Source organism: Pholcus phalangioides, unplaced genomic scaffold (genome assembly GCF_987345545.1).
Source record: "Pholcus phalangioides strain wild (caught in Gottingen) unplaced genomic scaffold, Ppha-v1.0 ptg000015l_1, whole genome shotgun sequence".
NCBI lineage: Eukaryota > Metazoa > Arthropoda > Arachnida > Araneae > Pholcidae > Pholcus > Pholcus phalangioides.
In genome coordinates, this window is record NW_028301608.1 from 31,741,744 (window position 1) to 31,863,639 (window position 121,896).

Here is a 121,896-nt window from a genome sequence, read left to right on the forward strand (position 1 = left end):
TTTTTGAAGTTTCTGTGTGGCATTTTTAAAAACATATTCGTGCGAGATATCTTCAAATTTTGTATTCCCACATTAAAACACATTGAAATAACTTTTTTCAGTAAATTAAACCTGTGTATCCCACATCCCGTGCCTGCCTAGAAATATCTGCCTACTGTTTACTCGAAAATTGTAACTAAGATCTCATTATCATGAGCCCCCAACCTCTGCGCTTGACGTCCCTGGGTGGACCCATACATTACGAAGACACTGCACTAGTGCCACTGGTTCTTGTATCAATTTTGTTCTTTTTCTTCATTTTTGATAGTAAGAAGCTTTGAAAACACTAGAAATAATTAGTACAGACTAAAGGGGTTTGGCATATGGCAATTTATTTAAAATAGGAAAAACCTTAACATAAAGCTATGCTATATATTTTACAGTTTAAGCATTAGATAAATGTTCATTGCATAATTAACACAAATACTTAACTAATAGAATCAAACATCATAGTTGGTCACCCAGCTTACTGGGTCACTTTTCTGAAATCCTGATTGTCCTTTATGTAATTAAACTCCGGAAAATGTGTTTCCACACTCCGGTTTAAAGGGTCACTTTTATGAAAGTTCACCAACAATTTTCATACAAAATGGAAATTCTTCATACAAGTTTATATAACACAATTATTGGTGGTTTTCCTGCCGTTCGATAAAGAATAGGCCTCCATATAAGGGAGGCTGATGGACCTTTAGCCCAGGGAGGCATATCTCAGGGCTCTAAAATAAGAAGCCCTGAGACACACACTCCCAATTTTTACATTAATTCATCCATTCTAATAAAATGTAATTGCCAGTCACTGATCATTTAGTCTTGTACACTGTTATAAAATGAAACCATCCATTTTTTTTCAATTTTAGTCTCGATACCTGGCCTCAGGGTGGGTACATGTATTAAGACGGCCAAGCAAGTGTTTACTGGTCAAATAAATGCAAGTTTTATTTTTTTCAATACATGTTTTGATTATCCTAAAAATATATTTATTATTATTATTATAACTGGAGTATTTTTTAACATAAAACCGTAAAATGTCTGCTGCAGTGTATCAAAATGACCCCATCTTGGCCTTTTGCAAAATTCCATGATCTTGGCATGGAAAGAAAAATTGTGAATAATGTAAAACCAATGTAACTGATAAATTTCCAAAATTTTATGTGTGTGAGTGTCAGGGCCCCAACCAGGCGCTTGGTAGGCGGGGGCAAGCAAGCATTTCAGTCTCTATTGTAATGTTGAAGGAGGGGGTAAAAAAGTGAAATTCTTTTGCTCCCTCTGGTCTGGCACCCGTGGTAGCAAACCTGCCTGCTCTCCCTTAGTTGCTGAGTGCATTAATGGGGGAAAAGGAAATAACGGGGTCAAGACTTGCTCTGTTTATATGTATCTTATTGGGTCACTTTGCTTATAGGGTCATATTTTTTCTTTCTCTCCTTAATGAAGTTTGCCTGTATTCATAAAATTAATGAGACCTGGACTTGTATACATTCTCTCTAGTTCAAGTATACATTAATTTCTGTTTGAGTGTTTTTTAATTACTGGAATACAGCTTGTAACGTTTTACTCGTACTATAAGGTATAAAGTCATGTCTTTGTTCTATGCCCTTGATTTCTGAATGGCGTGCTGTAGCCTCTAAAGCAGAACATGTGGAAAACTGACATATGTTGTAAAACAATCTAGAAGTTTAAGAAAAGAGTTGAAAACACTGTATATTATGGAGATATTGCCCCCCAGCACAAAAGATGTGATGCGGGTGCAGATACATATATCGACATCATCGTTTACCCCCCAGACTTTCAAGTCTATTTCCGCCTATGCCCTCTCCCTCTATAGGATTTAAGATGTTTGGTTAATCAGTCTTAAATTTTTGCTGTCTTAATTTAAAGGTACTAAATTTTGGGGGCCCTGCACCCCTAGTTTCTTTTTTCCCACACAATTCTTGAATATGAATTTAATGTCTAAACATTGAGATGGTGCGGATAGATGGCAGAGGGGAAAACGTTATCAGGAAAGCGGAACCGCTTATGCAACTGCCATCTGATATTAATAAAAGAGAAAATAAATCGTACATCTAGTATCATCCTTGAAAACTAGATGACAGTAGTGTCTTTAAAGAGGAAATATTTTCAACACAATGAAATCATAAAGCCGTACAGCTTTCAGGTGAAACTACAGGGAGCATCAGGTTTATATAAGCTCGATGACAGAGAGTCTCTAAACCATAGTTTCCCAACCTTTTTTATCCCACCGCTCCCAAAGCTGCATTTAGAGTAAGCGTAAACAATCCTATCGTTAAACTGGTATCCAAACGGCATCAGCGCCTTCTCTGTTTAGATGGGCGCCTGTGATTGGCTGCTAGCATCGGGTGGGAAAGTCATTTCCCCATCACGGCGCCATATTGTTTACTCACGTGAAGACTCTCGGTTAGGTTGGTTAGTTAGTTATTTCTCGTGGTTATTTTGGCAAATTGTTCCATCTTTAAAATTATAAAAACGGGACATATAAAATTATATTTATTGAAAAAGTCCGCGTATTTGATGGGTGTAAAATGGCACGAAGACGGGTGTTCACCATCGAAGAGAAATAAAGTATTCTCCTCTAAGGTAGGGTGACCATACGTCCCGTATTTCCCTGGACAGTCTTTTGGCCGTCCCGACTTTTTGGCAAAAGTGTCCCGGTTTTCCCGTATTTTACACGAAGTCTACTTGAATTTTTATTCTTTATTGAAGTCAAACATTGACATTATTTTTCAACTCATAAATTATTTTACGATAATTACAACTATATATGAGAGTATTGATCTCCCACATTTGCCTTGAACGTTTGTTTTCCGTGGAATACGTTTTAGTCCACTGCAATTTGCAGCGATGCATCATTTCCCTCCATTGTGATTTTTCCGTAATTTCAATAATATTTGGCAACTTTGTTTGGTTTCGGCGTCGTCGTTTTTGGCGATAATTGGCGATGTCCCGTATTTCTCTCGAAGAAATATGGTCAGCCTACTCTAAGGTGTTCACAAGTATAGATTTAGCTGTTGAAGTGTCGATAACACTGTCATTGTTACTGAGTGATTTATATTTTTATGCACAAGTACGTCTCCTACAAAGAAGTAAAAAATGTACGCTTTAGTGGGAATTAAGATTTTTAGGTTCCGTAGCAATAGACTGAAAAATAAATCAAGTTTGAAATCGGAATAACGCGATCAAGGGAAGAGAAGCGTGGGAGCCACGTGATCAATCGGCAAGTTAGACACATCAAACTTCAGATGACGCTGCTATCAGTTCCGCGGCCTTTCTTTAACATTGAGTGGGTACGCTTAACTTACAAGCGGCTTTCACCGCTCCCTTTTCCATACATTTTTTTCTCTCATCGATCCCCAACGTAAACTAACCCATAGGATCCTATGTTATACCCGTAGCTTCTATCGGCTCCCTCCCCCCTCTGGAACATTCCATCGCCCCCCCCCAGGGGGCGTTAACGCCCACGTTGGGAATCACTGCTCTAAACCATGGAACTTAACCTAGAGAGGTCTCCAAGGTCAAAACCGACCATATTTACATAAGTATTGCACGTTTGTAGATTATTTTGTACTTGTTCGTTATCTGGACAACCACCGGCTCATTTTCTCTTCTACTGACTCTTTTCAGGGAAGAGTCTGCTACATCGATTGTAGCCTGTGCAGCAATATCGTCAAACACATTCAATTTTAGCTTGACATATCCAACAAATGGGTCGCCATGTTTGTTGACAAAAAAATCCGGACGGCTTTGACTCTTTAAGATGAAGAATCAAATAATCTTATTTAGAATTTGCTGCCATCTGTAGCTTGAAAATAGTACTAGTGGATGATTTTTCGTTCGCTTTTTGAATATTAGATAGCAGCACAAATCCCATTTTCGACTGTTTACGATTTAATAATAAAGTTCTCAAGTTTTTGCATAGATGGCAGCAAAAGCTGCAGTATTTCAAGGCTGACCATATCCAGTCAAAATATTTACGGCTACTTTTGAGAAAGCTTTTAGCTAGAAATTTTTTAAGGATCTAAAACAAAGCGTATTAAAGACGCTTATTACACACGCTAGGATTATTAATACGCTTTAATCTGGAAACTCTGCTACTGTCACTTACTCCGAGAAGGATCGCCAGAGCAATTCCTCATGAGAAAATTTTTCGATTTGTTTACACACCAATCTCAGTGAATTTCACTTGTCTCTTTCTCTCACCCCCCCCCCCATCATAAACATTACATGTAATTCATATAAAATAACAATCATGTCCGAAGTAATAGATCGGCTGATTAAAATAAGTCTTGTCATGACAAAAACGATCACTTCCAGAGGCAACCGGCGTCGATCCAGAGTCGAGAGCCGCAAACGCGCAATCCGCCAACAAATCGCCAAACTCCACGCCATTCGGAGATCCCATTCGAGGCTACTGGAAGGAAGAATGCTATACATGAAAATGCTTAATCTTTGGCTCCATAACAACACTTTCCGTCGAAACCCCAAACAACATAGAAGTGACTGGTGGGAAAACACTGTCATGTCCAAATATGATGATTATCAGTGGCTCAAGTATTTCAGAATCAGAAAAAACACATTTCTAAACATTGTCGGGGAGCTGAAGCGACATCTATCGACACAAACAGATACTTTGATTAGAGTAGAAAAAAAAATTGCTATCGCCATCTACTCCATGGCAACGGGCAAACATCCCTCCAGTGTCGCTTGTTTGTTCCACGTGCCAAGGTCTGTTGTATCAGAATCTGTACAAAGTGTCAGCGATGCAATAATCAGAGCATACTTGCCTAAATGCGTAAAAGTACCCTCAGGTGACATTCTTGACAACTACCTAGAAAAATTCAGAAATACGTGGAAGTTCCCACAATGCGCCGGAATCTTGGGAAACATTCACATACCAATTAATAAGTGCAACCTCCCAGAAAATGCGACAGATTATATAAACAACAAAAACACACATTCAATGATATTACAAGCGGTTGTGGGTCCATCTTACATGTTTTGGGACATTAACATAGGTTGGCCTGGTAGCGTTCCCGAATCTAAAGTTTTCACGAGTTCTGCATTGTGGATGAAAGGGCAGGATCGCAAACTATTCCCGAATAGACCGAAAAACCTCTGTGGAACAGATGTGCCGATACTGATACTGGTGGGACCTTCATATCCGTTAGCCGACTGGGTAATGAAGCCATACAATTGTGGGGAGAACTTTCACAGGGACATATTAAAATACAACGGTAGGTTTTCATTCGCGCATAGCTGCGCAGAGATAGCTTTCAGGCGTCTGAAAGCGAGGTGGGGTTGTCTGGCTGATAGTAGCATGTGTAGCATAGACATACTCCCAAACGTCAGTGCGGCGTGCTGTGTGCTACATAACATATGCGAGAGCACGAAAGAACCTATTTCGGACGAATGGATGACTAGAGCTGAATTCGAACAGCCGATTTCATCCTATTGTAATTCCATCATAGGCGTTAAGGCTGGAACCATTCAAGACGCTCTCAAAAAATACTTTCAGGAGTAATTAGTATTCACAAGGCAGTTTTAACACTAGGAAACAAAATTTCTAATCATCATTGGGCCATAGGTCTTTTAACGAATACCAATAGCCATTATATAGAGATGGACAGTTTTTTTCTCAGCCCAAGATATCCCCGAAAAAAGGAAGATGACTTTTCTTTCAGAGTTCACCTCAGCATAATATCCAGAAAATACCTGGTTCCTTCATATCTTGGGCTGAGCAAAAAGTCGTCGTATCTCTCTTTACAGCATCCCACCAGAGGGGACTATTTTCTGAAGTTAAAAGAAGCTACTAATGCCTCTACTACAGCGTCTCATGCCACAGCACGTGAAATAAGGAAAGTAGTGTTGTCTCCAGTGGTGTAGATGTTAGCATGCTTGCCCGGTATGCAAGAGGGCCTGGGTTCGTGTCTCAGTGGAGACAAGATGATTTTCCGAGTTCACCTCAGCACAATATCCAGAAAATGTTTCCTTAATAGCCTATGCACAGTCAACCCTCAGTTTACGAACTTAATTCGTTCCAGAAGTCTGTTTATAAACCGAATTGTTTGCAAACTGAAATAGCCCCCCCCCCCATAGAAATCAGTGTAAAATGAATTAATTTGTTCCTGGGACTCCAAAGATTTTACAACAGCTCTCATTTATAACTAATGATTATCATTAACCACTTATATAAACCAACACAGAAAAAATTTACCATAATTCGAAAGAAGTAAAATGCAAATTTGTGAAGTCTGGTTTTGTGAATATTATTCGGTGTCAAAGCCCCCAAAATCTCCACTAGCAACACTATCTGGCCACAAGTCAATAGATCGTTCTGTAAGACACTTATGGCCAAGCTTTGTAAATACAGGGTGTATCACAAAGGACTCCTCAATTTTAAAAAATCAAATAACTTTGAAACTGTGGTCGATAGAAGAATAGAAAAAGGTGGCGCAAATGAAGAATGAAATTTTCTGTCACCTTGTGTAAGTGTCCCAATGGAAATGAGCGCACACCTCACAGATCAAATCTTGATGCTCGCCCACTTTTACAGGATTGTTTCAGAGAACAGTAGCCTTCAATTTGTCTCGCAGAAATTAGTTACGGTAAGATTGGGTGAGTATGGAGGCCATGCCTGTTCCAATAAATGTGGAATATTTCAATGCAATGACTCTGTTCCTGAAGTGTTCAAGAAAGGCAATTACCATTGTGGCACGGTGTGGTTGGGTCCCATCTTGCATGAACTATGAAGCACCTCATCTATCCTCCAACCCAGGCAACAAATTGTTCCAAAACTGCAACGTACTGTTCAGTAGTGATCGTTTGCGCCATTGCTGTGAAAGATGCAAATTTTTTTATCTATTGCAATGACTGCTTGCAAAGGACAGCTCATAGCCTCTTTCTCAGACTCTGTACTTTAGTGTACAGTACTACCTGTCGGCAACATCTGTAACTAATTTTGAAACTTCTGTATCAGATTTTTATGGCTTTTAAAATAAACATAACTTACCACTTGTTTTTTTTTTTTCTTCTATCAATCACGTTAATGATTTCATTTCAAAATTAGGGAGTCCTTTGTGGGACGCCCTGCACGAACTATGCAATGTAGGAGAGATGATCTGCTGATTCATGGGCTGGATAAGAGGAGCTACATTTGGTGGCGAGAATTTTACTCCGATGGTTACTCTCTCTCAAAAGAATTGTAATCTCAGACTTCTGCAATATGTTTTATTCATGATTCCGACAGTTTTGGATGCTTGTAAACCAAATCATTTTTTGTTATTATCAAACAAAATGTTCGCAAACTGAAACGTTCAAATGTTCGCATACTGAAACGTTCATAAACTGGAGGTGTTAACTGTACTTACTTTTTACAATAAGTTCATAGAAGATACTCGTTCATCACTTAATATCGTAGGCTTTTTAACATGGGTGGGGGGGGAGGGGCTGAGGCACCCCATTTCAGCCCCTCTCCACCAAATAATTAATAAATATATACAATGAAACATACCCACCCCTCCTACATATGGGCTTGAATCTTGTACATACAGGATAATTAAAAACTTTGTAGCCAAATTACTATTCTGTGAAAACTTATTAAAAAAGTCACAATACATTCTCAATGAATACAGGCCTATATTTTTTTCGACTACACTAGTGTGCAAAAATCAAGGACGAAGTTGAAAAATGGAGGTAGAGCAAACACTCTTTATGGATAAAAGCAGATTTAGTTTGACTAGCGATTCTGAATGCATGTACATCTGGAAAGAGATGGGAACACGCAATAACCCCTCCAACATCAAAAGGGACCGATTTAGAGGTAGAGAAGTTCTCGTTTGGGGAGGTATGCTTGGTACCAGTACATGTCCCAGGATGGTTCAATCACTGGTGTCCGCTATTGTACTGAGGTTCTCCTTCTTAAACCTGCATCTTTAGAGATGCTATGGGTCCTCAGTTCCTCTTCATGGATGACAATCCATGCATATACCTCATCGTATTGTGGCTGTCGCAGAGCTGATGGAGAGAGAATATATTAATTGCATAGATTGGGCGGCAATATCTTCGGATCTAAATCCAATCGAACACGTGTGGGACACTCTATTGAGACACTTGGCAGCACATCACCAGTCGACAGCAACAATTGGTGCTACAATAGGAATGGGCAGCAGTGCCTCAACAGCTCATTGACAACCTCATACACACCTATATTACAAATTCTGAGTGAAGTGTTATGTTTAAATATTTGTACTGTTGTAGGCCTGTTTCTCTCTGTGGCGAGACTTTTCAACAAGGAGATTGACTCACATTTGCACCTCGAAGTTGGGAACCACACAAAACTTAACTTCAGCAGATGACCACTGTGTTGAGGTGGGGTTTGATCCTGGGTCTTCGCAATGAGTCCATTACTCAACCACCACAGTGGCTGGGTACATGGACTGAGAATTTGCTTCGAAATTCAACATGCTTTTGCAAAAAGTGAAACATCTTCTGGACAGACCCCTGTTCTCTGAAGGGTTATCTCCTAATGGATAAATTAAAAGGGGAGAAATTTTTTTTATCTCTGTCCATATTTTTTTCGTTATGTTACTCCATTTCAATTAGGATCAGTTCCTTGCGAAACATCACACACACACAAAGGGCTATATACAGTCGAATCCCATTATAACGAATTCCAAGAGACTGGAGAAATCACTTTGTTACAATGAAATTTTGTTATAAAGGAATTCTAGGTTTTTGCAATGTTTCTACGAAAACATATTTGAAGGATTAGAAAAGTGTTTGTGAAAACGAGGTTTTCGCTATAATAGTAATTGTTAAAATGGGATTTAGCTGTAGTAAATGCTGTCTCATTTCATTGAAGTTGCTTTTGCCGCAGTGGGCATGATCTCAAATCACGTGTGATGGCACTACTCTAATGCCTTTTACCTAGCGCTGGACCTTAGGGTACAAGCCAGGGTAGCCAATGGCAATTAGCTGGTTCTGCCGGGGCCATGATGTCAGCTGGTACAGACCCTGAAGCGTCATGAGACAGCCCTTAGGGGTCATTCAAGTACTACGTCAGCATCAATGGGGGTTTCCAATTTGCTGACTGTTGATGACAAGGGAAGGGGGGTTGGCTGATGCTTACGTCATCGCTTACCTTTTATGAAAATGTGAAATATTCTTAATGGCATTGTACTCTGTGCATTAAAAACGAGAAAAAACTTAGGATAGTTTGTGGGCACCTTTGAACTAAAGTTCTCCCAATTCTCCCTATTGATAAGTCCTCTACACAGCCACTTAAGTGGTATCTAAATTTTCTGTGGATGATTCAAGTGATCTGGAAATGTGTCCAGGCAGCTCACGTACTCTAGAAATGTGTCGTAGTTCGCTTAAGTGGTTGCTCTGGAACCACTTAAGAGAGGACTGCTGCGTGTCACTCGAGTGATCCGTAATTATGCCGCAGATCACTTAAGTAATCTGGTAATGGTCCATGGGTAAATTCAGTGATGCAGAACTGCATCGGGTGCCGCTTCAGTGCTCTAAAACTGTGCCATGTCATTCAAGGGACCTCTAAATGTGCCAAATATCTGGAACTGCATAAACGGTCACTTAAGTGATCCGTGAATGTGCCATGGGCCTACTTCAGTGATCTGAAAATCTGCCACGGGCTGCTTAAATGCTCTGGAATTGTGTCACGTCACTTAAGCAATCTGTTAATGTGCCTCTTAGTTCATTTTTACAAAATTAGGTTTGAAGGGGCAAGCCACATCACCCAAGGCCACATTTGATCTGCGGGCCAAGGGCTTATCAAATAATGGCTTATAGGGTGTTGCAATGAATTTTGTAAAAATAAATTTTTAGTTCTCCAAATAGCATTGAAATTAAACAGAAATTGGTGATAATAACACACACACACAAAGGTATTTTCTTCCAAAACTTCAATTCAAAAAATATTTTTTGCATTAAGAAAACAAATTTTCCATCTTTGGAGGGGGGTGAAGCACGAGCCCCCCCCCCCCATACGTCTCTGATCCCACCAATATGTGTTAGGAGGCAGAGCTGATGACGAAATTTGGCTGACGGGGGGGGGGGGTCAAAAATGGCTAAAAATTTGGTGACGTAATACTTGAACAGCCCCTTAGCATAAGACCCTGGAGAAAAACAGGGTGGCCTCACAAAAAATTCTAATTATGCATACTCAAAATGTTCAATATTGTTTCTTATGACAATTTTTTTTATTGCACAAAAATAAATATACCATACAGGAATATAATTTCCCAAGATTCAAATAGATAGACAATACAAAAAGCCGCACTTCCACAGTGGTTTTTTTTGACAAGATATCTATAAAAAAACAATATAATGGTCTCTAACCCCTTATGGAATGAAAATTCATTCTATTAAAAAAGCTCGTAAAATAAACAGGATTCGACAAATTAAAAAATTATGCAGCAACCAAGAATCCCCCCCCCCCACTTCTTTTTGGAGACTTGATCCCAACCTTCATAAACAAGATTAAATTCAGTAAGCATCATGGCGATCTGGGATTTGCTATACCTTGATGTTAAATATACAAAAAAAGACTTGAATTAAAGTGAAAATCTCATTTAACAACACCCTCTATTATGATAATTGTCGGTATTGGTCATTCTCACGTAATCAGCATAAATTTGTGTCCCCCAGCAGTTTTTTCATTTCATAAGGAAATTGATAAAAGTATGTTTTTGTTTTTAAGATGGAAGTTCCTCCCGCATTAGCTGGCATGATGTAAAAATCGGGAAACAAGCTATTTAAATGTTATGAGTCTGTTCCGAGCGGAATAAGCATATCGATTCCATTCGAGCAAATGTAACCAATAGGCTCATTGGTTGTTTTCTTCTCCAAGTTTTATAAAAGATCTTTTATTAAACTTTTATAGTGTAATCCCAGCCTTACAGTAAAAACAGTTATTTTATTCTGATTGCATATTTATTTAGTATTTAATATAGATTTATATCATTTGAATGTATCACATATAACTTTTCTAAAACTTTTATAGCGTAATCCCGGTGACAAACATGTTTCATCCAGGAATTTCATAACAGCAATGAAAATTAAGCATTAACTTATTACTCTAACCTACATTATTTCCAGCCTAATACACAGATACCGTGTTGTGCACATTTTTTTCTGCATGTTTGATGAGATTGAGGCAGCATTTTTTTTGCAGATTGAGGCAATATGCTTTCTTTAAACCGGAGTACAACTCAGGTCTATTGCCATGGGTAATTTACTACCTAGTAATTTGTGCCAGAAGTGTAAGTATGTGCTTACCTAACAGTCTGAGGGTGTATCTAGTGTTGTGTTGATTTTTCAGTGCTGCCATCTATATTTCAGAAGTGAAGTGAGTGGATTGTAATAATTGAATATCTGTACTGTTTGTAGGCCTGTTGCACTCTGTGGCAAGACTTTTAACGGGGAGATCAGCTAGCATTTGCGCCTCGAAGTTGGGAACCACAGAAAACCAAAGGGTTATAACTAATAATATCATGTTTTTGCCGCAAGATTCTTTAATTTTTTTGCTCTGCTTATTCAAATTTTAAAAACATGACAACACACAGAATACAAAAATATTTCACGGTCTATTAATTTTTCCATTCAGCTCATCTAATCTATGAGAACCAACATATTTGGTATTCCGCATTTGCAATAAATCAAGATGTATGGTAAGCAAACGTGAAATTCGAACTTTTTCCAAAATAGTTTCTTAAAACAAAGGGTCCTAAAATGCAGAGAATAAACAAGGTCTACAAATCAGCAAATTCTTCAAAAGTCCAGAGAATTTCCCAGAATCTGATTTCCTGGCTGGTATCCTTCAATGTTTCCCGACATGCCGACTAATTCGAGAGGGGTTACAGTGTATTTTTAGGATTACTTAATGATTTAATTACTTTCATATTCAAATTTTTTGTGGTTTTTAATACCTTCTTCCAATAAAACATTTGCCAAATGAAAAAATCACTGCTTTTTTTTTATTCCATTTACAACATTTCAAGCATATCACCTATCAAAAGGGGGGGCACTAAATTATAAAAAGCAAATTGCAGGAAAGGTAGAGAAAAATAAAGCCCTTGATTGTGTTACTTTAAACAGCAACAAGAATGAATAATTATTTTACAAATTGAACTCATTAACAAAAGAAGAGGCGAGTGTTTTTTTTATTAAATAACATGCTCCTGGCTATGGTTTTATTTTTTGAAATAAAACTTTCTTTTATAAAACTTGAAAATGCAACCAATAAGCACATCAGTTACATTTGGGCAAATGCGATCAATAGAACTACTCAAATTTGAAGTTTTCCACTTTTTGGTTGACATGATGTATGGGTTTTTGTCTTTCAACGTTTCGTTTGCACAGGTGGCAAACATTTTCAAGAATTATGTAATGGTGGGCAAAAGGCTACCATGCAATTCTTGGAAAATGTTCGCCACCCGTGCAAATGAAACGTCAAAAGACAAAAACCATACATAAAGTTGGCTAAAACACCCGAAAACCTTTAATTTTAATTTATGTGATGGCCACAAAAACTTTTTTTGTTTCAATAGACTTACTGATTGTTTCTTTTTTAAAGTTTTGTAAAAATCTTTTATCAAACTCTCATAGTGTAATCCTTTCCTAAGCTAGACAGTGAAAAAACTAAACTTCTTTAGCGGCCGACAATGCTATCCGAAATTGTGAAAGAACACTCCCCCCTTTTTATGTCATAATTTCTTCATTTTGATTGGTATCTTTAAACATTTTCATGAAATCAATAGGTTTGTCAATGTCAAACAAAGCAACCTTGTGTTCCTGACATAATTCAGCAATGGCATCTTCTTTACACATCATGTCAGGAATGCTGGAAGCCACCAAACCAATTCTATGAATAAGATCACTAGAAGAATTAATTTTTGCAGAAACCTGCAGGAAAAAAAATGTCTGTAAAAGAGATGTGACTGTTAATCAGGGGTTTGAAATGCATACTTTTACAATACAAGGGAAATTATTGTATGGCTATAAAAAAAGTGACCATTAAGAGGGGTTTTACTGTATAAGTTCATAAATGACCTAGTCAGACAGGAGTGAAAAGACTAAACTTCTATAGCGGTCAACAATACCAGCTGAAAGAACCCCTCACCCCTTTTATGTCATCATTTCTTCATTTTGATTGGGATATTTAAACATTTTCACAAAATCGATAGGCTCGTCAACGCCAAACATAGCAATCTCATGTTTTTGACATAATTCAGCAGCGACTTCTTCTTTATACATAATGTCACGAATGCTGGGAGCCAGCACACCGATTCTACGAGTGAGATCGCTGGAAGAACTGCCACTGCCATCAAGACTGTCATTGCAATCGACAAATTCTTCATCCATGGAATCTTCACCAGAGCTGTCACTCAGTCTAATGAAATCTGATGACCTTGGCATTGCCTTCGCTTCGTATTTTCGTACAGAGTTATTCACTTCAGTGGGTCTAAGATTCTTTTGAATCATTTTTTTCCTGTGTTTCTCACCTTTCAAGTGCATCTCGTAGGGAATGATGCCAGAACAGGTCACCTCGCATATATCACAGACCATATTGTCCATGTTACTGTTTTCCCTGTTAGGATGCGATAAATTGAATTCCCCAGACAATTCTCCCACTGCAAACCTCTCATTTGATGGGAAAAGGCCATTTTTCTGCACTTCTTTCTTCTTGTGTTTTTCGCTTCTCAAATGCATTTCGTACGGAATACTGCCGCAACAGGACACGCTACATATCTCACAGATTATAACCTGATTACTTTTTCCATTGGTAGAATTAGATGAATTAGATCCACCAAGAGGTCCAGCAGCGGGTATTACATCAGCTGTAGTAATACCAGTTTTCTGTGATTCTTTCTTCCTGTGTTTTGCACTGGCCAAATGCTGATCGAATGGTGCTTGCCCGGTGCACGAGATATCGCAGACATTGCAATAGTACTGATTTGGAGCACCTGACGTTAGCAAAGAGGAAGAGTGCTGAGCACTAGCGACTGGTAACTGAGGCGGAAGAACACCAGTGTTTTCCAACTTTATCCGCAGGGTCTCCATATGTTCTTTGCTCTTTGTGTGTAGCATATAAGCTTCAATACCCGTACATGATTTCAAACAAATTTGACATTTTAGACTTAGAGGTTTTGAGCATTGTGAAATACTGCTTTCTGGTGAAATGGATCTGCTGTCATCACTTACTTCTTTGGCTGATGCTTCTACAGATTCATTTCCGTCCATTGTTTCGCTCGAACTCACTTCCATAATTAGAGCATCAGTTGGTTCTGGAAGAGCTTCCTGCAGTGTCCCTTGCATGCAAAACACTTTTCTGAGGTGTTTTCCGCTTGCCATATGCTGATCCATGCATTCCTTCCCAGTGAATTTCTTCCCGCAGGGTTTACACTCCAAAAATTGAGACTGCATTTCCTGTAGGATTCAAATAAATTGCATCAGATTTTTTCCCCCCGTTCATTTACGACTAATTTCACACATAAACTGATCACAGATTAATGAAAAATTAAGTTTTACAGCTTTATATTTGTGCTGCTATGAGAATTCGTATGGACATTGTGTGATGACCTTGAATCAGGAATGCCTGGGCTGGCTCCCTGCAGGAGGTCTATTGTTTCTAAAAGACAATTCTCTACCATTTAACTATAGAGAGGCAGCTGTGCTGGAACTTTCCTTTTGAGAACAGCTCACATTTGCACCATAAAGTTGGGAAAACCCCAGAAAAAAAAAACCAACCTCAGCCAACCACTGTAGTTTTTCATGTGAAGACTAAACCCAGCTTTTGCGATGCAAGGCTACAACAATAATGTCCACACATGATTGTCAACTGATGTGTTTTTTTTCAAGCCGAGCACAACTCAGGTCTATCGCCATGGGCAATTTACCACCTAGTGAGTTGTGCCGGAATTGCAAGTATGTGTACCTGACAGTCTGAGTGCGTATCTAGTGTTGTGTATGATTTTTAGTGCTGCCATCTATATCTCAGAAGTGAAGTGAGTGAAGTGTAATGACTGAATATTTGTACTGTTTGTAGGACTGTTGCTCTCTGCGGCGAGACTTTTTAACAGGGAGATTGGCTTGCATTTGTGCTTTGAAGTTGGGAACCACAGAAAACCAACTTCAGCCGACCACCACTGCGGCGACGGTGGGGCTCAAACCCGGGTCTCCGCGATGCGAGTCCGTCACTATGACCACTCGACCACCACAGCGGCTGTCAACTGATGTTGGCAAATGTGACTTGGTTTTCCCAGGGGCGGCTTGAGCTTACCTACCGCTTGGGTGTGAAGCCTGATTTGCCACCCTTAAAGGTGGCTCTGGCAAGAGGCAGGCAGGCCTCCAATCTAGAAGGACCTCGAGATAAACCTGATTTTTTTCACTATTGCGTGTTTAGGGTGCAAAATGTTGATGACCATATGTCCTGTTTTCTGACCCAGAATTATTTCATCGTTCTTAATAATTCCGGATAACTTAATCCTCAAAGCAACACCAAGAAATCATCGCTTATACTTATCCTTTGAAGTTCATGGATAACTATAGTCCGTTTCAGGTTAACTTTGCAGTGAAGAGGAAGCTACGACGGAACCGCATCACTCGTTGCTATGACAACAAAAGCCTCTTAACCTATGTATCGATGCGCAGCCTCGGTAAGGTATGGCTGATTCTTGCAGAAAAAAATATTTTTTACCTATAACGTAATGCTTGTAGAAAAAATTGCAGTCAGTTAGTAACAATTAGCTAATGAAAAAAAAAAAAACCATCGTTGATACTTTCAGAAATTAAGGTGTGGTTTTTGAAAAAAAAAAAAAAATTTTTATTAATTGAAAAGTATCTTAGTAACTCCTATTAACCCGGTTTTCACGTTTGAATTTGGGAATAGCCCCAAATAATAATAATAAAAATGATAAGGAAAAATTTAGAATTCTTTCACTCACTTTTCCTGCTGAAATTTCCGTCGCTCACCCACCCGAACGCATATAAGTCGATGCCACTTGCTATCACTACAGTTTTAGTCATTTTTTACGGATTCCTATTCTATGGAATCCTCACTTGAAGTTGTAGAACTATCGGATTCTCTATTAGTTATTAATTGTTGTTGCTCCAACATGTGTTCCATCAGGCCATCTGCAATCCAAAATTCCTCTTCTTTTCAATAACGTGCTTTATGCATTATTGCCAAAAAGAACAGAGAACGTTTTAGCATGTCTATCTCTGGTGAAAAGAAAGATACAACTGTCACAGAAGGAAAAAATACACTGCAAACCTAAACCATTGTGGGTCTCTCTCTCTCTTTCTTGTTTATTTATATTTATCTGGAGAGACACTGAAGGGGCATCTGGAGGAACAGCCTCTGCTGTGGGGAAGAAGATGGCGTTGGTGTGGGTGCAAAAGAGACATTACTTATGTCAACACCCTCCGCTATCGGCTATTGGAATTCAGAAACCACCCCCTATCCTACGAACACGGCAAGAAAGAGATAATTTAAAAAAAAAGGGGGGCGCCTGGAACCGTAACCTACACACATAAAGAGAGCCTCTCACAACGGTATCAGCGCTGTCATGAAAGAGGGACACTTCCTGTAATCTATGAGTGAATATCTGAATTCGTTGGAGGCTATTTTCGGGAGAAAAAAAAACTGATTTAATATTCGTCTGGGTGTGTAGGCCTATAACTACATGCAAAACTGAATGAAGAATTGTATCTATTGGAAAATTCAACAAAATGACGATATAATATATATATATAATTGTGCAACCAAAAAAAAATCACGACAGTGATATTGGCGGGGAAAATTTCTTGGATATTGCGCCAAAATGTTCTTGAGCTCGCCATGGATTTTTGATAATGGTAACCAATATTTTTTCTAATTTAAAAATTTCAAACAAATATACATTGGTTCAAAACGATATTTTTTCAGTATCTTTTTCGAAATCATAAAAAAATTTGAAATATTCTATATAAATGATCATCATAAACTTCCGATGTATGGGAACTATATTTTGCGGCGAAGGAATACACTCTCTACCTTTCTCTTCACTGCAAAGTTAACCTGAAACAAACTATAGATAATTTTTATTAATGAATTTATTTTAAAGGTGTTTCTAGTGCTCCAGGAACCCGACAAGTGAAAAGCCAAATTTTTCCTTTGCCTTCATTTGACTGTATTGGAAAAAAAATAGAAAATATCACACGACAGAAGCAAAATGCACACTTGCCCCTTGTAATAAAGTACAGAGGCAGCTTTTGGCCCATTGCGGTCACAGAGGCACTACTCAAGAGATGGTGCTAAATCTGAGGGGGGGGGGGTTAGCATTTCATTCCACTGAAAGAAATCGAATAAAATTATTTCTTTCTGCTCTCGAGGGGCACCAAATCAGAGATAAAAGGGCAAAAAAAAAATTGAAACGAAAAGTGTTTTTTTTAAGGAATTGGATAAATTGTGAGGGAGTGGCATCCTCCCTACAAGGGAATGACTTATACGGCTCCATCTTGGTGTTTTCCACTTGTCCAAATTAGCCATTTTTGGGAACTTAAAACTATAGAATAACTTGAATTATCATTAAATACAAATATCAATAAGATTATTGTATATTAATATTCACAACAGTACCCAATTGTCCGGGGAAAATATGTTGTAAAAATTTTGTGGTTTTTTTTTCTTCTTTTTATTTTTTGACACAAAATAAAGTGTTCCAGACTCTGCCACGAAGCTGGGCTGGAAGAGATCTCGGTAATGGGATAAGTCCTGTGGCAAAGTTCTGGCGTTCATTCATTCATGTATATTAATGTCACTTTATACAAGACAACCTGTCATGCATAGCAACAGACCTACAGAATGCCTTCATCTGGCTGACGATTTTAACACACTCCCTGTACTCTCTATCCTTATCTTTTTTGCACTATAAATTAACTGCAGAAGGGAACCCCATGAAAAATCTGGCTTTGGGGCTTGCGAACGATTCCAGCTAGAGACCCGGAGCAGGATGTGGGGGGGATAGATAGGAAGATGTCCAGCATGGGTAGAGGTTCTGTTTCAAGCCGCCCCTGATAGATTGCATTCTTGTTTATGGGACTACAGTCCCAGGCCCTGTCCATTTCCTCAAGTTTTCTTCTCTGTTGTCGAATTATAGTTCAACAAAAGCGTGGCATCATGTGAATTTTTACTGTGTGAAGTTTAGTAGAATTACTTACACATTTAGTAGAATTAATTATTAGTTATCACTATGGGTGTTGGTGGAGAAAATCAGAGAATTGTTTGTCTTATATTATATAATATATATATTGTTATTATATATTATATAGAATATAATAATAGCATAGTACAAAAGCCACAATAAAAATATAATTGTTCCAAGGCTCGTTGTAGAAATATATAATTTCTAATACAAGCATTGCATTGATGAAATAACCTGCTGTTTAATTAATAAGAGATTCTCTGGCTAATTTCAGAATCTATTGTGACCCTTTTTCAAGCACCAGTTGTTGGCATCATGATCAGAAGAGGTGTTGATGATTAGAGATTCATTGCTGATCAAACCTTTGAGTATTTATCAGTTATCCCAGGTGGCATTTTCATAATATGGCGTAAAACAAACATTTGAGGCCCTAGTTTGATCCGGTCATATTCTCTTGGAGATGAAAAATTCAATGAACACTGAAGCCTCTGCCAAATAAATACCACTGAGGTTGGATTATATGCATCATAGAGCAGGGCTTGACAAACCTCATGCACCAGTTCACCATGGTGACTTTAAAATAAGTATTGGTGCCTAAAATCTTCTGTATGTGATTGCTAAATTGGAGTCTATGAATAACACAGAATTTTTTGATTTCATGACAGTGTGCCTTTTAACATGGCAAAAGAATATATAGATTCCCAGAAAAGTCGAAAAAAAACATCAACACCATTTTTCTTGAGATTAAAATCATTCTCGGCTGTTCAAAAATTCAGCCGGCGCCTACAATTTTTTTTTTGATTTGTCAAACCCTGCTATACAGACTATAATTAGAGTCTAATGCAGTGGTTCCGAACCTTTATTAGGCTATACCCCCATCAAAGCATCTTTGAAATCTTTATGTTACCCCCACTTTTGTCGGGGGGGGGGGGGACCTCCAATGAAACTTCATTGTTGCATAGTTTTTTCTTTAATGTAAGAACCACTCTTTTCTGCTTTGCCTCCTTCCATTTGAAAACAGTCTTTGCCTCCCCCTTCAATTTCTGTCCACTAGTGGTTCTCAATCAGGAGTCCTGGGAGAGACTATTGCGGGTCCATGAGTTTGGAGAAAACCAACTCATTGCTTCGGCATATGATTTGATAGCCAGCACATAAGGATTCATCTTGAGAATTGGGATTTATTGGGCTGTTACATCATGGTCTGTTTTCACCCACAGCTTATACTGGCATCTTTAGAGGGTGAGTCTGGTACTACTGAGCACATATGATAATGATCTATAGCAAGTGAAGCTGGAAAAGTTAATATGGGAATCTTATGGACACTCGGTAGTATCAGTCTCACCTCTGAAAATGTCCACCACAGCTGTGGGCAAAGCATGACCATGGCATAACAGCCTGGTAAATTATTGTTCTCAATGAACTCATTATTTGTGCATTCTATATACAGAACATTATTTTGTAAAGGAATTTGTGGCCCATTTTATTGGCACAGGAGGAGGTTCATGGAAATTATTTTACTGGCGCATTTGCCGTGGAAACAAAGCATTAAGGACCCTTAATCAAACCTCTTTAACTGAAAGAGAAAAATAAAAGAAGTCATAGAGAATTAATTCAAAAATTAGAAATTTGAACTGATGTAAAAAATGAAGGGAGTTTGGGAAAAAGGCTCCAAGACTTCATATAAAAATTCAAACTGCCACTCTCTTAAATCACCAAATTAGACGCACTATAGTGTAGGGCTAGGTGAATCCCGGGCACGAGGTCCATGTGGCAACTAAAAAATCAGAATAAGCACCTAAAATTTTTCGTATGTAATGATCAAATTAGAATCTGATGACAGGGCAAAATTTTCAGGATTTAATACGTTCGTTTTTCAACCAACATAGGAAAAAGGTTACCAAGGCCTGGAAAAGCATAAAGAGAAATTACTTTGGCTTTTCCCCCAGAAAATTCTTCGCAAAAAAAAATATCCGTGGCTCCTAAGAAATTAGGCTGGTGCCTTACTTTTTTTTTTGATTTGTTCAGCCCCACCATAGAGAGTCAGTAGAATCATTCAGCAAGATGGATAGATGGATTCAGCATCACAAATGATTTCACTGATGCTCTTACAGCAGTGGTATGCAAACCGTGAGTCATGACCCCCCTACTTCCAAATAAGAGATTCATTTCTATTTAAAAATATGTTAGAACTAAAGAATACCTCTATTCAGCTGAGATAATTACCATGTATGTGATTTTATCAACTTCTACAATAATCAACAGAGCCCAGAAGTTCAAGCACTAAAAACGGTCAAAATAGGCAGGCAAAAAGGTACTAAAAATGCTAAAAATAGGCCCTGAAAAGGCATTTCTAATTTATGGAAAGAAGTATGTATAATTAAAAACTAACATATTAAGTGTCCAAAAACTATCTGAAAATATGGTTGTAAATAATCCGTTTATTGTTTCAATTACAGTTTATAGTAACTGCATTATTATCGAAGTTAAATTGATTTTAAGCAAAAAATAAGTGCTTCAGGTCCCTCAGAATTAGGTCAATTTCAGGGCCACTATTATTACCAGATATGGAGCTTGAGGGGAAAATGGTCTTTGGGGGCTCCTCAGTCGCCAATAATTCTCATTTATTTGATGTATTATTTACAAGCACCATTATCATTTCTATAGTTGAAACATAGCTACCTTGTTCTATTGTAAAAAAATTAACCTTTTTCTTTATATTACCACATATGCCTGCGCGATTCCTCGGTCAAAGCAAAGTTATTGCATGGCAACACCAAGTTCCTTATCTCTCAGATCGCTCATTCTCGTTTGAATGGGGGCTGTAGTGGGGGACTTCTGATGAAAATTAATACTGAGAGTTGGAAAACAATTTTAAAAACCAATTTTGTTATCAATGCTCAATTTGTAGATTATGGCCTCTGAAATTCAATTATAAACTTTAAACTTTGTTAAAATAGATATTTATGACAGGGAAAGTTCAAAGAAGGCATTTAAAAAAAAAAAATGCTTGAAAATAGTCATTTATGGCATTTCACCTGAACGTCCAGGTTCTGGTAATCCATATACTGGCTTCATCACGCCAGAATCACAAATGTGTAATGTTCTTGCAAAAAAGTACGTGGGAGAATCACCCGATTTCAAAATTGTACATTTCTTAAAAATTAAAAAACAGAATAGAATGATAAGTAATATGCGAATATATGGGGGAAAATGTGCCTACATTTTATGAAAAAAAAATTTTAATGGTCGATTTCAAGTGTAGAATCATTTGAAATTGGATGATTCTTTCTTAATTACCCTGTATATGAAAATCAAGGACCATACACCTCGCTACACTTTCACCTTGCACAAGGGACACCAAGTAATCAAAAAACAAAATAAATATTTATATGATATTTAAAAAAACAAAATCTTTGGAAGTCAATATTGGAAGTTTGGCATATAATGATACTCCTCTTTAACGATAATCAGCTATATGACAATATTACTTTCTGGTCCACTTTTCACACTGTTACATATTCCATCCGTAACAATAACTCATTTATAATGATACGTTTCTCCAGTCTTTTGAGTATTGTTATATATGTGTTTCACCTTACATTGAAAAATTTCATCTGGCGAGAATAATTTCGGTCAAGAAAATCGCTAAATCGAGACAAGTACTAATATTCTGTTATAGAATGTTTTAATAAAGATATTGATGGATTTTTTTTTTTCAAAAACATCTCAGAAAATATAAATGCATTAAACAAATCTTGTGTAAACAAATGTTACTTACTTTTACTTTGAAATTCAAAGAAAGTTCATGAAAATATCATACAGTAATATCGAATCTTCCCATGGACTCCACTAAATGAACTAAAATAGGAGAAAAATGCAATTTAAATTTCAACATTTTTCATAACAATTGCATCTAATATTTTTTCACTTCTTCAGAAGGCCGTTTTAACAATACCCCCTGGCAAATTTGCTTTGGGACAAAGCCTCCTCCCCCTTCTCAGAGGCGGATTTATGGTTTTGACACCCTTTACCCATTTTAGTTTAATTTCATACAGCCAACTCAGCCCCTCCCTAATAAGTATGCCTCTGTCTATGCCACTATTTTTGTCAGACCTATGATAACACACTCTCTAGGGTCACTCCCATGCTTACATGCTGAATAGGTCAGTGGTTTTCAGCCTTTGGAAGCCGCATCGGCCTGGTTGATTTATTTCTGTGAGTGGAAGGTCGGACCATATACAAGACTGATGGGAAATAATTGAGAAAAAAAATAAACAGTGAATCACTGGGGGAGGTGGGTTGGGAAACACCTGGTATGTATACACCCCACAAGGGTGGGCCGACAGGACTCTAGCCCTGGTTCCTGTGACAATTCTCATCTTTTTTTTACTTTTTCACGCTATGAATTAACTATAGGGCCTGCAAAAAGTAGCGGTGGGGCTAGCAACAAATTCCAGCCTACACGCCCTGCTCCAGGTTCTGGGGGCTTGCCCGAATGGCATGGTGATAAGATGCTCGTCTATCACAGTGAAGGTTGCTGTCACGGTCCCGGGTTCGAATTCGAGGGAGGATATAGATATTTCCCCTAATGAACTTGAGGCGACCACCAATAGACAGTGCCTTCATTTCCGACCCATCTCATTAATGGCAGTAAATTGCGGCCAGAGTTGGTGTTTGGTAAAGTAGGTTGTGGGGGGGGGGGATGCCATGGCTGTAGGTCACTCATTTGGTCACTTTCCTGCTTACACTCTCTAGGTCACATCTTATGCTCACACACTATCTAAGGCCACTTTTGATCATTTTTGTTGTTATTTTGGTCACTCATGTTTACACACTCTATAGGTCATTTTTTGGCCACTGTCATGCTTACACGCTTTCTAGGTCACTCCTTTGGTTACCTCCATGCTTAAGCTGGGTTTTCGCTAGTAGGTTTTCTGCGCAGCATGCAGTGTGAGGATTTATAAAAAAAACTTGAAATTAAGGTTTTTCAACCAAACTCCACCCTCATGCTGCACAGCATGCTGAAAATCTATGCCTAGAAAAACCCTGCTTTGCACACTCCCTGGGCCACTCATTCCTGTCACTTTTTTTTCATCATTCTCTTACTCATAGGTGTATGCAGAATTTTCTCGGGGGGGGGGGGGGGAGGTTTCAGATTTCTTTTCTTCTGAGGGGGGTTTACTTTTTTTTCCTGCAAAATAACACTATAATCTTGGCTCGGGGGGCGGGGCGGTTACAACCCCAAAACGCCCTTTGCGTACGCCAATGCACTTACACTCTGTTTTTGATACTCACATTCGTACACACTGTCCAGGTTACTTCCATACTTGGGTACATGACTGATCTAATAATGTATATATGCACTGAAAATATCATCATCCTGCCCCCCTCCCCAGACTTTCAAGTCGATCTCCGCCTATAACTATAGCAGCGTCGTCGTCCCCCCTTCAAATACGACTCGGGGGGGTTGGAGGGGCTTTCTGCAATGAAACACCAGCCCACCCGAATTAAGAATCTTGTTCTTTCATTCCGTCTCATTAGAATAAGACCCATTAGACACTTGGGTACCCAAGTGGGCCTATGAGGATGGCTGCACTTACTCCATGATCAACTTAAACAATGCAAAGTATGATCATATATACATAAGTTAGAAGTTTAAGTGAAAAAATACTCACGTGCGCTTAATTCAAGAGCTTATTTCCTTATGTATGAAATTTTGAGAGCAGTTACCTTCTAGTTTTCAAACTTGAGAGAGAAGTGGACTCTCTCCTCAGAGAACCAAAATCAAACAACGTGAGGGTTTTAGTTTTGGTTCTACTTGGTCTCTTTTCCCTGGACTTGACTTGACTATTCAGGGTTTTCAGCATCTATGGCCATTCCCTGTAGTGAAGATGAGTGTTCACAGCTTAGAGGAGAAATAAAGTTTATATATATATTTCTTCTCGATGGTTCACAGCCACTGAGCTATTACTTATAGCTTAGTGTTCACAGCATGTAGGAGATCACATATGAAGAGAGACGCGAAGTCTCTGGATGAATGCGAGTCCAAAAATAAAAAGCTGATAGCACATAAACAAACAACCAAAATAAACTAACGGTTCAAAAACAATTGGAAGAGGACAAAAATTTTTCTAGGGCAAGAGTAGCTTGACCTTTCGGCACAGCACAAAAAGTTTTCCAGTTTTTTATGAGAGGCTTACATCTAAGGAAAGTTACATTACGAATATGAGCATATTGAACACAGTCAAAAAGAAAATGGTCTGATGTTTCAGGGATGTTATAATACAAGATATACAGAAGACTGGATGTTGTGAAGATATTTATTATATGAGATGTTAATTTTTTAAGGAAGGAAAAAACTCATCTCTGCCTCTACCGGGAGTCGAACCCGGGTCCCTCGATTGCCGGACGAGTGCTCTGACCACTAAGCTTCGGAGGAGATAGGATGTTATAATGTTGACAGAACGGTCTCTTTTCCCTCTTTCCCCACCACATGTTTCTTCTTCTTTGATTATACGGGGCTTTATGCCTTCGGGCCATCCCCTGCTTGAGAAAAAATATTCCACAAAACCACATGTTTCAAAGTATCGTGTCTGCTTCTGTTCTGTACCGTACAACCAATCAGAACTCTCTGCATCAAGTAGGAAATCGGTCAATGAACTCGGTAAGATCTTCATCACTTGTTCAGACCACATCACATGTTTTTATCTTATCTCAGACCATATGTCCCGTTCAAAAGATTTTCTCGGAATCAGTGTTTCCCAACCTGTGGTCCGCGGGATCATTTTCATTTAGTATCATTCAAGGCCGGTTCTGGACAGTTTTCACGTGTAAGCGAACAAGGAGGTTATAATCCCCTCCTTATTCTTTCCTCCATGGTAAGCGAATGATATTTTGGCGATAAAAAATCACCCTCCCTTCAGTTGGCTGCCTAAAAAATCGATTGACATTAGCGGTCTCTGCCTCGGCATTGCTGAGAAATGGTATCCCAAACATCATTCCTCGATAGATCACGTGACGTGTTTAATGTCATTGCTATAAGAACTATTGATATAGAACCCGGAAGTTCAGGCAAAATGCCAAAAAAATGCCTTTTTTTGCCTATTTCAAGCTTTTTTGCAAAAATGTCTTGCCATAAAAATGCTTGTTTTAATAAAGTTTTAAGTTTATAATTGAATTTCATGGGCTTTAATCTACAAAAGTTAGATATTTTGAACATTGAGAGAGAACAAAATAATTGGTTTTTAAAATTGTTTTCCAACTCTCGGTATTAATTTTAATCAGAAGTTCCCCCCTTGTAGCCCCCATTTAAACGAGAATGAGCGATCTGAGAGATAAGGAACTTGGTGTTGCTATGCAATAACTTTGCTTTGACGGGATGGTGTTAGATATGAATGATTCTGTTTCAGATGAACGCAGCTATATATGAGAGAAGCTGAGAAAAATTAGAAAAATATGTTTCTCCACATGTGTGTGCTTCACATTAACTCTCGTCCAGGCATTGGACTGCATTATATATATGCATAGCTGACCGACGACTGCCAGAAGAGGTCGTCATTTAAAGTCATGGCTCATCTAAGGTGGGGTAAGAGAAGACAGAGCTCGGGGGGGGGGGCATGTTGCTTTCATTTACTTCATACATGCACTGCAAACAACCATGACTATTTATTTTACATTCATATTTTGTATTCGATTAATTTAATTGACTAGAGTTGGAGCCGTCTTTAGGGGTGTGCGGTCTCATCAGTCCCGCGCTTTGAGAGGCCTTGCACTCACGGTAATAAAAATCATAAAAAATCAATTGAAATTTTTTCAGTACAGTAGAACCTCTCGATAACGGACAGCCATAGGATCAAAACTTTTGTCTGCTAACGGGGAGTGTCCGCTATTGGGGTATGCAAATGCAGTATAAATTCGTTTATACGAATTTATATGACGTTTTTTTTCCCGGTCGTAATTGGTTCTTACATATTATTGTGTGTAAAAGGGATACACCGGTGGTTATGCATAATTACCAATCGTCTGGATAACGAAAGTTTGATTAAATTTCACTATGTGTGTCACTTTCACCAGTGATTATGCATAATTCCCAAATAAAGTTGCAAAGTCTGATAAATATAGAAAAATTTATAACCTTTCACCCGTTTATTTTTTCACCCGTACACGATACGCACACTACACATATTTAGCAATAAAAATTGAATTACAATAAGTGTGAAGAATAAATAAACGTTTATAACAACAATTATCAGTTGTGTTGGCTTTCTTCACACGTATCAACATGTGCAAACAAAACCAACATTACCATCGGAACCAACATCCTGAATCATAGTTATGTTCAGTTAATCAAGTAACTAATTGACGGGTTACCATATTTGCCAATACGAGTTTAGGATTTTACATAATAACCGTTGAATATGATAAATTATCGATTTATGAAAACAATTTACAAATTAGAATTTGGAAAAAATTAGAGTTTGCATGATTTCACTGTCCGCTAAAGGGGAGTGAAATACATTAGAGCCCTATTCCACGGGACTGGGGATTAGAAAAGTGTTCGTTAACGGGAGGTGTCCACTAACGGGGAGTGTCCGTTAAAGGAGAGGTTCCACTGTAATTATGTAATTACTAAAAACATTGACACCAGGTTTCTGCGATAAGAAACTGAAAAATCTTTGTTGCGGAAACTTATTCGTCTCTCGAAAGGGGGACTCTACCATTCAAAATGAATAAATGCATTCATTTTCTTATTCTTTTGTGGGCAAAAGGGACCCAGAACAAACAGAGGGCTCTAAATTATTGTGAATCTTATATATAAATGTGAAAGTATGTTCTTTATACAAATCTACAGTTTTAGACCGATCATCGCCAGATTTTGCATATGTACCAAACAGGTCCGGGATTGAACCGAAGGCTACTTTAAAAGTTCGTCAGAGCTGAGCAAATACCCGAAATGGGCGAAAAACTGTCGGGCAACAATGGTTTTGGGGCCTCAACAATTACTTTCGGAACGTTTACTTTGGTTACCGTGGTTCCCTAACAATGCGTTTTAGACGTGTATATATGCCTTTACAATGGTTTGCCACAACTTTAATTCTGTCATTATAACAGTTTATTGGTTTATAACGGTTTGTCACTTTCCAATCCTCCCAGTAATTGAAGAAAACCCGGGAAGCGCAGGGTATTTCTGCTAGCCTATATACAGGGTGTCCTGTAAGTACCAATGCTGCCATTAATTATCTCATCAACCGCACATCGTAGAGGTATAGTTTCAATTTAAAAAATGCTTGAAAGGCGTTTGAACAATATTCGCTGCACAAGCTGGACGTATGACCATGACCCCCACGTCCTGGAGCAGGGCCCCTAGGCTGGGATCTTTTGCGGGCCCCCGTCCAGACTTTCACGGGCCCTTTTATGATGAATTTATAGCGTGAAAAAGAAAAAAATTGTGAAAATCGTTCTGGGCCCCAGGGCTGGAGCTTTGTCAGCCCACCCCTTGTGGGGGCCATGCGTATGACGTCACTAACAACAGAGAACAATAACTACGACTGTAGTAGGTTTTTGTGGGAATAAAAATGTGGGAACAAAACTAGGAATAAAAATGTTCAACGCCAGCTGATGAACTCAATGCTTCCCTCAAATCATCAACACTCTGGCACGAAGTTAAAAAATTATCATTATCCACCAACATGCGAGTTCAACTGCAAAATGACTCAGCACTCACTGCTATCATTTTCACATCAGTTGATCAAACTTGGCAGTGGAAGAGTTCCCGTAGACCCAAGCACTGCACTGATTACGTTCCCAAATGGATTTTACCAGTTGTTAAACTCAGTTCAAGAACTTGGAGACAAAGTCTTCCCAAACATTCAACAAAATCACAAAAACCATGAGTGACTGTGAGAGAGTGATTCTGGCACCGGAAAATGACAGTGTGAACAAGATCAACGAAAAAATCCTAAAAATGATTCCAGGAGACTCCACATCTTACAAATCGGTTGACACTGTCACACACTCAGCGCAGACAGTTCTATATCTTGCAGAATTTCTAAGCTCTTTGGATATTACGGGTGTGCCACCACACAACTTAGCCCTCAAAGTCGGAGCACCTATAACGCTTTTAAGAAATTTTGAGACACCGAGACTCTGCAATGGCACCAGACACTGCGTGAAGAAATTGCATAATTACATCCTTGAAGCAATGATTCTAATTGAATGTGCCAAAGGAGAAGACGTCTTCATTCCACGTATCCCAATTATTACTGAAGAAACGCCATTCACTTTCAAGCAATTACAGTTCCTGATTGGTTTAGCTTTTGCCATGACGATCAACAAAGCGCAAGGCCAGTCGTTGACAGTGACAGGTATCAACCTACTTGAGCCCTGTTTTTCACACGGACAGCTTTTCGTCGCCTGTTCGCGTGTTGGTAATCCCAAAAATTTGTACATCTACACACCAGGTGGAAAAACAAAAATTCCACAAGCGATTGCCTGAAGTTTTTAATTAAAATATTTAAAAATAAAAGTAATTTTTTCTTACTTGATGCAGAAATTTTTTTGATTAAGAAATAATTAATAAAGCTATACATTATTTATTTATTTATTTATACAATATTGTTTGGCCGAGGCCTACACAAGAGGATGCGGAATTATATATGGAAAAGTGTCGATTGATGGTACGAGAAAATTCGGAAATCGTAGTGCAATCTACAATATTTGATGGTAGGTTGTTCCAGTCGATAATAGTTCTTGGGAAAAAGCTAAATTTGTGACAATCTGAAGGGGCAAAGATGGGCTGTAATTTTTTGGAATGATTGAGTCTAACAGAGAAATGTGAAGTTGGATTAGAATATTCGATGTGTCAATATTAAAAACCCCATTGAGGAGTTTGTAAAGAAAAGTTAAACGAGAGATAAGTCGAAGAGAGGAGAGCGGTTGGATATTGAGTTGTCGCTTGAGTTCCGTTATAGAGACATGTGAAGACCAACAGTTGAAAATGAAACGAGTGGACTTATTTTGGATAGATTCTAATTTGTCCATGTTGGTTTGGGTCTGGGGGTCCCAGGCTTCACAGGCATAGGAGAGGGCAGGGAGAATATATGTTTGGTAGCACAAGTGACGAACATGACGAGTGGAGTATTTTAGGTTACGGCGAAGGAAAAACAGTTTTTGGAGACATTTATTAAAGATATAATCAACGTGAAGGTTCCAGCGGAGATCGGAAGAGATTATAATGATTATATTATAATAATATATTGGGAAACCTCAGAGATCAAAGAGTCGTTTATATAAGTAGAATAGGAGAATTCGTGAGGGATTCTTTTACGGGTCACTTTCATAAAAACAGTTTAAAAACAGTTTTTAATCCCTATGGGAAAAAAAGTAGTTCTTTTTATTTGCGTGATGCATCCTTATACTAGATGTAACTAAGAGCGAAAGAAAGAACAGGTAGGTGAAGGTGAAAAGAGAAACCTACTTCGTACCTACTCTATTATCTGTAAGTACTACAGATAAGTGGGGACAAAAGGGTATAAAATAGATAAGTATATATCTCTCTCTCTCTCTCTCTTATACTTATGTACTATACTGTTTTCCTTTCATTTGTTTTTTTTTCCCCTTACCTTTCTACTTTTCCTTTCCTTCTTTTCCCTAACATGCGGCTAGGTTAGGACAAGGTTACCATATTTATCGCCGATTCGTCAAACATAGATCATCCGAATTTCTTGCCAATTGCTTGTAAGCGAAGTGGTTAATGCATTATTACAAATTTATTTATTTTATTAATGCAACTAAATTGCAGACTGTATATTATAGTGAACGATACTCTGCGATCCAAAAAAAAAATCGTTGTAGAGAGGTTATCGTTATATTGAGAGGTTGCTACAAAATTTATGCTGCTATTGGCATTGGCGGTGTTTGTACCACCATATAATGCATTTGTAAGCATTTTATTTGCAACAAAAAGTTATTATTGATTAACAAAATTCCGTTAGTTGTTTCACACTGTAAAGTGGTTTGCCGCACAGCATTTTTGTATAGTACACAAAAGTAGCTTCAGCAACCTTTTGGATAGTGCAAAACACCCTCGAAAGAATAAACACGGATGAGGAATTTGAAGATATATTGAAGGTGATTTTGAGTGAAATAATAATAATTTGAGTGATAAATAATGTCGTTGTAGCGGTTTCGAAATTCGTTATAGAGGGGGTTTATCGCAATAAAGGATACCGTTTATTGAGAGGAGTTTAACATTAGACTATAAACGATTCTAAACAAGATTTGAAAAAAAAAATCGTTATATCGAATATCCTTATCGTTGTAATGAGATTTCACTGTTTTGCAAATCTTAGAGATCATTTTGAAAATAAGTGAGATAAAAATAAGACAATCATCAAACAGTCATAAAAGTTATGCTGAAAGCAAGAAAACAGAAATGAAAAGCTATTTTTTATTTAACAAGAAAATCTTTTACCTTTGAATCACTGTATATATATATCACACACACAAGCGTGAACTCTATAGATTCAAGATATTTCAAAAGAAACAAAGAATAATATTGTTTTGACATATAATGTACCATCTCGAAAATTCCGATGGAATGTCTACTCAAGATCGAAATTTACGTTGTAATCACGACGGATAAGATAAAGTTTTCAGAGCACAATTTCAAAGTCATCTGTGTTTTGTGGCAATGTCGGTATAGCATCACCATTGCCGGTCGGGAGTCCATTGTTCCCTTGCTGAACAGAGACACTCGATTCATTTCCATCCTTTTGTACGGCACTGTTTGAAGCCATTTGCATTTGGATTTCTCTGAATACCTTAGCATGTTTCCTGCTCAGTACGTGGTCTTTGGCACTCTCGGGACCAGGAAACGAACAAGAGCATATCTTACAGATGAAGAGACTTGACTGGGTTTCCAAGGGGAAGTACTTCGCTTCCTCGTCATCAGAACTTTGGTGGTCTGAAACCATGATGTTAGCTGGCGGTACTTGTTTCAGATCCGGGTACTTGGACAGAAAATCGAGGATGTCCTGCTTGTGTTTCTGCTTGGCATGGAGACGGCTGGAAAGATGACTTTCCAAGGATCTAACGTTGAGGAACGAAGCGTTGCATGTCTTGCATTTATATTTGAAGCCCAAAGAGGAAGAGAACTCTTCAGGATCTAAGCTGTAGGACTTCATATCTTTTTCTACGGCCTGTTCTCTGACATTTCTCTGATGCGCGGCGCTTTTCACGTGTTGTGTCAAGGAAATCGGGTTGTTGAACACTTTCTCGCAAACTTTACATTCGGCAAAATTCTGAGTGGGGTCTTCCTCGTCGACCTCTTCGTTTATGACGATGTGATTTTCATGATCCGAACTCAGTTTCGTGATTTTTTCTTTGACCTTCATCTGAGCCACTTTTCTCTCGTGTGCTGAACTAAGTAGATGTTGATGCTGGCCTTCAGGTCCGGAGAAGGTCTTCTTACACAAATTGCAACGGCCATAGGGTTTGATGTACGGAACACTTTCGTACAGAGCTTCGTCGTATGCAGTACCACCGTCATCATCACTACCGTGACTATTATTTGAGTCCACCCGTTTTAGTTCTTTTTTCGTCCGAAGTTTCATTACCATTTTCCTGTGTTTTTTACCCAGGAGGTGGTTTTCGTAAGGCTGGACACCAGAAAATTTTATATTGCAGGTGTCACACTCAATTTCTGGAAGATCATATTCATCCAGTGCTTTATAACTCCTTCTAAGCAGTTCCATCATTCAAGAGCATATGCGTACCTAAGAGATAAGGAAAAGAAATGTTAGTGTATTTAAAATATATATATATATATTTATTTATTTATTAAATATAGGGTTAACTGAGGTAAATGGAAACGGTTTTTTTCACTTTCTCAAACATGTCTCAAACATTTTTTTTTTCAATGTGCAAATTTGTATATAAGTAAGTCACGCCCCTTTCAAATTGCATTGAGATTTCAAATAAAACAATACATATAATTAAATATATACAGGGTGTTCTGTTAATGAACCGACAAACTCAGAAGGTTGTTAGTAGGCATCAAGAGGAACAAAAATTGCGATGGAACATGGTGTCGCAAACCTCGTTGAGAGGGTGAAAATCGCTAAAAACGCATACAGGCTCTGAGTCCAGAGGAGACGAAAGTTGGTGTCAGTTGATCGCTGAATGCTTTCGTGGGTTCGCTCAACATATCTGACGTAAGCAGCATCGCGAGGAGGATCTCATATCGCGCACGGATTGTCGTCGCTGCGGCAAACATCAACCTGGTATCTTCGAGTGCATCCGGGGGGGTCTATTACGCTCACGTCGTTATACAACGACATGACTTGTTTTTACGTCGTTGTAGACTGTCCAATGATGTCAGCGACCGCCACTTCCAACAACTCTTGCAATAATTAATCAAATAAATCTTTTTGTAGTTATTATTGTACTTTTTGTCGTTCCAGCGTGACGTCGAAACCTGCATGTGATTTTCGCAATTTACACACTCTCAACGTGGTTTGTGAAACCATGTTCCATTGCAACTCTTTAGTTCTTCTTGATGTCTATTAACAACCTTCTGAGTTTGTCGGTCCATTAACAGAACACCCTGTATATATACAAGGCCGTAACTAGGCAGGTGCACCCACACAGGGCCCACTTGGAATGGGGGGGGGGGCAGAATGAGGCCAGAAGGGACCTAAATTCAAATTCTTGCACAGGGCACAGGAATGGCTAGCTATGGCCCTGTGTGTGTGTATATATATATATATATTATTTATATATTGTGTGTGCATATATATATATATATATATATATATTGTGTGTGCATATATATATATATATATATATATATATATATATATATATATATCTTCTCCTACGTATTGTTTGAATTTACCTCTGACTCACCAGGGTAAATGTGAACTAGTAACTACTTAGTACATTATTGTGTGACCTATACCCGGGGGTGGGGGGTTAGATTTTCATAAATATGGTAAACAAGCGAAAGGGGGTTGTAAAAATCTTTTGCAAAGAAAACCTTGCAAAAGGGGGGGGGGAAGAAAAGAAAAAGTGGCCTACGCGTCCTTAGAAAGGAGGGTGGGACTTGGGGAGAGATAATTTAAGGTCCCCTTGCATCTTTTCTTGTAAGTATTTGTAAGTATTCTGGTAAGTATTTTTAAGTATTCGGCTTTTTCAAAGAACGAAAAGGATTTCTTCTCATAAACGCATAATACCAGTCTTCTTCCGGTGTTGCCGCCAGGTCCCAGGTTCGAAACGGGAAAAGAATATAGAATAAGATATTTTCCTTAACGAGCTTGAGGCGACCACCGATAGATGGCTCCAACCCAACTCATTAATGGCAGTAAATAGCGGTATAGCGATATAGCCGGAGTTGGTGTGTGGTGAAGTAGTCTCCTTCCGGCACCCCATTTTTAAAAGGTGTTTTAAAAAGCCTCTAGTTTCAACATATTCCTTAACTAGCTGACGCAGCTCCAACTTACCACAGGAGGAGGGACTCCATTTTTTTTCATCTTTGCTGGCAAGCATTTCACAATTTGAATTCCCACTTCAGGTGGTAAAAATTGGGAACAACCTGGTCCAGTTAAATTCATTGGAGGTTTCTTTCTGCCGATTACGTTATAAATTACAGCTTTTGGAATTTCATAATTTATTGCTCGATGGGAGCTTTTATTTCTGTTTATCATATCTGCAATAGCATTTGTGACACCCTCTGCCGTGCAGGATGACCCTGCCTTCTTTCGACATTCAGACATAATGTCGGGTTATGGTAACTGCGATAATAACAAAAATATATGGTAAAATTAAGCATTTGCAAACAGATTTAAAGTTTTTATGCCTACAATAACTTAAAAATGGTGTTCATATTCACCCCCAAAACTCGTTCTCATTTCCCCCATATGAGGAAAAATTTGGGGTAAATGTATACGCGCTAACCTAAAATTTTTCATTCTCGGTTTGTGTTTGTAATTCATGTTAAAAAACAACAGCAGATAAACCTCACAAACATTAAATTTCTTCACTTATTTTTCCTCAAAAAATGTCCTTAAAACAGAAAGTTTTGTAGCGTGACACAAAATTCAATAGATGGTTTTAAACTCAGCTTCACAAACAAAGCATGTAAACTTTTGAGGCTTGAATGGCACCCCCATGCCGATTGCGAACGACTTCGGAATGACTCTTGTCACCCGATTCACCTTGTTTCGTAAAAAATATCGATGGTATTTCTGGTACGTAATGTGCTTTCCAAATTACACCTGTTCACATTTGCCTCTATTGACCATACTGTACATTAATTGATCATTAATGATCATATACTTCAGGTTACACAATGAACTTTAAATTATTTTTTAGCGTGAAATTTTGGAATAAATTATTGAAAACTTACTTTCAAAAGCATAGTAGCTCATGCTAATTATGTATTCATGTAAAAATGTATTCGTAGTATGGCTTGGAATGGATTAAAATTTTTAACTGGTTAATAAAAGATTTTTTTAATTGATTAATCGAAAATTTTCAAATACTAGCCATTTATACGTGTGAAATGTGCAACTTATTTATAACTACATAATATTAATTGCTAATATCATATATAGAAACAGATTAAGCAACTAAAGGAGCTAGCTTTAAACAGTTTAATATGCTGAACATATTTGTCAAATCCTGGAATTTCTTCACTTGGATCTTTGTCGTTTTTTGGAAAATCAATCATTTTAGGCTAGTCACTGATTTGGAAACTATTTTCTATCTTCACACACTGTTACTTGTTTCCTTAGAAATTGCTTCCATATGGTATTAGTAAGAAAGGGGGAAGGGATCTGATGTTTGCTGAGTAAGAAAACTGTTGTTCACTGGAAGATAACAAATTTTGGTCTTGCTTTCCAAAAAATTTCCATCTCAAACCGAATTCAAAACTGAAATCATCGCCAGTTTTCGTTGAATCGACTTGTATTTCTCCCTTGTCGAAAAGTTTGATCAAAATATTGATTCAGATATTTTTCAAATGCAGTCACTCCTCTCAAATGTTATGTCTAGGAATATAATTAATTTAAGACATCTAATCGGTTTGATCCTTAGAAGAGGTATGGGGCTTCGATACCTCCTCTAAATTTTCAAAATAAATTATTGAACTTTCAATAAAAGTTTTGTTTGAATTTTAATCGGATTCATATGGATTCAATTAACTTACCTAAAATTCTCAACTGCGATTAGAAATTGATCAATTAACCGACCCGATTAATCGGGCCAACCCTACTTTTATATGGTCAAAAATCCTCAAAAACCATGCTCTTCCCAAAGTGGGGAATACCACACCCTGGGGGGGGGGGGGATGACGGAATAATCCGATGGGGCGGAAGAACCAATAGGATCCTATTGGTTGGCTTCAGTCCTGAGCTATGTGAAAAAGACAGAAAGTTCTGAGGAAGTTGTGTGTGGCGATGGAGATGGTGTAAAAAGTTAGGGAAACACTACTGTAGTACAGAATACAGTGCTCAACACTGATTTTGTTCTCAAAGATATTTCAGTGATATTAAGATGATTTTGAGGTTCTGATTTCGAATTTGGCATTTTTCTTGGATTGGCTATTTTTAAGATAAAGTGAAAATTGAATTTAATGATAACACCATAAGCAGCGTACAAATCACTTTGACTGCTTGCTATAAACAATAAAACAAACACAGTACATCATTGGCAAAGATATTTCACTGAGTTTTGGGTAACTTTGGGGCGCTGATTCCAAAGCTGCCAAATACAAATAAATACAAATACAACACCACAACAGGCAAAATGCCCAACGAGGTGGCTGATAAAAAGATGCCCATAAAAATATGGTTGTCATATGTTTCAAAAATACAGCAACCCAATTAAAAATGCAATTAACACAAGTTATAAACAATATATACACGTGATAAAATATTATACAATGCCCATAAAGCATACTTATGGTTGTCTTATTCTAAGAATGGATAGCTTCCCGATTTACCCCAACATGTTTATCGTATTTCTTTTTAAACGTGTCAATTGTGTTACAATTTACTACCTCCGGGGGTAAGCTATTCCATTTATTAACAACCCTATTGGAGAAAAATTCCCTGCGACACCATAACCTTGCATTGTCCCTCACCAATCGATACTGGTGTCCCCTTGTAAAAGCAGTCGATTGGCGGTGTACTAAAAGTTCATGGTCCATCCTATCCATCCCATTGAAAATTTTGAACACTTCGATCATATCTCCTCGACACCTGCGTTCATCCAATGTAAACATATTCAAAAAATGAAGTCTTTCTTCATAACTCAAGCCCTGTGTGCCAATAAGGACACGCGTAGCTCTTCTCTGCACCCCTTCAACCAAGTCTATGTCCCTCTGTAGGTATGGTCTCCAAAACCTTACAGCATACTCCAGTCCAGGACGAACTAAGCCTCGAAAAAGCGGAAGAATGACTTTAGGAGAACGCGAAGAGACCTTTTTGAAAATGAGACCAAGCATTCTATTCGATTTTTTGACAACCGCTGAACAATGTTCAGAAAACTTAAGTCGCTCGTCAATGAGAATTCCCAAATCGGTGACTCTAGTTGCATCCGGGATAGTGACACCATTCAACTCGTAAGAGAACCGTGGGTTGTTCGAACCAAAATGAGCGACCATGCACTTATCTACGCTAAACGTCATGCTCCATTCATTTGCCCATGCTGCAATCTTGTTTAAGTTGGTCTGGAGCAACTCCCTATCGCTTTCATTCCCGATTACCCCCATTAGCTTCACATCATCTGCGAATTTGCTAGTAATTCCATCGATACCCTGATCGAGTTTATCGATAAAAAGTGAAAAAAGTATGGGGCCAAGGACACTTCCCTGAGGAACTCCACTTGTGACGTCTGTCCAACCAGAGAATTCCCCGTTCACCATAACTCGTTGCGACCTATCTCTTAACCACGATTCTATCCAATTCAGCAAGTTGCCCCCTATTCCAATCTCGTGTAAACGCTTCAAGAGTTTGCCATGTTGGACCCGATCGAATGCCTTCTGGAAATCAAGGTAAACCACGTCGACATTTTTGCTCTTACCCAAAGCCTTAGTCACGTAATCATAGAAGCAAAGGAGGTTAGTTACACATGACTTCCCCTTCCTGAACCCATGCTGATTATCCGACAATACATTATTCTCGTCTATCCACTTCACAAACTGCCTTTTGATGATAATTTCCAAAATTTTCGAGAGGGAGCTCGTCAAACTCACTGGACGATAATTAGACACCACTTCTCTACTACCCTTCTTAAATATCGGAACAACGTTAGCCAGTTTCCAATCTCTCGGGACGATACCCTCAGCAACACTACTCCTGTATATCTGTGCGACTGGCCCCAACAATTCATTAGCACCTTCCCTGAGAACCCTGGGATAGATATCATCTGGTCCTGGTGCTTTGCTTGCACATACATTTCTTAGAAGATTTAGGACCTCCACGTCTTCCACTTGAATATCGTTGAGCGTTTTATTACCCCATGCAACACCCGTATATCGAATATCATTATCTCCATTAAAAACCGACGCGAAAAAGTCATTGAAAGCACTACACATGCCTACATTGCTCTCTACTTTTGAGCCTCCTATCGAGAGGGGGCCAACTGTCCCCTTACATCCATTATTGACGTATCGAAAAAATTTGCCATTGGTTATGCCGAATTGGCTCTAGTTTTTGAGATAATGCATACTTTCACCAATGTGATTCGTATGCTGCTTATTTATGCTAGTGATACTGGAAATATAGTATTACCACTAAAACTAGTATTACCACTGAAATATAATTTTTCCTTTCTCTCAAAAACTAGAGCCAATCTGACAAAAACCATTGTTAGATTCGGAATCAGTGCTCCAAAACTCACGCACAAATCACTGAAATATCTTTGCGAATGATTTACTGTATTTATTTATAATGCAAAATCTCAATGGGAATTGTACGTTGCTTATATATATACGATGCTACCAGTGAAATTTAATTTTCACTTTTTCTCAAAAACTAGAGCCAATCTGACAAAACCAATGCCAGATTCAGAATTAGCAGCCTCAGTATACCCTAAAACCATTAAAAAATTTCCTTAAAAACATGAAAAAAAAATTTGATTGAGCAGTGATATCATATATATATATTGAAAGTACTGTTTAACCTTTGATTTATTTCAAATTTTGTAAACTTTCCTGACATAGGGATACAACAGATACGGCGACATGACCACAGAAATAAATTGCTACCACGGGGAGTCCCACACCGAGGGGTTAGCGCATTAACCTCCTGGTGAGTATAAAAAAGGCTGCCGTTCGGAATCGGCAATAAATTGTAGGTCCTGGTCTAATTAGCCCTCGTGTGCAGAAAATGACCGTGGTGCGAACAAATTTTGTACTCATATTTTTGTATATGCTAGTCTAATACATGTAAATGTTATTAGTAAATCATACATTTAATATACATTGTTTTACTTAAATCTCTTCAAAATATTTTTTTTTACAAATTTCCAAACATTAAGAAAAAATGCATTATTGCATCATGCATCTTGCATACATGGAATATAATGCGATATTAATGCAGGCTCTAATAAAATAGCCTGATATATACCGTTTGAAAATTCACAAAAAATTGAGTAGTGGAGTGTTACATAAGGCATTGTACTGGCATAACAAAGCATATAATAGAAGGAAATAAATCAAAGATTGTCTATATGCTTTTAATGATATTTTTTCCACTAGAACATTGCTTTTAAGGTTTTTTTGACCATGTTAAAAGGTTATGAGAATGCATAAGATTTTTTGAGCATATACTATACATAGTACATATCGACTTAAACGCGATTAAATAAGATTTTTGTTAGCTCCGAACGTGTTCTCTAACAATGCTCTGATCCTTCTTAAAACAAGCCGTCCCGAATGGTTTGATACCTCTGAAATCGTTGACTTTAGAAATATACTGTCAGTTACAAAAAGTTTCCAAATGACGTGCAGTTGCTCAAAATTTGTTTGGGGTTTCATATACATAGAAGAAAAATAAAGAAATTAAATTTTTATACAGGGGTCCCGTGAGCTAAAAATTCCAATTATTGAAAGGTAGGTACTACTCTGAAACGTCATTAGCAAAAACATTTCATATTTTTTAATTGCAATATATTGATCAAGATATCAAATATTTTATAAAATCACTATGTTTTTTAGCAACTTTTATCACTGTTGGCAAGTTTTCATTTGCTCATAAACGTTGCAATTTTATGGACTGCACACAAATCGAATGAACTCAACCATTTTATTTTTTTTTTTTATTCGCGATAAATAGCACTAGCATTTTTTGAAAACTATTTTGACAATTTTTACAACTTCGAATTAAACTCACGTTTCACAATTTGTGAACCACAAATATGCAATTTTTGATAAATGACTTCTCAGAGTTACTTTCACACTCTACTAACTGAAAGTTTTAGCACTCAGGGTCTACATTAAAAGTTAATTTATTTTACTTTTTTATGTATATGACCACTTGGAAAAATTTTAAACATTTTGAGTAACCGCCCGTCATATGAAATCTTTTCGCAATTGAACGTAGGTTCCTAAAATCAGCGGTTACAGAGATATCCGCTGTGCAAACAATTTGGGACAACCTATATAATTAGTTCAATGGGGAGCCTCCTGAAACTTGGGACCCCGTCATAGTTACAGCCCCGAGCTCAGTGCTTCTGACACTAAGATTAATGACTTCGTTCCAAAAAACTTCTGAAAATGATCGAAATTTATTAAGTTACTTACCTAGTGTAACGTCTTGGAAAGAAGTATACAAATTTCTCTTCACTTTTTTTAAGATGAAAATTTCAACACTACAACACATATAATTACGAGAGAATTGTTCGGAGTTATCGCGAAGATGCATTTTATGAGGCGGTAACTGAAACTGAAACTAAACGGGAAGAACGAAGAGGAAAACACGTGATAAGAACTAAAAGCCTTGATGATTTTTCGTTTTTGTTTTCTGTCCTAGCAACAAAATATGTACATAAATATATTGACCAAGTCTTTTTGACGGGAGAAGTGAGAATGATAAACTTCAGTTTTGGTTTCATTTCCCCCTCAAAAGTTGCAGTTTGCTTCTTTTTTCTGTGACGAAAATAAGCCGTTTCGCAAGTCACGTGGTCCTGAGTCACTTTCTCTCTCTCCCCCACACCATGAATTTTTGTTTAGTTTTGAATTTTGTTTTTACTCGAGATTGAATACGTAACCAATATGATCCGTATTTTATTGGAAAATCCCGTATTTTCACTTGTTTTTGACATTCCCGAATTTTTTACAGAAATAACCAGTTTTTTTTTGCTAACCCTTTATTCGGCAGTGTTGCTCTCAAAAAAGCAACATGAGTTTCTTATATAATAAAGGAATTGTGTATTTTGAACTCGTTTCGGCATTGGTGCTTTTAAGCAACTCCTAAACATTCGATGTTTACTTGTGAGCTGTTCATGAAATTTCTATAATTACCAGCAGAATGGCTGCTATTTTTTGACAAGCCGAGCAAGAATGATTTTTGACCCTTGCATTTTGGAGGAAAATAAAACGTGTGTAGGAGACATATTGCTTCAACAAGCTCACAAACAATAACTGACATTTTAAAACCATTCATATCTGTATAAATCATATAAATACAGCGTGTTCCCTGGTGCGTGCAGCATCCTATATTTTTTTAAATATTCATAATAATTTTTTTTTGTCATGTGCAGTCGAACCCCGTTATAACGAACTCCAAGAGACAGAAGAAATCACTTCGTTATAACGAAATTTCGTTATAAAGGAATTTCTCATTTTACGAAATTTAACATTCATTAAAAATATTTCGTTGTAGTGGAATTTGATTCCTAGGAAAAGGTTACTTTTATTTACGTTCTAGGTAATAAAAAGAATGTAGAGTTAAATTTGAAAAATAACTAAAAGCAACTAAAATCATTAAGGTATTTAATTATTATTATTATTTTTCTTTGGATAAGGTTTGCCTAACATATTTCAGAAAAATAATTCGATTTTTTTTCTCTGTGCAAGTATTGTGAAAGCCGTAGAAACAACAAATTCCTCTAAAGTATACGTATGCTGAAACGCGTGTAATGTTTGAAACAAATGCATGAAAGATTTTGCATGTACAAGCACATGCAAATTCCAAAGTGGTTTCTCATGACTGGGCCGGTAAGTAGCACATTTCGGGAATGAATGTCCTGAAACCATATATGTTTTTCGGAAAATGTCTTGAACCGCATGTCCTGTAAAGATAGCTACATTCACATCTATAGAAAAAAATGACTAAGTCTAAGTCATTTTTTTCTATGGGATCCCATAACTGCTGTTTCAATTTGAAATTCCAACTTATTCTGATTTTTCAAAAGTGTTGCAAGAGTAGATGGAGGATATGCCGTATTTTAATGAATGCCATATTGTTTTCATTTACTCATACATCTACTTCAGAAATGATCTTGAGTTTTTCTTTGATGTAAAACTGTTCCCTCTTTCAAGGCTAACTCATTTTGAAACAGAAGAAACAGTAAACATTCATTACGCGTAGCACTGACTTACCAATCTCTGATATTACGGGATCATTTTTAGAACGTTCTCTTTTGTGGATTTTCAGAAACTCGTTTTTGAATTCGCTAAAACGGATTTTCCATTTCGTAATATCGGAATTTACAATACATTGTTCCTATCTAAACTTACTTAAGGATTAGAAAAGTTTTCGTCACAACTAGATTTTCGTTATAACGGTATTCGATCGACTGTAATAGCATTCGGGCTATAGCATTTGCTTAATACAGGATGATCCAAAAGCCACGCAACCCGCTATAAAAAAATTAATATCTCAAATTCTACTAATTGTAAATTAAAAATTTTTTTTATAGACAGCAGCACTATACTGTTCAATATGGAAAGACGTTTTTTTTTTTAATTTTCCATGCTCACTGATACTCTCTGTGGTTCTTTGTTTGTTGTATGATCAAGATATTTTTTTGCCAGAAGCAAAGAATTTTTATGATTAAACAATATTTTTCAACTCATTAGTTTGAAGCCATTATTGAGGATGTTGGGAATAGTACGAGGTTACGTTCCCAACTTCAAGGCGCGAATGCGATCCGATCCGATCTCCTCTTTAAAAAGTCTCGCCACAGAGAGCAACAGACCTACAAACAGTACAAATCAGTAATTCAATCAAAACACATCACTCACTTCACTTCTGAAATATAGATGGCGGCACTGAAAATCAAATAAGCACTCAGACTGTTAGGTCAACACCCCCTGAAGAAGAGGGAGTGTCTTCTTTTTTTTAGGGGGTGTGGGTTAGGTGCACACACAGTTACACTTCCGGTACAACTCACTATGTAGTAAATCGCCCATAGATGGTGATAGACCTGAGTTGTGCTCGGTTTGAAAGAAAATAAAGGCTCTTTTTTTTCACTTGTGTCTTCTTTCCCCCATATATGTATCAGTACGTTCTGTTCGTTCGACGCATGTCTCACTTGTATATTAGGGGCCGTTCAAGTATTACGTCATCATCGATGGGGGGAGGGGGGTTTCAGATTTGTTGACTTTTGATGACAAGGGGGGGGTTTGGATAATGCTTACGCCATCAACCACCCTTTATGAAAATATGAGTTGGATTCAGAGGAGCAGAACTGATGACGAAATTTTGCTGACAAGGGAGGGAGGGGGGGGGGTCAGCGTTTTGCTGACTTTCGTTCACAGGGGGGGGGGGTCAAAAATGGCTAAAAATTTGCTTACGTAATACTTGAACGGCCCCTTAAGTAAAATAAAATCGTCTTTTTCTACGCTGCTTTGCTCTCACATAACGGTCCGGACAGAGGCGATCAAAAATGAATTCCCAAATGTTTCTGTGCCCAATAAGACAACAATCTTCTGATTGGTGTCCCATGTTCGAGAAACTGGAAATGTTGAAGACCGCGGACGAAATGGGCGGCCGCCTGTACTGAGCCACTATGGAATACGTGAACTAAAGGACAATACGCTGAAATGTTGTACTGTTCACTGAGCCCTAAAGAAATTGGAGTTTAGCGCCTGTCGTGTTCGGGTTGTTCCGAAGTTGTTAGCTCCAGATCAGATCGAACGTCAGAATTTAGTGCACCGAAAATCTGCACCATCTATCATGAAACGTTTCTGCATTCGATCAAAATCTATATCTATCTATGTGGTGCTCAATTTCACGCCGTAGGAAAAAGTGTGGATCCACCTTTTTTTTTTTAAAGAAACGATAGAGGGTAGAGGGGAAACTGTGTATAAAAGGATATACTATCTTGCAATTTATTACTCTGTTGGATGGAACGAACGCTTTTGCTTTTCTGCAACAGAATGAAGCAACCTGCCATACGTTTAGATGAGAAAATGGATTACTCCACGCACACTTTCCGATGACCACCTTATTTCAATAGGATTGTGGCCACCAAGATCACCGGACCTACCCTTAGGCTGTGACAACAGTCGGGGAAATATTTCTCTCAAAACGGCAGGCGTAAAAAAAATCCTTTTTTCTGTTGTCTTTGTGAAAGATACATGGCACTCAAACCCATGCGTTGCAAATACAGGAAAACCTATCTAAGGGCCCTTTGACACGGAGCGGATGCGGGTCAGCAGCGGAAGAAGTTTTAATTATTGGTACATGCGAAGCCTTTCAGACGATGCGGAATGTGCTCGCAATTTGGAAGTGTTCGTGTGAGTCCGGATGGCGTTCGCATATGTCAAAACCTAAGTGCGAGCTCCGCATCCGCACATACAGGTTTGTACAGAACTATTCACACGACGCGAGTCCGGGTCGAGCTCGCCCGCATCTTTGGCTACTTTTAAAGATGATTTTGCATGGAATTTCTTAATTATTTGCCATAAATACCCTTAAAAACACCATATGAAGTTCCCTGTTCATCAAAAGGATGTACCCCAATACGTCTATCCATCCGTTTCCCTCTGAGATGAAGAGATATAGCAACTTTAACTGCTTACGTGTTACATACTTTAAACGAGGATATCTTATTAAAATTATTTTTAAAAATTTTATGGCACAAAATATGGATAAATTTTGGTGATTTTTGAAAAAGGTTCAGGTTGTTAAAGTTAAAATTAAATAAAAAAAATAGCCATCAATTAAAATCCTAAAAGCTCGTGTTAAAGTACCGTATACTGGGATGACTTTGTGCCCATTTCTGAGGCTTTTCCTTGATATCTTCCCTTTTGTTTTGCCTAGGGCCTAGGCTGCTGGGGATTTTACTAAAGGTATCCTCACATCTCAGCTTCCGATTTCTGGTTTAAAAAAAATTATGATGATGTTACCGCTAAAATGCAGAAATCAGTTATTCTACAGATTATCTAGGTATCAAATCAGTTAATCTGCAGATTAGCTAGGTAATGTGCACATTAACGGCTAGGAGCAAATCAGTTAATCTGCAAATTAACGGCGTTCGAGCTCTAGCGGTATAACAATGACAAGGAATTTCTTTCGTGTGGCGTATGGTCAAACCCCGAGGGGTGGTGACATCACACGTTTTCTCGCCTGTCACATCCATTTTTATTGAATTCCGGTTGTCATCTTTACTTGGAACCCTTTGGAAAAATTATTTCTCCCAAAAATTAGGTCATTTTTGATTTTTTCAATAAAATAATCTCTGAAACCTAAAAAATCAATTTATTGACATTTTCAAGTAAAGAAAGCATTTATTTTTACTTTTTTTGGAAAATTTTAATTCCCTGAAATATTAACCAAAACAAAGAAGACTTAAAAGACTTATAGGTCAAGGTTTCTTGATTTTCATTATGATTCGGCACCTCGGATACCAGATGTCGTCAGCTGGGTCAAGCCATGAGTAAAATTTGCCAACTGTGTTCATGGCCATCACACACGCCTCCCCATATGATCAAAAATGGTGAGTATCTATTTGTTTCTTATTAAGAGCCTCTTCAAGTGTTTCGTTTGAGTAATTGCGGTAGGGTCGACTACCCAGCTTCCCCCCACATACTCTTGCGAACCATTGCCGGGACAATAACAAACTAGTGAAAAAGGACAAAAACTGAAAAAACAGGTGGCACAAAGTCACCACCTGAATCCTAATTTTTTTGTTTATGCGTCATATTTCTGCCAAAAAATGAAGTGTTTTTACAATTCAAATAGGTATTTCTTATCGTAACTTCTACAAAGAAATATTGAATTACCTAGTGTCTACTAGGTAACCAGGAGAGGTTTACACGCACTTGAAAAATTTCGTGTAAATCACAATATAACCTAAAAATTCTCTAGACAACAGCTGGCAGCAGATGAAGCAATAAATGCTGTCGGTGAGTCACCTACAGCTCCTGAATCGGCATGAAAAATTTTGAAACCGATTGTTCATCCATAGTCTCCCAGGAAGCGCTTGCGTCCTAAAATCCGTGAATGGCACATAGTCGGAACCTTGGCACAAAGTCACCCCAGTTTACGGTATGTAACGCCAGTGGTGAGAGACACACAGGGTCTCAAGACATTTGAATGAGTTGATGTTTGAAAAAATGTTCCTTATCTAACAAAAAATTTAGTTTGAGAAAAAAACATTAGCATGTGTATATAATGCCTGCCAGCAATTTATATTAAAATATTTTAAGAATATTTTTAGTACAGGTAGAACCTTCCTTTTGTCCATACTTGACAATTTTATTCTTAAATAATAAAATATAACTTGAAAAAAAATTAAATATTATGAAAAACACAACACGCTATTCACGTACAGCGTTCACTGGGTGAAAACAAAATGAGTAGAGCCACGACCACCTAGATAAGTTATCTAGGTGGTCGTGGTAGAGCCCGGAAGTTTAGGCACTAAAAATGGTTGAAATAGGCAGGCAAAAAGACACTAAAAATGCCTAAATAGGAGCTAAAGAAAGGCATTTATTATTTTTGGAAGGAAGAAAAAATAACTAAAAACAAAATAAAAAGATATTAAGTGTCCAAAAACTAGCTGAAAAATTGGTTCCACTTAATCCATCTATTGTTTTAATTATGGTCCATAATAACTGCATTATTATCCAAGTTAGATTGATTTCAAGCCCAAAATAAAACGCTAGTAGACCCTCAGGATTATGCCAATTCCAGGGCCACCATTACCAGACGTGAGGCCGGTAGAGAAAATTATCTGTGGGGGCTCCCTCGAGTTGCAAATAATTCTGTTTTATTTGTTGTATTATTTTAAATAATCATTATCATATTTGTATAGTTGAAACATTGCCATCTTAATGTATTTTTGTAAAAAATTTCAACTTCTCTCTTTTATATTACAACATATGCGAGACTCTTTCAAGCGCGGGGCCAGTGTGTGCCGGCATCTGTCACACACCCCCTGAGGGTGATTCTGGTCAATTTGATCTAAAACTGAATATATGTGTTTAATAAATAGTCATGGCTATTTTGCAGTGCATTTTATGATGCAAAAAAACAAGATCAAACAATATGGGCTCCAGAGCCCTGTCTGCTCCTACCCCGCCTTGTGAGAGCCATAACGCCAATTCATGACCTTAGGACAATCATCGGTCCAGACACATTATGTGAAGCATTGTGGAGTAACAAAAATTTCTAATTTTCCTCTGCTTTTCTAACACGGGCTTCGTTCATTCACGTTCTAATGCCATCCGGTCAAAGCAAAGTTAATGCATGGCAACACCAATCTTTCAGATCACTTGTTTACGTCTAAATGGGGGGCTTTAAGGGGGGGGGGGCTTTCTGATGATAACAAATAAGGAGAGTTGGAAAATTTTAAAAAGAGCACTTCTTTTGAAGATCTCCATGCTCAAAATATCCAAGTTTTACAGATTATGGCCTCTGAAATTCACTAATAAACTTAAAACGATGTTAAAATAAGTATTTATGGCACGAAAATTTCAGAAAAGACATTTTTACCAAAAAAGTTAAAAAATAGGCAAAAAAAAAGGCATTTATATTATATATTATGGCATTTTGCCTGAACTTCCGGGCTCTAAAAATGAGTCTAAAGATGCGCGTGAAACGCTCGCAAATATGTGCTCGTGTGAAAAGTCATGCGGATGCGGCCCCGCAATCGCTCCGTGTGTAAGGGGCCTTAGTCGACCACTCCCCCCCCCCCCCCGTCTGTAAGTGAGACAGAAGGGAGGAGGTGCTAGTCTGTATATGTTTCAGAGGACTTATTAATAGTGGAAAATTTTAGTTCAGGTGCTCACACGAAGTGGGAAAAGGTTTTCGCCTTTTTGGCATTCCCAGTGAAGAGGCCGTTAAGAATAAATTTCTTATTTTTATAAAGGGTGGTTAATGACGTAAGCATCATTAAAACCCTCCCCCCTCCCGTCATCAAAAGTCAGCAAATCTGAAATCCCCCCTTCCCAATACTGACGTATTGGTACCTGAATGGCCCCTTTAGGCGGTGTATAATGTACATTACGTCGATTTTGCGAATTTATCACATTTACCGGTGACTATGTATAATCCACCGCACTCGGATTTTTTCATATTTATCTAACTAACCAACTTCATCTGGGAATTATTCATAATCGTCGGTAAAAGTGATAAAATGTGGAGTGAAATTTATCAAACTTACCAAGACGATTGGTGATTGTATAATAACCGTTGATTGCTCATGATCACCGATTTATTACACATTCACCGTATACAACTGATTAGAACAGTTTAGTCTTCAATGTGGCCTGCACTGAATGAATGATCAAAGTCCCCCCCCCCCCCTCAACCCTGAAGTAGAGAGAAAGGGGGAAAAAATGCGTTATCATAACTTTATTTTTCAGCTATAAAATAATGTTACACGATAAAAGAAAAAACCAATTTGAACATCTGAGTATAATATCAGAAACAAGAATAAGAGGTAGCATATGATCAATAATAATATATCATTCGTGAAGTGTACATAATACACGAATCAAATAAAATCGAAGCAAATTCATATAAATGCTTGCCAAATATTCAAGAAATATAAATCTGTTATAGCAAAAAGACACATTACAAAAAAGTACGCAAAAGACGTTTAAGTAGAATATTCCAGCACTTCAGAAGAAAACAAAGTTTAAATCACAATTATAATGAGATTATAAAACAGATTTCCGAACAAAATAATCATTAAATGAAGAAAACTTTGGCACTTGACATGCAACAGCTATTATAAGTATTAAATTGTACCGTATATTCGAGTATTTGTACTTCAGAATCAAATACATTTTCGACAGTTATACATCTCAGGTTGGACCGAAAATCAATAATATACAGGGCGGGAGAAAAGCCCCCTAGACACATTTTAAAGATTAATAACAAAAAAATCAACCAATCGACATCAAAAAAATGCGGTTTGCACTAAAATACTTATGATGGCCCAAATTTTTTTTTAAAAAATAAATTAGCCCTTTCAGGACCACAAGGATTAATGGAGCAACACAAAGTTTTTAGGTGCTGTGAAATGAGTTCATTAGATATCTATTTAACATAAAACATCATAAATTGCCAAAACAAAAATCACTTTTTTCGATAAGTGACGCTAATATATGATTTCAAGTAAAGAAACGATTAAAAATGCACACCAGATTACATATTTGATTGAAAATAGTAGGGAAAAAAATCACTTTCTTCGTGTGTTTAAATCAATATTTTACCAATTTTTCTTTCCAAAGTGTGCCTCGACATAATATCCAAAAGTTCTTTCCTGAGTTTTTTTTTCTATTTCTATTCTTCAAATAAACAATACTTAACCACGACAAGCATTAATATATGAACTACACTCTCATTGCTTATTGGTTAATTTTATATCAATTTATGACTTTTGGCCCACCCTGTATATTGTCAACGACTATAATTTAAATAGCAGATCAAAATTTAGAACACATATCACAACCGACAGCGGGAACTAGCTTTCTAGATGAAGCACATGTTCTACCAACACCTTCTATAGCTAAAGATGGCGCTGGTTCTACAGACTTGGATTATTCATTGTATACACATTCAATTATTAATTATCAAATACAGTAGTGCGCAGAAGAAGTTCAAATGCTTACTCTAAAGACTGAATATTAAAGTCTCAAACGATATCATGACGTCTATTCCTGAGATAAAATGATGTCTACGAGAATGAAAAAGCCTAAAGCATGTTTTTATACACGCAATAGGCGTCCAGCGTCGAGAAATTCATTAAGTAGTCTTGATAGTAAGTTCTCATCAGCTCTAATTCTAATATTTTTTGATCAAATCAATTTAAAGCTGGTTGCTCACTTTCTACACCAGATGGCGTTCGTAATCTGGTAGATGTGATAATTCGATAACAAACTACCGATATTGTACCTTCATTTTCGGAAAGCCAAGCAACTGTCGTTAATGATTGAAGTGAAAAAAAAAAGTTGTCCAATTTTTCCTTTCCTTTAACGATGCAAAAATGTCGGGGATCAGTTTTCGGTAAATAGGGCTTGACAAATCCAAACAAAATTAAGACGCCATGCATAATTTATGTTCAAGGGAAAATGATTCAAAATAGTCGATTTTTTTTTTTTTTACTTCAGTGAAACCTCGCATAGACGACACACTCGATACAACGATAAACCCCCACTACAACGATATTCTTTTTCAATCTTGATTGGAATTACTTATAGTCCGATGTCAAACTCCTCTCGATACAACGATACCTTTTACTATGATGAATCTCTCTATTTCGAAATCCAGCTGCAACAATATTTTTTATACTTCACTCAAAATCACCTTCAATATATTTTTGAAATCTCTCACCAGTTTTTGTTCTTCCGAGGGCGTCTAAAAGAGCTACCCTTTAAAAATGTCAATGAATCTGCAGTGAAGTTACTTTCTGTGTAATACACAGCAGGGCTGGACAAATCTAAAAAAATTTACATGCCCGATCGGGCATATAACTAAAAAAAAAAATTGCATGCCTGAAGCGATATTTTACATGTCCGAAAAAAATTACTTTTCTTGCTTTAAGTGGGCATTTTTTTCCCTATCTTATTTTTTTTATGTATGTATATGTTACAGCGAAAGCCCGAAATCGGCCAGTTGACCCATCCAATGGCCAAATTTCGGGCTTTGGCCACCCCTATTTTTAGATTCCTATGATTTGAGGTCATTGCCAAGTTGGGTATTTTACTTCATTGTAGAAACTATTTCTCTTCGTCAACAAAACAAATGTGTTGCCATCTATTGATGAAAATAACTTACTGAAGAATTTAAATAATGAGAAATATACAGGGTCGTCCTTCAGTGCTAATGCGGCCTTTATCTCATCAACCGTCCGTCGTAGTGGTGTGGTTTGTTTAAAAAAACGCTCAAAAGCCGTTCAAAAATCACCCTGTACCAGTTTTCAGAGTGGAAATGCAGTGTGTCACAAAATAAAAATAGAAAATTTAGATTTTTATACGGTCCCTCTAACTTCCAATTAGAAAGTTTTTGCCCTGAATCTCTCTAGACTAACAAAAGAGATCCTACGTTTTTAACTGCAATATTCGCTGAGATATTCGAATTGAAAATCTGAGAAAAATTGGGAAATGACAGCATAAATGATGGAAAGAAGCCTTGTCTGTTAGTTTCATAACTTTTCTCCGATTTTTGAATTAAAATATCTCATCGAATATTACACTTACAAACATGGAATTTTTACTGTTGGCCTCAGGACAAACAGGGAAACAATTTCCAACAGGAAGTTAGAGGACGGGGGGGGGGGGCGCGAATAAAAATTTAGATTTTTTTTTTTGTTTTTTGTTTTGTGACACTCGTGCAGGGTCATTTTTGAACGCCTGTTGAGCATTTTTTAAAATTCGAATCATACCTCTACAACAGACGGTTGATGGGATAAAGGCCGCATTAGCACTTACAGGACAACCCGGTATATACAGTGAAACCTGTGTATAACGATATTGTCTATAATGAAATATCGCCTATAACAATATTTTCTTTGGTCCCGGCGGAATTCCTATTCAATAGCAAATAGCGAGCGCAAATGCTCAAACTGTCTACAACGATAACCTGTCTATAACGATATTTTTTTCTAGGTCCCTACAGTATCGTTAACAGGGCCGTAACTAGGCAGGTGCAACAGCACAGGGTCCATTTGGAGGAGGGGTCTCAGAATGGGCCCAAATGGCCAGAAGGGGCCTAAATTCAAATTGTTGCACAAAGCACAGGAATGGCTAGCTACGTCCTTGATCGTTATAGACAGATTTTTACTATGTATACATTTTTTTTTACATTTCCCATAAAACCCTAAAAAAAAATTTCCCCCTATTTTTTCTTGGATTTTTTACATGCCTGTGTCGCATGTGGTAGAAAGAACTACATGCCCGAGCGAAATTTTTACATGCCCCTGGCATGTCGGGCTTGCTCAGCCCTAGTGCACAGAGGTGTTGTAAACTATTTTAAGGGGCGAAACAACCAACTGAATTTTTATTCATCAACTAATCAATTACAATTTCTTTGCCGTGAATAAACACTCATGAATACACTTTACGATGGTAATAACGACGCCAATTCAGAAAAGATGCCACCAACAGCATAAGTTTGGCGGCGCCTGATGCTACCTCGTGATATAGTGATCAAATCTCTACGGCTGTATTTTTTTTTTGCCTTGGTCCACAGAGTATCGTTATATCGAGGTTTTACTGAACTATAGATTGGAGTTTTGATAAAGAATAATTTCAGTGAAATACAAGTTGTGTAAGAGAGTGAAACTTCACAACGTTGGATATTTGTGAGCTCGTTGTTTCTTTAAGAACTTAATATGTCTGAATTAACTTGAGGGGTGGAGGGCTATGATTTTCACTGAATTACAATTCCGAACGATCTTCCCTCTCTAAACGATGTTTTTTCCTGGTCTGCAGAGTATCGCTGCATTGAGGTTTCACTGTATTTCATAAATTGGTCACTCAAGTCCACGTTGGCGGATCCCATGACATAATTTTTAACTGACATAAATTTAGATCCGATCCAACCTTTACGGCAGATACAGTATAACTCTTCAGTGACGCGTTGGGTTCGGTTATCGAAGTGGAAGCCCCCCACCCCCCCTAAAACCCCAAAATTTCCCGACCCGAGGAAGTTGCTCTCTTTTCCCCTCACCCTCCCGCAAATTCTGGCTCTGGATCATGGCAACCTAACGCCCCGGAACCGCAGTTGCTGTGAATGTTCAAGCACCCACGATATACTGTGGCACGTACCAAAGTAATCCCAAGATCAATTAAGAAACCAAAATAACCTTAATAAAACTCGAGGTAAGTGACCATGAGTGTGTGTGTGTGTGTGTGTATATATATATATATATATATATATATATATATATATATATATATATATATATATATATATATATATAAGTCTTCCGAAGCCCCTGCTTAAACCCCTAGATTTGTCAAGCCCTATGATAAGCCATCATATATCTCTATCCAATGACTTCGAAGTCATCGGAGATACTCATTCGCATATTGGAACTAGTAGACGGCTGAGATCCAACTGGTTTCGCTGTATTACTAGAATGCACTGCCGAAGAAGCTGCTTTGACCACGTTGCCATTTTTCTGGTTGGCTTTCTGCTTCTCTATGATCTTCTTGATCCTCTTCTTCTCCTTGACAGTCTTCAGGTGCTTCTGACTACGGAAATGGTCTCTCGCATTTTCCGGGCCCGAGAAGCTCTTGTGACATACGGAACATGCCAAGAACTCGCTATCGTCGGATTCGGAATCGTCTTCATCGTCGTCCGACTTGGCGTTCTTCTTGAAGTCCTTCAAGAGCTCCGGAAACTTCTTGAGCAGGTCGTGGAGCATTTCCTCTTTTTCTTTTTGTTTAGTGTGCGTCGATCCCGACAGGTGCCGGTAGAAAGCCTGGGGATCGTTGAACGACTTGTTGCATTCCGCGCATTTGAATTTCCCGTCTTGGTCATCGTCATCCACTACAATCAAGTGTTTCACCTTCTCCATCAGCCGGAGTTTCTTCATCTGTTTCTTGTGCGATTCGCTCGACATGTGCTGTTGGTAAGGTATCGGATCGTGGAATGTCTTGTCGCAGTCCTTACAGGTAGCAAATGGAGCCGGTTCTAGGTCATCGTCACCTTCGTTGGAGGTTGAAGGCTTGAATGACTTGGGATCTTTACCCATACTCTCGACCAGGGCTAGTTTCTGCACCATTCTCTTATGAGTCTCGCTGTTGAGATGCTGCGTGTAACCTTCGGGACCCGAGAATGACTTACTGCACTCTTCGCAATACGCGAACGGTTTCAGCTGCGGACAGCTCACGTACAATGCTTCGCGATCCTTGTCCGTAGGTGTAGCAGAACTGCCGTTGGTAGCGTTCGAACCAGGAAGGAGATCCGATTTCAGTTGTGCCATCAACGCTTGCCTTTTCATCTGTTTCGAGTGGTGTTTACCGTCCAGATGCGTCTTGTAGTTTACGATGCCAGTGCACGCTTTCTTGCAGAGATTACAGGTGAAAACCTCGGCATCGTCGTCATCATCGCCTCCTTCCTGAGCGCTTTTGGAGTCTTGGTCCTCGTCGTCATCGTGGGCCGATCCTTTCTTTTTCTTCATCTTGCTCATAGCATCAGCCAAGTTCTTGCTGTACTTCTTTTTCATGAATTCTTTCTTTTCAGCTTTCACGTGCTTTTCGCCTTTCAAGTGTTGGCGATAAGTCACAGTCGAACTAAAACCCATTTTGCACAGCGTGCAGTAGACGGCATAGTCTTTCTCTTCACCGTCACTGGACTTGTTGCTGTCACTCATTCTTGTCGAAGAACAAAAACAGCCGGCAAATATGGGGATTTAAACCTGGAAGAAGATGTAAGTAGACATTAAGCACCATAAAAGAAGAAAAAAATCTTACTATTTATAACTTGAATTTCCCATAATTTTTTATGCATAATGGAAGCGAGGGGGGGAAGAAAAAACAATTATTCAAGGCAATAAAATATATTAACCATAATGATAACAATCGTGTATATTCGACAAAAAAGTAATGTGCAAGAAAATAGTTCTCAATACTCAATCATAAACTGCTTCCTGCCAATGCTCAAGTTGTATTTATGTGGTAAAATAATGCGAAAGAGAGAAAATCAATCATTCTTTCCCCCCCGTAAGGCGATAAGACTGTAAGGCAGGTTTATTAACCAAGGAACCGTTGGAAAGATTTCAGGGATCCGTGGGCTTGGATGAGAAAATCAATCAATTATCATTGTTTTTACATTGCTGTATACTGAATGTTATTTTGCAAAGCTGCAAAGGGTTCTATCGCTTTCATTTTATAGGCATGGGGGTCTGAAGTCCACGTTATTGGCATAAAAGAGTCTGTGAAATACAGAAGGTAAAGAACCCCCTGATGTGAGGAATATGTGACCAGGTCTGTTCGTCACATGTGTTTGTTACACAATTTCGTGCGAAATATACAGGGTGTTCCCAAAACAATGTAACAAACTTTCCGGGAGAGAGGGAAGACACATCTAAACAATTTCGTTCGGCACACCTAAACTTATCTCGTTACAGACAAATATGTGTTGAAGCTTAAACGTGTGATGACATAGATTCTGACTATGAGGTCCTAAGGGATATTTTTGGAAGTGTCTCGCGGATAAGTCGAGGCAGAACAGGTCGGTAGAACGTTAGAAAGCAAGCGCATTATTAGATACCATGCCTATTAAATACCATGAAGTGGTTCTTTGTTAGACAAATTTTGTAGGCAGTGGGTACATGTCCACAGGATCAAAAGAGCCACGGGAAACAAAAGTTTGAGAACCACTGGGTTAAGTAGAGGTACTTCAACGTATATAGAATTGTAAATCGGATCAAGGGAAAGCAAGAATAAGCACTTTTTTCCTTTCATATTTCTGGATTTCTCCCCCCCCCCCCAGCCTAACCATGGCTTATCTCCTAGGATATTTCAATAACTGACAGGAAGAACACGTTTTATCGAGAGGAAACTGCAGCACATTTGCAAGTGTGTGGGGGAGGGATGAAGAATGAGTTCATGCTCCAACCGAAGTTACGTCTCCTTCATTATTTCGTTTTCACATACAAGCAATCCACGAACAAAAACTTTAAAAGTGTTTTTAAAAAGAATGCTATTTTTGTGATTTTACTTGAGTTTTAAACATGATTTCTGAAAATCTATTCATTGTAACATATTTTACCACATAATTTAAGGTTTTGTACCAAAATCAAAGGTCTATCGCATGTGTTTGTCAAATTATAGTGTTTCATACTCGATATATGGAATGAAATTTCAAAAAATTAATACGTGCATCAACAGATTTGGGTGCAACTCGTGATCATACCATACAATCATTTAAATTTTGTTACCAAACCTGCATTACTGCAAACATCATTACTAGCTAAACCTACTTTGAAAAATAAACAAAACATTTCATTCATAGAATTTTTTGCAATCGTGTTTCGAATATTACACGAATTTTACTTAAAATTTGACATAAAAATTTATTTTTCCATATAAAATGAAGCAGGTGTAGCGGTGGTCCAAAATTTATCATTTTTTCCACTATTTTGAGACACTTTCTACCAAAAAATGTTTTTAAAGTTTACACCACTATCTTTTATAGAAAAAAAGTGACAAGAAAGGTATTCGGGTGCCTTATAAGGCCCTTAATACACGTTACTAAGTACTACGAAAACATGCCACTTTTCGAGCATATGCAACCAATGAGATAGATCATTGGTAACATTTGCACGAATGTTACTAATAATCGCATTGGTTGCATATGCTCGAAAGTGGTACGCTTTTGCACTGCTTAGCAGCATGTGTACTGCAGGGTCTCAGTCCTCAAAAACTATCGATTTACTTTTTTTCCATTACTTCTAAATTGATTATGAGAACTGACATTTTTTCTTGAGCACCGAAGTTTCTCACTTGTTAGATAAAAGCTGTTTAACTTTTCACTTTGGCCGGAATTACACTATATAAAAGTTTTATAAAAACTCTTTTAATAAAACTTGACAAATGCAAACAATAAGTGTATCGGTCGCATTCGAGCGAATGTAATCAATAGGATTATTGGTTGTTTTTTTTCAAGTTTTGCAAAAAAAGTCTTCTATCAAACTCTCATAGTGTGATCCCAGCCTATAAGGCTATCGTGGGCTTCCACGATCTCATTCATTGGAAATTTAATGCATGGACAAATGTGATTGAACAAGAGCTTAACACGTGCATCAACAGGTTTGGTTCAATAAAATAATTAAATAGAAGTATTTAATAAAAATTCGAACACTTTAAACACTCTTTTTCACGAATCTTCAAAATTTTCAAACAATCTTCAAAAAGAGTTTTGAAACCAACAGCGATAAGTAATAATGATCTCATCGCTCTTTAGATGAAACTTCGAATAATATTTCATGGGCGTGAAACTATGAAATTAGGTCGCTGTTTATTGGCACATCACATTGCAGTGAAAATTTTCACACAGTCCCAAGTTTCGTAATATATCTCGTGATTAATCTCCTTGAAAATCCATTTTTTATATTTTAGAACTTTTATCTTTTGTTTTTGCATCCAATCCCCAGAATATATCTCTTAAACCAGACATGCACCTCGCCCATATTCCACTGCGGAACTTCTAACGAATTGGTACATGTTGGAATGTGTGTGTATGTGTAGTGAACCTGACGCGAAGTTTGTTTCTATGTAATGCTTGTTGTGCGTAGTGCTTCCATCTACCATCAGTTTTTCTAACTATGAGTGAAGTGTAATGATTGAATAATTGTATTGTTGTGCAGGCCTGTGTTGCTCTCTGTGGCGAGACTTTTTAACGGGGAGATCGGCTCGCATTCGTGCCTTGAAGTAGGGAACCACAGAAAACCAACTTCAGCCGACCAGAACTATGGCGACGGTGGGGATAGGAACCGGATCCTAGCGATGCGAGTACTTATGTAATACTTCCAAACATATTTCATCTTATGTGAAATAACTTTCGAAAATTATAATAGGCTAGCTACAATACCCGGCGCAGCCCGGGTTTTCTTCAATTACTGGAAGGATTGAAAAAGTGGCAAACCACATCATAACGGAATAAACTATTATACATAATACGAGCAGTATTAAAGAAATGGCAAACCATTGTAAAGGCATCATATAAATGTCTGAAACCCATTGCTATGGAACCACTGTAACCAAAGTAAACATTCCGAAAATGATTGTTGAGGCTCAGAAATCATTGTTGCCCGACATTTTTTTTGCCCATTTGAGGCATTTGTTCAGCTCTGACGAACTTTTAATTAAAGTAGCTTATCGTTCAAGTCGGGTCTCGTTTGGTATATATGCAAAATTTAACGACGATCGATCTAAAATTGTATATTTGTATACAGAACATACACACAGAGAAAATCAGTTTTATATATATGTAGATTGCCAAATTTTATAAATTCAAATAAACGTATTTTGTTTTACAAATTTCATTAAAAAAAACGATATGGAAGTTTATACAGGCTGTTCCAAATCGTTTTCACGATGGATATCTCTGCAAACTTTGACTTCAAAAAACACATTTTCATTTACAAAATGTTTTCAAAAGGCATCCAGTTACTTAAAATCTCGAAATTCGTTTGAGGGGTCGTATACATAAAAAAATAAAGAAATTAATGTTTTATACAGTCCCCCATGTGCTAAAATTTCCAATTAGTGAAATGTAGATCAAAGCTCTAAAAAGTTAGTTACAAAAAAGTTTCATATTTTTAAATTCAATATTTATCGAGATTGTAAAGTTATCTATTAAATATGTAAAAGTTTTGGAAACTTGGTGGCAAGGGTCACTGTGTTGGCAAGTTTTAATTGACTTAAAGTTGGCATTTTAAAGGACTGTACACAAATGGAATGAAATAGAACCATTTTATTGTTTATTCAAAATAAATAAATAAGTTACATTTTTTTTTTTTTTGCAATTATTTTTTACATATACAATATACAAATACAAATACAACGCCACAACAGGCAAATTGCCCAACGAGGTGGCTGACTTAAGAACATCATGGATCCCCGAGCCATTTTTTGGAGGCCCTACCTACTACTACTACTCCTCTCCCCCCCCCCCCCGGAATCCCCCAACGAATCGGCACATGCGGGAATGCGCGTACAATTACAGAATTTTTACAACTTTGAACGACACCTTTAATCATTGGCAATAAATGCTGAAAACTTTAAAATCAAATGTCTCCTTTAATATTGCATTTAAAAATTGCAAATGACTTCTCAAGGACGCATTCACATTTCACTGATTGGAAGTTTTAGCTCACGGGATCTACATAAACAATACGCATTTCGAGTAACCGTATGCTTCTGAAGTCAGCGGTTGTGGAGATGTTTGCTGTGCAAACAATTTTGGACAGCCTGTGTTTGGGGAAGGACGTATCACGAAGCTCATTTTATTCATGATGGTTGTCAAAAAACTCGTTTCTCCTCTCAACTTTTAGCACTCGAAGGAGTCGAAATGACTTTTTATCGAGATTAAAGAAGATAAAGAAAATCTGATAGCGAGACACATTTTTTTTCATAGATTTTGGAACATTCCCGCCAAAACGCGCCATGATAGCAAATATTAGAGCAGCCCTAGAAGACCTTGAGTGTCTTCAGACCATGCAGCTATTTATATTCTAGAAATCTCACCATGGAGCCTCGAACTTTTCTCTTATCCTTACGTTAAAAGAGGAAGCAGCTCGACCAGTCGTTCCACGATAAGAACAAAAACGGGAATTTACCCACTTATAGGCCTATACTGTATAGTAAGTAGGCTAGAACCATAGACATAAGATTACATTGCATCTAGGGCTAGAACAATGTTTCTCAACTTTTCTCAGCCCATGCCCCCCTTTGGACGATATTTTCTTCTCGTGGCTCCCTTGTCTTATTCAGGCCCCCCCCCCCCTACCGTCATCGAAGAGCGAGACTTTTTCTGCTTATCGAATTGGAATTTAATCAAAACTGAATCGATAATGAAAAAAAAAATTACAAATAAGATCGATCTCTCGAACCCAGCGCCGGGCACGGATCTACAGGTAGATGATCATTCCACCAGTGGCGTGTTTACAGGACGGCTATAGCCCAGGACAGCAGTTCAAAGGGGAGGCAAATTTGAAGAATGAGTGGCTGAGAAAATAAGTAAGATTGGAAAATGAAAATATAACCAGTCTTTCGGTAATCTTGTAAGATGGGAAAAGTTTGGCACAACCATGAAATCCCTCTCTGCTTAGAGAGTCTGAGGGACCAGGTCAGTGAGTGACCAAACGAATGATCTATAGAGTGTGCACGCACATGAGTGAGCAAAAGAGTGACCTTAAAAGGGAGGAAACAGGTCCGTAAGCGCCCAAAAGCGTGACCTAGAGAATGTGCAAGCATGTGAATGCCCGAAAGAGTGACCTAGAAAGAAAGGTAGCAGGTCAGTGCAAACGACCAAAAGAGTAACCCGGAAAGAACGGTAGTAGGAGTCTAAAAAATTCATTAAATGGAAAATTCACCGACAACAGTTTGACATGAGTGAATGAATTGATCAAGTGGACGAGTGAGTGACCAAATGACTGACGAAATGAATGAACGAGGTCATTCACTTACTTCATAGGTCACTAACTTGCTCATCGAGTCATTCACTCAATGTTGCTCACTTTCTCATTCGCTCACTAGGTCACTCATTCTCTCAACTCACTAGGTTGGTAACTCTGTTACACATTCAATCACCTGGTCGTTCACTCATTCACCAAGTCTCTCATTTTGTCACTCGCTTACTCACTAACTAGGTCACTCACTCTATTACTCCCCGACTAGGTAGCTCACTCTATTATTCTCCGACTAGGTCGCTCATTTTATATCGCTCACTATCACCAACTCACCAGGTCACTCACACTCTGTCACTCGATCACTTTGTTACTCCCTGACCAGGTCACTCCCTCTGTCACAACCACTCAATCAGCAGGTCATTGTCGTTCACTTACTGACTAGGTCACTCACTATGTCACACTCAATCACATGGTCACGCCCTTACTCACCTCGTCACTCATTTTGCCACTCGCTCACTCACTAAACCACCCAGGCTACCACTGGATCGCTCACTGTGACACTCAGTCACTAGGTCGCCCACGAACTCACTAGGTCACTTACTCTATCTTTAAGTCACTCGCTCACTCACCAACACTAACCACTCTGTCACTCGTTCACTAACTACTGTATCATTTACTGACTCGCGTCGAACTGTTGTGGGTGAATTGTTGGTCGAAAATTGAAAATGAAATCAGTCGTACGCCAATCTGAACGATTTTATGTGGTTTTAGAAATGCAAACAAAATGGTGACCAGTGATAAATATGGAGTCGACTGATCTAATGTATATGTGTATATATGAATTCGCATCATCATAACCGTGCGGCGCCCCCCCCCCCCCAGACTTTCAAGTCCATCACAATTGTAAAAATCAATAATTTTCGTTTATAAGTGTGGTACATTAATACAGGAAGTAACATAGGAGAAAAATAACCCGATCCTCAAGCGTTTCCGACTGAAATATGTTAGTAAAATTAATTGTTATTGAAAAGAGGAAAAAAACAGGCACGGGCAAATTCTATAAAATGCTATCTCCATCTAATGCTATAAAACGCTTTTATCTATTTCCCTCTAAGGCCGGTATTACACTATAAAGTTAGATAAAATCACTTTTATAAAACTTAAAAAATCCAACCAATGAAGCTCATAGGTTACATTGGAGTAAATGCAACCGATAATCTTATTGGTTGAATTTTCCAAGTTTTATAAAAGGACTTTTAGAAAACTTTTATAGGGTAATACCGGCCTAAGATAAGATTACCGTTAACACAAATGGAAACTCTTTCAGTCAATCTTCCGAACCACGATCATATACTTACTATCAAACAATAATATAATCACCATTCGCATATAGAAATATCGAGCTATTAGTTGATTGTTGGCGCCGTCCATGTACGGTGCCTTTCAACGTATATATACGCTCCAAGGTTGAAATATTCTATCTGCTGCTATAGCTTAGATGGTAGAGCACTCGTCCGGCAAGCGAGAGACCGGGGTTCGTGTCCCCGTGGGGGCAGTGATGAATTTTCTTCCTTGTAATCTTCATCTCCACAAATAACCAGTCTTTCGATGAATCTTGTATAAACACCATTATCTGCTGGCGTAATTCTACCTTGGTTTATTACAACACTTTGTCGACCGATTGATTAATGTTAATGCATAATTATTAAAATATAATTTAAAAAAATACCAAACTTAACGTCACAAAAAAAAAAACGAAGCCAAGTTTCATGAAAATAATTACATTTCCTTATAAATATTTAATTTCTATATATTTAATTCTTTTTTTTATTTATTTAATTCTATTTATTTATTCTATTTTACATCATTCAATTTTTTTTTTCACTTGATTCTATTTAATTTCTTTATTTATAATTCTATTTATTTTTTTTAAATTAAATTCCATGAAGTTTTAAATCTCAATTAATTAATAAACTATTTAATTTTATTTTTAATTCCATTTAATTTTGCTTCATTTCATTTCTTTAAAGTTATAAATTTATTTAATTCTATTTATTTTTTGTTAAATTCTATAAAATCTTAAATTCTTATTAAATTAATTAACTATGTAATTCAATTTTTAATTTTAGTCAAATTAAATATTTCATTTAATTTTCAATTTCAATTAATTCAATTATTTCTTTTTTTTTATTTTATTTGATTCTCTATTATTATTGTTCCATTTTTTATTTAAGTTGTAATTTTATGCATATATATATATTTTTTAATTCCCCCTTCCCCACATTTAATTTTTTTTCTTTTATTCTGTTTAACTAGTCATTTATTTTAATTTGTCATAATTTAATTTAATTCCATTTAGTTTTTTTAAATTTAGTTCTGTATTTTATTTGATATTTCAATTCTACATTTTTATATTTAAAAAATTGAATGCGTTGAAATACATTCGGTGAATACATAATGTAATCACCGAAACTGTTAAATCTGATGAGAAATGAGTTGACCAGTATCCACAATAAAATTATATTTTTCCTATTACTGCCCGATTCATTCAAGAATTCATTCCGATTTCTTTTACATATAAAAGAGATGGGAGGAAAAACTACCAAAACGAGTTTTCGTAGTTATTGAATGCCGATTATACAAACGGAAGAAATTTGAAACTAAAGATATCAAAACCGAAACAATAAATTTTTTCTTTAATCCGTGCAGCGGTAATGTTCATGTGTGTGTATCTCTCTCTCTCTGCCAGTGGTAGGAAAGAAAGAGCTTATTGTATATCACTACAAAAAAGAGAGAGTCACGAAATCATCGTTGAGAGAGAGAGAAAATACATGAAAACAAAAACTACCTTCGGCCAATTACGTTCGACAACAGGGAAAGGCGGCAAGAAGTAATAGATAAAGATTTACTTTTGGAATGATGTTTTTACTTTCGGAATATCGTTCGATGGGGGCAGATTTCGTTCCGAAACAAAACGTGTCGTGCTCTCGGAGATTTCCGAACCGAAAGTTAATTTTTTTCTTCAAAAGGTTTACTTTGCGTTTTAATACACATAAAAGATGGGTGATAAGACAAACCGATGTCACATTCGGAGTCATCAGCCTGAAAGAGAGTCACACCGAGCAGAGAAGGCATTATGGGTGAGTCAAATAGTTTATTTTATTTATTTTTCGCTATCAAAGAAATTATAACAAAAATTCTAAACATGATGATTATTTATGATTACTCAAAATAGTTTTCTTTTCAAAGTTATTTTTTTAGAAAAAGTTTTTTTACTCATATATTATGAGAAATAGTGGAAAAAAATGTGGATTTTATAAATCGGGTTTTTTTTTTATTTTCTCGTTAATTTTAGATGAAATAAAAATTACAGAGGACACCGACTCCATTTCTTTGACAAAATTCATGATTTGTCGTCGGAAACGGAAGAATGCAATGATCGAAGTAAGTGTGTGCATTTCTACTTCTTCGATTTGATTTCAAGTTAGCAACCGATAAAATCAGTTATGTTAAATATGATTTTTTTTCTTCTTGAGTCGTGTCCTTAGGGGTCATTCAAGTATTACGTTAGCATCGATGGGGGGGGGGGTGTTCCGATTTGCTGACTTTTGATGAAAAGGGGGGGAGGTTGGGGATATGGCCCCCAATGGTACTGGGATATTTCAAGGGGGCCACGCAAGAATATGGAGGAAGGGGCCATAACAGGTGGTTTGGAGGGCTCCAGAGAGCTGAGAAGAAAAATTAAGGTGGAAATAAAGCTTTTTTTTATATTAGTGACTACACTTACAGAATCCAACAAAACTATCCATAAAATCCGGGCCATTTTAGGGCATGGACCCACCTGGGCCTCACCACCTACATTTTGCATCAGGTTCCCTAGGATGGGGTTTTTCGCTGGCCCCCGGCTAGATATTTCACAGACCCCACCCCCCCCCCCCTCCTCTATATTAAATTTATAGTGTGAAAAAACAAAAAAATGATGAAAACCATATCAGGACCCGGGCGGCAGCTCTGACAGTTCCACTCTTGTGAGGAGTCATGCACGGGGTCTCATGTCCATAAGATTACCCACCTTATGATATTTTTTATAGTACAATAAATTTTGAAAATAAAGTAGGGAATATGCAGGCTGTTTATTTCCATCTAAAAGTGCGTACAACCATAGCATAACTTTGCCTAGACGGCCCTGAATAGAACTCGGACTAGCGAGGAGCTCAATAAATTCTAGGCTAGTAGTCTGTAGTCCAATCTTATTTGCAAAATTTTCGTTCAGTATAAATTCACTGAAAAAAATCAATTCAATACATATAAAGGATCTTGCTTCTAGATGAGGGTCGAAGACTCTGGGTAAGACAGGGGAACCACGAGAAAAAAATATGGTTGAAAGGGGGCCACGGGCAAAAAAAGGTTAAGAACACTGGTTTAGATCAAAACTGACTATTAATTTTTTTTTTGTTGATTGGTTTGTGATTATTGTATGCCAAAATGCCTTTAAAAAATTCAATTAGTCAATTTGGGTCAATAACTTTACTAGGAACATTTGAGTTAGGTACACACGTGTCCCTCAGGTCTTGAAAAATGAATTATCAAAAACTTGAGAGAGTGCTAGGAATCGATTAAAATATTTAAACCCGTTAATTCAAAAATTTTGATTGATTAATCGAATTTAAATCGGATATTTTTTATATTAAGGCTTCTCGCTTGAAGCAATTTGATATATGCTGAACATAACTTTGTTAAAACCTGTAATTTTTCCACCTGGATCCTATCGTCTTTTTCGGAAAGGGGCCATTCAAGTATTACGTAAGCAGATTTTTAGCCATTTTTAACCCCCCCCCCCCGTCAGCAAAATTTCGTCAGCAGCTTAGAATATTTCATATCTTCAAAAAGGGTGGTTGATGACGTAAGCAACCTTCAACCCCCCCACCTCCCCCTTTTGTCATTAAAAGTCAACAAATCCGAAACCCCCTCCCCCCCCCTCGATGCTGACGTAATACTTGAATGACCTCAAATCGGTTATCTTATGTTACTCACTGATTTCGAGAAACTACTTTCGATCATACTGTCTCTTGTTTTCCTAGAAACTCCTCCCAAATGGTACTTGTGGGGAGAGGAGTTGATGCTTCCAAGAATACCAAAAACTACTGTTCATAGTGCAGACAATAAATTTTGGCTTTGTCTTCTAAAACAACTCCCATCAACTCATTTTGATACTGAAATCATCCGTTTCTGTTGAATAGACTTGTGGAAAAATTTGATCTAAATATTGATTCAAATATTTTTAAATATGGTCAATTATCCAAAATGTTATGAACGGTATAGGAATTTTAATTTGCAAGACATCTGATTGTATTTTCTTAAACTAAATCAAGTTAATTCAGAAAATTTTTAATAAAAATTGTAATCGATTTTTTTTATCGGATTAATCGGATCGATTAAATCAACCAAATTTTCCAACTGCGATTGACAATCGATCGATTAAACAAACCGATTAATTGGTTGATCGAACCAGCCCTATTAAAAATGACGGTTGCGAAAAGGCAATTACAATGGAGTTTCTCGGAAAAAATGAGCGTTCAAATTCAAAGTGGAATGAAATAATGAAAAACAAAATTAACAGATACTTTGATAATGGTTATTCTTAATTTTCCTTTTGCCTTTTTCCCGTGGTTATGTCAAGCTGTTTTCAATAATTTTTCACTTTTTCTATTAACTTCTCTTTTATATAATTCACTTTATTCACAATTTATTTACTCAACCTTTCTACTCACACACAGGTCATTGCTAAATCAGCTCTATATTACTCCTGTAAATTGTGTGGTGTTACGAGTTTCACTGGCATGATACCATTCATTAGTCACCTGAAGAGCGACTTTCACGCTAGTGCATTAGAACGAAGTACTCCAAATAACAGAAAATTATTCCACTGCACGTTTAACAAGGAAGATGTGATGTTTTACGCAGGGATAGAGCCTGATATCGAGCTTCGTTGCGAGCAATGCAACATCCGCACAACTGGGTACGAGTAGAACTCCTTAATACACAGGCTGGCGCATGCGGCATTCTGGTCCTTTTTGTAGCACTGCATACTATCATCGCATTGTAGGGTCCTTTCAACGCTCCTATATATTAGTTAAATTTATTGTGTTTTTAGTTGTTTTTATCGATGTTTTTCGTGAAATAACTTCAGAAATGCCTTGTTGTTCGGCTCCAAAGTGTTCTAATTCCGACAAAAAAGGTTTTAGAATGTTAAGATTTCCGGCGGAAAACGAACGACGCGAGAAGTGGATCGTGAACTCCAGGAGAGACGATTTCATACCAGGAAACGGAGCTCGCCTGTGTGAAGTGAGTTAAATTTGATTATTCTGTGTGAATTTTATTTTTTCAAAATCGTATTTGTGATAATGATTTTAAATGAGAACTATATGAAAAAATAAATCGTTTGGAGGTAGCAGACGATATTTGGCGCCATTGCTCACGTGTTGTGTTTAGATATAAAAGTTATGGTGATTTTCAATCCTTTTCCCGGTTTTTTGTTCCGTTGATTTAAGAGAAAAGATGCATAGGTACATAATTTTGACCAAGAGAACTAATTTAAATTCAAATTATTTATGAATTTATCGTGGAATGCTCACTTTCTCGGCTCTTAGTTTGGCGATTTATCGCTAAATTAATTCCATGTTCAGCTTAAATCATTATCTTGCTTGGAAAAAGGTTTTTAAATTTTTTCCCTCGCACTACATGCATGAGTTTTGAAACAAATACCTCATGGATTAAATTTTGCCCATGCAAAAACTGGTTTTTTCTTCTTTCTCAAGAATAATACATTCCAATTTCTTTGGGGTTTCAAGAAAGTATGATGGAAAGTAATTTTTTCAAATTCGGAATTTAAAATTTCTATTTTTTTTTAAATTTTAGACATTTTTATAATTTTTCTTAAATTTAAACATTTTTAAAATTTTCAATGAATCTCAAAAATTCTATCTATATCCCTATAATAGCTTAGTAAGTGTGAAAAATTGCATAACAATGTCAAATCATTCGACAGTAATCAATTTGAGAAAAATGCATTTAAGCATGCATCCTATATATGGATAACTTTTTTTTTTTAAATATTTTTGTCATATTTTGTTGATATGACCAATATATAATGAAAGACAGATTCTTAATTATTGGGTCTAGTAAACTATCTTAAGAAATATAATACCTGCTATATGGTAACTAAGCTATATATACACTCAATCTAGGTACTGAAGTTATAAAATAGGCTCCCCCACTTTAGTGAGTGCGCAGGTGTAACTATTTATCACTCTACCAACATTATTTCACGCATTCATTCCTCTGAATACGAGAAATTTGAAAGATTCTAAAACTAAGTGTAATTTATCTGAATATCTTTACATAAATTTGTCTTTTTCATCTTTTAGTCACCTGCAATTTCTATGTTATTCTTTTAAATTATTGGATGAGTAATGGTAAAATTCTGAAAATAGTTTGCTATACGTATCGGCATCTATCTATTGTACACAATGAATTACTGTGTGGTGTCAGAAAAAATTACATTATGCACTTACACTAATAATGTTATAGAGCCTCAGTGTCTTTATATTTTTAAGAAAAGTTTGTGTTTCATTTTTACTCGTCATTGCTTATTTGTTTACTTTTTAGATGAGGAGAGAAAGCTTGGTTCGGAGGATACTAGCTACAGGCAAATATATTTATTAAAAGGAATCAATGTGTGTATTTTATTGGTGATTATCTATCCTAATGTAGTGATGCTTTTATACATTTATTAGGATTTTAAGATTAGCTTATTATTGGCCCATGGCTGCAACCGGGTGGGGGGGGGCATGTGGGTCTGGTGCCCCAGAAGGGGTGCAGAATTCGCCCTTTAACTGTTTCTACATGCAAGGGGGTACCAAAATTCTGGCTTGCCCGGGGGACAAAGTATTTTGTTGCGCCCCTGTATTGACCTATTACTAGGGTCAAAGATAACGAAATATAGTATTTACCATGTACGCGTAGACTATTTTTTTGCCATAATTGTAATTTTCAATTTTCAGTAGAGTTTTTATCTTGGTTCTCTTAAAGTATTGCTTTTGAATATATATATATTTTTTTCCAGATTAATTGGTGTTGGGTCACGCAGTTTCAAGAAAAGAACTATATTTCTATTATTTAAGCATATTTTTTTTGTAATTCCCAAAGTTTACTGGTACTCTAAAGCAGCGTAATAATTGATTACATGGTGTAGAAAATTATGTGAAATTGTGAATGATATTTGTAAAATCTTGTTTTCATCAGTTATGTACATTATGTTTGAATATTTTTTTAATAAATAAATTTATTCACTCATTGAGCTCGTCAATTTACATTATTGAACCTGTGTGTGCTATTCAGAATTTGTAATTTACTGAAGAAAATTCTGATAAAATAAATGCTCCTAAAATATTTAAGAATGTTTTTACTAAATTTCCAATATCTAGAGGCAGTCGTTTATCAAATCCTTAACTTCACACAATCATTTAATATCCAGAAGAAATTTTCTTAATGTAATCTAAATTGACTATATATTTTTGTATGCCACTTTTATCCTGAAATTAAGGATCGGGGTAAGGGATATATAGGAATATTTTATTTTCACTAAAAAACTGAAGAATTTTTTTTTTTTTGCTATATACTTTTGTGTTTAAGATTAATTACTTGATCGTCATCACACGAACTGTTACGAATTCAACCTGTTGTTTATCAATAATTTCGTGAAACGTGGTTTATTTCCCATAGTAAATCTGTTCCTGGAAATTCCTCGTTTCTCCCACAAATTGAATTTTCCATACGCATTTGCCAAGCATTTTTAGCGCGCGGGGAATTCTGTTAGGTTGCTATGCCAGATTTACCGAAGCGATTGTTTTTCCCCCTCTGTTTGGCGGTCATTTCCGAAGCGACGATTTCGTGCAGCAACCCTTCGGCGAGGACCAGAATGCCTGATGGTTCCGCTCGTATATGAAGGCGTCTTAGGTACGAGAGGTTCCTAGATCATCTCAGAGGTAAAAAGCACGTCAAGGAGATGACATGCACCAACAAAGGGAAGCCCACCAAAAAAGAGGAAGTAATGTACAAATCGATAGCCTTTCGCTTACAGACGATCAAACAGCTTAGAGATGAGAACATTTTCAATTGCAAGTTCTGCAAAATCAGTTTTAATAAAAGGCGCAATTACAATAACCACTTGAAAGGGAAGCGCCACGAGAAAGAATCTTACAAAATGAAATACTCAAAGCTTATCATTAACGCACAAAAAATGTAATCGATTACGTGTTGTTCGAATACAGTAACGTATACCTACTGTATCAGTCCACATTCTGTGATATATACAAATACGAGTAGAAATACATAAGAAGCAACAATGAGAAATACTGTGAATCGCTAATTCGAAACAAACGAGCCCAATCAACTGCACAACTGTTTGCTTAAATTACTATATTATAGAATGAGCACAACAAAATGAATTAAGCACCATTATATCTAACTGAATTCTTAAAAAAATTATCAGACTAATAAAATCTCTAATGAATCGATTTAAATAATTATATACAAATTAACAAAAAAGAAAAGAATATTTTCTCGTTGTTGCTCAGTGTTATTTCAGTATTAATTTTATTTATTTTCGTATGATGGTATATGTATTATGTAACAGTATTGTTATCAGTATTGTCAATTAGTTGACCGCCTACTTCACAATTTTGCACAAAACCCGTCAGATTGCAAATGTTTCTTGGCTTCAAAAATCTAATATGCAATGAAATGCATTTTCATGACAAACAGGCAGCTATCTGGCTATTCGCAATAATGACCAATCAACCTGATAATTCATTGGCTGCAAAAATTCATTTGTTTTCTTAATTGTCTTTAGAAAATGACATTTCGTTTACATAATAAAGTATGATTAGTATGTATGTGTTAAAGATTATATGTGTTAAATATCAGAATATTGCAGTAAGATTTGGATTGGATTTTGGTTTTATTGGTGCAAGGAACAATCAATGAATATTGCAATCAATACAGGACGCATTGCCTTTGATGAACTAGTATTTTGCAGCAATAAATTACGAGTTAGGATTTGATCATAAGGATTTTATTTCATGACTTTTTTCCTCAATCAATCCCGATTCAATTCGTTCCATGGCAATAGGAAAAGAATCAAATGTGCAGTACATTACATTTACATGCTAGCTGAAACAAGTAGATACCTACACATATCTGCTTGCAGTAATGTCCTGTGGAACTGGTAATTCATTCGCTGCAAAATATTACTCGTTTCCTTTGTTGTCTTAGAAAATGAAATTTCATTTAAAATTAAAATATGAATAGTATGTATGTATTAAAGTTTTATATGTTAAATACAAGAATGTTGCAGTAGGATTTCGATTGGATTTTGGTTTATTGGCGCAAGGACCAATTAGGTGAATATTGCAGTCAATATACATGAGGCATTGATTAACTAGTATTTTGCAGCAATAAATTACGAGTTAGGATTTGATCATAAGGATTTTATTTCATGACTTTTTTCCTCAATCAATCCCGATGCAGTTTGTTCCATGGCAATAGGAAAAGAATCAAATGTGCAGTACATAACATTTACATGCTAGTTGAAACAAGTAGATACCTACACATATCTGCTTGCAGTAATGTCCTGTGGAACAGGACCGTAGCCAGAAATTTCGTTCGGGGGACCACTTTTATTTCGGGAGGGGGGGGGGAACCAAAGCGATAGAACAATAGACGATATCTGGTTCGTCCTTGTCAGAAAACTTTCCTGCCATAGGGGTACAACAGAAACGGCGACATGACCGCAACAAAAATTGCTACCGCAGGGAGTCCCCCATCGAGGGGTTAGCGCACCAACCTCTCGATGAGTATAAAAAAAAATCCTGCCGTTCGGAATCGGCAATAAATTGTAGGTCCCGGTCTAATTAGCCCTCGTGTGCAGAAAATGACCGTGGTGCGACAAAAATTATCAAATAGAACAATAGATTTGGCCATATTTTTCCCTTTTTACGGTCCTTTTCTCACATTTCGGGCAATGAAGTCCCCTCGCTACGAATTTGCTGTGGAACTAGTAATTCATTCGCTGCAAAATGTTACCAGTTTTCTTAGTAATTTTTAAAAAATAAAGTTTTGTAATTACATATAATGAAACATATTTTATTTCATTATCATGTAGATAATCGGAAATTATAGTAAATATGTAAAGAATTGTCAAACAAAACGTTTCATCAATGTTTTTTATCGGAAAATTCTGTCGGATTGATTTTTTACCTTTTCCTTCGCTTGACTATATTGGAATCTTGTTGCGTAAAACCGTTCAAATGCATTGGCAGCTTTCAATCCTATAACTTTTGCAAAGCCAAAAAAACTGTGTTTTCATTATCGCTAATTTATTTTGTTACGTGCTATATATGTTGTCGTCTGTATCACTATTGATCATTGTTGTTTTTGGTATGTTAACATTCTCTACCATTGCACTGTTTTTGATTAGGAAAAATATAATCTGTGTGTCTAATGACCTTTGTAATCGAATTATGATGAAATTATTTTTATTGAATAAAAAAAAGGGGGAAAAATTCGTTTGTATTGTTTTTCTCACGTGCTTTCTTTTTCAAATAAAATAAACCATGTCAATAAAAATTTATATGGTTATTTATATAGTTATTAAATTTTGTGGTTATTTTACTTAAACAAATCAAATAAACCATATAATTTTCAATGAGTTACATTATGAGCAATATTAACCATCTCCCGAAATATAATTTTTTGCATGATATACAGGCTACTTATGCTAATATGAAAAAAAAAATCCATCTCCTAATAACTGTTTTGAATGATACAACAACCAGTAGTAAAAAAAATATCAGCGATTAATCACGATTTTCAGTAACATATCAATTTTAAAATTTAACTCGTAATGTGATGAAATTCAACCCCGAAACTTCCTTCCCGAGGAAAAATCGAAAGCAACTTTTTTTTTCTACCTTACACAAGAGCTGAACCGAATGTATAAATACTGAACTAGTACTATCAAAAAATTGTAGTAACAAAAGCATGGCCCCCACAAGGGGGAGGCTGACAGGGCTGCAGCCCTGGGGCTCAGGACCGGGACGATTCTCATCATTTTTTATTTTTCAAAGCCATAAATTCCCTATAAAGGGGCCTCGTGAAAAGTTTGGTCTGGGGGCCCTGTTCCAGGATGTGGGGGCCATGTACAAAAGACCTGCATGACATGTCAAAACTAGATCCTGCATGTCAAGCACGGACGTAAGCGGTTTGTTCTATTTCATTTGATTTAGCCCCCTCATCCCATCGATTTCAAATATGAAACTACACACCTATAAGTGCTAAAGGGTAAAAGGCTATTCCTAACCGTTACAACACAAAAAGAAGAAACAATTCTGTAAATATATACTTTAATTATTTTTATTTTCATTCAATAAAATATCAAAGAAGAAAGAATGTAAAAATGCGGTTTCCAAGGAAGTTATCAAATCGCCTATTGATATCACGATCTTAAATATTAGGAAATCGATGAATTCACTTCTCAAAATATTTTTCAATTAAGAATTGAATAAGTTGTAGAGTGGCAGATACAAAAACTTCTAACATCTTTTATTTCAGAAAAATAATCGTAATTTATCGTAAATAAAACTCGTGATTTTTTCTTTCGCATGAAAAGTTCGCTAGATCGTAATAGAGAATAAAATGTGTAAGAATAACTCACCTCTCAGCTGACTAAACTTTCGCGTGCGCAAGTCGCAAGTAATACTTGCAAGTGAATTTTTTCAGCAAATCCAAAGGACGTTTAATGGAGGTTTGAGTTCAATCTAGAACCAAAACTAAAACTTAACAGAACATCTACATTTCTTTCCTTCCTCCCACTGCGCATAGAACCAACGTGACCAACATTTCGTTTGGCGATTTCCACAGGCCCAGCAGAAACTTTTTCCCTTTGCAGTTCAAATAATGACGTTATCCTTATCGCAACTTACGCTTCACATTTGGCTGATTAGCTCTTGTAGAAATCACGTGCTGAAGACGAATGTTCAAGGACCTTTTTTTTTCTTTTTCCCGGAGAGAAATATTGTTGTAAAAATTACTGTTATATCTGTTTGTTTATTTATTTTTAGCGCGACGCGTACATTAAGATTTCACACAAACACGATGAAGTAAAATACGCGTAAAATAAATTCAAGCATTTTATTCAGGAAATAGTTCGAATTTAGCACATAACCTTGAATTAATAATGGTTTTGTAACTTATATATCAAGAATGTTTTTGTTTCTTTCGACAAAAGCAACTAAAGAATTAATTAGCCCAAAGCGATGAAGAATATCATTTTCGTTTCATATATTTTTTTTAATTTATAAATTTTATTTTCTGACATGAATGTCTTTTAAATCCTGTGACGATACTGGGAGCATTCGCAAGAAGTTCGTGGCGAAATTCTTTAAACGCTCATCTCAAGAAGTACGCAACGCAATGGTCGGATGCACAAAAAAGTCCAATAATATCATTCCGGTTTTATTATACCTACCCGTCTGGGCACCAGGGTCGCTGCCTTGATTCGTAATTTATAGTGTGAAAAAACAAAAAAATTCAAGAATTTTCCCGGGCCCCCAGGAGGATACAATGTCAGCCCCACCCTTGTGGGGAGCATGAAATCAGTACCTACCACTCAAGAGGCTAGGCACAAAAACGCATTAACGTCAAATCTGGCGACCGTGCCTATGACACAACTTACCCCAATTTCCCAAAAAGAAAGTTTGAACGAAACAATGAAATCTTACTTTAATATATTTGATGTTTCATCGAAAAAATAACAATTAATTTTAAAAATTAAAAAAAAAAATTCTTTTCCTTTTTTTCACTTTTTAAGACCTACGCAATAGGTTACACAGCATATATTTCCCGATTAATTACCGCAAAAGATCGGGGGTTTAGAATGCTGAAGATATACATTTTCCAGCTGGAAATGGCTTCACAGAAAGCATTGATATTTCTTTCCGATTTTATTCATGTGTGTGAATGACGTGGCATGAATAGATTTAAAAGGAGGAAAATCAAGTGATGTAGCAGTGAGTTTGGGTAGGGAGAAATCACAGCACATTGCGTAATGTCGCTTTTGAGAAGATTTTCGATATCACGAAAAACATTCATTAGTTCATATCTCTATCTCGGCATTTAAAACTCATAAAAAATTTGTTTCGCAGCGCCTCGATTTAGCCAAAAGAATATTTAGGCTCGACAAGTTGTTTTCCTCTTTTCTTTTCGGTTATGTTTGTGTATTACATTTCCAAGAACAGCAGCAAAACAAACAAACATATAAAGATGCTTATCGGTCTTTTCGCTTAGATCAGGGGTCTACAACCTTTCAGACACGGTGGGTCAAATTGAAACTTTTAAAGAAGCTCGCAGGCCACCATGTAATTTAGTGACATCTTGATAGAAAGGGTCAATGGAGTTAGAGCTAAACTGGAACAAAAATTGATTGAAAACTTTTATTTGTTCTGAACTTATTTCTTATCAATTTTGATAAGTTCTGTGAAACAGTTTTCTTCTAATTAAATTAATTCTGAGATCAATTTCAGTCTGTGACTGGCATCACTTTAAATGATTGTAATTATTTTTATTGCCGTAAGAAGAGCTACGCGTGTCCTTATTGGCACACGGGGCTTGAGTTATGAAGAGAGACTTCATTTTTTGAATATGTTTACATTGGATGAACGCAGGTGTCGAGGAGATATGATCGAAGTGTTCAAAATTTTCAATGGGATGGATAGAATGGACCATGAACTTTTAGTACACCGCCAATCGACTGCTTTTACAAGGGGACACCAGTATCGATAGGTGAGGGACAATGCAAGGTTATGGTGTCGCAGGGAATTTTTCTCTAATACGGTTGTTAATAAATGGAACAGCTTACCCGCGGAGGTAGTAAATTGTAATACAATTGACACGTTTAAATAGAAATACGATAAACATGTTGGGGTAAATCGAGAAGCTATCCGTACTTAGTATAAGACAACCATAAGTATTCTTTATGGGCATTGTATAGTATTTTATCATGTTTATATATTGATTATAATTTTTGTTAATCGCATTCTTAATTGGGTTGCTATATTTTTTTTGGAAATATGACACATCCATATTTTTATGGGCATCTTTTTCTCGGCCACCTCGTTGGGCATTTTGCCTGTTGTGGTGTTGTATTTGTATAAATCTGAAAATTATATATATTTTCCTTCTCAATACATCTTGAAATAGCCGCCTGGCAGTCGAGTGGTTAGGGAACTAGCTTCTCACCGTGCAGGTCTGGGTTCGAATCCCAGTTCGGGCATGGAGATGTCAACTAAAACTAACAAATTCCCTGGACGGATCATGCTAATCTCTTGGGAATACATGAAGATCATGTTATTGTTTTTAAATCATGTTTCAGTAATCATGCAATTATCCTTTTATTCATTATGAAATAGTTTCTTTCATAAATTACGAAATTATTTATCTCATTGATTTGTTTTTTTCACTAATTCTGGAATTATTTCTATTAATTCTGAATTTTCATCGAATTGCTCAGGAATGAATTCTTTCATTTATTCTAGAACTACTTATTTTATTGATCAAATCACAAAAAGAATTGTTTGACAGGACAAAGAAATCCTTTAAGAAAAGTATCATGCATTGAATTTTAATTAGCAAACTTTAAAAAAAAAGTACACATAATTTTGAGCGGTATTTTATGCACAAGTGTTTGACCATTGATTAGGCCTAAGTGAGGGATTGATTATGCCAAATTGATTATGAATTCACATGGGAATCGGAAACATGAAATGAAACACAGTTACATAGGATATAACTTCTAAGCCAGATTTGAGGGACTTTTCCTTCGCCAAGGAACACAGCTCTTTTTAACTCGTTATTTGGTGGTGCTGCAAGCAACACACACGAGTTTCTTATATTTTTCAAGTAACAGCATTTTATATTTTTCGAGCTCATTTCGGAATTGATGCTTCTAAGCAACTCCTAAACATTCTTATGAGTAGGGCCGCAACTAGATACTTTGTCACCTGCGGCAAGCCAGAATGTCGGCGTCCCTTGCATGTAGAGGAAGCAGTTAAAAGGTGAATTCGGCGCCCCTTCTGGTTCAGCGCCTGGGGCACCAGACCCGCCTGTTTTCCCCTGGTTGCGGTCCTGCTTGTGAGCTTTTCTTGAAGTTTCTATAATTACCAGCAGAATGGTTCAAAAATACACATCTCCTATTTCTTGACCAAGCCAAGCAAGAATGATTTAACCCTTGAATTTTGGAGGGAAATACAGTGTGAAGGAGACATGTTGCTGTGCATTCTTCAAAAATGATAGGAAAGTACCTAAGTGGGTAAACAATAAATGAAATTTTTATACTATTCAAATCCATATAATATAAATACACTGTAGTGCAATATCCCATATTTTTTAAATATTGACAATATATATATTTTTTGGTCATGAAATAGGATTCCCGGTACCTCTTTTTTTTGCTCAAAATATAAAAAAAGCCTCAAAAATTTTCTCTTCTGGATATTTCAATGCATGCCAATTGAAGGGTTAAACTAACTTTGACTGCAAAGATCACAGAAATGTAATTTGGCAAATCCAAAATGAGTACAACTGAATTTGATGTTTCACGATACAGCACTCAAATTTTCATACGCAACAATTATTAAAGAATACCAATCATGCATTTCATACATTTTAACACATACAAAAAAAAGCTTGTATTAAATTTGTTTTTATTGCTACAATGCATTACATTTCGTACAGCATGTAAAAAATCTTTAACACTTGTAAATCAGTGACCTAATTTGTGATATGACAAACACAGTCCAAGGACAGCTGCTCCATTTTACTTCATAGACTAGACGATTATTTTGGTTATAAGTTTTCTTCCCACATGAAAAACACTTGCAACACACACACACGACACAAATATATATAAATTTATTTCTTTGTTACATGCATACAGATCTAGTCATTGAACAAGGCACGTAAGTTTATGGCACTTGGCACGTCACAGAATATTTTTTTTTACAAAGTGAGAAACAAAACCAAGCAAACTTGATGTAGAATAAATTAAGAAAAACAGCAATCTTAGATATACTAGTTGAATAAGTAATGAGTTTGTATTTTTTTTCCAAAATATACTGCTATACTTTCCAAAATGAGAAGTTTGAATTAATTACTTAGTAGAGTTACCAATTCTAATTGGCTGATATTGAAACTGTCAGCACCTAAAAAACATTTTTCACAAAATTTAAAAAATCAAGAAAAACATTCCAATACTAAAATCTTTGGATGAAATAAAATGATAGGAGCTTAAAATGGAGTGTTAAAAAACACCATCCTCTTTAAGCTCTGTTGTATGAGTTATTCATTATAAAAGCTACTGATGGTGATATTCATATAGTCCTCTGAGCACAAGATTAGACTTGGCTACGTCACGTCATGTAGGGCTGTCTTATTCTTTTCTACTCGGTCGCTGACAAATGATTCTTGATGCACAATCGCTTTACATAAAATAGAATCATCCAACGTGATGTAGCCAAGTCGCATCGTTTGCTTTGAGGACTATATCAGAGAAGTTTGGTCTTCAAGATCAAACTTAAGTATCGACCGAATTTTATTTGCTTTACTCAAGTTGTACCTACAGAGAAATGCAAATAAGAAACCTTTTTTTCATTAAAACACAATTAAGTAAACACTTATAACATTATATTGGAAAGTCAAGATGATCTTAGAGAGAAAGAAAACAAAATTTTGTCTGGACGTCTATATTTTAAAACTTGATACTTCACAAAATTTGCAAACATAAAACATCCTCAATTTCACATTGTTCTAGAAAAAGCAAAACGTCACATAAACAGCTGTGTAAGTAGAAGTAGGTAAAATTGATAAACACGTCAATAAGATAAATACGAAATTACATCTCCGGGAAACCGGCACAAGTCACTCATCAGAGTTCATTTCAAGACTGATAATAATAAGATAGAGTATGGTATTCAGTTTTACTGTTCGGTATAATGTAAAGTTTGACAGTATTTACACTGAATCTAAAAAAAAACGCAATATACGAGTGCAAATACTACATAGAAACACACTCCCATTTATGCAAAAAAATTGAACATCTGCGAATTCTAGAATAAATATGAAGTCCTAGAAACCAAATTCTTGCAACTGTAGTTGGGCACATTTATTTGAATGTGGTAGCTGTCCAACAAAAAATGTCCACTTGCACTTGATTACAGATAAGCTACATCTATATATTAATCTGTGCTGACAAAAGCATTGAAACCAACAAAATACAGTCAATGCTCATTATAGCCACCTTCTATTATTCTGTCAAAAACAGATTTTATATCAGGTTGTTATTATCAAAACGAAAACATATACACTAGAACCCCACTAATAGGAACTAATTGGGACCATGACCTGTTCAGATTAGCAAAAAGTTTGAATTACCAGGGTTTGTCTCATAAACATGGCCATTTAAAACCAATAATAGTGAGTATCTAGGAGTATAATAAAAGTTACAGACAATATGATTCCATTTAACAACAATTGGAAGTCAATAAAATTTGATGCCTATGGGCCCCAAAGCAGAATATGCTGAACTCTGCGATGTATGTTGCAGAACAATCTGGAAGAATTTTAAGAAAATTGTATAAAGCACTATTATGGGAATTTTTATTGTAGAACATTTCCACTCAGCTGAGGGCTTGTTGCGGAGCAATACAAAACATTCTGCTTTAGGGCTTATGGGATACGGCTGCCCGGCAACAATTCTCATGCGTGTGCAGAGCATGATACACTTACAAACAGCACCATGTATGCTTTCCCAATACAGAATTTACGAATGCTTTTTTTTGTGCAGTTGATTCTTCAATTTTCTTGTACGTAAATTTTCTTTTTTAAAAGAGGCATTCAGATTACAGATTAAGCGAGTTTTCATATTAAAATGGGGTTCTAGTGTATAATGGTCATTATATAGAAACAATTGAGACTCATTGTCATTGTAATCGAATGGTCACTGTAACAAGTGTCAAGAGTATTTTTTTTTTTTTTTGGTTTCAATGATCTTAAATCAAAAAATATACCATGTCAAAACATACAAATCAAGTAATTCAATAATAAATTAACTAGCAAATGCTTGATTTCAAATATTAAATTGAATAAATTTCACAAAAGCAAAAAAAGGCCCAATATCAACATTTTGTTAGCTTTAAATGTTCTTTGGTTTTAGAGAAAACATATTTATGACAATTTCACTTATGAAAAAAAATAAATAAAGCATTACATTTTTTTTTTGTTCTCTTGCTCTAAACAATCCTAATAAAAAAGGATGCAAACATGGTTAGATATACAGATATTATGCAGAAACATTCCGTAAATGTGTGCTATATGATATTGATATAAATGTCTCTCTGCATCTTCTCAGTCATACAATTATTCCCCAAGCTTTCGAAATTTGTTTGCACCTTCCCATACTCTATTTTTCATAACTTACTTTCTTTCAAGCCGAGCACAACTCGGGTTTATCACCATCTATGGGCGATTTACTACCTAGTGAGTTGTGCTGGAAGTGTAACTGTGTGTGTACCTAACAGTCTGAGTGCATATGTAGTGGTGTGCTTGATTTTTCAGAGCTGCCATCTATATTTCAGAAGTGAAGTGACTCATGTGTTATGACTGAATTACATTTGTACTGTTTGTAAATCTGTTGCTCTCTGTGGAGAGACTTTTTAAAGGGGAGATGGGCTCACATTCGTGCCTTGAAATTGGGAGAACCACCGAAAACCAACTTCAGCTGACCACCACTGCGGCAACGATGGGGTTCGAACCCAGGACCTCGTGGCACGAGTCATCACTATGACCATTCTACCACCACAGCGGCTATTTTTCATAACAGTAGTGCTGCTGCATATAAAAAAAAACTTTATCATTGAGTAGTTCACAAATTAGCAAGGTATCCCATCTCAACTAGGAAACTACGGCAACTCCACAGAGAGATTTTTCCCAGAGTTTGAAAAAACCCCTACTCTATATGTTGCTTTCTGGCCATGTTTTTATTATGTTTCACAAGTTTCAAATAAATTATTATTCAACACAGATACAACATGCTAGACCTCACAGTGAATAAGAAGAAATAAGATATGTTTCATTTTCAATAGTAAATAAATCTTGTATATACACTGCTACATGAAATTAATATAATAATGAAAATTATCATGTTATATGAAATACAGAATATTTTCCAATCTAGGACAAACAAGACAAAAAATAGTAATGAAAACATTTGACAGGTTTGTTTTATCACTCGATATCTGCAGCATAGGTGCCAATCCAGAGACTCAAAAAATCTGTAGTTTGTCACATGACGAAACATTTTGCTGCAGAAGAAAACATATCATACAAATATGAAAGAAAATTGGTGATTTTTTGGGATATTCCATTCCTGTATTTTGGCCCTCCTGAATTTTTTTTAAAGTGGCTCGTTTCTTCCCATATATTTTACAAAGTCTACTTAAATTTTTATTCTTCATCATAATCAAACTGATTATTATGTCGATGAAAATTCATCAAATATATTTGTCATGTTAATTTTTTTTATGGAATTCATCTTAATTCACTGTGATTTACAGTAACACTTCATTTCCTGCCATTGCCGTTTTTTTTTTTTTTTGGAGATTCTACCAATAATTGGACCATTGGCTCATGTTTGCTATCATATTTGGTGACAATCGGAAATTTCCTGCATTTTTCTTGAAAAAATATGACCACTTTGAGAATGCAAGGACTAAGAGATTTTCTACAGATATTTTTAATTCCTACAAAGCATAATTTGAAGATTTCTAGGGATTTTTCTATAAAGATATGAAGAAAAATCTGAAGAATTCTGTTCCCAACCAGACAATTTTGATAAGGCTAAAAAATCGGAAGGCTTCAGGGTAAATTGAAAGCATTAGCACCCATGCTGCAGTGTTTGAGATGATGGACAATGCTCAACATTTTGGGGGGAAAAAAATATGATGTAATATTTCTACGCAGAAAATTACATAAAATTTTATTTACATTAGGTAATAGACTGATAATATAGAGGAAAAATTCAGCATCAAGTAAATCTAAATATGTATGTTACGGTAGATATGATAAATCAGTGGTTATCCATAGTTGTCAGTTATGCATAATCACCAATAGTTTCATAAATTTTCCTACATTTATCACTTTTACCAGTGATTATGCATAATTCCAGAATGAAGTTATGAATGGGCTCCACATATTTTGGGATAAAAATTAAATTGCATGAAAATAAGTGATATAAGGATAAAAATGTATAAATTATTTTCAGTCTTGCATTGTTAGCTTTCTTCACACTTATCAACATCATTAAACATAATCAATATCACAGATTGAATCCATCATCTTAGACTGAAGTTTGAGCAAAATGTCCGGTAAATTTAAGTACAGAAAAAGTCTGTTACAATGAGTACAACTTATAATGAGAATTGCCCTATAACGAGTGATTTGCAAGTGATTGTCAAATAGCTAATGTTAAAGATACAAAATATTTGGTTATAACGAGTACAGAATCAGGAATCATTCGCTATAATGTTGAAAAAGTTTTCAAAAGTGTCAGTTTTTCCTTCTTTATCTTCAAGAATTGAGCATGTTATCTTGACACATGCTCCTCGTTAAAATTACTTTCTTAGGCGCTTCTAATGAACAAAGGAAAGCCAAATTTTTTTAACACCTCTTTTCCTATTTTTGGAATCCCCCACTATACACATGAAATGTGAAACGATTTTGTTTGGCTTTTGTCTTTCCCAATGACTAAGAAACCGCAGGACCTGAAGTTGAAAGTCATTTCCGAATGACTGAAAAAATTATACTAAAAAAACTTTGATTAGCAAAAATTTTTTTTGATTTCATGAATCCATGGAACTGAGCAGAGATATGATAGTTGGGAATTTCAGTTGGCCGACTAAATCGCTTTGACAACTCCACGTAAAACTGAGAATCAACTCCTATGAGATCAAGATGAATTTCATGACTAGGGTTCTGTTCATTTGTTAGTATTAGAACAAAATGATCTAAAAGGCATTTTAATGCAGATAAATCAACAATTTTCTATAATTTTTATAACCTGTAAGAGCAAAAAATTGGTAATTCTCTTAACAAGAAGTCTGTTATAAAGGAAATTTTCCTTGTGATGGTGAGCTTTCCCTGTAACAGACATTTACTGTAATTCATCGAGTTTGATAAATTTGCAAAATTTATCAAACTTACTAAAATAGTCTGTAATTATGCATAATCACCGGATTTATCTCATTTACCATAACTCTCTCTCTCTCTCTCTTATTTCGACCCAAACCCTCAGGAGAAAGGTTTTTTGTTTCCTAAAAATAGGGGAACAATGAATGTAATATTATAGTAAATGTAACCCAATAAACCAAAGACCTTTGAAAGAACAGAAGTAATCTTAAATTATATCACACATTAGTTTAAGTAACGCATAACTTTTTTTTAATGGCAAAGCAGTGACTCCAAGCAGCTTTCAAAAACAGAAGAAAACGTGCTAGGCCAGTACAATAGGGAGTTCAGTTCAATGAATTGTTCACAAATCAGGTTACAAATTTTAACGATAATTCAAATCCAAACCTTTTCTAACTAAATTTTCAATCCAAATAATCTAACCAAAACTAAACTTACTAATGCTCAGAGTTACATACAAAGCATATAAAAATATTTTTATCTTAATTAATGACTACAATAAATATTTTTCACACCAATAAATATGTTTCAGTGAAACCCCTCTCAACAGCAGGGCGAAAAATTTTGTAAAATAAGGGTGACAGTAAGAACAGAGGTTCTTATCAAAGCCTTAAAAATCATTCTTTGCCATGAAATAAACACAATTTTAATAAGTCAGAGATTGTGAAATGAAACTAGCACATACTATTGTACAAATACCCACTTTTATTAATGTAAAAAATTACTGTAGCATCAGGTAAATGAGCTGCATCCTAAAAAACAGTGAAAGAAAAAAAAATTTATGGAAACCGAGTATAAGCTACACTTTATTTTCATTCGATTTGATAAAACACTAAACATTTAGGAATAACTTAATCTCTTACACTTAACTTATCATTCAAGTTTTCCTTGAGAGCTTTTACAATAAAGCTGATTTAACATTAGCATTAGGCGTTATTCTGGAGTAAACAAAAATGTTTTAACCGTAATAAAAATAAAAACAAAATTCTGTCTATAAGAATTCGTTACAGTCTCTAGAAGTCAGAGAAAATATTTACTGAATAGGCAGAGACTTTAAATGAGCTACGAGAGCGAAATATTACCTTTTAAAGCTATATAAAGCTGCTGCAGCCTTATTACAGGAAATTCCTGGGAGGCACGAGGAGTAATATTCAAACACAGAGTGCTTGTGTCCATACAGGGAGTGCAACGTAGTGGAATGCCCCAAAGCAGAATGTTTAGCGCTGTTCTGAGACGAGCCCTCAACTGACTGGAAATGTTCTGCGGTAAAAGTCCCCATACATGTAATAATGCTTTTTTGCACTTTTTCTGCAGTAGCACTAATTGTTCTGCAACGTATGTCACAGATTTTGCCACATTCTGCTTTGGGGGTGGAATGAATGATGAAAATAGTGTATGTGACCATTTAGCAGGGATTTTCGATGCATGCTTTAAATAGGATTTCTTCCCAGAGAAATTATTATTCGGCTGTAAAAAGTGACCATTAAAAGGGGTTTTACTGTCCATGTATGCCAGCTGGCATTACACAGGATTTAAAAGAAACAATTTCATGCAATAACCATTAGGTTAGATTGTCTTGCAATAAAGAAATTATTTAGAAAAATATATCAGCAAATTAAATGGAATAACAGGCAAAAACTAAAATTATAGCAGACAGATATGGACGAATTTATGACCTACTAATTCAATGGTATCAAAAGAAATTTAAAAAAATTAGAAACATCACCAATTATCATACAGACATGTCTTTTTGACAACTGATTATTACTATGGCACACTGAACTCTGACTACTTTTTTTTTTGGTTTACAATAACAACATCTACAGGGAAAAAATAAGATAATTACACTATATGCATGTGTGCACACACTCACACGCTATTTCTGATTTATAAGTATAAAGCGCTATTTGTAGCTCGTGAACACTCATCTGGTCCGAGTCACAGATATTTGGATGAAATAAAACTTGAACTGTATAATTTTGTTTACCATCAGATATTTTTCATATTCAATGAATGCAAATGACTGTATAATGCAGGCATCAGGAAAAGTAATTTTTTGCCTTCTTGACATGAATCTGAGAACAAATGATGCTGAATAAATGAATGAAATGATGATCACATGTGTGTGGATGAAATTTGGTTACTTTTAGCTGGTGCACTAGAAAATGAACTCATCATGAACGTTCTGAACCGATCAACTGGAAAATTTTACGTATTTTGCTCCGCTCCTCGAAGAGGCTCCTGACAATCAGCACTTGAAGAACACCTACCACCAACATAGAGATGATAAACAGCATCGAAAACTGGTTGACACGGCTGTAGTTGTGCTCCTGGATATTCCTGTCTCTTGACTCGATAGCTTTAAGCTGGTCTTGATGATGCTTGACCGTTTTCAATTTGTCATGCACAACTTCTATAGATTGCTAGAAATAAAATAAAATCCCTCTGGTTATGAAAAAATTAGATACATAAGATACTCTGTGATAATAGTTGGTTATATAGATATGAACCTTTTCGAGAATGCTTGTAACAAAAATTAATGTGCATTTTCTTAAACATAAATCCATCTTTAACTTCATGACCACAACCCAGAAAAACATACACTAGCAAGATGTGATTTGATCTCTTCAAAGAAAATATTGCAAAAGGCTGAGGATATGTACATGCCGACGTGCATTCTTTCAGTGTATGGCAACTGATGTAATGGAAATGAATATCTTTTTAAGACAGTATACTGAGCATTTATTTTGTGTATGACAACTAATGGCTTATATAGATAAGATAGATAACATGATCATCACATATTCCCAAGATATCTTTACGATCTGGCCAGGGAATTTGTTAGTGTGTTAGTAAACATCCATGCCCGAACCCAGATCTGCACAGTCAGAAGCTAGCTCCCTAATCACTGGACTGCCAGGTGGTGGTATGTGTTAAAGCATTAATGTTCCATTCATTTATTCAGCGCATGGCAGTTGATAGCTTGTCATATCTTTTAAATACTAAGTGCACCACATATTTATTCAATATATGGCAGCTAATGACTTATCGCATATTTTAAGTGTATTTACTCGGTGTATGGCTTGCATGTAAAAATAACTATGTACCAGATAATCAAGTGTACCACATATATTTTATACCACATTTTCACAAGTTTGTGTGGGACTGGGGCCAACTCTAAAATGGTCAAGGGAATAATACGTAATTATCAAAGAAAGCTACTATCAAGGAAAATAAATCAAAGATTGTTAAAAAACTGAGATGGAAATAAAATCTTAAGTTCACAAGTTGTATTCGAACAGGCGATCCTTTCAGTTGCAGATCCTGCACACTACCACCTAGGCTAATTTCAGTTGCTGTCAGCAGATCTAATAGAACATTGTACACCAACTTTGGCAGTAGCATGCATACACATTACGCCACTTTCCTTCCCTTTACAGTCCTCTGCCGTTTATGAATCCACTGTGATTGCTAAAATGATTTTAAAAAAATTCTATTAAAGTAATTCAAACAGAACTGACCTTTATCTGGTCCATTGTGTCATTGTAAAGCAGTTCAGGAGAGAAAGAATATTCGTCCCACAAGGGATCATCGTCATTTTCATTATTATTATCAACATACACTTCAAAATAGACTGTTTTCTTTGAGAAATGGCTGAATTCATTGTCAAAACAAAACTTGTAATCACCAGAATCTTTGGCGTCATACCTAAACCAAGAAATGTATTATCAGATGTCAAACTACAAAATATATAAATAAAAATGTCTCCTGTTTCTTTCCCATATCCTAAGAATTTCACAATGAAACTAATGCGATCATGACACCGGTCTCACCACAGATAATGAAACGGGAAAAAAATTATAATGGCAAAATATACAGAAAAACAACTTCATTAGACTCATCAATCAAATACGTACTTGTGCATAGCATTAGATCGCTTGAAATCAGATATCAATTCCTGTCTTCCACCAGGCGGGTACAAATGAAAATTTATATCAAGATCCTGTTGTATTTCGACTTCTCCAAAGCTGGAATCAATAACCTGGTGAAAGTGAAAAAAAAGATTTTGTCAAGCTGAGAAACAAACAAAACTAAAATATAATCAGTATTTATTGGAAAACATTTAAAACACTTACCAAAACATGATGAAAATCATTTCTTCAAAAAAAAAAAAAAAAAATTAAAAGAGTGATGCAATTTTATTAAACAAGCAAACTTAAATACAGCCAATGCCACTTATTAGAATCTCGGGTATTGTTAACACCTTTGCAAAGAACAAAAAAAAACGGACCAATATCATAAAATGAATTTTTTTTTTCTCTGTAATCACTACTTCGGATAATGTTGATAATTTTTTTCTCCATCAAAAGTGTTTTGACGCATTTTGAAGCTAAGGTTTAATCAAACTTTTTTTTCCTGAGAGTTATCAGACTGCAAGACTATGTAGGAGACTAGAAGGTGCTCTCTACCTCCTCCCTTGTTGACGAACATTTCTGTGCTCAATGTTGCAATTGGTCCGCAGTATTTGCCGGGATCCATGTATGCATGGAGCTGCTTTTTCAATGGGCTTCCTATAGTAAAATTAAACTTGTGACAAAAAAAAAACTCTTTCTTTCAATTCTTGATCAATTTCTTACAGTTGACTAGATTCAAATTTCTTTTTTCAAGAGACTTTCTCAAGGGATTAATGAGACATATTATGCATTAAAAAAATATATCATACTTCGTGTTATAAACTAGACAGTTCCATTTTAGCGCCTCACAATGGCTGAATAACAAAAATTCATAACTTTAGCTTGAGGGGGGGGGGGGGAAGTAGTCCAGTTTTGGAAAAAAATGTGGAATGATTGAACATTTTGTGACCAATTATGTAAAAGAAAAGCAGCCTCTTTACCTTACATCCCTTTCAATCAAACAGGATGTATGCCACCGTACTTATACAAACTGGACTTTTTTAAATATAGTTAGCATAGGAGTGAATGATCAAGTGGGAACAACTATAGTATAGTCCCTTTCAGCGCAATGTGTTAAAAAGTTTTTTCTTTGGCAAGAAAAACACCAAAAAGCATGATGAGAAGCTGCTAAGAGTGAAATGAAGTTACGCTTTCAGCTTTTTTACCAAAAAACAAATCGTCAAAAAGGGATAACAGTATGGCTGTAAAAAACTAAAAAAAACGATAATAAAAAAACAGTAACAAAACAACATTTTTAGACTGAATAAGGGATCAAGATAAAGAATATAAAATCCTGGACCAGATATGCAATTGAAAATGACAAATTATTGAGTAAGTGATTAGGCACATGGGTGAATGAGCAAGAAATTAAACAAATTAATAAGTGAGCATAAGAGTAAGCTCATGATTGGTAAAGTTGTCAGTGAATTTTCCACACACCATCGTGAAGAAGCCTGGGACCTGGTTGATACTGGACTGATGTGCATGAGTAGTCCTGACTATAACGGGTCAGAAGCATTGGTGTCTCAACAAAGACTGTACACTGACTGCACTGATGTGTGTGAACTGCACTATATTAGGGTGATAGACCCTAATATAGGGGTGTTCAACCACCCGCAAGTCATGAGCATTACCTATGCTTATCGTAAAAGAAGCACCCGTTATAGCAACATTTACATACGGATGCCTGAAATACGCGCAATCATGATTCTTGAATGCGACTTTTACAGGGAATTGAATTGAGGTGTTGATCAAGTGCTCCTAAGCACAAAATCTGGCATGACAATTGAACACTCCTGATGCTTCAATGAGCATCACAATGCTCGCGAGCAAATGAATTGATAAATGCCACCCCCTCCCCCAATCAGGGACATCTTAAGAGCATCATAAGCCCTGGGCAAGTGGATTTTTCTGTGGCCATGCCAGGCAAATTGACATGCTCACTCTTGAAAATTTCAACCAGATCTCATTTTTGTGAGGCCCTTCTTCTCTCGAGGCCCATCCATTAAGACAGCAGTGACCCTAATACGAAATATTTTCTGGATATTATCTTGTGGTTAACTCAGAAAGAAAACTTATCTGGTCTTTGCTGGAACTCGAACCCAGGCCCTCTTGTAAACCGGCAAACATGCTACATCATCATCTTGACAGGGTACTGCCTTTTTTTAAGGATTCATACGTGCAGAGGATCGGTCATATGGAAAATCCTCTGCACTGAGACAATTGTTTGCTCCTTTCATGTGCTACGGATTAGTCCGTGCAGAGGATCGGATGCACAGAGACAATTGCTTGCTCCTTTCATGTGCTACGGATTAGTCCGTGCAGAGGATCGGATGCACAGAGATAATTGCTTTCTGCTTTATTACAGAGTAGCTCCGTACAACTGAATGTTCATAGGCTAGTGTGTGAAAGAATGCATTTAGTCATGTAGGCTACTGTGTTCTTAGAAACGGCACGGAATTCGCGTGTAGCAGTGGACATTGACTCGTCCGTATAATGTGAAAGCTATCATCCACTTGCTCAGATCACTAATCGAATGTTTTCGTACGTCCGGTCCCCCGTACGGAAGGATCCGTAGTATATGAAAGGAGCATTATTTTATGCCCCTCTTCCAAACCTTGCCTGGTTTGCGGGAGGGCCTGGGTTCGAGCCCAAGAGAAGACCTAATGACTTTTCTTTCCGAGTTTACCACGCCATAGTATCCAAAAAATAGCCGTTTCCTTAATATACTAGGCCGGGGGAAAAAAACATTTATCTTTTATTTTCCGTATTAGTTTAACTGAAATGTGTTCGACTATATTTTATATTTTACATCGTAAAGGTATATGTATGTATAAGTTAATAAGCTTTCATATTAGGCATTTATAATAAAAAAAAATACTCGACCTGGTACTCTATTTCGATGCTGTATCCTTTTTGGACACTCTGGTAAAAGCATTCCGAGGTGCCGGGCGAAATGTGGATAGTGAGCTCAGTCTCTGCCTCCTCGAATTTTCTTCCCGCATCGAACATATTCAAGGGCAACGACGCGTCGATCATCAACGACAGCACCATCAGCGAACATAATCGATTAATAATCGCAACAGCCATTACTTTTATATTCTAATGCGCAAGAAAATTCCCAGACGAGTTACTATAACACTTTCACGATCTGATACCTATAGGAAAACAAACAACAATCACGCGTTCAAGTTATCAACCGGAATGAAGGAGGACCCTACAGATGACATGTGATTTGGGTAATTGGAAAAATTGTTTTTATATTCTCTGAAAATCATATATTAATTATTTAAAACATTATGATTACGATATCATTTGTAAATAATATGCCTAAATAATTTTTTTTATCATGTCTATATGATAGTTTTGCGATGGTGTCTTGAAATTTTGTCCTACAGCTGGGATAAAAGAGCTCGAAATACCTCGCGTTACTTGAGCTGGATGCTGTGGAGCACTTGATGATCCTTGATCTGGGATTAATTAATCTGATCACCCTTGATAAAATTAATTGCAATAACACTTCTGAGCTGAGGAATTGCAATGGCATCTTCAGAATTCGGAACGGGCAAAAGTATAGTTGTGTTGGCGATCGTGGTTGGCTGTTTTGCAATCTTGTGGCCGAAGATCTTCTATCCTATGATGCAGGCTGCCTTTTCTATGACTTCTCCCAAAGCTGAGGATGAGCAAAGTAAATTTTAATTTGATCAATAATATTTCACTGTTGAATGAATGAACCAAAAGCCGGATCAATCGAATAAAAGTGATAATCAATAATATAATTATAATAGTTTTACATTTCTGTTTGCCTTAATAACATTATAACAAAAACATTGAAGATTTAACTTCTAGCTGGTCATTGATTGATGTTTTCTTCAGCCTTTAGACCTAGAGATAGACCTCCTCATTTGCAGCCTGGGATGATGGATCCAAACATGATGAATAAAAGAGAGGGTTATCCTAATCCGTCGCCAATGAAGGAAGGCAGGGTAAAGATTTTATGTTTTCGCTATTGAAGTGATAATGTAAGCAAGCGCCAAAGGGTGCTGATCCCCCCTTCCAAGAGCCAAATAATATGGGTGCAGATTATATGTAATGAACATATTTGATGAATCCCCCTTCCCAAATACATCGCCCTGGATCCGCGCCTGAGTGTAAGCCTTTATTGGCCTCAGTAACTGAGGCCAATAAAGACCCATTTACACAAATTAATTAATTAAATAGTTAACTAAATTTTAAGTTGTCAAATACGCGCACACACTTTAGAATGTATGCCAATGCAAAAGCCCATTACACAGGCTAAGTTGATAAGTTTTTAACTATCAATTCCCCCTCCCTCCATTTATATTTGTGTTTATACAGTATAAGTGCATATATATATATATAGGTATTTTTCCCTCTTCACACATTGTACTTTTTTTATATCAAAAACTCATGATCCCCAGTATGTGACAATCATGTTCGCCTGGATGAAAAATTGTCTCTATTGTGTGTTTATATTTGTCTTAAAATCACCTTTAATATGGAACAACTAACTGAATTTTATTCATAATCTAATCAATTAGAATTTTTTGCTGTGAATAAATATATGTAATTATAAATACATTTTATTGTAAAACAAAATATCAATTCAGAAAAGACCCCAAACGACAGCATTAATTTGGTGGCGACTGAGGATGATGCTATCTCAATATAATAGTAACCCCCTCACCCACACAACAATATTTTTTCTTGCTCTGCTGAGTTATCATTGTATTGAGGCCCCAAAGCAGAATATGTCGAAATCTGCGACGTACGTCACAGAACAATCTGAAAGAATTTTAAGAAAACACTATTATGGGAACTTTTACTGCAGAACATTTCCAGTCAGCCGAGGGCTCGTTGCAGAACAATGGAAAACATTCTGCTTTGGGTTATTGAGGTTTCTTTGTATTCCTGTATTCTGTTGAATTTCTTCTATAGATGATATTAGGATGGTAATTCTTTTGAATGGTGTGTTGAGATTTTTTTTTAGAGTGTTAGTTTACAAAACTTGAAAAAAAACCTAATAAGCCTATTAGTTTTTTTACATTCGCTCCAATTTAACCAATATGTTTATTGGTTGCATTTTTCAAATTTTACGAAAGGATTTTAATGAAAATTTTATAGTGTTATATTAAATCCTGGCCTAACTGGTATCATTGTAGCAAGGTTTCACTATGTTTGTTAAAAGAATCAAAAGTTAGTATAAAGCTCAGTGACATGAAGAAAAATATTTCTGTCATTTATTGAATTATCCAATAAAACTGTGTTATGAAGTGTATGCATAATTTGTTAGAGTGATACATTTTGAAGTTTTCCTTTCTTGATGCCAATTTCATTCCAATGTCTTATACCTTCAGCCTTTTCCGCATCCGTCATCTCGGCAACCAGTAAAACCTCAAGCTAAAACAGGGGGTGCTATGAGCATTATAATGCCAGTCTATACCATTGGGATAGTTGTGTTTTTTGTCTACACTGTGATGAAGGTCAGTATTAATTTTTTTTATGATATATTTAGAAAATGAAACCTGTATGAAACAGAATATCAAGGTATCAAAAGAATTTTCTGTTTTATAAAGGTGCATTGAAGCCCTCTGTGTTTTGATTTCATTCAAAGCATGTTTCCATCTTAGACAGGAATCACTGTATATCATGAAAAATAAACATGGAAAAAAGGAGTCACAATTTGTTTTGGTTCTTTTATTTATAAACCTAGATTTTAGAATAAATCAGTTGATTAAAATATAAATTTCAATAAATTCTTGATGAAAATATTAAAAAAAAGACTTAATTTAAAACCTGAAGCCATAATTTTCAAAGCTTTTTACTTTGTTTTGGCTCAAAGTTTTGAATCTAGACCAGGGATTCCTATAATTTCTACCGTCACTAACTCGACAATGAGATTAGAATTAAAATATATCCTTGTCCATTCCTACAATGTATTCAGATGCATCCTAAAATGCAGCAGCGCAGAGATCTCAGCTGATCAGTGAAGTTAGTGAGGATGAGCTTGTGTTCTTCATTGTTGAGTTTCTTTCACCCCCCCCCCCCATCTCTCTCAAAGTTTTTATTACTGGCAGTATTAAGATGATAAACATGATTGACTGATAATTTAACAGACACACATTGAAAAGTTACTTCAGCAACTAAAGAAATGCCTGCGGTTAAATGCATTATGCATTAAATAGCTTTCAAAACCATATGACATCATTTATGGTTCATGCTAATAGAGAAGAATAATGGGAGTTCTTCCTTCCTACTTTCATTTGGAAATCATTTTTTCTATGAAAAATAAAAATAGAGATACAGTTAATGCATTAAAAGATATGGTATCAAAGTTTTTCTTTTACGTAGCTTCTATTCAAAAAGAATCCTGAAGAGAAAAAGCCACTTGTTAAAGATTTTCATATGGACCCTGACTATCACAAGTTTGTTTGCCAGCAGTCCACAAGAGAGACTAGGTCAGAAAAGCCTAAAAGCAAACCTCAGGAAAAGCCGGTGACACCATCCAAGCAGAAACAGGAAGAACAAAATGGTATGAACATAAAAAATACATTTGTATTGAACATAAAAAAATTGTGCTTTATAAATTTTGTATAATTTTACTTTGATGTCCGGAACATTAGTGTCAATGAAATAACTTAAATATCATGCCGTACTAGCAACTTCATTCTGCTCACAGTTATGCACTTTGTATAAATCTGAATTTTTAAATAATTATTTCTGAAATTGAAAATGGGAGATTTATTATGTAGCTTATAGAACCAGAATTTTTAAATACAATTTTCAGTGCATGCATGTAAAAATAAGATTGATGGAAGTGAAATCAGTAAGTTTCTCTATCTTAATTAGTTACAGTTAATAATATTTCAAATTTTGTTGTTTTGCCAAAATTCAAAAAGAAGTTAGTACCTTTCAAGAAGTGAAAAAAGGGGTACCTCAGGGTTCTGTTCAGGGTCCTATATTATTTTTAATATATATAAATGATTTATGTAACTTGAGATTAAATGGAAAAATTATAATCTCCGCAGATGATACAGTGCTTTATGTGGAAGATACTGATACAGAGCAAATTTAATTAGAAAAGTAGATGATCTGAAACACAAATATTAATATTTGGTTGATTAAACATAAATTAAAACTTCCTCAAAAAACAAAATTTATCTATATGAAGACAAGAAACAAATTATAACACAAACATGCATCTATGAATACATAATCATTGGAGAACAATCAATGCCATTGCCAAGAAATAGATATTGTCCGGGAGTATAATTACTTGGGTATCACAATACAGAATGATCTTAAATGTGAATGCGCACTGTGATATTTTAATAAAGAAGATTAGAAAATATACAGTGATCATTTACAAAATGAAAGACTTGATTGATGAACATTTTTTAAACAATTTATTTTATGCATGGATATATTTAATTATCAATTATGCAATCAGTGCCTGGGGAGAAGCATATTATGAGAATATTTGGAAATTAGATAATATGTATGACAGAATAAGATCTCGAATATTAATCAATAATTCCAAAATGCAATGCCATACTCTAACTTCGAGACAAAACTTTTTGTACAGATTTATCAAATTAAATGACAATTACGTAAGGAAAAATCAAAATAGAGCTACAAATAGATATAATCAAGTTTATCAAGTGCCAAAACCAAATAAAACATTATATAAAAAGAGCTTTTCCTATATTGCCCCTAAAGTATTCAACATCTTTCACACTGAAAATCAATTTGATTAAAATAAAATCATAAATCATATGATTTTTGACTTCGTTAGGCACATAGATTACAAAATCATTTAGATGAATGTATTGAAAGAGTATAAAAACAATATTGAACTGAGTACAAATACAATAATAAAAAAGAAAGGATGTATGGTAATTATATTATATTGAGCTTCACGATAAGCAACTTAATTGTGAACTTTACTCAGATATATACATAAACGAAAATACATTTGAAGAAAAAAATCTATATATATATATATATATATATATATATATATATATATATATATATATATATATAGCTTATTCCTTTAGACCTGCTGGAAGGACTTTTCAATCCCTTGAGGCTACAAAGTGTTCGTTTGTAATATGTGTGTACATATTTTTTGTGTATTATATGTTTGTTTTCGTGTAACACATGTCTAAATTTGTGTATTACATGTTTTTATTTTTGAAGTAAATAAAAAAAACCGTCATTTGATAGTTTTTTTATTCTTTTCTTTCTTTAATGCAGGTAATTTGGATGAAAGTAAGTATTCGTTATATACTTTCTACTTCAGTTATATGTTTGTAAAGAAATGAATGTTTAATGCAATGCATAGAATATGATTCTGATACATGGTGTGAATTTTAGAAGTTGAGTCTCTCAAGTATAATTGCAGTATAATTGCAGTTTTATATCATCCTTCCTCATGCCAAAAGCATGAATGTGAAAATTTACAGGACGTGTAAAATGACGTTATAATGTTTACTCTACCCATGTTTATGAGTGTCATTTTCCCTAAAATGATTTATAACGTGCTTCAATAGGGGTTAAACGTTCACATTTCTAGCAAAACTTAGATAGCAATAAGGTGTCCAACCAGCTAATAACCCCAAAAAATTAAAATTTTCATTTTTATGCTGCTAGCATGAGAGGGGGCAATCAGACAACTAGCTGTTACCCGTGGCTTCATTTGCATGGATTTGGTAATCTGAAAATTACTTGCGATGATTCCTCCATATGACATTTGAATGCTTTATGACCCCCTTGGGGGTTGAATTTTTAGAAATTCGGCCTTTTAGTAGGTATCTACATTATAAAATATAAACAGAGAGGGAGAGACCAAATTTCATATTGTCTATCTTCACTCGTTTCGGCTCGGCCATGATTGTCCAATGTAACCTTTGAACCACCTTATAACACCACCCCCCCCCCCTTCCTAGAGGTTTAAACTTAAAAAGTCTCTCCCTAATGAGTCTTTAGATCATAAAATGAAACTACTGACTAAATTTCATAGTTGTAGCTTCAGTGATTTCAGTTCGGTGTGATTTTTCTATGTTACCTCTAAACCTCTTCATGATTTTCCCCTTTAGGGGTCAAATTTTGAAAACCCCTTTCTTTGTGTCTTTACGTCCTATACAATGAAAACTATTAACACAATTGCATATTTATAGTCTCAGATCAATTTTATCTCAGCATGATTTCTCTATATAACCTTTGAATCCCCTTAGAGGTCAAATTTTGAAAAAATCCCAGTTCTTGGTGAGTCTTTATATCATGAAATGAAACTAGGGATAAAATTTTATACAGTCGACCCCCGCATTCACGGTTTTCATATTCCCTGTATCCGTATTCGCGGTTTTTTTTCTTCATTGAAAAAAAAAAATTCCCAACACTCAGCAATCGTCATTCACGTGTTTTGTTTACAAAATTTGAGTTGTACATGTTTAGGATGGCTCATTTTTCTAATACTATTGATCCCCAAAGCAGAATGTTTTGCATTGTTCTGCAATGAGCCCTCGACTTACTGGAAATGTTCTGCAGTTCCCATAATAGTGTTTTCTACATTTTTCTTAAAATTCTTCCCGAATGTTCTGCAACGTATATCGCAGACTTCGGCATATTCTGCTTTGGGGCTATTGATAATGTTTCAAAAACACAAAAAAAAGTGAAAATTTTACAAAAAAAACATTGATATATTGACTATATATGCTTGGAAAAAGTAAATTAATTGCTGCTGTTGCCCGCCATTATGGAATCAACGAATCTACGGTGGCATATATCAAGAGAAAGGAATCTGAAATTCAATCAGTCGAGGCTGTAGCTGCACCTATGGCAGCGAAAACTTTGCATTCCCTACAGGACCCATGTGTTTCTCGTACAGAAAATGCTGTTTTTTTTGTGGGTCAAGGCTGCCACAGAAAAGGTATTCCAGTTGATTCTAGTATTATAAAAGAAAAGGCAAAAAATTTTTACTCTTCTATAAAGGAAAGAGCTGGTGAAACGTCTATTTCATCAGAACTTTATGCAAGTAAAGGTTGGTTTCATAGGTTTAAGAAACTATTTGGATTACGCGCTGTATAAAATCACTGACGATCAAGCCTCTGCCGACCAGGAGGTAGCTGGAAAATTCCACAAAGAAATTATAAAAGAGATTGTCACGTTAGCGAAACAGGTGGAGAGAGAAGAGTTCAATGATATGGATATAGAAGAAATTGAACAGCTAAAAAAATTAATAGCAATTCAGAGGAATTAATGCAGCTGAGTGACTGCTCCTGAAACTGAAGCTGTACCAGATGAAGAGGATCAAGATGAAAAAGTAGAAGACCAGTTCAACATGTGTAACATAGAGGAAGGTTTTCGCAAGTTCAAATCAGCAATAGATTATTTTCATGACATAGATCCTTTTGTGGTATGTTCTTCTCATGTAGAAAAATTAGTAGAGGAAGCCTTATTTACATACTCCAACATACTTGATGATATGAAGAAGAAACGACAAACAGAAATCATTGTTCTTTGAGAAAAACATCTCCACCCTCTTTTACATATCCTTCTATCCCTGCGTCATCCTGTTCTTTTCCTGATGTTCAATAAACGAGATATACAAAAAAAAACCATGGTTTCGGTTATTCGTGGATTTCCATATTCGCTGTCACCTCCAGAACGTAACCCCAGCGAATACGGGGGGCCGACTGTATATATATAACTTCAGTGGTTTCTGCTTGATGTGATATCAATATATGTTATCTCTTAACCTTAAGTCGATTTAAGAAAACCACCTTAGTTAGTTTTTACATCATAAAATGAAACTACTGAGCAAATTTGATAATTACAGCTTCAGCAGTTTTGGCTTGGCAATGATGAATCAGTCAGTCATGACCAGGGTTGAAGCTGCGGTCACATTTTTTGCAAAATGCGAAAGAAAATCTGAGAATGCAAAAGAAGAAGTAGCCACTTTTGCAAAAATACATATAGAGGGTATGAAGCGAGTGGGCATATATCCATCAATCATTAACATTTTGCTAAAGCTTTTTTACCCATTTTTGCTTTTTTGCTAAATGAATTTTTTACCTAGCTTAAACCCTGTCAGGACATGTTATTTTATGTGTATAGATAGGGTGGTAATATTATCAAACATTTTTGTAGTTTGTATTGGATGCATATTTGTAATCAAACAGTTGAAAAGTGATGAAAACTTTACTTGTTTACAAGAATATTTCTTTTTCTGGTCATTGTCACAACCTTTTCACTATTTTTAGACTGGATTTTGTGTGTATATGTTTTTAATACACTAACGATAAGCTAGTTTTTCCTGATTCTTTTTAATTGCAACTTTGTTCTAATTACAGAAGACTATGAAATTTACAAATTAAGAAAAAAGTTGGAAGAGACCGAAGTAGCCATGGAGAGAATAATGAAGCAGATGGGTGCTGTTAGCAATTGTTTATCGAAAGCTTGCCTCTTGAAAGATGGGACTTTTACTTTCAAAGAAACCAAAGTAGATCAAAATTTAAAATTTATTTTAGCGTGAAGTTTTTTTGTACTTCAACTTTATCAATTGGGTTCAGGGTATATTTTTTGTTTAACTTATTCAACTTGGAATTATAACTTTTGCTATTAGTGATTTATTTTATCTCAACTTTTCTATAAATGAGTTTCTGCTTGCAAATACAACGCCACAACAGGCGAAATGCCTAATGAGGTGGCTGAGAAAAAGATGCCATAACAAATATAAATGCCATATATTTCTAAAATACAGCAATCCAACTAAAAATAATTATAAAACTAAAAAGAATATATATACATGATGAAATATTATACAATGACCCATAAATTATATTTATGGTTGTCTTATTCTAAGTATGGATAGCTTCTCGATTCACCCCAGCATGTTTATTGTATATCTTTTTAAACATGTCAATTATGACATGAATGTTAATTCTGTTAAATGTCAATTATGTTAGAATTCACAACCCCCGGAGGTAAGCTATTCCATTTATTAACAACCCTATTAGAGAAAAATTCCCTGCAACATCATAACCTAGAATTGTCACCAATCGACACTACTTTACCGCACACCAACTCCGGTCATATATTGCCATACAGCAATTTCCAACCAGTGGAGTTAGGTGGGAAATGAAGACTCCATCCATCGGTGGTTGCCCCAGGCTCAGTAGGTAAAGAACTTGCTTCTGACATTCTATGCTGTAATTCTGACCCATAGACATGATACTGGTGTCTCCTTGTCAAAGCAGTCAATTGACTGTATTAATAATTCATGGTCCATCCTATCAATCCCATTGAAAATTTTGAACACTTTGATGATATCCTCCTGACACCTGCATTCATCTAATGTAAACATATTTAAAAAATGAATTCTTTCTTCATAACTCAAGCTCTGTGTGCAACAAGAACATGCGCAGCTCTTCTCTGCACCCCTTCAACCAAGTCTATGTCCCTCTTGCTTGAAACGTGAAAATGGTCTCGTAGGTATGGTCTCCAAAACCGTACAGCATACTCTCATCCAGGACAAACTAAGCTTCAGAAAAGCAGAAGAATGACTTTAGGAGAACAAGAAAAGACCTTTTTGAAAATGAAACTGAGCATTCTATTTGCTTTTTTGACCATGGTGGTAGTTTTTGGTGCATGTTGGTTTCAAAGCATGCTTTTAAAGGATTGGTGTGTGTATATGTAATATCATGACTTTGGCAAATTTTAGAAGGTCTTTGGTGGAAATGGTTCAAATTTGCATGATAAGATATGATGAAACTGTAATTCTCATATTAAAATTTAATAGCATCATCAGTATTATATAATTATGGGGATGTACAGGTTAGCAAAATAAAACAGATAAGGACAGCTTGCCATCCTCTTGAATCATACTTTGCTGAATTTGAGTAATAGTAGTACATGGGACATCATTAAAGCTTTCAATATCAATACCAACATTGACTGCTGAATTATGTATGTATTCAAGGGAATGAGAGCAAAATTTATGTGCACAATGTGTTTCATTATTTTCTGTGATTTGTTTTTGTTTCCTTATTGCCAAATTTTGCCAAGACTGTTTTCATATTTGCTTGTACTTGAAATTCTTGTGCAATTGATATGATTGTTTGCTTTCACAGGATGCAGTAGAAGCTTCTCAGTTGTTTGCAGCTACCCCAGATATGGTAAAGGCTGTTGTTGACGACTGTGAGGGAAACAAGGAAGTCGAAACTAAAGTCGGGAGTTTTCCTGTAGTTGATTCAGAGCCTGTTGTTGCAAGTGAATGTGTCAAGAAAGATGATGATGATGACGTTTGTGATGATGATCCTGACTGCCCTTTGGAAAAAGCTATACCAAGCTTGGAGCAAAGCTTAAAAAGAGAGTCCAGCATCAACAGTGATAACTCAAGCTTTGAAATGCTAAGCCACAGTCTCGCTGAAAGCTCAAGTGGATATGGCATAGCAACTTTGGATTCTGAAAATGCCGATGTAGAAGCATCGGTGGGAGATATCCAATCTACGTATACTGACAACCTTGATGCAGGAAATGAAACATCATCAGATGACAACATTCAGGATGATGATACTGGCAGAGCAGATAGACATGAGGATTGTTGTGCTTCTAATAAGAATCAAGGTAAATCCATTGGTCAAACATGCATGAAATCAAATTCATGACATTTCTCAAAGAGAATTTTATCTTTAGGAAAGTGCAATATAGTCCCATTCATCAACTCAGTACTACATTTTGTGTCTATTTCTAACATGTATCAAGTCCATGTAGGCATTACAAGTATTTTATTACTGTTTGTGACATATTTACACATCTATACCCGTAAATGATTTTGTTATGAAAATATATAACGCTCAGTGCTTTTCAAACTATGCCATGGTGTTTGATATTATAGGTACATAGTGTAGTATTATGTGGCATATTGTTTAGCATTTCAGTACATGATTTTTTTTTTCAAATTAACTCCATCATTGCTTAAAGCACTAATTGTACAGATGCCAGTTTTTGCTGTTGCAAATTCAAATGCTCTTTTTCTTGTTTATTGTCTATAGCTTCTGTGTATGTTTACCCTGCTTAGATTAGCAGTCATTTGTAAATCAAAACAGGCTTCTTGATATACTTGAGCTATATTGATAATAATAGGTACAAATGCGTGTTGCATGAACAGCTGTTGGTGCTTATTGAATGGGTCTTTTTTCGTAATTTGAAAATCTTGTACATCCTTACCAAAAAAAAATGCTGTTCCATATGCTGCTACTACTAAACCATGTTCCATATGCTGCTAGACACTGAATGGGGGGAAGGGGAATTCAGTTAACTAGACATTTGTAACGGGGGTTGCTATTTTCATATAGTGTTTTTTATGATTGTTATTTTGTTTTCTCAACCTAATTTGTAATTTATAAGCTTTGATTGTGATATTTTGTATAAAAAAACCATTATATAATACAAGCAATGTTAATGCAGTAATTCCTATGCTACAGTGAAATATATGCAGTTTTATTAACATTCTTTGTATCCATATTCTCCTGAAAAAGATTTTGTATATACTAATATTCTTCTTTACAAACTATTTATTCATATATGAGGTAGTCAAAAATCAACTGCACATTATTTTAGTTTATTCACACCAATTTTAGGGGGTTGATAGGCAGAGCCATGACCAATCTGCAGAGAAAACTCTGATGATGATAACTCATGATTTGTCATTTACATTTCTCAAGCTTGCCATATCTTATTCTCTAATGATAGAGGTTGCAAGGTATCTTGCTCCTTCTTTGTGCTTCATGCTTGTCCAACAACTCGATTCACTCATGCATGCTTCCATATGATAGAGCACTGTACCCATATTGCGTTATGAGATTCCTATGAATTTCAGTCTCTGACGCACCTGCTAACCAGAGAACTAACAGATTATTGCTCCTCATTCCTTTTTATTACTCCCTATGCTGCTACTGGATTACCCATGTTTACATTCATACAGAAGTGAGAAAAACTCCACTATTTAAGGTCCAACTTTGATAATGGGACCCCAGTATAGTATCAACTCGATGCATGAATGCGCAGTGCACGTCTTCCCCTACATCCTGGAGCTGGGTTCTTTGGCAGCCCCCCCCCCCCCAAGCCAGATTTTTCACAGGCCCTTCTATGGTGAATTTATAGCATAAGAAAATGGAAAATTATCATAATTGTGTCAGGTCCCAGAGCTTGGGCCCTGTCAGCCCCAATTTTGTGGGGGGGGGGGGCATGAAGCAGTGTAGCAAACAGAGAGCAAGTAGACCTTCAACACAATACTCACATAATAGGAAAATTCAGCCATTTTTACTTTAAGATATAGAAGATGGATGGCAGCACTAGTAGAACATGAAACAAGCATAACTCTGACATCAAAAATATTTTTGAGCACACATAGTATGTTCTGGCATGCATAAATTCATTAGAAATTCCCAAGAGGAATGTTTACCAGGTGCACATACATTTAAGTAGTAGTCTAAAAAGGAATGTGTGGTGCCCAAAGTGATTAAATATGATTAATAATTTTTTACTTTCCCACACAGTTTTATTAAATTTGTCAATTCAATGGCGCAGTTCAAAAAGACAACATCTCAAAATTCCCTGTGAGAGATAATATCAAAGTATGGGATATCTGCATTTTAAAGATTCACTTTGTGTAGAACTCAATAATAGTCAGCTCAGGTTAAATTGCAGTTGAGAGCATATAAGCAGAGTTAGGGGTTGTTGCTGTTTTTAAATATGTAGGGGCATTTTCCACCATTCTCCTAGTGAACTCGAAAATGCATTTTTTTTTATTTGTTGCCTTTTTGAATTGGTTTGTCAAATTGATTTTTGAGTAATTTTTTCTGTAAAAATCTAAAAAATATGCTGATTCATATATTAATGTGTGTCATTGTTCTTGTTATTTACTTCAAGCAACAACCAGTATTTGAATGAATATTTTGCAACTGTGTCATATTCCAATGTAATTTAGTGATTACCAGTTTTATAAGCCCATTTTAACAAATCATCCAGATCCCAAACTTTGCTCTATCATGAGTCAACTGTATGCCTCTGCCAATGCTTCAAGTAGCGAGACTAGTTTCAAATCTATCATGCATGTGTTGAAGAAGTCTGTTTCCATAAAATAAATAAGTAGTACATAGTAATTCTAGAAAGAAAGGAAAATGATTCTAGTTTTTGTACAAACTGTAGAAACTGTTTTGTACTGCTATTTTAGTTTTTTGAGAAGTACCTATACTGTCACATAATTGTATATATCATATCTTTTCCCCCCCTACATTGTATAGTGATGCAGAGTATCATTCCCGGGAATTAGAAATTTACCATTCTTATTGTATATGTCAAGATTAGCATGTTAAATGCTGAACAGCTTTTGTTGATTAGTCTGAAACAATTTGTTTGATTTATTGATTTGTCTGTGTCTCAACTTCCTGCGGGGAGTAACAAAAAAATGGAATCATTGAAGTCTGTTGTTAAAAAGTTATTGGCAGTAATGTTCACAAAAAAAAAAGAATAAAAAATTGTTTCTGTACTAATGTTGTGCTTGTCACAGTGTCAATTCAGATCAACCCACTTTAAAAAGCAAGTTAATCTGCATTCAAGCTAGTCAGTATTATATCATTTGATAGCAGACTGATACGATGCTCAACCTGTTGATTGTCTTATAAGAAATATTTCTTATATAGCAAATTTTGTGATAAAATAATTGTATATTGTCATGTAGAATTTTTTTTTTTTTGAGGTTCTGATGGCATAATTTTAATTTGTGTGACTTTTGGTACTCACAAGAATTCAACCTTTGATTATTAAGGGAGCGTTAAATTAATTGTTAATAACATAACTGATTAAGTTAATTAAATGAGGTTCAATTCAGTTAGCAGAATCCTTTGCCATAATCAATAGGGAACTGGAATGGTTGTTTTCTAATTGGTGCAGAAAAGAATCATAATATCAATTCCTCACTAGAACACTAAATGTGATAATATAGATTATTTTATGGTGTTGGAAATTGGAATCAAATTTCAAGAAGACATGGTTACCACAAAAAATTACAATCAAAGTTAGATGGTTAGACTGTTTTTGAATCACACATGATTCATTTTCAATTTCCGTATAGATTAGATTAGAGTGTCGTTAATTTTTGTTTATGACAAAATGTTTATATTTATTAATGCTAGTCAAGCTATTTTATTTTTATGAAGCATTCCCTTCCATGTATTTTTTTGTCAAAATGTGATTCATTGGAATAAGCTGGTGTGACATCTTTAACTTGTTGCTGTATAATCATTTTCCCTGCATGATTTTCTTGGGATGATTGCTACCTTATTCTATTAAGTAAGAATGATTGTGTGTATAATTTTTTGGAATTCTTTGTCCTTAACTTTTAATATAATAACCTTTTGTCTATAACTATATGCCTAAATTATATGATCTGACACATATTTCAGTATGTGTAGAATTTTATAATTTCACACAGAAATAATCTGGATCTGTATAATTAGCCAACAAAACTAAAGATATCACGACAATACATTAGTGTTAAAAATTTCATCTTAGAAATGGTACTTTTTATACTCAAAAAGTTCATTTTTTTATTCAGTTTCTAAACCATTATATATTTATCTGATTGGTACTTAAAAGTTGTAAATTTAGTTAGGCCAGTGTTAAAACTATAAATGTGAAATTTTTTACCCTTCTCATATACAGGGTGTTTCAAAAGAATCATTAGATTTAAAAAAATCATAACTATTCAGCTTTTAATCCATTTTGATTGAATAATGTATAGGTAGAAAGAGGGAAATCTCGAGTTTTATGCAGTTGCTGACAGATAATGCTAAAGCTCTTTTTAGGCCGCCACTCCAGTGTTTGTCAAGATGGTGACTGAGCAACAGAAATCGTTGTGTGTTCTAAGATTTGTGAAGTACGAGTCCGTAACAACTGTTCGTCTTGCTTTTTGTCTACAGTACCCTGGTGTTGAACTTCCTTCTGCTCAAAAAGAGTATTAAGTGATGGTATAAATAATTCCGAGGCACCGGTTGTCTGTGTAAGGGGAAATCCCCTGGCCGTCCCCGCATGTCAGACGAAAATATATAGCACATCCAAAAGAGGTTTGCATGTGTAGTCCACAGAAATCCACTTGCAGTGGATGCAAACATGCTTGCAAAAGTTTGGGACAGATTTGACTACCGTATAGACATATGCCGTGCATCCCAAGGTGGACATATTGAGCACCTTTAATTTGGTTTGTAAAGAAACTTTATGATTAGCCATGTAATATATAAAATTAATCTTAAGTGTCTGTGTTCAATATTTTTCGTAATATACACATTTCAAATCTGGTGATTCTTTTTGAAACACCCTGTATATGGGACATTAAAAAATAAAAGTTAAACATTGTCACTTATTCTTTACCTATGAGAAAGTGTTTAATTTCATGTATGTTATAGTTAAATGAATGACGGATATGAAATTTTCAATTTTTTTTCCATTATAAAATGAAGCTTTGACATGGAAAGCATGTAAGTCACTATAAACAAATTTTACAGGATGAGCAAAAGTGTTTCTATCTTACATTTGACGTAAGCACCACTTTTTTGAAACATGGGCATCACCTTACTTTCTTTTCCATGCCATTGGCATTAATTATTTTATCTGTGAAAATGTGGTAGAGATGCTTCTCCATGTCAATGCTTGAAATACTCATTTTCCAATTGACTAATAAATTAAGTAGTTTTCCTACATTTTTTTTTCTTGCATATGTCATTAATTTTTTTTGATTTTACAGATATTATGAGCTCTTATTTTAAATGAGAAATGAATATAAAGATTATATGTTGTTAATCTCAATCTTATTAGTAATTATGTATTGATTTTATTAGTTTATTTAATACACCTTCACTATTTTCCATCTTTCGCACGTGTGAAAATGGAGTGTATTGAAAAACATACAAATGCTTGTGATAACACTAGTCATTTTTGTCTGTTATTATTTAGATGACAAATATATTGAGTATTATGGTTGAGTCAATAAAATGAAATCATGGTATTCACATGTGTCGTCTGCACTCATTGCTTTTGAAGATTAATAATAATTAATGGTTACCAACCGGGAACCATTTGGCCTCTTGTAGTCCTGGTATATTCTGAGAGGGCCACAGGGAAAATCTCTCTCAAATAGTGGGAGAGCATATATACAATATACTACCTGCAAAATGACATGTGAAACATTTGAGCAGAAGAAAGTATGTGAAAAAAAAGTGTGACTGCTTTTACAATCCAGTAGAACCAGCCCCCCCCCCCCCGCCACAAGAGGGGGCAGCCCGAGGTGTCAGCAGATCCATTTTCTTCATAAATAGTTCGAACGCTATGAATTGATTCAGAAACCAATTTAATGAGCATAGAAGGTCCCACTCCTTTGCCGTGGGGCTGGTAAATGGTGTGGTACGAGGAAAAAACATGGTTCAAAGGGGACTGGATAGGTAGAAAAGCTTCAGAAACACAAACAATTATATAGCATATCATTGTAGCGAGATTTTACTATATTTTATTTTAATGTTTAAATTTTTTCACAAAAATACAGTAAAACCCCTCTTAACAGACACCCCTCAGATGCGGTCACCCCCTCTTTTATGGCCAAATAATAATTTCCCCCGTGCATAATAAAAGTATGCATTTCAAACCCCTGTTTAACTGTCACCCTTTTTTTTTACGGACGAATTTTTTTTATCCCGCAGGTGTCCGTAAAAGAGGTTTCACCTTTTTCGTCGACTTCGGGGTTTGGGGGGGGGGGAGGAGGACACACGAGCCCTTTTGCAGCCTTTCTTCATATGCCTCTGCTGTGTGTGCCTTCCCCCCTTAACTTCCTGTCACGGCTGCCTTTTCGCTTGATTTCCATCCGTGAGCATCCTTAAAATATCCCACGCATTTATAAGCTCGATGATCCCACGACCACAGGTGTTTTGGGGGGGCGTATGGCTAAAGGTAGAGCGAAACGCTGCTTCTCAAATAACACCCTATGCTTCTGTTAGCCATACAATTTCTGTATTTCATGAATTAAATTTAAAAGAAAAATTAAATACAGTAAACCTTTTTTGCTGACACCGGCGGGACAAAAAAAAATACTCTTCCGTAAAAGACCATCCGTTAATCAGGGGTTTGAAATGCATACTTTATAAAATAAAGGTAATTATTATTTGGCCGTAAAATAGGGGGGGTGTCCATTACCAGGAGTTTTACTGTACATATCAATTAACGAGATCTAGTGAAAACCGAAACTGAAAGTTCACTGCGAATCTAGTAAGGTCCTCACTGGAACAGAAGGATTCTGGGATATGTTTGCACGTTGGTTTGAGCGGGATTCCAGACTTTCTGCTTTGACGTGTGCCGTGGATGTCATCGGAAAAACGTCGCCTCGAAGCGTTCAACGTTAATCAATTCCCGTTTCAAGTCTACACATTTTTCCATTCATATTCACAGGTAATAAAAAATAATAATATTTTCTTTAAAATAAAACATCAGTTATACTCTTGATCAATAATCGGATCTATGTGCAGTGAATCTAATTTTTCACATGCAACTGTCATATAGTATAATCAGGGCTGTCTCAGAGCCCAGGGGCTTGTGGGGGGGGGGGGGGACTTTTTAGTACCAGACCCAATTTTCGAGAATACGTAAATTATTGATAATTTCAGTAGGGTAGGGACCCTCGGAATTTCACTTTGCCTCTCCCCCATGATGCTGTTAATACAGTTTTGGAGTATAACCATCAATTGCATGGTAGGAAATTTACGCGATTATATTGGTATTCAATTGTTGCGCCGCTTCCAGGTCGGATTCGTTTCTCTGTCTACAATAGAAGATCATCCCAATATGAAATTACTGGTGTGAGGGACTGAATGAAAGCACTGGGAATTAACTTTTCAATTAAGTACTGTAGCTTTCCCCCCCCCCCAATAGGTGGATGCTTGGTGTATGGGTGCTGGAACCCGGGGGCTGAGGTTATCTGAGCCCCCTCCCTCACTTCATGTCGGCGCCTCTGGTTTGGTGTCATACCTGAGGTCCAACTTTGACTTAAGGGGCTCCTCTGGGCAGAAAGTTTTTCGGGGACGCTATACGACTTGGGTAAAAGATGTTTGGTTAAGTCGTTGGGTTTTAGTTGCTCATAGCCTTGGGAAGGGCTGAAATTTTCATTTCTTCCCAAGGCTATGAGCGCCTCGGACAAGTACCTGGTGCCTAAAAAGTGGATTTATTGTTTTACTGTGTGTGTGTTGCTATACAAACCACCGTTCTACCATTCTAGTCTAATTTTCTTGACCACTAATTCGTCAAATTTGTCGCCCTGGGCAAAGTTCGTTCAGCCCTTCTCAAAGTCTGCTTAGCCCTACGTCCCTCTAAATAAGCCTCGGTCTCTGAGTCACTCTTTTGGTCATTCACACGCTTGTACACTTTCCTGGCCATTCTCCGACCTGGTTCCTTGATTTCAAGATCACTCCTATGCTCACACACTCTCTAGGTCACTTTTGGTCACTTCCATGCCTACGCAGTCTATAGGTCGTTTTGATCGCCCACATGCTTGCACACACTAGGTCACTCACACCGATCTGGCCTCTTGCTTTCTAGGCAGAAGCGGATTTCTGGCTTTCCCGCTGGTGAGCGTGCCCCCCTCCCCCGCCCACATCATGCATCAGAGTCCTGACTGAGATCTTTGGCTACCCCCCCCCCCATAGTGAATTTACAGTGTGAAGACCAACTCGGGTATTGTCTCAGGCTTCCTGGCTGGAGCCTTCTCTTGCGGGGGGGGGGGGGAAGGCCGTGTCTGTGGGCTATACTAATTTTGCTGTTCTTTGCCCATTCTACTAATATTGACCCATCCATGTCCCTCAAATCTGCAGCCCACCGCCTGTGCTATAGTTCCCCCCCCCCCTGTAAATAACTATGGCTCTGATGATGCCCATATATTAAGGCCCGTTCCTATTCCTCTTGAAGGAGCTTGAATGAAATCACAGTATGTTGGACCTACTGGTCCACCCAGTGCCACAAGTCGATAATTCGTTAGCCAAGGTTTGCATATACAGTCGAATCCCGTTATAACGAACTCCAAAAGACCGGAGAAATCAGTTCGTTATAAAGGAATTTCTAATCTTCTCCATTGTTTCTATGTAAACTTATCTGGGGGGTTAGAAATGTGTTCGTTAAAACGAGATTTTCGCTATAACGGTATTCGTTAAAACGGGATTCAACTGTATTTTGTTCCGCGCCCCCGTAGTATTCTAGATGACAACATGAGTATATGGCACAACTAGTTTTTTAAATACACTCATGTCCATAAATTAAGGATAACGCCAGCTCCGGCAAATAAAGGTTCAGAAACAAAACAAACGTTACTTATTCATAAAGCCCATTTGTTAAACAAAAGATATAGAACAAAAACGATGGTGTATGTATGATACCATTCATAAAAACTACGATTTTTGCTCCCTGGAGCAATTGTAAAAAATATCTCCTTTACAAAAACTTACTATTGGCGTTACATGGTTGGTATGATGGTTAATACATTGTATGTCTCCCATGCGATGAAATACAGTCCGTACAACCGTAACCCTCGAAAACTGAGAGTTCTCAGTTTTCGAGGGTTACGGTAAAACACTGCGTTCACAATGTGTTCCCTAATAAATGCATGAAACGAATGATGACTTCCTTTGTGGTAAAATGAATAAATATTCATTACAGTAACTCCCCCCTCTTAACGGACACCTCTCTGATGCTGTCACCCTTCTTTTACGGATGAATTTGTTTGTCCCACCGGTGTCCGCAAAAAGATAGGTTTTACTGTATTATGTAATACATTAATTATTCATTAATTCATTATTCATTAATTATACATTATTATTATTAATACATTAAATTATTCAATGTATTTGAACTGATATTTTTTTTATTGTAAGCGTATAGTGCTGACGAAACTATCAAGTACCAGGTTAATTAAATTTTCGTTTTCAGGCCTTAATTAGAACTAAAATGACTTACCAAAAAAATTCCACGGTGTGGTACTGAAAGGGTTAAACGAATCTTCGCACCACTTCCTGATGAAATGCCTGAAAACCTTGCCATGATTCGGTGCAAAAAAAAATTATGGGCGGTGCATTTGTTCTAAAGAAAAATAACGTATCAATTGTTTTTTGTTATTATTGCTTCTCTTATTCAAAAAAAAAGTTGGAAATTTTGTCCGAAAAACTATTTTTAATTAATTTTTTTTTTCTTTGATCGTAGTCATGAGCGGAAAGAAGATCCTTGGAGAAGCCGCCAGGTTATCGCTGGTAGCTCAATTCGATGACCTGTGCCGGAACCGAGTGCGTATCATGGAAGACGTAGACAAGCAACATGGAGGTAAATTTAAACCACATAGTAATAAGATCATGGTTAGAATGCGCAAGCGAAAATTTTTTAATTTTTAATATTTTAATGATTCATTAGACTCGTGTTCATCTTTTTTTTCTTCGTTATATTCCTCGTGATATTTGATAGCTTATGAATTTTAAAACTTCAATTTATTTGTGATGCAGAATCTCTGAAGATAATTGAAGCTCTGCAGAATCAGTGCCGGGCCAGGAAAGCCAACGAGGGAGAGGCGAAACAACTTCGGCTTTCCCTGAAGAACGAGAAAGAGAAGAACGATGTCCTCTCGGTACAGATGAAACACCTCAGGTCAGATTTTGACCATTCATCGATTTTTAACATAAAATTTCTTCATGTTGTATTAACTTGAACTGTTGCGTGTCGATGTAAATGACGTGACTATATAGATGTCAGGGTTGGCAGGTATTTGATGCATGGCAGTTTTTGACGTTTTAAACCGTGGTTTAAACTGTCACGTCAAAAACTGTCAAAAACCTCAAATATTGCTTTTCAATACAAAAATTCCCATCGGAAATACACACGTTAATTGCATGCAATGTTTAAAATGACTATGTTATATAAAGAGTAAATATACTTAATATGATTGTGAAATAATTTTCTACTCTCTCTAGAGAATTATTTTGTACACTATATATATATATATATATATATATATATATATATATTGTTTTCTTATAAAATATACAATTTGAATAGAGCATAGCATAAAAGCTGAAGGAAAAACTATGTAACTATTTGATATTCTTCAATTCCAGATGATTCTCTACCTTCCAAAATTTCTTCAACTGCTTATACATGTTTATTGTATATAAATCACATGCTGTACTCTTTTCTTAACAAATAGTCGTTTAAAAATGTCATACATGTAATGTTGATTTCTGTTATTATTAAATTATATAGCTAATCACTGAGATACTTAAAAGAATATACTTATTGTACATAACAGTAAAATATATCTAGCAATCAAAATACTAAATTGTAGGACTAAAATGTCTTTTAATTTAGCTTACTGGCTTGTATATGGTGCTTAAGAAACTCTTGTAACTTACTCTCAGTGCAAAAGTAAGAATAACTAAGTTTGACTATGATATGATATATTTATTGGCATTTATATAATGCAATATTTTTCCAATTGAAGCTGTATTTAAATGCGCAAAACAATGCTTTGGGTACATCAAGTCCTGCCAGTTCTGCTTTGATTGAAAATACTCTTTAAAACTCAGAATTTATACAACCTCAGCTAAGGAATTTTTAGGTGAGAATAAATTAGTTTAATTAGTGTATTGACAGAAGATACGCGAAAACTTTTAATGTGGAATAAAATTTTGGATAGATCAGAAAATCTAAAATATCGAAATATATATTTTATACACAGTAATTATAATTCAAAATATAATACACTTTAATCTACCTGAAAGTGTTTTTATTTAATATATCTATCAGTTTAAAAAACTATTTGACAACATTGACAATAAGTTTTTCACTGTTTCAATACTGTGTTTCTGAGGTCAAAAACAACCTTGGCCCCTCATCACACATATTTTGAATAAACAGCTCTCTTTGACTTAGTAAATTGAACAAAGATAATCAATAGTTCAGATAAAACGAACCATAAAATTATGTATTATCTGTTCTAGAATCTTTGTGTGTCGAAAAATTCAAAATTTCAAACTATAATTGGTATTTTGTTTTAATTATTGTAATAAATTAGTGTTTAAAATAAAGCATTGCAACATGCAAAAAGGTGTCTTCATCATGTTATATACCTATTGTGTTCAAAACATTATCGAAAAGCATTCATTTCGGTTTTTGATGGTTTTGACACTTGTCATGTCAAAAACCCAACCCTAATATGTAGATGCTATTGAAAAATAAAAATATGCGAAGTTTTGTTTTTCGTTAACAGGAGCTTAGTAGATGCAGAATCCGAGAAACGTAAGAAAGCCGAAGAAAAGAAAAGTTATCTGGTAAGTTATTGAAAACTCGGAAAAAAAATTTACTCCGTCGTCCAGGGCAAATACCTATTTTGGCAATCCGTAATTTTTAGCGAACAAAGTAAAATAGGCGCCATTCCCAGGTCCACTGTTTCCCAGTGTTTCGTTTTTTACTGCAGAAATACACAATCTCGGATCTAACCCACCCAGAGAAATTCGGAATTACAGCAAATAGTGGTTCGAAAAAGATTGTGAAATCTCTGTGAATGTTTTTGTTTTCTTTTAAATGATGTGTGTGTGCAGTGGCGTTGAAACTGGCGATGCAGCGCATTCTGTACAACTGGTCTGAGCAACTCCAGAATTCATTCAAAAATCAAATTCTGCCATACAAAACAGAAGCCGAGCACCCACAGGTACATAATACTTCCAATGCCTCTGTATGTGTGGCTTTTCAAAGTTCCCATGATTGACGAAATCTTTGTATGATATAACATAAAGTCATCTTCACAACATCATAGTCTCAAGAGCAAAGTAATTTTTTTGAGGCCCTACCTGGCTGGAGATGCCTGTCTACCTACTTATATGTTTACCCTCTAAGAAAGTTTAGATCACATTATCATGAGGGTTCCTGCTCTGCACTTGAGGCCCTCGAGCCATACCCGGGTAGTCCTCTGCGTTTGGATGGCACTGGATTTACCATCTCATAAACATAGACAATTTCAACCATAAAAAGTAGTTCTTAAACCTCACATTTTTTTTTGCAACTCATAGGCGGAGATAGAATTGGAAGTCTGGGGGGGGGGGCACGATGATGATGTCAATTCATATGCACATTAGATCAGTCGACTCCACCTTTGACGCGGGGGGGGGGGGGGCACCCCGTATTTCCGCCCAAGTTGCAACTGCTACATTTTCAGAACAGACTTATAGTATATGAAAAACGGATTGCTTGTGGACTGAAATTCTTTTTCACACTTAATATAACAGGAAGAACAAATCAGCTTGATTCGTGAAGTTGTTGAGAAAGACCACTCCACGTTGAATCCTGAAATGAAAAAGAAGCTGGTTCACTTGAGTTGCACGGCCCTTACGTCACCGCAGCTGCTAGACCCGACAATAACGTAAGATAATTATTTAACAACTATTTATGTTTTGAATCTCTCTCAAACTTTGCAGTTCTTTTGTGGTTGCCTATGATACGTGTTTATATGTACATAAAGTATGTACAGGGTGGGAAAAAAAGTCCGAAGAAACTTTAAAAATAAACGAATAATAAATAATTTAATAATTCATAAAAACCGGAAAAATAATCTAAATAAGAAACGGTTTGCAGGTTTAGCATCGCTAGGTCACAGGAATTTTTTTGACACCCCCCCAAAACAGCCGATAGGTGGCGCTGGCGCACACAAGTCAAAGAAAAGATACGCAAATAACGAACAGAATGCCTCCAAATCGTTTATTACAGCAGTATGTGTTCCACATAACCACCACCACAGGGTATAACACATTGCAGGCGAGTCACAAATCCAGCAACGGCAGAGTGCAGCAGGTCCACATACACGATTTACAACGGTGAACTGGTTGTGGATTTGGAGCGCAAGTTCTTATAACCGTCGCATTTGCATATTTCCACCGAAGTCACTCGTACTAGTGCCACCTATCGGCTGTTTTTCTTAGTTTTTCCCCGTCTTAAAAAAATTCCCGTGACCTAGCTATGCTAACCCTGCGAACCGTTTTTTATTTCGGTTCTTTCCGGTTTTCATTTTTATAGTTTTTACGGACTTTTTGCCCACCCTGTATAGGATCACTGATACGTATATACTATTGCGCTTTTACTCAACTCGGTCCACTTCTATATTTTATTTAGTTGGCATCAAGGAGACGAATCCCTCCAGAACTTCCTGCTCCCTTCCGAAGTGAGCTTCGACGATACGATGCTCGACGACAACAAGAGCAGTAAGACGAACGTATTAAAGCGTCCACTGATGACAGCCATAAGCGAAAGTCGCACTGATGTACGCGAACGATCATAAATTTGTCTACGGTATTTTTTCTATAAACAATTGAGCTTGTTTTCGACATAAAATTTTTTTTTTTGAGCTATTTGCTATGATGCTCATTTCAATTTTTAAAAAAATGCTCATTCTTTCCGTTTTATTTAGTTTCCGACTTTTATCTCCTTTTGATTATTATAGAACGTTTATACTCTTATGTTTCTATCAACGACAGGGTAGTCCCGAACCTCGGAAAAGATCATATGAGGACATGAGCGACGAAGAGAGTGATTCGACATCTAATGCCCAAGACGCATCGTCCACGCCGACCGGACGTCCGCGGAGATTCCGCAAAGTTTGCAGAATGAGTAAGTTCATATGTGAATTCAATATCTCACGATTTTATCAATGAATACGAGGATTTTTTCAATTGCGAATTCTGGGAATAGGTAAAAAGGAAAGTTCCTTGTGCAGTGTGACGATTACCTGTTTTTATATGTTTGCTTATTGACTGCGCCTTTCATTCGATGGTGTAGCGGAATTCTCATGTCATATAGGTCTTCTCTGTGCCCAATTTCATTTTCCTCCTAAGGAAATTCTCGATAAGATACAATACAAAAACAGGGTGAGAAAGAGGTGGCAAACCTTTAGAGGGAACATAGACAAGATTATATTAAACAAACTTCAAAGGGAAATAAAAAAGGAAGTGGCGGCACATGTGAACGAAAGATTCTCAGATTTTATAAGCAATGTCACGGCAGAAAATGGGCAACTATGGCGTGCATGGAGACTGTGCAAACCTAAGACCACTAGAATAAACAAGCTAAAAAAATAGTTTAGGAGAACTTGTCTTTACAGATCAAGAAATTGCCGATTCCTTTGCTGAAGGATATGAAAGGCAGTTTACACGAAATTCAAATCAACCTGCAGCTACATCGCTCAGAATCAGACGTAGGGTTGCTCAGTATCTGCATCACTATGGCAGCCGTACCAACTCTCATATGGAACTTACTTCCACAAATGAAATACGTGAAACAATAAACAAATTAAATGTTAAAAAAGCATCTGGAATAGATGGTATCAGCAATAAAGCGCTCAAATGTCTTCCAGTAAACACTTTAAACTCTGTTAACAATATTTTTAATGCTGCTATTCAGAATAATTATTTCCCTACACCTTGGAAAAAATCAATCATAAAAGCTGTTCATAAGTCAAATACTGATCCTTTAATTGCTCAAAACTTCAGGCCTATCAGCCTATTGAGTAATTTTAGTAAGGTGTTTGAACGTATCATTGTCTCAAGACTCACACAATTTTTGCAAGTAAACAATATTATTAGACCGGAACAGCATGGGTTCAGGGCAGAACATTCATGTGTAACGCAACTTATCAGAGTCACAGAATTTATTACAGATGCTTTTAACCATTTTGACTTTGTGGCTTCTGCATTTTTGGATATTTCAAAGGCTTTTGATCGTTGTGATCATGCCACTTTGCTTTCCAAAATGATTGATCTTGACTTCCCACCACATTTTATTATCTTCTTCTATAATTATCTTTTGGGGAGAACCTTCCAAGTGAAAATTCAGGATAAATTATCTGCTGTTAAGCCAATTCAGGCCTCGGTCCCACAAGGTAGTGTTTTGGGACCTCAGCTATTTTTACTTTACATAAACGATATTCCTGGTCCACAGAATGGAACTATTGCTCTGTTTGCAGATGATTGTGCTATTTTGTGTAGCAGTAGGGATGCCACACAAGCTCTAAATAATTTACAAGAGACCATTGACTATGTTGAATCATGGTGTGATAAGTCAGCTATCAAACTCAATTTTGAGAAATGTAAATTTGTTTGGTTTACTAGAAGACGAATACTTCCTAGACAGCCTCTCCTAATTGGAGACAGTGTACTGATACCTGTTTCGCAGGTAAAATACTTGGGGTGCCTACTAAATAAAAATCTTTCCTTCACACCTCACATAGAATATGTTAAAAATAAAACAAATAGAGTATCAGGGATGCTAAATAAAATCACATTCCCACAGGCAAAACTTACACTGAAAAATAAAATAATTCTTTATAAAACTATTATCAGACCTACAATGCTTTATGCTTCACCTGCATGGTCACATGCATGTAAAATGAACATAAAAAATTTACAGACGGTGCAGAACAAATTCCTCAGGAGATACACCAGAGCACCATGGTACATTAGAGGTATCAACATCAGGAATGACTTAAAAATTCCTCACATTTTTGACTACATAAAGAAAATAAATGGAGAACAATATGATAGGATGAGAGAGTCGGAGCATCAGCATTTGAGAGACGTTGTGGATTATGATGCTCATTTATTGGGAAAATATAGAAGACCACAACAAATTTTACATCTGGATTGGAATCGTTTGTAGTACATACTCCTGGAATATCTGTGTAATATTGTAAAATTCTTGTCTTATTGAAGGTAAATTCCTGCAATTGTCTTATTGTGTACATATTCTTGTCTTTCCTTATTTTTGATGAGCACTTACTGAGCAGAACTGTGTAAAGTGTCATATTTCATTTTCTTGTATACTGTTATACAAAACATTTGTTTATATCGATCCTTAAAATTGAATGAGGTTTTTGCGCTGCGATACCCATGCAGTGTTTTTTATTTGTCCTCTTTTCCACCCTGAACTTTTGGATTTGACTGATGATGTAAAAATGTGGCCTGCTGATGGATCTGGATTTGGTTGTGGTGGCATTTTTTCCTGACTTAATTTCGTATAGTCTGACGCATAATACTAAATCTTTTCACTTTTTCTTCTAACTCTTTTCCTTTTCCCTCTTCATAGACCTTCTTGGTCAGTTCGTATGCCGACAGTCGTCCCCAAAACGGATGGGAATCGGCTCTAAATTCAATTCTGGTCTGGTCTGGTCAATTTCATTTTGATTAAGATTCAAAAAAAGCATCCCCGTCTTTTTACTTCAGCAATCAATTTTTGTGACGATGATTATAGTCTGAAGCGTACGCAGATCGACATTTGAAGGGGCTTTAAGTTAACAAAAATTGATTGAAATATATTTAAAGGACGTTTTCTTAGATATATTAATTTTTTACGGAAATATTAATTTTTTTGTAATTTTTGGTCGCTTTGGGGTGGGGGCACGGGCCCCCTCGCGTACACCTCTTATTATAGTACGTATATCTGGTGAGAAATATAAACAGTTCTAAGTTGGATTTGATTTCTTTTTAAATCGTAATGTGTGCTCATTACCATGAGTTTGTTTTAGGTCGCTGCAGTGCCATGGTCAAGACTCGCTTGAGGGAGAAATTAAACTCTGCTTTGTCTCCGCAACAGAGTGGTTCAGAGTGAGTTTCGACTTTATACAATAAATGTGAATTAAAACCTCCCACATATCCTGAACAACCAAAAGAATATTTTATATTTGCATATCTAAAAATTCTCGTACGCGTGGATTGAGAAGATTTCATCTGCGTACAGTTTGGCAAATGTACTTGTATGTTATAAAAACCGTTATACAGCTTGGATACCGCGTTTTATGTTTATAGAATGGTTTTACTATAAATTTTCCGCAGAAAAGATTAGGCTAATTGTTTTTGGAATAAAAAAAAATGCTAAGACAAGCCATATTGTTAATTGACAATTGGCCGTTGGATCAAGGTCTTTATTAGCTTTGAAACCCTCGAACCCTTTTTTCTTCATCGTATTTAACGGACGGAAATATCTACGATATTCATATTTCCATCCGAAAATCTCTTTCTTTTCGGATGCGGAAGATGCAGTATAAATATAAATATTTTTTTGAAAGGATTTGTGTGAACCGCAATTCACTGTTTTTCTTTCTTTTCAAAAAAATATTCAGGTCGTTTATATATATTAAAATTTTATCTATTTATTCTTCTCATCTGACAAGTTCGACAATCAACAGCGGAGTTCTAAGGGGTAGCCGTGGACATGCATTTGGACACAAATTGGTGATACGCAGTGCGGTTTGCTTGCCTTGCGGTGGACGTATCAAGCCGTGCAGACAGGCATTGAGGTGCATTCATTGCAGGGCCTTGGCTCACAAATACTGTAAGGAGAAAATGGGGTTGCCCTGCATACCCGTACCTGATTCGAGCCCGGTCAAGGTGACCTCATAATTTATTTTTATTTATTTACTTTACATAAATTGCAATTAATAGCCTTTGGCGGTCTTTCTTTTCCTAAGTTTTATTTTGTTTTCCTTTTTTTAATTAAATTGTTTAATGGACCAAATATAAAAAGGTAGTCTTTTTTGAATTGGTAATTTTTTCATTAATCAGGGATTCTTGGCCGATTACTGCCCTCCTACTTCGCCGAAAGTACCGGCCCTGCTGTACCACTCTCTGTTGGAGATAGAAAAGAGGGGACTCGAAGAAGTCGGACTCTATATGGTTTCGTCCGGTGAAAAGGAAGTCAAAGAGCTCGTCAGAAAGTTCCTGTTCGGTGACACCCTTCCGAGTCTGGCAAGCGTCGACATACATATAGTCAGTGGTGCGGTCAAGTGGTTTCTGAGGTCCTTAGTGGAACCGCTGGTGACCGTGGAGCATCGGTCTAAGTTCCTGGAAGCTGCAGAACGACCAGGCTTTGAGAACAGTTTGAGGGCTTGCAAGGCAGTCGTACAGATGCTGCCATTGTCGAACAGGCAAACGTTGTCCTATTTCATACTTCATTTACACAGGTTAGTTAGGTTCGAAATATATTTCGATTCATATTTATTTGTGAGGTATACTGTGAATTGCACTATAATATTTCCAGTTCCAGCATTCTATCGTTTCTTTTGTGTGTCGGATTAGGGTCGCCAAGAGCAGGCGTTGCAAGATGCCCCTCGAAAATCTGGCGAAGGTCTTTGGCCCGATTATAGTCGACTATCCCTCTTCTACCGACATTTCTTCGTCCGCTGCAACGAAGAAGGAACTCAAGGTAACAAATTACTCTACTCGATTAACCTCATGTTTTCTGAACTTCATTTATGTCGCTTGAACGTATTTATTGAAACTGATATTTGGCTTTCTTAGGTCTCTGCAAAAACTTACCGTATTTAACGTATATAAGGGAACCCCTTTTTGCGGAAAATCGGGTTCCAAAAATATAGGAGGGGTTTCTTATACACAGATATTATTATAGATATATCTTTTCAACCTTTTTCCCAAATTTCAAGCTCAAAAAATCAGGGGGTTTCTTACTTATATACGTTAAAATATGGAACTAAAAAATCATCTTGAGGTGGTCGCAAACGTAAGTAGACTTACTTTAGTTACTGGGCTTTGAAGATAGGTGACAGCCTAAAATCAGATGTTCCTAAAAGATAAATTATTGAGGGTAAGTAGATTTCAGTGACACGAAACCAGCGCATCTGCCGGCTCCCGCAAAAAATACCACTACTATAAACCGTAGATGCACCTCATACACATTCCTCTGCGAAATTTTTAACGAATCTGTACATGCCGTAACGGGTGTGTGTGCCCCCCCCCCCCCTAACGTATTTATGTTGTCAGACTTATGTGTGTTTTGTATTTCGTGGTTCTGACATTTGATTTCCATATTTTGAAGTGAAAATGGCCAGTGCTTGAATTTTCCTATTATGTAAGTATCGTGTAGGAAGGTCAGCTTGCTCAATATCTATCTACTACCACTTGTGCGTCCGAATGAGTATATTAACTTCTTTCGGAAGAACTCAAAAATCGGATGGGGTATCCGGAAAAATCCTCCACATCTGTCAAAATTTGAGAATTAACTGCATCAGGGTTTCCGTTTGCTATGAGATGTCGAACTTTAGTTCCGGTCAAACCGGGAAGTCTAGTTACCCTGACTGATTATAAACTGGTGCTTCATTTACTTTCCTCCAGCAAAGGATCCGACCTACAGATTGCCCCTATTAGGATTCATTCCACTTGGGAATTGTACCCCCACTTCCCTTTACCATATTAATTGTCGCAATTATTTTGTGATTACATAAATAATAAAATCAGTTTGATGAAAATCCAAAGTCGTAAAATTGCCGAGTTTCTCATATTTTGACAGTTTCTTGAATTCTATAACAAATCTTATATATTCGCACCATTTTCATTTGAATGGAAATATACTTAATAGATCGTGTATTATTTCGTTAGATCATGACTTTACTTCTGACGATTCCGGCCGAATTCTGGAGAGATCAACTTTCCAGGAGCTACGATTCCCGAATCAAAGCTGCTAGAGGAAGAGGTGAGATTTACACATTATAAAAATCCGAAACATACGAGACACTTAATACGAGACTTAATGCGACAGAAGACGAGATAATGTAACATCTTAATTATTATTTAATGGTATAAACTGAGAAGAAAGAGTATTTAACTAACTCAATCATATTGTTTTGCACACAGGGTGTTTCAATAGTCACACAGCATCAGATCTCCTCAGATGCAGTATTCAGATATGTTTTTTCCATGTTACACATCGAAATGCTCGTCTGGATTATCTTTATCGGAATCTGACACTGCTCACCCATTGGGACACCTTATTGCAAAACCATTCTTAAGAGTATTCTCATGTTGAAATAATATTTTTTTTCCGGTACCGATTTTTTTTCCTATGCCAAGGGTTTTCAAACTGCAATGGGACTTTGAATAGAGCATGAAGATGCTGTACGGATTTTGATAGCCAGCCTAAGTTTGGAAACTCTTGCTTTATACCAGTTGTTCTTAACGAGAGGTCCACAGATCCCTGAGAGTCCTTGCAGGGTTTTCAGGGGTCCGCGAGCTTGGATCAGAAAACAATTAACTTGTCTTTGCATTATTATATGCTTAATATGATTCTGTAAAGGTGTGTGTGACCATCTTATTGGCGGAGGGGGAGAGTTCTTGTTATTCGTCTTTTTTATGGCATAAAGGATTCGTGGAGCACGAAAGGTTAAGAACCCCTGCGATATTAGTTTGCCGGTTTTCCGAAGCACAGAGAGGTGGTCTTAGTTTGTACTGTACTGTATTTTTTTTTTGTTGAAATTGAGAAAAACCAGATTATGTAAAAAAAGAATGTTCATAACTGCTTTTCAAAATATTGGTCTTAAAATACTATGTGCTTTTTTAGCTGCATGGAGTTATCGCAAGTGCAGAAAAGGTGTCATATCAACTTGTGATAAACTGCGTCGTGATCTTTAGATAGTGCGTTAGCTTCAATAATAAATTTTAATTGCCTTGAAACATATGTGTTATGTATGTACCATACTGATGGTAATAAAATTTTGCATCTTTTCTCTCCTCAAATCTGCAGATAGGCTCGACGGTCACCGCCAGGGTTCCACCGCGAGTGGCTCCTCTCCAGTACCCACGGCGACGACTCGTAACTCTGGAATGCTGATGGAAATTCCGTACCCGCTATTTGCAGACGTTCTCGACGCCGAGGACGTGTCATGCCTCGACGAGTTCCTGGTAGATCTCGGAGCCGACGACACAGTACCCATGGCTCTGATCGAGTACATCGATGATTCGGACTTGCGCGAGAGAGTTAGGTCCCGTTTCCAACCGGAGAGGATACCCAAGAAGTATAGGAAAAGGATCGTCGAGTTGTATCCCGAAACGGCCAACTTTTACGGAACTCCCGTGTAGTTTTGGTGATCAATGTCGACGTGTATCTCTCAGGAATCTCTTCGAAAACAAGTCATTAGTGATGAGTTTGTGAAAAAGCAATTCTGATATAAAACCGTCAATGCACAAACGCTTTCTTTTTTTTTAAACTTTTTTTTTTACATTTTAAATGAAGTTGATTTTCACGTAAGCCCAACTCGAATGGTTTTTTGGGATCGTATTATATTTGTAGAATTTTAATTATATAACGTGTTTCAATCATGCATTTCTTTATGGGACAGTTTTTTATTTGAAATGCACATTTGTTTTCTAGTCGAGGTTAAAAAAAGAACTCTATTTTAAACCTCCATTATTATTCCATTATTTTGCTATTATGATTTTTTAGTACTACAATTTTTTTGGTGATGATTTTTAATTTTCCTCAAAAGCGCAGGAAGTGCTTTCACTTTTCCAGTGATATTTTTTATTCCTTTATTTTGTTAATTTAAGAATTTTTATGAATTTATTTTACGAAAAGTTTTTATGCAATGCATAGTTTACGCACACAAACAGTGTATAAACAACGGAGAGTGACATATTTTCTCTCTATAACGCATAGTTTGTATGAAGTTTGGTTGTCTTTTGTTTTTTTGTTAGTTTTTTTCTGGAATAAATAGAAATGAATGAATTTTTTTTGGTATACTTTCACTCTGGAAATTGTCTATCGCCATCTATGGGCAATTTACTACCTAGTGAGTTGTGCCGGAAGTGCGAGTGTGTGTATACCTAATAGTGGTTGTGTATCTAGTGTTGTGCGCC

The 121,896-nt window shown here is 36.3% G+C and overlaps 6 protein-coding genes across 7 annotated transcripts; 2 read left to right on the top strand and 4 right to left on the bottom strand.

Moving 5' to 3' along the window:
• Positions 1 to 10,255: 10,255 nt before the first annotated feature.
• Positions 10,256 to 24,718, bottom strand: LOC149075811 (uncharacterized). 2 transcript variants are annotated; one of them, XM_089243324.1, is made up of 3 exons: positions 23,985 to 24,718; positions 22,033 to 22,112; positions 10,256 to 14,496 (listed from the first exon to the last, which is right to left on the bottom strand). In XM_089243324.1, exon 3 carries the CDS (start codon positions 14,491 to 14,493, stop codon positions 13,195 to 13,197), a length of 1,299 nt encoding a protein of 432 aa, XP_089099450.1. In that variant the 5' UTR covers positions 14,494 to 14,496; positions 22,033 to 22,112; positions 23,985 to 24,718; the 3' UTR covers positions 10,256 to 13,194. The 2 variants fall into 2 exon arrangements, with proteins under 2 accessions (XP_089099450.1, XP_089099449.1); XM_089243323.1 differs by having other exon boundaries at positions 23,930 to 24,718.
• Positions 24,719 to 30,681: 5,963 nt separating this feature from the next.
• LOC149075812 (zinc finger protein 346-like) lies at positions 30,682 to 40,326 on the bottom strand. Its single transcript, XM_089243325.1, has 2 exons — positions 40,060 to 40,326; positions 30,682 to 32,029 (listed from the first exon to the last, which is right to left on the bottom strand). The coding sequence occupies exon 2, from the start codon at positions 32,009 to 32,011 to the stop codon at positions 30,908 to 30,910; it is 1,104 nt and encodes a 367-aa protein (XP_089099451.1). The 5' UTR covers positions 32,012 to 32,029; positions 40,060 to 40,326; the 3' UTR covers positions 30,682 to 30,907.
• Positions 40,327 to 52,627: 12,301 nt separating this feature from the next.
• LOC149075813 (zinc finger protein 346-like) lies at positions 52,628 to 72,782 on the bottom strand. The gene is made up of 2 exons (XM_089243326.1): positions 72,577 to 72,782; positions 52,628 to 54,083 (listed from the first exon to the last, which is right to left on the bottom strand). Exon 2 carries the CDS (start codon positions 54,036 to 54,038, stop codon positions 52,707 to 52,709), a length of 1,332 nt encoding a protein of 443 aa, XP_089099452.1. The 5' UTR covers positions 54,039 to 54,083; positions 72,577 to 72,782; the 3' UTR covers positions 52,628 to 52,706.
• A 7,786-nt stretch (positions 72,783 to 80,568) lies between these two features.
• On the bottom strand, positions 80,569 to 89,307 carry LOC149075814 (transmembrane emp24 domain-containing protein 1-like). The gene is made up of 4 exons (XM_089243327.1): positions 88,997 to 89,307; positions 86,075 to 86,199; positions 85,679 to 85,865; positions 80,569 to 84,580 (listed from the first exon to the last, which is right to left on the bottom strand). Exons 1-4 carry the CDS (start codon positions 89,198 to 89,200, stop codon positions 84,332 to 84,334), a joined length of 765 nt encoding a protein of 254 aa, XP_089099453.1. The 5' UTR covers positions 89,201 to 89,307; the 3' UTR covers positions 80,569 to 84,331.
• Positions 89,308 to 89,552: 245 nt separating this feature from the next.
• On the top strand, positions 89,553 to 105,203 carry LOC149075815 (uncharacterized). Its single transcript, XM_089243328.1, has 7 exons — positions 89,553 to 89,798; positions 89,987 to 90,096; positions 91,489 to 91,614; positions 92,483 to 92,663; positions 94,391 to 94,405; positions 97,489 to 97,637; positions 99,268 to 105,203. The coding sequence occupies exons 1-7, from the start codon at positions 89,651 to 89,653 to the stop codon at positions 99,802 to 99,804; spliced, it is 1,266 nt and encodes a 421-aa protein (XP_089099454.1). The 5' UTR covers positions 89,553 to 89,650; the 3' UTR covers positions 99,805 to 105,203.
• Positions 105,204 to 109,428: 4,225 nt separating this feature from the next.
• On the top strand, positions 109,429 to 121,119 carry LOC149075816 (rac GTPase-activating protein 1-like). Its single transcript, XM_089242145.1, has 11 exons — positions 109,429 to 109,543; positions 109,720 to 109,861; positions 111,480 to 111,540; positions 112,495 to 112,628; positions 113,375 to 113,522; positions 113,737 to 113,856; positions 115,196 to 115,429; positions 117,814 to 118,211; positions 118,327 to 118,453; positions 119,644 to 119,737; positions 120,785 to 121,119. Exons 1-11 carry the CDS (start codon positions 109,429 to 109,431, stop codon positions 121,117 to 121,119), a joined length of 1,908 nt encoding a protein of 635 aa, XP_089098271.1.
• The last annotated feature ends 777 nt before the right edge of the window (positions 121,120 to 121,896 follow it).

What these genes read in the sequence shown, in the direction of transcription:
- LOC149075811 (XM_089243324.1), bottom strand. Translation starts at nt 14,493, where the DNA reads ATGCAGTCTCAATTTTTGGAGTGTAAACCCTGCGGGAAGAAATTCACT.
- LOC149075812 (XM_089243325.1), bottom strand. Translation starts at nt 32,011, where the DNA reads ATGATGGAACTGCTTAGAAGGAGTTATAAAGCACTGGATGAATATGAT.
- LOC149075813 (XM_089243326.1), bottom strand. Translation starts at nt 54,038, where the DNA reads ATGAGTGACAGCAACAAGTCCAGTGACGGTGAAGAGAAAGACTATGCC.
- LOC149075814 (XM_089243327.1), bottom strand. Translation starts at nt 89,200, where the DNA reads ATGGCTGTTGCGATTATTAATCGATTATGTTCGCTGATGGTGCTGTCG. An exon ending in CGATCTAATGCTATGCACAA is followed by an intron (nt 85,866 to 86,074) that starts GTACGTATTTGA and finishes TTCTTGGTTTAG; the next exon opens with GTATGACGCCAAAGATTCTG. An exon ending in ACACAATGGACCAGATAAAG is followed by an intron (nt 84,581 to 85,678) that starts GTCAGTTCTGTT and finishes TTTTATTTCTAG; the next exon opens with CAATCTATAGAAGTTGTGCA.
- LOC149075815 (XM_089243328.1), top strand. Translation starts at nt 89,651, where the DNA reads ATGGCATCTTCAGAATTCGGAACGGGCAAAAGTATAGTTGTGTTGGCG. An exon ending in TTGTCTACACTGTGATGAAG is followed by an intron (nt 91,615 to 92,482) that starts GTCAGTATTAAT and finishes TCTTTTACGTAG; the next exon opens with CTTCTATTCAAAAAGAATCC. An exon ending in TTACTTTCAAAGAAACCAAA is followed by an intron (nt 97,638 to 99,267) that starts GTAGATCAAAAT and finishes TTGCTTTCACAG; the next exon opens with GATGCAGTAGAAGCTTCTCA.
- LOC149075816 (XM_089242145.1), top strand. Translation starts at nt 109,429, where the DNA reads ATGAGCGGAAAGAAGATCCTTGGAGAAGCCGCCAGGTTATCGCTGGTA. An exon ending in TTCATACTTCATTTACACAG is followed by an intron (nt 118,212 to 118,326) that starts GTTAGTTAGGTT and finishes GTGTCGGATTAG; the next exon opens with GGTCGCCAAGAGCAGGCGTT. An exon ending in CAACGAAGAAGGAACTCAAG is followed by an intron (nt 118,454 to 119,643) that starts GTAACAAATTAC and finishes TTATTTCGTTAG; the next exon opens with ATCATGACTTTACTTCTGAC.